General features: G+C 43.3%; 2 protein-coding genes across 6 annotated transcripts; one reads left to right on the plus strand and one right to left on the minus strand.

Annotated features, from left to right (window-relative positions):
- Nucleotides 1-12,161: 12,161 nt before the first annotated feature.
- LOC306775258 (semaphorin-3F-like) lies at nt 12,162-69,893 on the plus strand. Of its 5 annotated transcripts, none has more exons than XM_079265575.1 (19): nt 12,162-12,602; nt 14,594-14,768; nt 47,942-48,102; nt 48,412-48,474; nt 48,782-48,901; nt 50,211-50,294; nt 51,981-52,074; nt 54,644-54,763; nt 55,020-55,159; nt 56,303-56,417; nt 61,578-61,647; nt 61,791-61,935; nt 62,126-62,348; nt 63,308-63,396; nt 63,618-63,659; nt 64,454-64,611; nt 65,016-65,083; nt 65,375-65,508; nt 67,059-69,893. In XM_079265575.1, exons 2-19 carry the CDS (start codon nt 14,651-14,653, stop codon nt 67,527-67,529), a joined length of 2,415 nt encoding a protein of 804 aa, XP_079121701.1. In that variant the 5' UTR covers nt 12,162-12,602; nt 14,594-14,650; the 3' UTR covers nt 67,530-69,893. The 5 variants fall into 5 exon arrangements, with proteins under 5 accessions (XP_079121701.1, XP_079121700.1, XP_079121703.1 ...); XM_079265574.1 differs by having other exon boundaries at nt 64,454-64,610; nt 65,000-65,083; XM_079265577.1 differs by lacking the exon at nt 50,211-50,294.
- Nucleotides 69,894-77,395: 7,502 nt separating this feature from the next.
- On the minus strand, nt 77,396-84,245 carry LOC306775277 (caM kinase-like vesicle-associated protein; the record flags this gene model as incomplete). The annotated part of the gene is made up of 10 exons (XM_079265598.1): nt 84,148-84,245; nt 83,904-84,035; nt 82,208-82,282; nt 81,760-81,898; nt 80,457-80,577; nt 80,263-80,338; nt 79,947-80,083; nt 79,705-79,783; nt 77,918-78,005; nt 77,396-77,734 (listed from the first exon to the last, which is right to left on the minus strand). The coding sequence occupies exons 1-10, from the start codon at nt 84,240-84,242 to the stop codon at nt 77,396-77,398; spliced, it is 1,281 nt and encodes a 426-aa protein (XP_079121724.1). The 5' UTR covers nt 84,243-84,245.
- Nucleotides 84,246-142,617: the final 58,372 nt, after the last annotated feature.

Consider the following 142,617-nt stretch of genomic DNA (forward strand, 5'->3'; position numbering starts at 1 on the left):
TACACAGCCTTTCCCTGTGACGGGCACATTTCCCCGTCAATGGACCACCAGTGTCCTGCAGCTGCTTGTGATGTAAATACCCACAGCAGGAAAACCTTGGGGGGTGAGGTACAGGTAGTGATCAAATTAGTGTGTGTATGCATGTTTGTGTGTGTATGCAATGGGAGGGGGGGGGGGTCTGTGTGAGGTTGTGAGCATGTGCGTTTGCATGAATGTGCATTAGAAAGAGGAAGAAAGAAACAAAGAGGGAGAGAAAAAGTCGGGTCAAAGAGAGCAGAACTTCTGTCAAGTATTAGCTGTGTAAATCACATCAGGCCAGGTCAGAGGTCACTGAGCAGTATGCTCACTACAACCTCTGATGACATTTGGAAGTGCTTGTTTGCTCAGGCGGATAAATGATGGATGCGTTTGTTTCTGTAAACTGAGGGAAATTCTTTTTCTGTGAATGACAGGAGTAAATGGTTTTTTGTAACAGCATTCAGGTAAATAATTAGGGCATGTTTAATATAGTGGGGCGTTCAGTTCCATCAGCAAGTCGGGTTATAATTGACCAAATCTATAATCTGCTGCCAATATTTGAACTTCCGGTTGGATCCAAAACATTTATGGTGACATGATTTTAGCCATAGGATAATCTCAGTCTACAATTTAGGTTCTGACTTCTTCTGAAAACTTGTTTATTGTATATGTTTCCATATTGTTGATACATTCATGGTCACCAGATGATGAAATCAAATTTTTTCCTTCCTCCACCACAAGATAAACATTTTTGGTTTTGTGTGAAAAGTCTCGACACCAACTGTTTCGACGACAGTGAAAAATTTGGCAAAATGTAAAACATCATACACGCCTGTAAACTGTTGACGGGACACCTCGAACTGCAAACAAGGTCAATTATGACTCTTTCTATTGTGATGATTTTTTATTTTTATTTTGGAGCAGGAACTCACAGACGGAGCCGGCGGGAGAAACACTGCTGTGCATATTCAGTCGGCCGCGTTCTCCGGGAGTGAACCCAGCAGGTAGAAAATCAAAAAAGTCAACTTGCCTTTTTGTCCTTGTGCCGCTGGAGAATCTTGCAAGAAAACGCTCTAATATTCTACGATAAGTGATATAATTACGTATTATATATGATGTAAATGATCATGTTCATCTGATGAATGATCAAATGTGCATACCTCCCTTCTGTTCCTCCCACGTAATCAAATTTCCATAAATATATATATATATATTTATTTATTCTAAAAAGCCTAATGTCACTTCTGTTTTCACAGCTGCTATCGTGTCTGTAGACTCTTAGTTTTGTATTATGCATTCTTATTATAGTATTATTATAGATAATGCATTATTATACCTGGTTTATTGAAATATTTCCTCCTCTCAGATGTGAACTAGTATCAGTGTAACAAATACAAATTATAGTATTTTTATCCTGTTCTTTATTCGAAGATAAAACCAGCATGGTTGAATTTCACGATGCTAAATAACACACCAACAGTCACACACCGATACCAACCATGCAGTTCTTTCTCCAGCAGTAAGAAACAAAAGAAAAAACACAAAGTGGTGCGGTTTTATCAAAACATGTCCATCTCTTTTGTTGTGGGACATTGTGTTTAATCTCCTCGCCGTCTATCTCCCCGCTCTCATCGCTGACCTGTGTGTCACTATCCAGACCTCCATCAGAGAGGTGCTTGCTAATACTCGAGTGCGCTGCCGGGCTGCATGCTGGGATAGGGGGATCATCTGATCACCTGCTCCACGCTACATTCCCTCACTCTCTATCTGGAGAGCTGCGGGTTTTAGCTGCAGGTGGTGTTTTCCTCCCTCCGCTATATATTCCCTCATTACCTTTCCTCGCCTGCTAAGCAGGGACAGCCCTCCAATTACTCACCATTTGCATGCATCCCTGCAGGTATTTTCTCACGCGAAACCTTCTGATGCTATAAGGTAAGGAGTCCTTCTGTGGCGAGAGTTGTTACCTCAAAGCCCGGCAAAAGATCCTTTCATCCTTTCTTATTCGAGAGGGTAATAGCCTTTCTGCCCTGGGGGCAGTTGCTGACACGTTCCTGTCGTGGGTCATTTCCTACTTTAGTACTTCCAGTAAAGACAAGCCAGTGGTATTAACATTCATGCCAGATAGCAAACTATTATATTGGAGCAATAACAATGGCACTGTCCTCTATTCACATATCTCAAAGTGATGCTCTACATACTGCAGTCCAAACAGGGACGCATATTCTAAACTCCCACCCCAAGACATGTAAATAGTGCCCCCCCCCCCCGCCCCATTTAATGCCAACCATGGCCAACCTGCTTAGCCATTGGCTCCAGTCTGCTGCTGTGAGCTGCTCATCAATCATGCGACAACTTCAACGTTCTCTCTGCACAGCAGATTTGTTTTTTTTCCCCTTTTTTGTTTTCATTTTGATGAAGCAGCTATGAAGACTGGCTTGCCTGCCTGTCATCGATATCGCCTGCAGAGAGCAAACAGCCACAGATCCACCCTTGAAAATAAGTAGTGTTTTTGAGCGTGTTCCATCCGCGGCCTGTTTTAATGACCTGGCAGCAGTCCGACGGGGTGACATGCTCGCATTGTCCTCAAGCGCCCCTCACACTGTATCCCATAATTAGATATAAACTCCTGAGGCACAAATATGTTTTCCTTATGCAAAACCCAAAGAGGCCGCTTTGAAGTAAAGTATTTTCTAACTGTGGGTGAAAGAGTGTGTGTGAGTCACGCTAAAAGTCTTTTGTGCATCGGGCTAAAGTTTGATGCCAGCGAGCAGATCCGTGCTGGAAAACCCTCTTGAGGTGACACTGCCAATAGGTCGTATAAGGAGAGGACAAAGGGTTTCAGGGAAGGACAGAAATCCAGCCAAAGCCTAGAAACCAAAACAGTTTGCGGTTCAAAAGGTTCACGCAGAGTATACTGTTTGATGAAGTCTCCGAGCTCGTGTTTTTGAAAGAAGTGAAAGCCAGTGACTGACTGGGCTACTGACAGGGTTGCTGTAGTATTGCTGTATTGAAAACTATTAAAGGACATGACAGATGGCGTTTAGCAAAGGCCTTCACGTAACTTGCTCACATATCATCTTAGTAGAGGATGGTCCACTGTGACACTCAACGCTATCAATAATTAGAGTGGCATAAAACCGAATGACTGAGTCACCTGGAGCACTCGGTAAAACATCTGCTGCAGACGAGCAGATGACATCTGATCATGATGTCGTTTCCAGCTGTCTGCTGGGTCTGAACTAACCTTCAGTGACTATTTTTTTTTTACTGTCGTTTATGGAAAATAATAGAAATTAGGGAGAAAAAAAAATGAAAGTGGAACACATTTCCCAACTGTGGTGGTATCCATCCCTGCAGATGGTTTTCATTTGAACAGGTTTTGAGATTTATGTTGCCACACTGTTACAAAAGAAGTGTATCGAATTGTGTCTGTCGGGCAGACCTTGGAGAATAACGCTTCAAAAGATTCAACACCAGTTCTCATGAAAACGGCTCACATTGACACGTCAGGTCATGCAGTACTTGCGCGCACACACATGTTGGAATTGCATTCATTATTTATTTCACAATTACATAGCGTACACTGCTCATATTACTACACATACTACTACACCATATAATATATGCCTGATCTTTTCTTGGCACCTGTTGCTTTTTGTGTAGGAAGGATTATTGAGGACATCCTGGGGCACACGATGTTCAGCCCAGCAGCCACTCCCATGACATCATGCAATCCCAATGGGTTTAGTTCACACCCAAACACAATTCAGCATGAATGTATTAGAAAGGATTGATCGTGGATTGTAGTGATTTAAGGGTAAATCCAAACTCGAAACTGTTAAGAGTATGTGAATCGTTTAATAATGTTGACAGTGTTACTCAGTTCCCATAAGAAACAAATTCAATCCAGGCTTTGGCCTTTGGTGCAGCTGGCGCTGTGCAGTCTACAGAACGGAGAGCGGCCCAGACATGCAGGGCCCACAGCCCCTCCCGCGCTGTAGCAGACAACACAAGTTCCTCGCATCGAGAGTTTTTAACCGTACACTGTCACCAAGTCTCCCGTCACCCTCAGAACTCCCATGCAGGCAAGTATCTATGCTGTCTTGGGTAATGTGGAGTTCTTGTACTGGAGCTGAAGGACATCCAAGTGTAGAATCACCTTTCAAACAGTCAGAGATGGTTTCTCACATCATTTTGAGGGTGGATATAGAAATCCTTTCTGCCGCCAGTCTTTAATAAAGTCTTGCTGAGAGATTTATGGGTGATACTCTGGCTCCAGTATGCATGCTTTTGTTATTTCCTCAGGCTCACACCTACTGTATCTCAGTCACAGTAGCAGAGCAACGGAGAGATAACACGAGTCAGCATATACTTCATTTTGACAAAAGAGAGAATAATTGGTCTTAGGAAGCTGTGTCGTGTGAGCTTATCCTCTTAGTAAAAGGATGTAACTTTCCATCACTATTGGGTGGTGTGCATGCAAGTCACCCACTAATGTGTGGAAGGCACACCCTTGAATATTAGAGCAGTAACCATGGCACTGGTGTCCTGTTAGCTGGTAAAGAGGAAACAGGCCAACGTCAGCGGGGAAGGGGAAACAAGGAGGGTAGCGAAGCATCCTTCCTTTCTGCTTTCGCTGGCTGATATGATAATTACTTAACAAGACTTTCAATAACCTTCTGGAAGCGTACAATCCATTGGCTCCAACTGCTAATATCACTTTTATTATTACTCACATTACTGTTTCATACTACCGATACCATTAATGCACGTTATTGACCTGCTTCTTCACCAGAGTCTCCGTGCTTTCTCGCCTCACAGGTTCCTGTGTATCCGGGTTTACCTGGACCAGGTGTTGCCTCCTGTCGTGGTTGTGTCATACGTTGAATCAAGGGGTTCCAATCAAGTACATTTTATTATATTGCCGAAATTCTGGGGGGGGGACTTCATGGTGGAATAGGTGAGGGTGTGGGAGAGGAAGGGAGTATCCTGTCTCTGCAGAAACAATAGTTGTACGGGCCAGTATTGAGAGCCTGCAGGATTAGTTCCCATAGAAAGTTAAAGATAACCCTTCAGCTCAAGCAGTGGCAACTCCCAACACTTCAGCCAGGCTTTACATGGTTGGCATGGAAATAGAGACGCCGGAGACAAAAGTGGCACCATGTTTGTGGGATCATTCCACCGGTTTCACCGCTTCAATTCCTTTGAGAGGACGTCATCGGACGTATAGAGGAGCGCAACATTTTTCAATGTTATACTCTCCTTTAAAAAAAAACTATATGAATGATTTTTGGTGCAATTAATGTCAGGAGTTTACTGAACACTCAGTCACATCCAGGAGTGAAACTTTACCTCGAGTTATTTGTGGTGCACTCCTCGTAGAACTGGAATAAAAAAGAAAAACTCACTCAATCAGTGTTGAAATATTTGCAACATTCAAGTTCAGGTCTTCCTTCCTGTCAGACACTCTAATTGTCTGGTGCTTGAACATGAGATCCGCTCTCTGCTTTTGTTTCGATACTTGTACTTTGTTTGAACTCACCTGTCTCTGCTCATGATGTCTATGATCAAATCATGACAAGCACCAATGGTGCAACTGGCCAAGCAGGTTTGAACAGCGATCACAGTATTTAGCCCCAATGCAAACACGTCGGGAGCTCAGCCAGATTAGTTGGACTTGAATGTGGTTTTGCTTGATGGGGCCATGACCTCAGTGTCCTATCGAAAGGCAGGAAGTGAACGGGAGCCGAGAGGAAGTATTGCACTCTTACCAACTATAGGAGTCCCATGACATCCTCAGGAAACATCGGTGAAGCAGATCAGTGCCAAGTCAACAGCCCACTAGATAGCAAGCCAATGGGAGCGAGTGCCCAGATTGTTCTTCATTTCCCCTGGTCTCCACCTTCTCTGTGACGATGCATTCCCACTCCACTTCCTTTTTTTTTTTTTTTTTCAAACTCACTAGAAAGCCACTGTGATTCTCAACTTTTAGGCAGAGCACAGGGAAGTTTAGAGGAGAGTTTATGACATGGAATCACTGCTTTTTGGTGAGCTGTCAACCCGAAGAGGAGGCACATTACATGGGCTGCTGACAGAGGCAGAAAGACTGGTAGTAGTTATTAGTGTGGTGGTTGTGTAAAAGGGCTCCGGTACGTGTTTGACAGCTGTGGGAATAAAGTGGGTCATCTTGTGGTCAGCTTTTTAATGTGAACACAAGATGAGGGAGCACTTCATCTCAGAAACAATGGATAACTTGACCATGACTTGAATCTGACAATGAAACCACCTGAACTAGAAAATTACAGATGCACCTAAAAGGTACAAATATAACACACAAACATGACAAAACTATTTACTTCAACTATTCATTTATGTATGTTATCATTTATTTGTCATTATGTATTTACATCCGTGCATTTAATATGAAGGTTGGACCAGCAGTCAGTTATTTTAGCTTAGCATAAACCCTGAAAAGAGCTAGCCTAGCTGGGTCCAAAGGGAACAAAAACAGCCTACCAGCACCTCTATAGCCCCCTTACTCAACATTTTTATGTGGGTTATGTGTGGGACTATTTCTGGGATGGGAGCAGTTGCCAAGTGACCAGCAGAGACTCCAGGAAGTTAGTGCAAGGAATAGTCTGTGTAGCATCAGGCCATGCGCAGCAGCTAACCTGTGTGAGAGAATAGACCTCGTCAGAGCCCCTCCTATTTTTCTGTGTCTTGAATGGTGATATTGTCCTGGGATGGTAGCAGGACCTCCCAGAGAACTACTTTTACAGATTCTGATACATAATCATTGTACGTGTGAAAATGATTTCTCCTGCATGCGTATCTAAACACTTCAGTGGCTCCGTGATGTAATCCAGTTTTCACCTCTCCCAAGAGTCCCAGCAGCACAACATCAACTCTGTCCTAGTTCAGTACCCCCAGAAGGTTGGTGTGAAGAGGAAATATGACGCATACTAAGTATGAATCATACATGACCCACCTAGAGGACTTGGGTTTCTTTTTTTTAATAATCAGACCCAGTCCTCTGCTGAATGAAATCACCATTCAAACTCGGGTAGGTGGCTTATTTGTTCTAATTTTCCCACTCAACTTTACAGTGACGGCCAAGAAAAGACCCCAGACGGCCAGCCTCGGAGAACAGAGGCGTATTGAGAATCTCCAAGTGGGTCGGCCATTTCTCCGCGGGCCGATGTCTCGGTTCGTGATTTTATTCAATTACACGGTATTTACCTTTCACATAACGTCAACACTGATGTAGAGCAGCGGTGGGGCGAAATTGACTCACCTGTTCCCCAACACACACATTTTATTGTGTCCTATACACGCACACAATTTTAACGACACAGAAATACATATGCGCTCACACACACACACACGCACGCACACGCACGCACACTGTGGCATGAGTTTGTTTATCCAGCTCGGTCAAGACCAGCGTACGGACCTAGTCCCCTTCCCCATTTGATGTGTGAAAAGTGGAAGGAAATCAAAGCCATTTCCTTCATTCTGTGGTTGTGGTTCCCCGGGGTGGGAGGGGCCGCCAGACTGGCAGTAAAGTATCGCTGAGGCCGCAGAGTCTGGGAAGTGTATGGAGCACCATGTGGTGCCAAAAACAACAGAGGAAACTGTTGCTCAAATGCACCAACCGCAGGTAGAGGAGAAGGAAGGTGGTTCAAGCACCGAATTGTAATTTCGGCTCCAAGGAGTTGCATACTTTCACTAAGTGTGATCAGAGAGCCTGACAATCCCCCCCCCACCTTCCCTCCTCTCCTAATTTGTTCAATTGCCTGTTTAACTGAGTCACTAACTCGCTCACATTCAGTCACTCACCTCAGGTGATGAGAAAAGTTTCTTCTCTAAACACTCTTGAATTTGTTGAACACGTTTTACATTGTTGAGAGTTTCGCTGTGATATCTAGATGCGATGCTTTTCTTTTCTCATTTAAATGCTAATAACTTTGAGGACATCGTCACAGAAAGTGCTGGGAGGAAAGCTTTTCTGCTATCTGGTCGCAGCACAAGGTGAGCACCTGCCTGCTGAATTTGAGGTTTTAATAAGTCTTGTTGTTAGCGCAACAAGGCAGTCTTAGCTTTGTCGGAAGGCTTTGTGCACGTTTGTGCGTGAGAGAGAGTGTGTGGTAGCCGCAGACATAAGACTATAAAGAATCAGAATTAGGGTCAGATGCCTGGCAATGAGGTTCTCATAGCCAAAGTGAAAACAAAAGAGCACATTGTGATTTCAATTTGCTTATTTTGAAAGAGGGCAGAGGTCATTGCTACAAACTGCACCGCAGGTTGTGATCAGAAAAGCATTACTGAGTAAGCTAACGAAGCGAAATGTGTTTGCCCTCGACAAGTGTGGCTGGCTTTTGTAGGAAAACACACAAAATGAGGAGTAACTTTTCTTAAGATGTCATACGATCCATTGTATGAGGATACTTTGCTTGAGTTAGCAGTTAGCAAAATCTGTGTAGTGTGAACTCGGGATTACTCAAGTAGCCTAATGTACTTAAGTACAACGTTGAGGTACTTGTACCTGATTTGAAAACTTCCATTTTCTCCTCCTTCATAGGCTACTTCGGCTTCACAAAGAGAGAAATGTTGTACTTTTATCTGATGGCTGTAGTTACTTTGCTGATTCAGATTTTACTCCAAAAACATAAGCTATAAAAGGTTATAAAATGCGATGGCATCTGTATACTAAACTACCAAAAGTATAAAAATAAGTTGAAATAGGCTTACACTTGACCCACCTTGACTACATTAAAATGTTACCTGTTCATTAATGCAGGAATGATTATCAAAAAATATAATGCACTTCATTTAACATCGTCAGGGGGCATTTTTCTGCACGTCTAGTTGACGTTTTAGACCTTAAGTGCATTTTATCTGCTGATGCTTTAGTACCTACACTTAAGTACAGTTTTACATCATTGTATTGCTACTTTTACTGAAGTAAAGGAAGTAAATATTTCTTCCCCTGCTGTTTTTCTATTTCTAAGTGTGTTAAATGCAGGAGATGTGACGTGGAGGCTTAGGAATTCTTTGAAGGCATCTTTGGGTGAGTAACAAAAGCAAAGGAACAAGTAATGTAAATCATTTCTATAATTTTTCAATGAGTAATATGTAGTGAGTAACTAACTTCAAGATGTTTGCCCACTGGTTGTGACACATATTTCAGACAGAACTAAGAAGAATGAGTGTTGAAAAAAGAGCCACATCTCGTCACCGCATTTATCACCTCACCAGCCCAAGATAGAAGCTGAAACTTCGCACGCTTCAACACAATGCGGGAACGAGAAGCAGCCTCTGAGCAGCGTGCACCGGAGCGTCACATCTCTCCACACACATTGAAAGTGGGATTGCGATACGGATGATCTTTGGAAACCGTGTCAGAATCACAAATTCTGACACAACACCTGGCATCTGCTCATGCCCTGCAGGCAGAGCCCCACAGAAAGCACTGTTCACGTCTCAGCTGGAATGCTTCTGCAGAGCATTAAAACAACTTCATACACCACTTGGATAGATGTTGACGGCGGCTTGGAATCGTGCACTGGCAAGATCTTATCGCAAATATTACAGTTAAGGCCCAGGTCCTTCTGGGTAATGTAGACAACTCACCTTGGAGTCTTATCAAGCAGAAAATATTGACTATAGGGCTGACAGCTGGTTTTTTTCTCCTTTCATTAAACTGGACCGGATGAGTGGTGTGTAGCTTTGCAGAAGCTGATGGCCCCGCTTCTGGCTAAATTTGCCGTGTCCTTACTGAATAGATAACTTGTCCTGAAGAGGAAGAAGTCTACTTGGACACATCAAACTGATCCTTTTCTATTTGACCTCTGCCAAGTCCCTTTAAAAAAGAACCGTCATGCTGGACCACACTGCAGAGTGAAAGCCACGGTGCCGCCGTCGTGACTTCATGTGGAAGAAAAGTTGAGCAGGACAGTTTCTTTTGACCGCATTGAGTCAAACAACTCGCAGACTTTCTCTCCAACTCCCAGACGGGCTTCACGGTGAATCGAGCGCATGACAATTTAAAGCTCCAGATTGGATGAGGGGCGGATAATGCAGGTGGGAAAGGACTTTGAATGGAATATGATTAAAAATGGGAAAAATGTTTAATTTTCTCAATGAGCTTTAGAAAATGTTCACAGGTGGTAACTCGGCGGCTTTGAAGCGCCCAATCAGTGTTTGAATAGAGGGGCAAATTAAGCATTTTAATCGACTTTTTCCATGTACCATTAAAATGAATGACACTGCTCATCCTTTTTTTTCAAATCAATGGGTACATAACCAAGATAAGACTTTCAATTTCTGATAAGGTGGACCCAGCAATCATTACATTGTCTGTGCTCTAAGTGGCCGAGATGGACTCGGGAGGTGAAATATTCACTGGAGTTAAATGAATGTAATGCTGCAATACACTTGTTTAATGAAACTTTTAAAGTTATGTTGTCTTCTTTATTGTACACACTTTGGAAAGTATAACTCAGGTAGGTAAAAGTGAACGTGTGAAAAAAAGGGTTTATTTTAAAACCTCTCACTTGTTGATTGAGAGAAAAAGGACACATGCAGGCATCCCTTTAAGCCAAATCCTGCTGAACGTCTTCCCTCCACACCTCATGTGTGGGTGGCAGATGGTAGCTCGCTGGTTGTCACAGCGATGGAAAATGGAAATACAGGCGACTGATTCAAAGCAAGCAAACGCCCCCTTTGAATAACAGAACTATAGTACTATAGCAGCTGGAGAAGGGATTGGAGACCTGTCTATACATTCACACAGCAGCTGTTTTTTCTCTTACGACTTTGAATCCAATCAATATAATTATTAATATTAAATATAAAAACTATGCTTCTCTTCCTTTTTCCCGAAACAGTTTACGACTGGTGGTGTTATGCGATATATGGAGCTTCTCATTGATTCTGTAGCTGAACACCATTCAGCTCATTAAATCTGCTATAATCAACATGTTTTTGGATCACAATTGATCAAATGACAAAGTGTAATTTGAATGGGCTCGTGTTGACAAACCTCAGAGAATTATCCCCTCAGGTGTTTCAGCGTCTTTCAGCTCGGCCCAAAATGTCATCATTATCAGATTTAAAAAGGATCAGTGCCTGAAACCAGTCACACTTTCTTTTTTTTTCATTTGGGAAAGGGATTATGTAACGTCATCCTCATAATATTAGGTGAACCCAAACATCCCCACAAAGTGTTTCGGGTAACATCAGGGTCAGAAAGACTCTAAATCAATTTGTTGAGGCGTTTGCAACTTGTGTCCGTAGCCCAGAAATCTGGAAATGCAGGTTTGAATGTCATGTTGTAAAACTACTGCATCCGCTCAGTAAACCTCGTAAACAACCTGCATCTGATGATTGGCTTTAAAAATGTGCTCATATTGGTTACATGTGACAAACATTTTTTATTTGAATTACCACTGTATGTAATAATGTTTTGTCAATAATTCACACATCAGTTATAAGTCACGAATAAGCCGGCTGCCAGGTTGTGGAAATTTCCTTTAATCGGTTGGAGCATGATACTTATTTCAGAAAAAGGGCAGCAGGCTGCCATCAACTGAATACAGAATGATTAAAATGATTTATTAATTATCTATTACATTTATAACTGCAGGCTCTGTGGATCATGTGAGAAAAGATGACAAACATGGATCTGCATTATTATCCGCATTATTGCCAATTACCAATGTTTTTTTTCACAACTTGGCAACCTAAACATTTTCCTTGTTACTGCAACTAATATATAAAGATAATAAATTATTAACCATTAATTCTGATCCAATTATTAACACCTTATCAGCACATAAAGGTCGCCCTACTAGAAAGTGGTTCTACAATTTTGCAACTTTTTGCACGTTAATGTAACAATAAACATCATCTAGTGCACAGTAGAATGCGGATGGTCCATTCGTTCCCTCTCTGCCTCTCCCTCCTGTGACAGCACAACAGCGGTAGAACACGCCAGTAAATCACGTCTCCTCCCGGCTGGCTGATGGGCTGATGGGCGGCTCGGCTCGCGCTGCCCGCCCTGTGGGTGTGTTTAAGGCAAACGGGCCTCTGCATCCACCTGCTAGCGCCTCCTCACAGTCAGGAGCGCGCAACTTTCCAGAGGAGCACACGCTGCGTGCCTGGACCTCTCTACACCGCGGGGACTTTGTTTTCAACTGCTTTTATTTATTTATTTCCACCCCCCCCCCCCCACGAGATGTTGATTGTGCTCGTGTGACGACGATATCTCCTCGCCTCGCGGTCTCGCGCAAGATTGTACTCGAGAAGCATTTTCGCTGTCTTTTTTTCATTTTCTTTTTTGATTCTCTTATTTGTGCTCTGACAAACTCCGGGGCCACGCAGTGTGCACAGGTACAGCCCGCCCTCCTGAGCAGGGACTGTCCACCGGCAGCAGCAGCAGCAGCAGCAGCAGCACCGGGATTTTCTATTGTTATTATTGATTTCAACTTGGAGACGAAAGTGACCGATCTGTTGGAATTGGTTTTGTTCAATGACTTGCAAGGTTGGATCTGAAGTTGTATTCGGAAAGCTGTAACAACAAGGTAAGCCTGATTGTGCTGTTGCGTTTTGCGTATTATTTTCTATTTAGCCTGCTTTATTATTGATGCTTTAAAAAAAGCTTACCTGTCTGCAGCTGCACGCTTCTTTATTTGGTATTTCTTATTGTATTATTTGCAGCATGTTCCAACGACTGTTTTCGCCTTTAAACATTTAAACAGAAATGGCTAATCATAATTATAATTTATACCAGATCAAAGCCTTACATGCATCATTATTACTGTCTTTTCAGTTTACCGTGCGCTCTAATACCACACCAGACTGTTTACAGTTCTGTCGTCCATGTGTGGCCAAGGCTGGCAGTCTGTCACACACAGATTACAGTCTCTATCATACAGCAACATTGAACCTATTTCTCGCATTTTCTCTTCACTGCTGAAGAACAATGTGATGGGAATATATAAACACAGCTTGATGTTGTTTTCATTGTCTTTTTTTTCTGAATTCATTCTGGGGGAGGAGGTTTTCTAGTCCTTTTGTTGTGAAATATGATGAATGATCTGTTGGTATTTATTGTCCTCTGTATAAACCAGCAGGATTCAGGAGAGGGTTATGTTGCCACCCACCTGACTTGCGGTTATTAGCTTTTGCCTTTCACTAGAAGTTCAATAGTTGCTTTAGATTTGCCCAACATGTGACGGTTAATAACTTGAGAGCATCAGTGGAGGGTGGGAAATCTTGTGTAGGTATGAAGCAGTTTGGACAAGTGTGACGGATTTAAATGATTCTCCATAAACCGCCCTTTTTTTGCAAAATGTAATTTATTTTCACGACTCACAATTACTTGAGATATGTTTAAAGTGAGGGGACTCTGTGTCTCTCAGTCTCATCTGGGACATTTTGCGAGCAGTGCCAGTGTTTGATTTCATCTGCGTGTGTGAAGTACTTGGCCTCTGTCTCAGAATAAACAGCTGGATGGTTAACAAATTGTCAGTAAACAACTAGGTTTAAACAGCTGGGCTTCGCTCATAAATCCTCCTCAGCCGGCCGGTCTGAGGACCCTTTGGCTCTGCGGACGTCTCCGAAAAGGTGCGTTTGAGATGGAGACCCGTTTCTAAATGTCCAGTGTTTGTTGTCGAAACATGCGGAGAAGAACTTCGTGTCCAATCAGTGAGGTCAGGTTGCTGTTTGGGGAATAGAGTGTGGTATAAAAAAAAAACAGTTCAACATGCAGACAAGTGGCAACATGGTAGAGATGATTAAATGGACCAAGAGTGGATTTGATGGAGGATGGCCAAGGGCCAGAGGTGGCCTGTTAGACAAGTCTTTTCTGATGATTTGTGACAGATGTGTGGATCATTGTGGATCATTGTGGTTGCTCCCTGGTGTCTATCATTCATTAACTGGGGACTTCATTGATGACCACCGCTGCATTGTTTGGAAGACTTGTTAAACTGTTCCAGTGAGCGTTTCAGCCCGTCATCGTTTGTAAACCCCTTTTAGCAAGAAGTTAATATTTTATTTTAGATTGCACCAATCACAACTGTTTCTCTTTCTCTAGTAAGCATGAGGTCGTGGTCTACAACTCGCTGTTAGGTGAAGCTGTAATTACAGAGCAGCACACACACACACGTATGGTGTCATGACGTAGGAATGTGTTTTGGGTGCGTGGAGAGGAGCAGAAGAAGAAAGGCTTCTCTTACTAGAGTCAGCGTCTTTCCATCAGTTTGTCACACACACACTCCGAAAAAAACAACAAGCATAATTCTTCCCAAATGGAAGTGCGCACACATCTCTTAAAGCTTGGCCCGTCTCCATTAGTTTTGTTGTGAAGCTCCCAGAGATCTGGCTGTAATCCCCACACCTCAGCGCTGCATCGCCAAAACTCACAGGGATCATGGGGCCCCTGGGAGCCATTTATTTGACACGTCACATAAACGAATTAAAGACTTATTGTGGCAGATTGTTGTTTTTTTTGCAGCTTAAGGTTGAGAACGCATCTTCTCTTCTCACGTGTTTGTTTTTGTCCCTGCAGAGATTTAAAAAAGAAAACATAAAACGCTCTTGGTGTGCCGCTGGAGGTTGGTCGACCATGCAGCTGGACGGTCTGTGGACGCTCCACGCCCTCCTGGCACTGTCCGGCCTGGCTCTCGGGAACCCATTGAGCAATGACCCTTTGGCCGCACCCCGCGTCTTCATCTCCTTCAAAGGTAGGAACCTGAACCTCATCCTCCACTCTTTTATTCCCACCTGCCTCTCGTTGCTGGTGCTCCGACTCTTCTAATTCTGTGCCGGTTTTCTGAACTCTCCTGTGTGTTGGCTCATTGTGTGGCTGATGACTTGACAGTAAACGGAGCGGTTGTGGCTTTGGTAAATGCTGAGGTTTTTTTGCAAGAGGAGGAACTCGCAGCATCCCCAGACTCTCGCGTTACACCGTGCAGCAGACCCGCAAACAAATCATGCAATTCTTATTTGCTGCCCCTTCCTCAGACCTCCAGGCGTTGTAATAACCACCAGATGCTTTCCACTGGCTGATATTGTACAAACAATTAAAAAACACAAGCAGCGGCTGAGCAGATGCCCATATTGAAGATATCGTGCGCTTCTTGTTCGCACTCCACTTGAAACAATATACATGATTATTGTTTTTGTCGATCAAAAGCGGCGTCTTTATCTTCAATTATCTTTAGTGTGGAATCCCTAAATTGGAGCCGCAGAGGGAGACGGGAAAATAAAGAGCATGTAATAACTCTGTGGACCATTATGTGATTATTCCCCCTGGTGAAGGCAGACGTGAGCTTTAGTGGGTTGTGTTTGTGCGTTCCAATAGCCGCACAGATTGGGTGAGATGGGTTGCCGGGGTTCCAGGGGGTGGGGGGGGGGGGGGGGAGTGAGAGGAAGGTATTATCAAGAGCAAATTGCCAGGATCAGCCAAGCAGAACGACGTCCCCGAGGCCTGTCCTGCTCGGAGATCAAGCCTTTTGATTAGCAGCCAGAGAGAAGGCGAAGGCGGGCGGGCGAGCGAGCAGCAGCGCCCCTGTTTGCTTTGCTTTCCATTTCCCAGCGCTCCCTAGTGCAAGTTGACTTAATTAAGTGGACTGGCACAGTTCATTGTCCAATGCGTTTTCTTGCTTTAATCAAGTGGGATTTACCACATCAGTGAACGCACATCCAGAGCTCAGCAGTTTTTAGATTTTTTTTTTATTTTCCAAATATCGTTTTCGTCAGTCCTCTCTACACAAACGCTGTGTTGTGTTCAGAGAGCTGTGCGTTGTTTTTTTGCCGCTGTTCTTTGGCTGACAAGCAAAGTGGGGAAAAAAAGAGCTCGGCTCTCCTGCTTACCTGTGTGTGTGTGTGTGTGTGTGTGTTTGCCTCTCCAGTCAATATGAATTTCACAGTCTACTGCTGCTGCCTCTCTCAGAGGAATGCACCCCCCTTCTCCATTCAATATTATGACTCTCTCTCCCTTAATTGCTTTTTGAGAGGCCCATGTGGTCCTTACCTTGGCGAGCCGGCTGCACTTCCCCTGATGCACCATGATGTGTTAAGTTTTTGCTTGAGCTGTTTGGGATTGCAGATTGCCTCCGAGCAGCAACTTCAGCGGAACACAGTTGCGACGACGAGCGTGGACAGATAAATGCAGGTTTTTTTATAATGAGGAAAAGAATGCGTTAATTATCAGTCCCCTGTTTGTTATTATGGATCGTTATGGCAGTGAGTCATGCTGTGAAGAAAAAGTTCAATTGCAGCCGTAAAGCCGCGTGTTTCTCCCAGCGTCGGGCTCAACACATGCTCCAAACTGATTAACTCGGTAGCTGAGGAGCGAGGTTCAGGGCCATGACCTCCATCTGGGAGGCCCTCACTTCCCTATTAAAGCAGGTAGAGTAAATCATGGGACCTAATTGCTTTGCTTGGCTTCATGCGGCGTGCACAGCTTTTATGACGGGGAGAACACCACCTTTCTGTGGAATTGAGTCAAAGTATTCAAATGATATGAGGGGCAAATACCTGTACACATTTCAATAAGATTAGAGTTCGTAACGTCTGAGGGATAAACCGTGGAAGTAGACTTTGTTCAGGCTTATCATGTTTTCTAGTAAGCTGACTTTGCAAAAAAGAAAGAAGTCTGCCTCCGCTCCGACAGCAGACGCATGATATTGGTAATCAATGTCTCATCTGACATTGATTACCAATGTCAAATGAGAACTGAGTGGTTGATAGAATGAGGAGAGGGAGCAAAGCAAATCCGCCGTAGATAACGAGTTGATATTTTAAGGTTAGTTGAGACAAGACTGCTGTCGCCAGCAAACCCCCCCCCCAAGACAGGAGTCGTATCAAATGGTCGAGCTGGAACTGCTGGGAATCTGTGTCAACACACACCCAAAGTCCATCACAACTCTTTCTTCTTCTTGAATCTGTTGAATGTAGGGCTGCAACTAAATATTCATTTAAATATAGATTAATGTGCCAATGGCTAATTCTTTTCTTGAAAAGTCAGAAAATCGTGAAAGATGTCTGTTTAGAATGTCCCACAGATCAAGGCGATGTATTCAGACTGCTTCTTTTATTCAACCAACAGTTCAAAAAACTAACTTTAAAGCATTGTTTGGACGTTTTGCTTGATAAAATCCTAAAATGGTTATTCAACGGTCAAAATACTTTAACGTCTTTGACTCATGGATTAATGAACTAGTCGTTGCGGAGGCTTTTTTTTTGTTTTTAATAATTTCTGTAAGTTCTCTTGAGCCATTTAAGTGTTGACATAAGTGAGCTTGATTGTTCTTTGTGTACAGGAGGGAAGTTAAAGTAAAGCCGTTCAAACGCAGTGCCGCCAAACCAGCCCATGTTTCAAAGCTGTCCATCAGTGAAGTGAAATACAGAATTAACATGTGAAAGGGTTGTGTGAGAGCATCGTCTCTCCGTGAGACTCCTAAGTCATGCAAGTGCCTTTGTGGCGTAAATCCGTTAAGAGGTCGAGTGATTTATATGTGCAGGGTCGTTGTATTTTAGATTCCTGCTGTTGTGTCACACTGTGAGGTACAGTTTCTGAACGGACAAAACACCCTCGGGGGACGTTTTGCCACGCAGAGTTTCGCAAAGAGTGCAACGTTGCTGCTGTTGGCCCACATCCCCTCCTTGACATATTTGAGTTCATGCATTACGAAGATCCCAATCTAAATCCATGCTTATGGCTCTGCTATTTCAGGCGCCATACCACACATAAACCTCTGCCTCATCTGGGCTGCCACGACTTAATTCACTCACAAAAAAACATCATTTTACTACAGCTCATTCAAAATCGAATCAAGGCGCTGCCCAAGCTTCATATGCAATTGTTTACATGGAAGAGCCAACCTGCAACTGGAAGCCTCTGGTGACATGTTGGAGCTCTTTAAAGAGGGGCTTTTCTCAGCCTGCTCAGATAAACAGACAGCAGGTAAACATTGGTTCAGAATAAACAGAGGCACAGGGTCAAGAATCTCCACCACTGTAAATTTGAAAAGCCACGCAGGCGTAATCTACTGCTGAGGGCGGAGCCGTGTCTTTTGCCACGAAGGCCGTGTGAGGATTAACACACTGCCCCTTTCGCCTTTTACTCACTTGGTGTTCATGACATTTGAAACGGCTGCTTTGACAACTACAGCAAATGGAATTATGCTTCGTCAGTACAAAGGAAGACTCCTTTAAATGCCACAACATCATAAGGATTTACAGCTCGCTCGCTGCCCTCCTCCCCACTACGTACGAGGCCAAATCCACACGGACGACACCAGAGTGTGGCTCAACTTTGCCACAATAACATACGAGCTCACCGACCGCCGCCGGGGCAGGCGGCGGTGAAAGGAAGCATCTCTGGCCCATCATTATTCCAGATATTTCTCATCTGCACGCCCTCCCGTGGAGGGCTAACAGCAGTCTCCTATTTTTACTCCTCAGCAAAGTGTTTAGTCTATATCGGGTGGGTGCGGGTGGGCGTGTGCGTTTGTGTGAGTGGGTGGCAGCGTAGAGGGTCAGAGACTCTCCTTTGGGGTTAAATGCTTGGCATTCTGGTATGTGTTGGCCCTTGTTATGCAGTAGTTATGTAGTTATGTTATGTAGTTATTTTTTTATTTTAATGAGCAGGAATAACAACAGATGAGGATTCAATTTGAAAACTTGTGCTAAAAAGCAGCTTAAAAGTGAGGTAGTTGTTTTGATGAGTCAACAGTTTGCTGTCAGTTCATCTCTGGGCTTGCCCCATCACTGCCGCCCTGTCACTTATGCTAGTAAATGTTTAAGCCGTTATTGCTGCCGTTGATACAATGCACTCCAGTGGCCACTTTCTTCTGTGCGTTCCAGAGGTACACATTGGTGGTCAGAGGTCAGAGGTCTCTTACGCTGTTATCAGCGCTGACCTGATTGGCTATGACAGCTTGCATTTTCCCAGGTTGGAGTCGAGTGTTTACTCGATATTGACTGTGTGTCTGAGCAACTATAATGTGGTTATGAAGTTGAATGCAACGTGATCATCACAGATAACTTCCTGTTTAGCCGCCATCTAATTCGCAGGAGACCTCAAACATACTGGCACACCTTCGCCCTAACTTTAATATCGCAGCGTTGGTGAAACATTAGCAGAAGCCGCGAAACCACTGCCCCAGTAGCCTGGCACCGCCGCTGATGTTCGACTGTGATCTCTAATTACTGTTGGTGAGGTCTGAGTCCATATATCCCCGCGGCAGCAAAGTAATGACTGACAAAGCATTGAAAACCACTGTTACTTTGGCCTGGTCCCAGACCTCAGCTTCCCTCCACAGCAGCTGAGCCAGGTTATATTTCGTGTAAAACTCTCCTCTCCCTCAGCAGGGACACACAGCAGTCATTTGCAGCACCGTGGTTAACCATTGAACACAGTCGGCAGGGTGGTGACGGCGTGCACTCTGCTGTGATCCAGCTTTCAGGAGTGTCACTATATTAGTCGGCTCCGGTTGGCTCGAAGCCATCCGTAAATGTGTATAACATTTGAAATATGACAGTGACGCAAAACGGAGGCTGTGGTGTTAGGTCTAGTCTGAGTTCCAGGATCAGTGTTAATCCTTCAATGTAGTGCACGTGACTTAATTAAGAATTGTGATCCCTTCTACCTAACGTGTGCGTGTTTGTTTGTGTCTGGGAGAACCCAATAGCACCTCCCCAAACTATATGGAGAGGAATGTGTGGCACATTTAACTGTGGATCACTGTGGATCAATGTAATGTCCGAAATTTTGACATGCATTTATCTCTTTGACAAAGCTAGGTTCTGAACGCATAGCTGTATATCTCAAACTTTCAAGGTGCTCTTCATTGCATTTTAATCAAAATCATGCAACTGTTGTGCTAAAATGATATGTGATCGTTAACAGGGCCGCGGTCCTCGTCCAAACTCGGGGCATGGATGATTATCTAGTCAGAGGTAAAAGGTTAAATATCTACATTATTATTAAATGTCGATATGTCCAATGGTTTCAGGTTGACAGGTCAGGAATCAGGGATCGATTAGCTATCTGCCTGTGAGCCGCTTTTACATCAATGTCCCCTATTGGGCAGATGACTGATGAGACCATGATTGCATTTTATTTCCGGACCAATTGGTACATTGTTTCCATTTAGAATACAAAGAAGATGACAACTGGAGAGAAAAAAAGGCGACAGTGCACTTTGGTATTAAAGCACGGCACCACTGGAATTGAATAAACATCTCTATGTGGATGTTATTTCAATGTGAGCTTCATACAGTTCTGAAACAAACTCATTGCATTTATTGCTTTTAAAGAAACCTCCACTCTATGCTAGGCGGCATAGCAATTGATCCACATCAAAGTTTTGCGTTTCATTTGAACATGTTCTCAACGCAGCAATAATACAAAGTATTTGCATTTAAATGGGGCACAAATTCGTCTCCATAAAGCTTCGCAATTCACCCTACAGTGTCCTAATCTGTCATCCATGTCCATCGATATTATAGAAGGCAGTACTGCGCCTATTCTCACCCCTCTCTCCCTGTCAGGTGTATGTGTGGGACGGACGTGTGATATTCCTCAAAAAAGACGAGCCTGTTGGTACCTTTCAGCACATTGCCCCTGGATCCAGCAGTAATCTCGTGTCCGTTGCTGATGCTGCCAGCTTCCCTTCTGCAAAAGAAAGTCGCGGTCACAGTGTCATCTCATTGCTGTGTCCGCCAACCATCAGTGCTGTCTGCGCCTCCCACCCGGCGCTGATGGAATATCTGTTTTATTCTCTCCTTCCCATGGTTGTTAAACGCACACACACACAACCCTTTCTTTATGACGGGCGATGAATCGAGTCATTGTGCTCGAGTGTTATAGAATAGGGCCACATTGGCACCTCGCTCAACCTGATTCTCAGGCCATATGGTGGTGAGGTCGTAAAAAGTATCGCAGGCGGTTTGGGTGGTCCTAATGTTTGATTAAAAAAGGAAATAGTAGCACTGCTTGTGTCCTAATTCTCCAACATCCGGCCAATTGGTGCTGGATGTATTGTATGTGTTAGCAGGTAACAAGGCTCATATACACCTCCGGGGGATTATTGTGGGCAAAGGGAAACTGAAGGTGACAAAGTGCCGTCCAAATATAGCGACTCATCTTTGGATGCTCGGTTTCCTGCCGCGGTTCTGTTTGTCTTCCCTCTTCTGCTCATTTCTCTTCCCCGTGGCACGGGAACGGCAGTAAATGCATGGGGGCCCGGGTTGTTTGGGATTCCTTGCGTGGAAGGCCTGCTCTCTTTTAGCGTCTGCAGAAAGAGGGATATGTTGTGTTGAGAGCGGGGTGTTCCCCTCTTTGGTCAGGGTTTCACCTGTGGAACAGCCTCCTGCGTCGGGTTACGGGCTCTGTCAGTGTCTGGCCTCCGCGGTGAAACCAAGATCGTCTCTCGAAAAGACTGAGGACCCAGTGTTGTCTGTTCGTCTTGTCTTTCACAGGCATGTTGTTGCATCTGTTGCCCCCCCCCCCCCCCCCCCTTCACCGGACCGGAAAATACCAGCCAAATTGTCCAGATACCGTGAATCACTTTCTCCCCACCGATGCAACATCTCCAATGTGTGTTTTTATTTATTTCATTTTTTTTACCAGCTTTACATGAAATGGCCAAAGCTACAGAACAATTACAAGTAGAGCAGAGCTGACGCAATTATGTCCGTCTAGTATATCTTATAACATGTTGGAGCTGTAAAAGATTCCACATGGTCAAACCCAACGAAGACGACAGTACTTGGCTATTTTTGTGCTATGGTAGCTGGAGACCATGTCATGGGAGCCCTCTCACATGCGATTGAACTCAATGAATCTTTTCAGTGATGTGGAGAAGGCTGTCACTCGCCATCTTTTGTTATTAGACCACCCCTTTGTTCAGGAAACTGTTAACACGTAACGATGCAGCGTTCTCAGGCTCGACATATTGCTCAATCTGAGCCTGCGACTTGGTATCTAGCACACCTGCCACGCTTCAAGGTTGGTTTCTTTTTTCTAGGTGGCATAATTAAGACTTCCTGTGGGATTTGGTGCCTTTTCTCACCTGTGAAAACAGGGCATTAGTGGGGACTGGATAAACAGGTTGAGGACTCAGACTGGCTTTATCTCTGCAGTGCCGCTGGGCCTGAACACTGTATATTCTTAGCGCTAGTGTTTCCCTTGTGGCAGATTAAGGTGTCGGGTACAATAATGGTCCAGGTGGATTAAACACTTTTGTGGATCCAGCTCACACCTGCACCCAAGTTTCATAAAAGGTTTATGCTTTAGAATGTGATCGACTTCTTTGTCTTCTTGCAGGGGTGATTTGTGCCCCATTCTCCACCATTTAGCTACTCAAAGATAACTTGTATTGTCTTACATCAGAAAAGGAAATGCCTTTAATGCAATTTGGTGCATGAAAATGTGAATGGTATTCAAGTTTTAGTCATCTTCCTTCCGGGCTTCGGCAGTTCTCTTGCTGCCCCCCCGTCAAAGTACTCCCTACTGTACAACTCCTCCAGAACTGGTCAAACTGCCTTGTCTTTCACCTCTGCAAATTCTCCCAGTATCACCTCCCTCTACTGGCTTCACTGGCTCCACTGGCTGTTCGTAGCTTGCTCGTATCATATTCAAAGCCCAGAGCTGGCATACCAGTCTTTGAAAGGATATGCACTCTCGTACTTCTACTCAACACACCGCCCCCTCCCTGCTCCACATAAGGTACAAGAAGACGCCCGGTTCGCTCTTTGCTACGAAAAGCCAAGTCATCACTTGTTCACTCTCGTTCCTACCTTCCGGCTCCCAAATGGCTCTAGCGCTCTGATCTGAACATGCAGAGTCACTCCCTTTCAGCGGTTGTAGGTTCTCTGAATCACATCGACGGTTTTGCTCACATTAGTTGCTCTCGAAAGACATTCTTACTGTGTCCTTAGATCCGATTGTCATGTATCTCACTTTTTTCGTAAATTGACAATCTGTTGTCAAATTGCAATGTTGTATATAGGCAAGTTGGCCTTTAATGTATGTTCTTCCTAACTAATATAAGAGTGCAAGTGCTTAAAGTGCATCTCCATTCACGTGTGGATCCCTGAAGACGTTAAGTATATGGGGGCTTTTCAGAAAGGTCAAGTGGGGGGGCCACGAGTCTGACTGAAGAGGTCAAGGCCGCTGCCCTCCCCTCTGATCTACAACCTCAACATAATTTCTCACCCTCTGTCAGTGGGGATTGAGTTTCAGATGCGTCTCGCTGCGTCAAAGACTCTGGCCCTCTGATGTGACCTCTCTTCTTTGAGGGCTACAGTAAATACACCGTGACTGAGACGGTGCACTGTACCGTAACCTCAGAATTAGGTGGAAAATAAACTGCGTGTCATTGGCAGATCACACACAAATGAAAGGCATTGCATTTTGCAAGCACTGCTGAATGTTTGCTCTGCAGACATATTGCACATACGCATTCAGACTGTGCATTCACCCTGCAAAAACGTAGACGCAAGTTGTTTGTTTCCAGTTGCCAACATTTGAACATTTTCTTCACTTGAAAAAAATGTGTCCAATGGGGATGATTTAGTGTACAAAATGGTTCAGTGTAAATTCCATCCCATCAGAATTAGTTGGGCTAAAAAAGTAAGAAGCATGTGTTTGGATCAGTGTCACAAGATTTTAAGGCAACCAAAAAGTATTATAGTTAAAGTTAAAAAGTTATTTACAGTTGACTTGCACTAAATCTTTGTTTTATGAAAGAACTACTGACTACAGAAGTTAAGGTAACATTGTGTCGTGCCAATCGTTACACATTCAAGTCAAGTCAATTTTATTTATAGCCCAACATCACAAATCTTTACAGCGCACAGACACCCTCTGTCCTTTTTGAGCCTCGCTTTATATCACAAAAAAAACCTTAAAAGGTGCAGTCGCATGCAAAACTTATATCCCCCTCCCATTTACTTCTATTCTATGCGAGTGCAGGGGGCGAAAATAACATTTTGCTCTCTTTGGCGAAGCAAATTCGCATCTTTCCATTCAGAGTCGTGCAGAGATCAACTTTGGTGAACTTTCAGACAAATATCACCTCGGCAGGCGATGGTCACTCGCTCAGTATGGACAACTCTTTTGACAAAATGATACATATAATGCATGAATGATGGTGACAAGTGGATTTAGTGAGTATTGAAACAGATATGAATGAATGAATGTGTAAGAAGAGACGCCATGCGTGTTCTGCGTGTGTGATATGTCGGGTTAATCAGTAGGTAATCGGTGCAGTTTGCTGCATCGATGAGGGCTCAGGTTACATATCTGATTTAAAATCTAAAACAGAGACTGATCAGAGCCAGACCTGGTGTAGTTTGGCTTTATGTTACGAGTTCAGAAAACTTCAGAACCTCAGTAGTTTTCACCAATATGTACTCAATATCAAGCCATATGTTTTGTTAGAAAGTCAGAGGAGAAGTAGTTTCCTGTTTAAGTTTACAGGCTCCACTGACCATTGTTTCAGAGTTCACTGAAGCGTGATGAGAGTAAATTGCAGTCAGCATTTCACACAACCCTCCGATTCCAATCCTTTCAGCACATTTGTGCGGGGACAAATGTGTTCCCACCTCCTCATCTCGTCAGTGATGAGGTCATATACTATTCCACTTTTGTAAGGGGGGGGAGGGCACTCAGGCATGTCACAATGCATGCACTTTGATGCCTTTGTAGTGGCGTGGTTTTGAAATGCTGATTTGGAGATTTCCAAATCAGCTGCCTGTTGGTGGAGTAGGTGTTTATTGCAATGTGTGGGGATGGACTCTCATTTACATCCATTGAGGCCGGGCCAGGGCCAGCGGTGACCCCCCGACAGGCATTTTTTTGTCAGCGGCCCATCCTTTCAGGCCCCCTCCTGCGACGGCGACAGCGCCGCCTCTTGATTGGTGGAGTGGAAAAGAGGAACCCTGGCATGTAACTCTCCTTGTTGTTGTTGTTGTTTGGCGTCGCCCACACACTCTTCCCCCTGTGAAGGTCCTTTAGCCGCAGGGGTTTTTGTGTAGGTTTGCCTCTTATTCACAGAAGTTCATACGCATTCTGGGAGACCTGGGGGTGGGCGTCAAACTGGCATTAGGCCTTTTTTTGAGAATGAATGCGCCGGCCAGCGTCCCGCAGGCCTTTCTCTGTGCTGCCTATAGATTTCTCAGTCCAGGTCCAAGGAGCACCACTGTGGAGCTATAAAGGAAGGACAGAGGCCCAGAATGGAGGTGAAAAATGAGGTCCTCGTATTGGAGGGAAAATGAAAGTCAAGAAGAGAATGTTTACATCCTCCGCTCCAGCCCGGCATGCTGCCAAACCAGTAGTGGGCCATGTGTTGCAATGTGAAAGCACAAGGATTACGAGTATTAGGGGTACTGTTCGTGAAACAGTTTGGTAATGCCCAAATGTTGCTTACTTTGTTCAATGACTCACCCCCCCCCCACCGTCTTTGATTCTCCCTGCTTGTCTCAGCAAGGACGTACACGCTCTTGAGCTCCTCTCATTGTTTTGTAAATCTTCAGCTGAGATGAGTGCGCTAAGTCTGTGTTTGACTTATTAACTCAGTTGCTTGTTTTCCTGCTCAAGCCTTCAATGGCGGGGGGGTTAATGAATACTTTATTGCCACTTTACTGTGTGGATCTTAGTGGAGGTATTTAATTTCGTCCCCCGAGGATGTCCTGTGGCGTTTCCCAGAGTTTCGGAGCAGCCTACTTTGCATTTCCTTTCTCCGAGAAGACAAACGGGTCCGGAATCCAAGATGAACCGCTCTGACAGACGAAGGGTGAGACCGAGAAAAGGGGGACAGAGAGAGGAAGAGATGGAGGCTTGGATTTCACTCCTACGTCTTTCCCTCCAAGCTCTGAATACATCCAAAGTCTCTCTCATGGGCCGCAGTGTGGATCAGGTTCTACCTCCACTTGTCTACCACCTTCCCAGTTTTGACGTGCTTATGTTTTACCTTCCAGGGTGGAAATTGAAGACAGCTAGGGTGCTCGCTGAGGAACGGAGTTGCAGAAGGCGTAGAAGAAGTTTGTTTCCAGGGTAGAAAGTCCCGTCAGTAACTGTACACTGTTGGACGTGCCCATATTCTGTCACTTAGCTGGAGTTCAGCTCCACTGGTGTGTAATCAGGCTGCCATCCATCCATTTGTCACCGTTGCGATTGTCTTCCTGCCGCCTTTGCTGCAAGAACAAACTTCCCAACTCCACCTCAGGGAATGACTGATGTCATCAGCCACCTTTGCAGTGTTTCCCCTCATCTGCTCATAACTCTGTCAGACTGAGCTCAGTAATGCAACTCAACTGTGACGAGTGTTTGCTATTTTAAAGGCCCGTAATTAGGCCAGTTAACCTTTTTTCCGTCATAGTGAGCGACCAGAGAGGGGTTCAAGGGGGTCCCAGCGGCCACCTCTGTCGCGTGTTGGACCTCGTAGTGAGGGATGGCTTTTAAATGGAGGCCTCCCTCCTATAAAATAAAGGCCCGAGCTAGTGAAACCAACCCGAGGGAATATTTAAAAGACTGGCAAAAGAGCAGTAATGAATAAGCAGGTCTTCCTGTTGTCTTAAACATGGAAGCAGCATTGAGTAAAGGTGATTGATCGTAACTAATTAGCGGTGGAGAGATAAATGGTGGTTATAGGTGAGATGCGGCGCTTTTAATGACACGCTGTGGGGATGGAATGCACTGTGAAATTAACTCTTCAGTGACACCATTGGGGCCGCCAGCCCACGGTGAAGCTCAGTCATGCGTTTGCGTTTGCGGGTTAATCTCCAAGGCACCTTCGGACTCATCGGCTTCGCAGGAGCATGTGGAAATAAGTCAAGTGAATTTGAGCTGGTTTTGACGATTAGTTTCCGAAAGAAACTAGAAATAAGACTTCTGTTGGGCTTGCACCTGTTGGGTGCGCTTAGTTAAAAATTGGATACTTGTTGCGTGTGACAGTGAGAGATCCGGCTGTTTGCGGTCATCAGGAACAATGCTGCTGTGATGCAAGTTGTCCTCTCACGTGCCCTCTCACCAGCAAGACGTTTTGTTTCAAGGGGATGAACTCTGCATGAAAAAACAAAACTACCGTAACTTAGAAGTATATTTATGATGAGAATTTGCATGGTTGGAAGAAAAAACAGGAGCGTCTTCTTGATGGAGCAGCAGTACAAGAAAGCCCACTGAAATTAAACCAACACGGAAGCATACGCCATGTTCTTTTTTAAATGGTGTGCTGTTTGAGTTGTGTAATATCAGCTTGCTATTTTCACCCTGTCAAAACATGGCAGGAAGAAAATCCTCCCCCAAGATCCAAGTTGTGTCAAGTTCTAAAATAACTGGCAGACACCGGAATCGCTGATAGATGCAGCGATGAATCTTCTCACAGCTGGGGCTGTTCATCTCTCTTAGTTTAACACGTACCCCAGCTCTCTCTCTCTCTCTCTCTCTCTCTCTCTCTCTCTCTCTCTCTCTCTCTCTCTCTCTCTCTCTCTCTCTCTCTCTCTCTCTCTCTCTCTCTCTCTCTCTCTTAGCAACGTGCTTCCGCAGCTTGGCAATGTTTGTCTCTTGAGATGTGGAGAACGTTCACTTTCATGCGTTAACCAGAGGGGATGCTCTGAAAAGAGCTGTCATGACCCGGGACAATCATTGACGCACCTGATAGTTTACCTGTCAAAAAGTTTTGTCTCCTTTTTAATTCTCTTTAATTTGTTGAGATGAATGCTTTCATGTGATACCAAATGTGTGTTGATAAGCCTGTGGACATGATCATACTTTTGTCAGCGGTGGGTGTGTCTCACGTAAGATCATAAAATATGGCTCTCAAAGCAAAGCAATCCCATTTGATTAAATGCCATTCCCGCAGGAGATGAAAGATACGAGAGCTAAGTGTACCATAAGGTCTTTATTTTCTCTAATTTGGCACAGCATTGATTAAATCAGATGTTCGGATGAGCAGAAGAGATAAATGCTATGAAGGGAAGTGCTACTGTTAAATGCTCCATTTCAGAGGAACCTGAAGCCGCAGCCTCGGCGCAGACTTCATCCTTCACATGCTTGTTAGGAAATAAAAAGGCCTTGATGTTGATTGTGATGAATATCTGAAGAAACGTGTCCTTGCCGGCAATACATCATTGTTAACCTCACTGGGCTGTGGAGTGAGCCGATATTTACGACTTATCTCTCCTTTATGTCAGGAAAACTGTGGCTGTGAAAGCTCTGCATTATCATATGATGGAGAGTAAAGTGTGGTTTGTACAAACAGTGATAATATACTGCATGTCTTTTTTGGATCGTTTCAATATTGCATGTCTCACTACAAATTGCATGCACATTACTGCTGACAATTATCCAAATTATGGTGTGTTTTTTAGATTTCATCCACCGATGTCAGTGTGGGGCGAACATTAACTTGTTTTATGTCATGCAAGCTATGATTTTAGTCAAAATTATTACAATTTAATTGTTGATATAGTTGGGAGTTATGAATAAAGTCTGTGTTTGCATATATTTGGTCCAGAAGTTGGAGGTTTTATTCAGTATTGTCTTTGCTGTAATTGTTTAAGCAAGTACCCAGCTTGTTAGTTATATTTTCAAACAGAAATGAATGAAAACCTGCTTGGAAGTAAACAAAATCGAATAACCTGTAGTGTGTTTTGGTGATGAAAAAAAGATGCAACGGGCTAAAATAACCCAAAGCACCCTCCAATGGGGATGAACACCAATTAATCTCCCACTGTTCCCAGTGGTGATGTACTGTAGTTAATCACACGTTATTCCCAAATATTTTCTTTGCAGTGAACTCTCTCTGGCTGAGATACAAGCCATACATCTCTGACGAATAGTGGACATTCTCACTATAATCTTGCCCGGGGAAGCAGATTACTCTCTCCTCTGTTTTGACTTGTCTCGCTTAATTGCCGTGTCAATTAAAATGTGTTTTTTTCAGAGACATAATGTGGGCATGGCAGGGCCTGTGAGGATCTTGGGAGGCTCTGTCTTGTTCACAGCTGTGGCTGGCGTGCAGTGTTGATGCAGCCAAAGACGGGCTTCAGGTGCGTTTTCCTGTCCAAATGAGGTTAACATATCTTTCTCACATAGTGTAAACAGAGGGGCACCGTCATCATGATGTAAATGCAGAGTGAGATAACGCTCAGATGGAAGTGCTGTTGATTTAGGGAGTGTAGATCTACTGTCAAGAAAGATGGATGTTTTTTGGAAAATGTCCAAGATGGAGCAATTCTTTGCAAATTGATAATAAAATGAATGGATGAAGCCACTTACAGGCTTAAAGTTTGCAATTTAACTTTAAGCCTGCTTATTGAAAGTGATTTGAAAAATGATCATATGGTTTACTGTGCATCAATGGGGGCCAATGATAACATGCCATATTAACTGCTAACAAATTGGAGCAGAGTTTTGTTCTGTTTGGCAGAGCGTAACAAATCTATCAATGGTGCCTCGTGGGACAAGATGGACTCGAACCGTCTCATTCCAAATTGAGGGTTAATTGCTGCGGGGCCGCGGAACAGTGTGAGAACGAGGCAGTTCCCTCCATAGTGTTGGGTCTTTGGTACAAAAACAATGCCAAATTGGACCAGGGGCGTAAATTGGGGGGGGCCAATGGCCCTTCCCCACTTCCTTCCCCCTACTTCTGACGCCCTTGCTCGGACAACATTCATCTCCAAACTCTGCCTTCATGTTGATCGCAACTACAAACCTTTAAAATGTTGTGACTGCATCTTACATGTTTGCAACGCTATCACAGTCACATCTGTCAAAACGGCCTCTGCGGTAGTTCCTGCTAGTGTCTCCAGGACCACATTTTACCATGATGATAAGCACGAACATGCAGCTTCTAAAGTGGAGAATCTCAAGCTTCAGACAAAATTTCTACACAATCATAAATCGTTCCAAAGTAACCTACTGTTTTGTAGAAACTTGTCCAGCGTAGCATTGATGATAGGCTTTTAAGGGTTGAAGCCTTAAGCCTAAAGTTGGATTTAGATTGGTTTGTGAGGGGCTACGGCGCAGCTACGATCCACGTCTACCTGCGCCGTCTCCATAGAAAGGCCTACAGCTTCCTCAGAAATGTAACTACAAGTTGGGGGCTCCAACCTGAGTTGTAGACATAAAGTATTGATTAACTTCTTCTTTGCAGCAACACACATCTAGCAAAGCCATCTTCTCTGCACGCCTTCTGCGATAACCATTCTCGATCACAATTAATGAAACGGAGGAAAGAAGGAGGATCATTTTAATGCCACCTACCTTGGTGGATGACTTTCCAAAGGTATAAGATTCCACTAGCAGTTAAAACTGTTGTGCAGTGTTTTGACAACTGATAAACCTTCAAACTCCTGGCTGCATCACTCAGACAGAACTTCCTAGATCATATTTAATCTTCTCCATACCTGTAGCAACACGCCCCCACCAACACTTTTTTCTGTTTCTGTTTGTGTTTACACAATGCTATTTCTGGTCTGAACACCCACTAAGGTCTCAGCTCCAAAGAGGAGCCCTCAAGGTCCATCAAACTGGGATAAAGTGGAGATAACGGCAATTATCTCAGTTACACGTTTCTCTCGCTGAAAAAACTTTTGGGCCCAGGAGGCCTCCTCCCCACTGGTTTCTTGTCTTTACCATCTCGGAATTCACTCTGAACAAAAGCTGCATTTTAGCCACTTTGCAATCTATACTTCCGACCTCTCCCGTAACTCATTACCCGCTGCCAGAACTGCTCAAGAGGAGGGCTGCAGGGTCACAGAGTAGGATATCCTGCCTGTCAGTCAAATGTCAGGGCTGTCAGGTGTATGCCGCTGTTGCAGATTTAAACCCAAGTAGGGGAAAGACGGACTAGTCATTAAAATCAGAAAACGGCGCAGAGGCCGAGGTTTTGATTTTTGCCAAAAGCTCAGTATATTTCCACAGCTGTCAAACTGTCTTTATGTCTGCTGCCATGTGTGGATGTCACCTCAGGCACGACGGGTTTCCTCTGGGTTGATGAGGAAGAGGGATGAAGACGGGGGGGACAGAGGTGAGGAGTTGTGGGGGGAGACGTGCTTGGCTCATCTTTTCTAAAAGTGTTTTCTTTATGTAGACCCAGTGCCGACCCCGGGGCTTTTGGGATTCATATTGGGACCAGTGGATGGCTGCAAAGGAATTTGATCAAATTAAGAGTTTCTGCACACACACACAGGTTGTTTTTAAGGAAATGTATGCAGGGGCGACACCACTCTTCCTCCCACTCCAGTGACCCTGAAGGAATATAGAATTGAAAATGGGAGAATTAATTAAATGGACGGTGATTTGGGCGGCATTTATGGCTACTATACGAGGAACTTTCATCTTTTTTTGTTGATTTTGGCGGTCCCTGTGGACCAAAGCAGTAGTGTTTCTGAGCAACAGAGTCGCTTTAAGTTGGTTTGTACTCGCCGTAGTGACGTTGGCATGAGGTGAATGCGCCAGAAAATGATGTAACCACGACCAGCGCATCGTGAACAAAGCCTCCACAAGTTGTTGCGGCACTTGGTCATGCACGTCTTGCAGGTTTTCAGACATGACTGTCACAAATAGTTCACTGATTAAAGCACGATCAACACGTTGGAGAATTTTACAAAGGTCAACTCGGTTTTAAATGCTTTAGATACTGGAGGTCTTAGTGTATATTTTGCCAGCCAAATCAAATTGTTTACAGGATTTTCAACTTTGCTTTTTTTTATAATGCATTTAATACTTGACTCTTTTCTTTACAGGGCTTATGACGGCCATAAAGTAGTCTGTGAATGTAAGATATGGCTTTTCAGCGATTTCAAATTCCTCCTCGGCTTTGTGGCGGTTGGTTTGTGGCGCTTTGCCGGTTACACTAGTTCTCTTCTTGCTTCTTCACAAACCCTTTTGTTTGTACGCCCTTTGGTGTTTCAGAGAATAATGCAACGAACGGCGTCTTGAGCATGAATGCCTTTTTGCGTGCTCGTAGCTCGTGCGCCATCTGCGGGGGGCAGAGTATAAGCGAAGCTTGAAAAGTATAAACGAAACTTGTTGGCTCATAAGCAGTTAAAAGTTCCTCATAGTAACTTTAACAGGTTGAACGCACACCCATCATACAGCCTACTGTGTTCATAGTTACGGTTGTTCGTTACTTACTTTCAGACTGTAATCTTCGTAGCACTGACCAACAGTGAAAGTAGCCATGGTCATCAATTGTCGTACAGTGAACATTTAGACTTTTCATTTGCTCTTCTCCTCTTGTCTGCCCTCCCCTCCCACTTGCTGCATTCTGCTGTCATGCCAGCCTCAGAAGTTATAAATGACTTTGGATTTGTGAGCCTTTCATGGGTTTGTGTAAGGGAGTCCCTTTGTAGGCTTCAAATGTTTAGGGTCAAAGCAAGGCTATCATACACCCAGAAGAATTATGGACGTGTGAAGTGCGAGTTTGTTGTTGAAATGATAAAGGGAAGTCCCAGAGGGACGGTATATCATACCACTCCAAAAAACAACAGAAGGGCTGTCAGAGGGAGTGTGGAGCTGTCAAATAAGGAGGGCGAGTGTTCAGAAAGATACGTGAAGGTTTTTTTCCCCCACCTGGTTGTAGTGCAACACTACTGGGAAGCTGCAGCGCTGACCTCTAAGTGCACTCAGTCTCCCGGAGAGATGGCAGCCTGTGACAGACCATGATGCCGCTCCATTAGCTGAGATAAGGCAGGCAGGGATTGAGAAGCTCAGATCAATGAGTCATTATGGGGAGTGCAGAGCTCCGGCCGCGTACGCTGCCAGAGCGGGATGCTTACAGTCGTGGCTTAGCGGCAACGCGGCCCAGCAATCCCTCAGCCGCTTCCCACCATCCTGCGGCGAGGCCATCCTGGAAGAAAAACCCAGCAGGATTTTCTCCGGATTAACGGTTGATTCCATGTCAAATATCCTATCCATGAATGACGAGACGTGGGCATCAACCTTTTGACCTGACACATTTCAGATTGCCAGACCAGAGAGTTTTGGTTTGCTTTCATTTTGTCTTCCAAAGACGTTTGGCCAGCTATAGAAATATATATATATATATTTTTTTACAACCTGTCTGATTGTGTTTGTTGCCCGTTTTAGACTTATTTTTAGCAATGAATTGATCCAAAACTACAGAAATAATGATACACTCAATAGTTGTCGTAAATACATGATCCTATGATCTGTATACCGTTTCTTTATCCCTCTCTGGCACAATTTGTGGTAGTGACAAGCTTTTCATAGCAGGGAGGTCACTGTTGAACTCTTATAATGCCTCTCACAATGTGTTTAGTGTTCATAACGAATTTAGGATGCACTCTCAACAGCGACGTCACCAAGAGAGTGGACAATGGCCACTTGTTTGCGGTCATCATGGTTGGCCAACGCCATCCTTACACGCTGGTCTGTTGTGTCGACCCCTTAAAGATGCAGGAAACACTTTTAATACAGATTAAGTGTGTGTGTTTATTTTAGAAATACATGTGCCGGTGCAGTTTGATGGGATGTGGCACGGAGACCCCTCCCTTTCCCAACCCCCCTGCATAGGCTTCCCAGCTACAATCTTCCCTGGGGCTCAGCGCTCCCCTAATAGCCAGTCCTCTGTGTTACTCTCTCACTACATTGAGGCTGATATTGATCAAACTTGAAAGGGGAGCCCTTAAGTGAATGTGTAAAAAGTCCCGGTAATCAATGATTGACAGTTGGCATTTCGCTCATCAAGGTCACTTTGCCAATTTCAGCGCATAGAAGAGCTGCGAGGCAATCAAGTGACAAGGAGGGTTTGTTTTCTTCTTGGTTTCTCTTCAGATTTTGCGGTACCAGAGAGGGAGGTCGAACTGAGAGAACGACTTTCAATCTCTGTCGTACTAAAGCTCCAAGAAGAGCAGGACAGAGCACGGCTGAAAGGGGAAACGGGGAAGATCGATCTTTGTGCCACTGGCATATAGGAACCCGGGTAGACATAATGCTGTTTCAGTCCGCCATCACAGCTGGAGCCAATGGAACTAGGACACAGCCACAGTACTGTTTTTTGTGCATTTCCGAATGAGTAAATCACATCTTAGAGTGTGTTATTCTAAGCCATTCGATTCCTGCACTATATACGAGTTGAAAAGAAGACGTATAGCCCTGTAGTCGGAGCCCAGCCAAGACAACCTGTGGAGTGGCATTTCACCCCAAAAAGTTACTGTACAGCACCTGAACTCTCTAAATACATTTTGACAAGCACATTTCCTCTTGATGTGTTTCTATAAAAGCTAGTGACTAAATGAGGCCCTGCTGGGCCATCAGAGAAAAGTCAGACCCATCAGGTTCACCACTTACGAGCGCCTTATTTAAGATTACACGTCTGCATTGCTCCCGGTGCAGATAGGCAGCAGAGTTTTGTTCGCAAAGGTCCCACCTCTTCGGATTAATTCCGCTTGGCTGGGAATGTGAGAAAACAGGCGAAGCCTCTCCTTGATTTAGAAAACATATTGCCCAAGTTGGGAAAGAAATGAAGTGTTTATGGTGAGGTTTTAAAGAGGCCGTACTGAGGGGGGTTTGAAGGAAGAGAACGAGGATGCTTTGGCTGCGCGTCTCTTTTTCCTCTCCTTGGGCTGAGGTTTTGGTCAACATTGCCAAAGCAAACACCTCGGTGTTCCACCTCAGAGGAACCAATATGAACCTTTCACACACTTCTTGCTTTCCGCACCGTCCATCTGGATTTCCCTCATTTCGTTTTAGTTTGCTTGCTGGTTTTGCAATTGCAGAGGAACTGGACACTTTGAATTTGTATCGCTACAGCATTGTTGCATGTCATGATGACATTGTGTTTAAATTCCTCCAGCTGCCTCATGTCTAAACCAACAGGGTCACACTTGTTGTGTGCGAGATGCTTAACTTGTGTGTGTACGTGTGCATGCTATGCATATTATCTGTGTGTGTGTGTGTGAGAGACAGGGATGAGGTCCACACACACACATATCTCTCTCACCCACTCTGTCTGCCTCTCATTCCATCCATCTCCTGCAGTTATCGGGCTGATTGTATCACCCTGTTAGCTGCAGGGAGATTACCAGTGACAAACTGGGAAAGCTAAATCGGCTTGGTAAACTCGCTGAACCTGCAACCCCCCGATCCCACTATCTCTTAACACCACCTTACATGGGCATAGAGCCTGGTTGGCCAAAATAACAGTCTTTAAACAGATAACGCTCTGAGGAACTATCGATGTGAAGTTGGGATTTAAAATCAGACGTATGTAATGTACTCATACTCAAACTCATATCGTGCATATTGCTTGAATTAAATGAAATGGACTTTGGCGATAACAATTGCCATTTGGATCAAACTCCAAATGTTCCAAAACTCTGGATTATAGTTTTAATGTTCTTATTTTTTTACAAGCTTTAATAAAAAGAAACTACTAAAACGACCCAGAAACAACCAGTTGGTAAATTGGAAACAACCTCTCAGAGTAGATTGATTCCTCACGTCTTAAGGGAACCTATTATCTCGTTCTGCCTCCAAAAGAGGATAAGGTTGCAGAGCCTTAGAAGGCCCTTTAAAAACGGCCGCAGGTTTACCGGCAGCAGGCTTACAGCAGAGAGAGCGCGATGGAATCCTTGACTTTTGCTCTTCACTGTCTTTTGGTAACCTTTGGACGTGTCTCCTTTAGCGGCAACAGAACTGTGCTGGTTCAGAAGGGTTTAGCGAAGGATTATGTTTGAACAGAGCCAGTTCGAACGACGTGTCGGAAAACGACATGTGTTTATAGCTGTTCCAAACGGCCACACTGGCAGGAGCGAGTCTGTCCTGCTGTTGTGTTAGACAAGAAGACCATTTCTGGTTTCCCCTTGGCTGGCGGACCCAGCAAGGCAGCGGCAGCCGAAAACACAAAGCTGTTTATAGAAGGGCTAATCGCCTTAATTTCAGATGAGCGCCCTTTGACTAGAGAGAGTAATTGATGAGGCAAAATGCGATGACTCTGCTGACATACGCGTGGAAATATGGGATTTGTCTTCTAATCCCACTTCCTGTCCCCGAGGCCTGGGAATCAGGGGCGCATCGGAACTCGACTGATCGCCTGCCTCTGTTCAAAGAAGAGGGATGAACGAGAGGGATGCCCCATTAGCCTCCTGCTTCCGTCAACATCATCTGCCTCTTGTCAAGTATCACGATATGAGTGACGGTGACAAGGCCGTAGAATGATAGGCCGGAGAAACTTTCCATGGCATATAAAATGGTAAAGGCCTCCATGGCCCAAGACACACTCGTTGCTTTGCAGAAAATAGCATGCCAACATGTATTCCTGGTCACTGGGCTGGAGGAACAGGAAGATAAGCTCTGAGGTTGCACCACATGCATCTACTCTGGACTGAAGGAGCAGCGGGAGCCTGGTGGGAGGAAGAGACCTGGAGCAGAGCCACAATGGCTGCTGTCACAATCTGTTCTGCCTTCCTGTCATTATAAGGAAAGGGGGCTAGAACAACTGGCCTCCCACACTGTGACCCCACACAGCTCCAACAAATAAGGCTTTCATAGCCATAGGGCACGATAGTGGGCCACTGTTGTCACATACATTAGGTTGCTATATCCTGTGTCTGTTCAATTGTAAATCTCCCACTGGCCTGTCAGGATGCACCTGAGAGACACACAAATCTATTGTCGCATCGCGGCAGTTTTCTCACTGGTGGATTATAGCTGCCAAGAAAGCCTTTTCTTTAAATTCGCTGTTTTCAAGGACAATCTCTTGCTCCGTTGTTACAAATAAAACCTGATTTGGATGGAAACTACTTGGACTTTGGAGGATGCAGACATTCTTCACCAGAGCACAGCGTGGAAGACAGTCAACATGAAGTTAATGAGGAAAAAGAGAATTGAAAACCTCAGCTTGAAGTCAGCCTGTGGCTGCTTTAAAACAAATGCATTTTTGATGCCTTTTGATGCAATTTGTTATGTCTAGCAGTTGACATTAGCAGAAGATATTCTGTGTCAAACCAGAAATGTCAACATTTAATGATATGTATGAGTGTCATTCATGATGAAAAGTACATGTTTTTCCATGGAAACCCCTGAGCGGGCTCTTACAAAAGGAAGCTTGCTGAAATGTGACAACAGCTTTCGTAAGTTTGGATACAACTAAACTTAGAGACTGAATTTGTGTTATAAAGAGCTACGAGGCCGCAGATCAATCCTGTTTTAATGAACTACTGTCCTTAACTAATTGTTCAGTCTGTCTCCCTGATGTAGTCTAGTTCTTTGTTTGGTACAGCAAAGCAGGGTTTCAGTATTTGCTCCTTCTAACTTTCCCATAATGTGTAAGACTGCTCCATTTTCACTAGCCTTAACATTTTACAGAGAGAGGGAGACTGAGAGAGATCCATCTTCATTACAACCAGTCTGTTCTGGTCTTGTAGCTGACTGTTTCTCCCAGCTGACCACACGTCCTCTGGAAGCAGACAGCAGAACCAGAGTTGCTAGAGTGTGTCCCTGGCCCTGAGTTTGTCCGCTATGTGGGGATTATAGTCAGACAGTATGGTTGAGACATGCCAGGTAAAGATAAGGGAGGGTAAAGGTAACAGAGCTCTCAGTCGGGGCTTTATGTTTAGTCTTTGTGGCTGCTCCCCCAAAAGTTCTCCTGCTAATTCTGCAGCGCTGCTACGTTTGTTTCTCTGATGCGAACACTTCAGTGCATGCTTGCCTGCCGTGCCTCCTCTGGCTTCTGTACTAAATCAGCATTAAAATGGATTTAGCAGGCTAAACAAGGAGGTATGCGCATAGTGTAACTGTGGCTGGACAGATACCATATACCAGTGATTCATTGGGTCGCGGGTTGTAGTAACTCACATGTGGATCTCCACTGAGCTGGAACTCAGGGCTGGGAAGTGTTAGAGTGATGGCAGAGAGATTGAAACCCTGAGCCCAGTGAGTCATTCTCAACATGCTCTCTCTCTCTCTCTCTCTCCTTCTTTCTTTCTTTTACCCCTGTTGAACACAGGCTCTTTGCGATTCTGGACAAGCCATCCAGTAATGCCACTTTACCCCAGGCAATCCCTGTTTCCTGATTCCACGCAGGCTGTGGAGAGATAACCCTGACCCTGAGCTAATCCCAGATTAAACCAGAACATAAAGCATTGCCACTGCTGCCCAGCGGCCTCTGACCTCCTCGAGTCTCCTGGCCCGGGCTGCAGAAGCCCTGCTGACTAGCATTTGCAGAAAGCAGGTTTCAACCCAGCGCAGGTTTGGGGCGTTTGTATACCATTTGAAATATTCTAAAGAGCACAGATTGCTTTAGATGGACACAGTAACTTGTAGTCCCCTTTTGACTGAAAAATGCAATCGGTTCACAAAAACAGTCGGTACGAAGAAGTTGCAGAGGGATCGAAGGGATTGACATGTGGGATGGGAACGGGGCAAGATGTGTCACCGCTGAGCTGGAGACTGTTTTTATAAAAACACACGTCAGTTAAAACAGAGACATGTATTTCTCTCGCGGGAGGATCTCCTTCCCTACTAGTTCTACACATTTTACATCCTCCTCAGATGGATCTCCGCCTTCATACGTTTTTGCAAAGATTGAGGGAAAAAGGTGTTCGTTTGTTTGGAGAGGGGTCCGACGGGTTTTGGTCATAGATTCAGAATCTCCTCTTGTTCAACCAGTTCTGTGGCAGAGCACGTCTGTCTGCTGTTACAAGAGTTTACATGAAAGTGGAGACAAATGTGTACCTCCTCCCCACAAACCCACCCCCGCCCCCCTCAGCCTCTGCGCCTGTCCATCAGCGCTCGGGGCTTGGCAGGCAGAGGGAGAGGGGCTTAGGCGATGGGAGCCAGAGGCGATGTGATAAGGCCAGTTCTCCGCATGAGAGCTCATCAGAGCTGACAGTGAATACAAATTGGTGCCATTAGTGAGTGGGGTGGGGGTTGGACATAGGATGGGCGGGGCACTACAGTGGCTCCTAATTATAGAGTGGGTGAGTCCCCCAGGTCGGCAGGGGAGTGGCGGGGCGCAGTGGTAACGAGGTGGTGACAGTGGTGAGCAGTAAGATGTCACGTCCCACTGAGCATCATGCTGCAACTCGTGGATACAGCGAGGTCAGGAGGAGCGGTGGTTAATGATGTGTGATACGGCAGCGCTCTTAGTGCGTATCCGTTATCACGGATCACATTCAACATGTGTTGAGACAAAAGAGGGTCACACCTTTTCCCTAGCGAGGGCGCTCACAGCAACAGGATACAAACAACTTGCCACGAATAGCCATGTAGCTTCACTTCATTGCGGTTTAACAGCCGGTGGAGCCCAGCGGGGAGTCAAGTCCCCGACCATGTTTTACCACGATTCTGTTTTCGGGATTCATTTCATGCTGTCAAATTATGTGGGCTTTGAAAACCCTCTCCACCCCGACACCTGACTGACATGGGATTTCTGGCTGCGTCCACCAAAACGTTCCGAAACTAAAAACATTTGGTACGTACCAATGAGTACAGTTTTATGAAATGCTTACGATGAGGCTGGACAAAAGTCATATCCCGCCTTTGGAATAACTATTAACGCCTTTGCCTTCAGAAAAAGTCGGGTGACATGTCATTGTGCGTTTGCGTTGAGCACACCCCCACCTTAATAGTAGTAATTGCTAACCCGTTCTCATTCCCAACTCATCATTGGGTTTAGGCAACTAAACTACTTGGTTAGGTTCCGGATAAGATCATGGTTTGGGTTTAAATTACATAACTTCAGTAAATCAGGCAATTAAGAATGTTACGTAAAATTCCGTGTTTTTTTGACCCATCAATCCACTTGACACCCCGTTTTAGCGTGAACACGCCCCCTTCTGAAATCTCTCTGAACGCGTCTGAACCCTGATGCCCGCAAGGGTCTAGAAGACAGAATCAACACATTTTCTGTGTAAAAAGAAGAATAACACTTGATCAAAAAAACACCATGATTAATAAATTAACAATGAAAATACAATTTTACCTTTTTAACAAACAAAAAGTGGATTGAGTGTTAAATTACTCTTTAAACTGAGACTGATAATCCCGACTGGAATCGTAATGATGATTGCAGTTTTGCAATGACTTTGTTGAGTGTCGTGAGATACCATTCTGGTTGTCTTGTCTTTTTAATGTCAAGTTTGAAGTAAGATGACAGCGAGCAGAGGTGCTTGTGTTGACGCTTTGTATATATATGGGGCAGGTGTTTGTACAGGCAAGCTGTTATGTCTGTGGTTTTTCTCCGAACAGCAAGCTGCAGAGCCTGTCTCGCCACCAAGATGCACACACACACACACAGAGGATTCAGCGAAGCTTGACCACGTCACAAAACATTACCATTCCTTTGTGTTCCAGGCTCTCCGGCATTTACCAGTGGGTCAGATCATATCTCCGGATCCTGTTCCCTTGCATATCTGTTAGCTGCTGAGTGACGCGTCCTATCTGATGTGTCACACTGGCCGAGCCATCTGACCGCTTTTATTATCCCCCGTCCCACAGAGGGACTAAGCCGAGGCGAGCAGCTGCTGCGTTCACATGCTGTTATCGTTCCTTTTCATTTAGCGGCGCAGCTAACCTTATACCCACCCTCCAGTAATCACACAGGCATTCTTTAACGACCGTGTCACTTCTCTACTGGCTTTGAAGCGTGCAGCTTACACAAGCCCGAATAACTCATGTAAATGTTTGACACGAAGACAAGTCGCGTTGAAGAGGAGCTGTTGAAGGAGAGTGGAGGGGAGCCACTGTGGGCCCAGAGAGTCCCTGATTAGAAATGACTCTGCTAACAAGATGGCAGTGCAGGTGCCCGTTCAGAGGCCACACACTTGTTCGTATGCAGAAGAGGGCCATTTAATCTCCATCTCCATGTTCGTGAGCTCAGTGATTGCCCCTATATTAGGCACTTCCTTATCCTGCAGATACAGGAAATCACTCTGAGAAAGTTTTGCTAGATTAAGATAAGAGAGAGAACCACAGGGGCTCTCAGATACAAGTGTCTGGAAAGAAGCCAACTCCACTCTTCCTGTGTAAATTCAGTAAAAATCTCAGCAAACTCAACTCAAAGAGCTCATCTGAAAACACACTGTCACAGTTTGTGAAATGTACACAAAAAACAAAAAGATGCTTGTACTTCTTTTTGCTTTTTTACGGTTTTGTCATGACACTTTGTAAGAAAGTGCAAATTCATTTACACCCATCAGTAAAATATTACACAAAGTCAACAGTTAAACAGTTGCAACTTAAAGCTACGACGAGGAACTTTCATCTTGTGTTGATTTCGGCGGTCACTGTGGACAAAAGCTGTTTCTGACCACCAGAGTCCTTTTAGAAAACCTATCATTGTACTGCAGCAGAGTCTGACAGTTTTCCCCGTGCAATCCTGGTTCTGGTTCTGTACCACCTTTCCCTCCAGCGAGCCCAGCAACATGGCCTGGGCTCAAGCAGTGTGCGGTCGGTGACGCTCCGCTCCTGCCGCTGCTGCCGTGCACAGAGCTCACCTCCTCCTCCCGCAGGAGCTCTGACTGCAGGTCGAAGGCGGATCTGGGTCTGTCCATGTACGACATGAGGCTGCCTGACGCATGATTGCATATGGAATCGGACCCGGTGGCACAGATGACAATCTTCTCACCGATGGTCTCGTTTAGTTTACTTACGTAGGTCATGTAGAAGCATCGGTATTGAATTGAGACTGATTAATAAACAGTTAAAAGTTACTCATAGTAACTATTTAATTAGCCTTAACTAAGTAGTAATTTCCCCATCTTATTCAAATCAGACCAAAGCACCACTTACAGAATATTTTCCTACTCCGAACAATAGTCATGTTTGCAAGAGATGGATCGCTAGAAATCTACTACGAAGGCATCGTTACAGTTGGATGGAAACAGACTAACTCAATTCTCCCTCCGTCTGCGCTCAAGAGAACAAATGCACCTTTGTGCAGGTGCGTTGGCAGCAGACACTTCCTAAATATTTCACTAAGACTCGTACAAATGAATGAGGAAGCCTGAGCCTTCCAGAAGAAAAATGCTGACCGTGTCCAGCAAGACACAGTCACCTGTGTCATCTCAACTCATTACAGCTCCTTGTTAAAAGTGGACCCAACTGCCAGCTCGGCAACATTGCAATTTTTCAACGCGTCTTCTGTCGCGTAGCTCCATCATTGCTGTTGAAATGAAGCGTGCCTCCTGAAGGCTAATAAGACCGTCTTAAACTGGAGTTTTCCTCCTCTGCGTTGACGGCATTCAAAATATTTGGCCAGGATTCCTGACAAGTGCTGCCTTTGATGTGTGAGAGCACGCAGCCCCTCCCGCCCCCTCTTAAACACCCTAATTATCACTCCTGTCACTCCGGTGCCGTGCGTGTGAACGAACACACCTCTTTCTGACGGCTTGGAAACGGCCTCGGGATGCTGCTCAGGTAGTGCAGAGATGTTTGTGATGCGCCAGGGGCCAGCGGGGTATTTCTGTCGCTTTATTACACAACCACAGAGGACGGGAGTTCTTCAGTTTAACTTTGTTTGAGGAGAATGCATCATAGCTTATGTGTTCCAGCTTTAGTGCGTCACTGTGATCTTGCCTTGATCTTCGGACAGTAGGACACCCGGTGCAGCGGCTGCAGTTTTCTAATTATCAACCACGCGTTCCACCAGGGGAAAAAACACAGCCCCGTGAATTGTGCTTGTGATTGCTACACACGTCCCTCCATATTGCTCATCGCTCCCTTCCTGTTCAGTGTCAAAGCAACAGGCCGCAAACTTTTCATCTCTTTCCCATCAGCATCCCCCATCCTCTTCACCATCGGACGCTCTCGGTAGGCTTCAAGCTGCAACATGCTCTGCACTGTCATTGGCAGCGGCCTGCACTTTTAATTTACCCAATTTGAAAGCAGAGAAATATGCAGTGGGGTGGAACACCCATATCAGTGTCATGCAGCGACTGCGCTGCGCTGTCAAGTGCCAGGATGTGTATTCACTCCCTCTCTCTCTCTTTTCTATGTTTTTGTTTAAACACGCAGTCCGCAGTTTTTCCATGACCCAATCACTTGCACGATGCTTCTTGCGAACCTGCCAGGAAAGTTCCGAGTGGGGTGGGCTAAGTGATGTTAAGTCACACTGGATGCAGTAATCGTTCCTCAATGAGAGGAAGTTCTGATGTTGGCTGGATGCATTAACAGCTGAATATTACATATAAAATCCAGTCTCCCTTTCCCTTGTGTGACAGCGTGGTGGGAAATCATGTCTTATAAGACTGCATTCACCAGTTCTTCTCTTTATTTCTGGAGATGTGATCTTGAGAGTGCACCGTGTGCCAGGGAACGTTTCCTGTCCCAACGTATTTCCAAAGTAAACTCGGCCCGTTGGCTATTAATTTAAGATTGGAGAGATATGCTATAACATGCAGGCCTGCAGCCCCGGAGATCAGCGTCAGCAGCCAACTATTCTCACAGGAGGAGGAGGGCTGGCTCAGTCTGACAGTGAGGCATGCCTCTCCTCTGTGTTTCTATACCTCATTTAACCAGGCAAGCTGACACAAATACTCGTCTTATTTATAATGGTCTGAGGAAAGGGGCTGCGATGGGATGGCGGGACACGTCCAGTGCTTCCCAGCACAACCACTGTATTGTACTAGAAGCTGCTTGCTCAGCAGCTCCACTGCTTCAGCTCCAGGGTTCAGCAAGAGACACGCCTTCTTGCGCAAGACTGCCAGCATGCATCTCAGGACGACAGTGTTGCAATTAACCAAACCACAATTTACAGTGAATGAAGAACTCGGGCGCTCACCTCAAGCGGTTTTCAATCTCATGAAATAAGTCTAATGAATGCAATGAAAAATATATTGGCCAATAAATAAAATAAACCATCTGTGTACTTTTTGCTATTTTGCTCCTTGTTTTACTGTTGGCCCCGGCTTCAGTGCTGCTGGAAGGACTTCCCTGCTCAACAAATCGGTATTTTGTTTTTCATGCAAACACAATATTTCAGCGGTTGAGGTGGCGCAGGTAGTGATGGTGTGTGTGAGACGTTTTAGCCATGGTGTGTGTAAGGATACACTGTGTTTTAAAAGGTTTAAGTGCGTAGAGAGTCTTATGAGTATCCCCTGGAGACATCTGGGCGAAGGAAATGATTGGACAGGCTTATTACAGTCCTGCTACAGCCACAATACCAGACTGTATTGTTTCCTTTTTTTTATTCGAGCATTTGATGTATTGATTGCTGTCCGGATTTGACGAGAATTTCAACAAATATAACGACAAATGTTCTTGAAGAAGATTACCAAATCCAGCTCTAATGGCCAAAACTCAACAAGCATCACTTTAAAAAGGAAAAAAATTAAAATACTCAGGTAAAGTAACTCACAACAGTACTTTGCTGCGCTCAAGTACAGTACTTCAGTAAATGTGCTGAGTAACGCAAGAAGAGCTATGCGCCTGCCTAACCAGAAGCTTCGTCGTAGCGTCTCAATCTGCCTCTCACGACGTGCATCACCTGGAGCTCTGTAGCTCTTTACATCCGTTGGCTCAGATGTTGTTAAACTGACATGAAGCTGGAGTTTTTTTCAGGACTCATCTTACTCACCTCCCTGTTCTCAAACTCCAGCAAAACTCCAGCACCTTGAGATGCTGGGAGAGAGGAGAGGACTGTCTGTGTCCAGCAGACTGAGGAGAGCAGACCGGATCTGGAATGAGAGCTCTCTCCTGTGTAATTGCTTAACTTTTCAATGTACTACCACACATGCACTACTTGTGTACATGAAAGATTGAAAATGAGACAAAAAAACCCACTTTCGAATGCGACTGCATGGCGTACTGGCATAGAGAAGGAAGTGAATGAGTACAGGGAGAGATGTTGAGTGCTGGGATCAGGTTCCCTCACCGGCTTACTTTCACCTCTAATAGAGCCATTGCCATTCCACAGGGGGGGAAGCGGTGCGTTCCCGAAACAAAGCCCTCGCTGTGCGCGTACAGACCCCCCAGAGTGAACCCAAACCGTACACGCAGTAATGGGCTACTTTGAGAGTTGATCTGGCTCTAATAGACACACTTGCTCTCCAGCCTCTAAATCTCCAGGATAAGTCTGTGTGTACGGAAAATGCTGTCATGCCCTAATGTGGCTGACAAAGAGCACAGCAGCGCAGCCACTCTGAGCCTTTCCTGTTCAAAATTGTAATCGGCGACTGAGAGTGTGTAGTTGCGTGTCGCAGGGGGAAACAGTGGATTGAGAGCACAGGTCGAATGTATCTGTGACTGGTTGAGCAGATCAGGGATCTTACTTTACTTAAGCATTTGGTCATTTGAAAGCTAATTTGTTATTAATATAGCAAAAGTATGCCTCTGCTGCCTTCGGGGAATAACCACACACTCTAACGCAACCCTACAAATTCCTCTTTCTCTTTTTCAGTGTAGGCCCCCCTCAGCGTCCCTCTTGATCTGGCACGCAGCAGCACAGTCTCCCCCTGCATGTCTTTCCAAGCTGGTTGTGACCGGGTGTTTGCCTGGCACCAGCCTCAGTCCAGGGGCCTGCTGGTCTTGTTTTCACAGCCGGCCTGACCCCCAGGGCAGCGGAGCAGCCGAGCTCAGTCCGCTGCCATTATATGTCCTCTGTCAACATTTCATTGGAGCACAATGCCATGTGCCTCTGCCTGAGGCTAAGGTTGACTTTGGGCCTGAGCTCAGAAAGGCTGATAGAAAAGAGAATGATGTCTAATAGCTGAACTTCATTTTGTACCAGATCCCAGACTCCTTCCTTCTTTCATTCTTTATAATATGGTATGCTCTATGTTCTGCTTTAAACACAATTTGCATGGTTAATGGTTTATGGTGTGAAAGAAAACAGACCAACCAAATTATTTGGTAACAATTATGTTATGTTTCTGCTGATGCCGGATAACAATCGCCAAAACTGTCCAATCATGTATATACAGTATCGTCAACTGGTTACCTGTCAGTCTCCGTAACTTCATGTTGACTCTTCTCGGTTTGTTTTGTAAAAAGTCAACGTGAACAGGAACCGGACCAGAAAATGCGACATTGTGTTTTTTATTTCTTCCTTGATGAACCAAACTGCGTGTGTGAAAGCACCCTTACACTCACAGTGAGAGGTTGCAGCACTTTCATTTCTTCTGTTATCAGAAGGCTCAATGGCATTCGGGCTTCAGCCTGAGCTTCATATGTAAAACCTTGCAGCGTCACTCGGCTCTGACTCATTCTTTCACAACAACAGACTGAGGTTTTCTGCATGGTTCGATTTCTGCAATAAAACCTTCATCTAATAGGCATAGCTCTGCGTGATGGCGTCTACATTACAATTAGGTATGGAGGATAAGGTGTGAGGAAAGATATTTTTGCATTTGGACATGCTGTAGAGTACGCTCAGAACAGAATATGGGAGTTATTGCACGATTACGAGATTAGATGTTTTCTTTCTTAATGTGCGGCTCTCTATGCGGAGTGTTGTTGCACGGCACTGTTCACATTCTCTCGTCCGCTACTCTCTGACAACAAACACACACACGCACACTGAGGAGTTGCTGACAACCTGCTTCAGGAAGGGCTTCGACTGGCCCTCGGAATGTGCGTGTGCACAATGCAAAGTTATCCGGTGTGTTTCACTCTATCGGCACGCACACATAAACACTGCTAGCGTGTACGGGGACTCATCATTCAGCTTAAGTCTCCAACACAAATAACCACAGGGTCCGACCACATGTTGCATGGCCTCTGCCGTGGGCTCCGACAGCTGTCAGTCACCTGGCTGATCCGTAAACATTCCTCTGGTGGGCACAGTTATTCAATCAAACTGTACAAATATAGCAAATCTAACGCTATTAATCGTTGCTTATTGACATAACCCCGTGTTCAATTTAGATCTGGCAGGAAAGACCGGTAATATCGGATTCAGTAGGGAGTCTGTTTGAAAAGGTCTCGAGATTGGTGTTTATTTTAAGTCGCCATGGTGGACATGTTGATGGCCTTGCATGCCTCGGTGTCCAGACCTCTTCCGCAGCACCACCTGACAACCTCACAGGAATGTTTTTCAGCAAATTCATTCAACATACTGAACATGACTGCACATACAGAGCTCGCAAAATAAATGTGTGGTTATTCATCAACTGCCCGAAACATTTTCGAATCTTGAGATGATTCTTATTTTTTCTTGGGTATCGCTTTTTAGACATTGACTACATTTCACACGGCCTTCCTTTTCTTATACACCGGCACGCCTCTGTTCTGATATATCATTTGTAAATAGTGAAACAAAGCTAACGGTATTTGACAGTTTATCATCTGGTTTCCCTTCACCACATTTTTGGCTGCTAAATCAACAGGAAAGAACTCGGGTTAACCTCAACGTGTGGTTCCCTGTTCCAGCTCTCTGTGTTCTGTTGGTTGTAGAATGAAGCCAAACAGTAAAACGGGACTTTCCTGCTGTTTGAGTGAAACCTCTGTGTTTGTCCAACAATATGTGAGGGCCACCCTCCAATGCCTTTACCCTATAGATTGCGGAGGAGTGTGTGTTTGTCTACGGTGTGGCATGGGGCCTTTGCTGTCTTAGCAGTGGCCTCTCTGCCCTGTCTGTACGTAGTTGCTGAACCAAGGAGAGTATATCAAACAAACACTCTATAAGTCTACCGTGTCTGTCTTTTCTGACTTCCGACTGGTAGTAACAGAAAGCCATCGACGACTTCCTAGCTCCTCTGATCCACTCCGGCGGTATTAAGCCATCAACACAGTGTGACAGACACTCAGTAGCACTTGTCTCTAATGTGCGGTGTTAAGTTACAGCAGTGTTGGTGGAAAACCATCAGATGACTCCACGCCGGGTATGCAGGAGCGGCACGAGGAATGTGCCAGTTGTGCACGCATGTGTGTGGGAAAATGTGCATGTGCACCACAGCTGTCATTAATGGGTATATTTGTTTCTCGTCGCAGAGCTGAGATCCACCGGTACTGCTCACCACTTCGCCTACCTCCTCAACACGTCCGACTACCGGATCCTGCGTATGGACGAGGACCATGACCGTATGTACGTTGGCAGCAAGGACCACATCCTGTCCCTGGACCTCCATGACATCAACACGGAACCGCATATTGTAAGACTCTGGCTGTTACACTGCAATGAAACAAGCGCCTTTACCTCAGCGCCACAAGGGCAAAATGTTCTGATCTAGGGCCCCAGCAGCAGCCATGTTGGTGAGCTCACATCTAGTTTTCTTGGAGTACACCTTTTTTTCTGGTTTCGGGTCACTGTTATTGGGTTATGACAATCCCAAAAGGAATAATATTGGCCTGGGTGGATATCCCTTTTGCCGGTTTACCCTAAAAATCTCATAAGGGCCACTGATGTACTGTATATTCGGTTGGATTCTAACTGTAAAATGTCCTCTGTTCCCCCGTCGCAGATCCACTGGCCGGTGTCCGAACGAAGACGGATGGAGTGCCTTGTGAGTGGGAAGGACGCCAATGTAAGTACGCCTGTTGACAGAGCTCATACGCTCAGCAGGGTCGTTCAGCTCAGGTGATTTCCATCAACTTGATGGGCTAAAAAAAGAAAAGAAAGTATGTCGCCTTTTAAAAGCATAGCCTGAAAAGTATACAGCTCCCTTCATTGTTCACAGAGGAATCTGTAAAAACCAACCTGCGGGGTTCAAAATTGGCCCAGTAAAAGCCCTTCTGTCTCGCCAAGGAGACAGGAATTGATTGAATCTCATTGAGATTCTTTCATTGAGATGTTTATTGCAGGTTAATTGACTCTGGTCTTTGTGTCTCCAGGAGGAGTGTGCAAACTTTATCCGTCTGGTGGAGCCATGGAACCGGACTCAGCTGTACATCTGTGGGACAGGAGCCTACAATCCAGTCTGTACCTTTGTCAACCGCGGACGCAAACCTCAGGTTAGTATTAAAGACTTGAGTAATGTACAAGCCAAGAAGGTTATATCTCAGTACATCAACTCAGCAAACGTAAAAGAGCTTTCTCCATCTGCATCATGGATGGCATAACGTGGCCTATTTTCTTTTTTCCTCTTACCCAAGCTCCTGCTCTCCATCCACCTTACGCTAGGTTCCCTTTACGATGTTCCTCCGTCATTAAGCCTGCTTCAGGTACCATGTCTCCGCGTCTGGCAAAGCAGCCAGCACAGCTTCACCAGCGCACAGCTGTCATCCCCAGTGAGCTGTTAAAGCTGCTCTGTTTAGTCTCAGCCTTTTAATGGGACCTCTTGAATTTCCTAAACCAAGCCAGGCATCGCCACCTCGCGTTACTCCCCTTTAATGCCTCACTCTTCCTTTAAATATCACACTTGTTCCCTAATGATGACCAGGGGCGTTTTTAAAAGGGGGATAAATAAAAAGTAAATTTCCCATTGGACTCTCCCTCGAGATATACAGTACGGGGCAGAAAAGTTGCAACGGCAAGCGCGACTTTGCACGAGTCCCCTGTTGCATGCGGTTCCTTCATGACCCTTCACTAACGAAGGGCTTCCATCCATTCCCTCACCTATCCACCCACCCCTTCATGCATCCAGGCCACCCGCCAGCCTCTGCCATGTGAGACGTTGGGTAATTGGAAGTGGGAGCTCCCATTATGGGGTGCCAGTGGAATGTTCCAGTTCTAGGCCATTAATGAGAGGGCTGTTTCTTTCTCCGTCACATTGAACGGACAGGTCCGGCTCCCCCCCCCCCGTGACCACCTTTCCTCTGCTGGGCTGGGGAGTCGACCGTGATTGCAAAAACATAATAACGTATGCACACACAAATCCATGTTTTTGTCTTTTTTAGTTCCACATTCAGACAGATTGTTGTCATTTGATTTCCCCACTGCAGGGTGTATTGTTAAGTTCCCCAGTGCTTAAAGTAGGAGCCGTGTAGCTTTGGTAAACGGTCAAAGCCAAATGTTTAGCTTTGGCAGCAGCTTTGAGGGGAATGCATGTAGCATACTGTGAGAGCCCTTATTGACTCAACCGCAGGATAGGGCACCATCTGGTCAAATAAAGCTACACATGCTCCATGCACAATCTTGCACACACGCATCTATATGTTCCTCATGCACTTCCATACTATTATTTTCAGTAGTATTGGTTTGGGGAGTTTCCCACTCTGCCTTGAAGTCAGGAAGGATTCAAGAGGTACAAGTTGAGGTCGGGGAGGCCTGACCTCTTCAGTGGCGTAACATCCAGACTGTGCTACTGTCTCCTGTTTTTAGAAGTATCTGCAGATGGCCCAGGCCAGAGGAAGGGCTAGCCGCGCAGCTGAACCCAGCGCGGTGCACGACACACTTGGACTCAAGGTGCGATGTGGGCCCTGTCTGCACCGCAGCCCTGCACAATGCCTGGGCTCGTGGTCACCGGCAGCATGCTCCCTTCTCTTTGTGTCCGTGCACATTTTGTCACCGCCACCATCCTTAACTTGGCCACCAACTCGTTTATCTCCGTAACATTTGGCATGCATCTCTTCCAGTCCGTGCACAATCTTAAAGTCTTGTGTAATCTGGGATTGCATTTAATGTCATCTCATTTAGTTTCACCCATTCATTTTCTTTGTGTAATCGTCATCGTCTGATCACCCTTTTTTGTATCCGTCATTGTCCATTTGTGCTTTGCATTTGTGTTAAATGCCATATTTTGCATGAAAGCGGGGTTTTCAAGTTGTCTTTTGCTCGGCTCAAATTCAATTAAAAACGCTTTCACTGCTGTTCAATGCATGGCATATTCATTTTAATTCAGCATATATTTAGCATCGCCCACGAACAACAGATAAGCGAGTCATTCATCCCGCTTATCTGAGACAATGCAGGATGTCCCACCCATCAGCCTTCACCGCAGCGAGCCCTCCACCTCCTGTAGGAATGTGCTGCAGTCTCTCCCACAGAGGCGGCAGGACTAGTCAGCATCTGATTCGACCCACTCCCACAGCGGGCTTTGTTAGCCCAGAGCAAACACCAGCCATCTGTAGCCAACTAGGAAATAAAAGAGCCACATACTTGAACATTTATTTGCTGTTTGAGCTCTCCAAGCACTTTGAAACACAGAGAGGGTCTCTTGTAGGACATAAAGGTTTTAGGGGAAGTGTGGCAATTTAAAGAAATGTTTGAAAAGTTTTTTTTCCCCCGGTCAAATTTTATTTTAAAATATGTTGCACAACTTTTGTGAAGGGTCATATTTTACAGCAGGGTTGTAAAAACATGCTCAGGCCACAGATTCCCTCTGGTACACATAAATGTTTGTGACCTTTTTACACATCAACATCTGGCATCGCTGGGAGTGAACTGCCAGCACCTCCCTGCTTGCACGAGTGGTGATTTTAATCAAAGATGAGTCGGGAATTGCACAAGGCTGCGTGTATGATCCAATGAAGTGAGTTTGGCCCAGTGCCATGTTCGCTCCCCTGCTTTAGAGCTGATGGACAGTGACAGAGATGTCTCCATCTCTGTTAAACATGGGGGATTGGTCCGTGAGGCGTGGCCACGGGACATGTCATTGCATGCCACCGATTCATTCCCCCCCCCCCCCCCCCCGCTCTCATACGCAAATTCCTGCCAATCACGTCTCCAGTGCGTACAGGGATGCCACTAGCAGTGAGCATCAGTCATCCAGCCTCCATCCCAGGTTTGTTTTCTCTGTGCTGGATTACAGGTGTCAGCAGTAGGCCTGCACAGCCATAGGCGCCACGAAGCTGAGAGATATTTGGCATGCAGCTCGTTAGCTCGAGAGAAGCAGCCCACGACACATTGTTTTCTGCAGTAGAGTGGCGTAAAGATGGATTAGACATTCCTTGCTTTGCCCACCGCATGTATTTTTCTGTATGAACGCACGCTCATTATTCTAATACTTCATCTCCCATCAGGCCGTGTAGGTCCCACAGGACTCACAGAGGGAGCTCATTCGCTGCCTCATTTTCCCTGCACAAGGGAATCACAGTGACAAGATGAAGAGTGCTGAATTTATTGCTGTCTCCATATGATTTTTCCATTCAGGAAGAAATCTTTCATTTGGAGCCGGGCAAAGTGGAATCTGGGAAAGGAAAGTGCTCCTATGACCCGAATCTCAGCAGCGTGTCAGCTTTGATCAGTGAGTATCATCTGGGTTTGGTCACATGAGGGCACGGGTATAGAAAGGCCCAGCGGTCTTCATAGCAATGGCAGTGTCATCCCATATTGAGTGTGCATCTTTTAACTCCTGTTTCTTTATATGGCCTTCTCTCTGCTCACGATTCATATTTTTGCAGAAGATATTTATCGTCTGCTATTGAAGAAGTCAAGAAGTTCAGGCCGAGTGTCCTTTCCATTCTGTGCCTATTTCCCACAGTGAGCTGCTATGACGAATCAGCATTGTCATTATATCCTCAGGAATATTTTCTTGTTCGGGCAGCGATGGGCACATTAATATGTGCCTATTAGTGAATCCCTCACTGGGGAATTAGTGTCTTCCAATCAAAATACCCAGGACATGTTGGGAAAGCATTTCAATGCTTTCATCACCACTTGAAGAGTAAAATGATCTTTATTCCCACATGCATACAGTTTTCTTTCCCACAGAGCCTCAAGTACTTGCACATGTGGTAAACATGTGCTTACATAGTTTACCATTATATTTACAGATGGGTAACAAATGAAAGGGGAAAAAACGCATAAACGAATAATGAATGCAGACTCTTCCCCTGAGGGAACGAGGGGTATGAAAATAATGTGGAAAAAAACATTCAATGAGGAAATATTTTTTGGAAGAATGATGTTCATCCTTCCAGGTGGAGCATTGAAGCGGTTCTGGAGGCTCATAGTGGCCCTGCACCTTACAAAGACGCTCGTGTTAGTGTCATGATGTGGGTGTAATATTGGCGTAAAGTCACTGAACCAAAATATTGAAAATAAATATCATCTACTTTACTTCAGTGATCATTTCAAAGCATATTGTGTGTTGTAACGTTCACGAAGGCAATGTGCTCTGTCCCTTTACCCAAGGTCACTTATTCAGCTCCAGACCACACAGTTGCCACCAGTGAAAGGCGATCTCCTCTCTGTGGGGTGAGACAGCGGGTGTAAATCACTGGCGATGCTTTCCCACATTAGCGCCGTGCCAGCTGAACCAGTATGGAACCAGTACGGTCATCCAAGATGGATTCATCTCCCACCTCCACCAGTTAGCATCATACAAGGGCCACTGTAGTTAGTGCTGATAAGGATTAAGACCGCTGTGCCACAACAATAGATTCAGCATCGGCCACTGACTGCTCAGCTCTCCACCACATTCGACATCCCGTCATCCGCGGACCTTTTAACGATGCATCATCAATCTTCATATCGCGTTGATGAGGACCATGACATTGAATATAATGGTGGTAGGACAGTGGGTTTTTTGTTGTTGTTTTCTTCCGCTCTACCTCCTGCTGTCTGCTTACTCCATCTCTGAGGGCTCTGACAGTCACACCTGCTGTCCGGTGGGGCCCTTACAGCAGCTGGAGGACCAACACCTTACTTTCCTGTGGCTTAACAAGGCTGTTGTATACGTTTGTCAGCTTGCACACATGGATGTGCTCATATTTTATGTCTTTATGGAGTGCGTGCGAAGGCTGTTTCAGGAAGTTTGAGCACTGTTTTTGGTAACGCTTTATTTTTTTTTTTACGTGTGCCTTAAATTCTTGGTGTTTTCCGCGGAAGTATCGCGGAAAGAACAATAACATTTAGGAATGCAAGACAATAAATGTATTTAATTTCGCTTTTAAGAGAAGAACCAGCAAATGTTAGAGTGGTTTAGTAGTTGGGACGGGTTTACAAGTGGTTTACAATTAACAATTAATTGGATTGCTCAGTAGTTACCTGGCATTGTTTCCAAAGGCAAGGGGCAGAATTATTTTAAATGGCTCACAGATTTTGATTTCCATAAAAATATTATGAATGTGTGAATTATATACAAATAGTATGTTTAGGAGATATATATTAGGATATTCAGCATCGTATATCAGAGTTTAGAGTCGCGATAGCGGCTTTGTTCAAACCAAACTGGTTTATTCCTCATCCTCAAATGATCTTGTAAAAGTGAAGCACTGTTGCATTCGCTTACACGAGCTCGCTACAGATGATGATAGTTGTCATTTCAACTCACAAAACCCATGTTAGTTAGATTGAGAGAAGAAGCCTGAATTTATTGACCTCTGTGTGAAATCGAAGAGAAGATTCCAAAATGATCTCCGGTGGTTGTAGTAAATCTATCCCCGTTTTCATTGTAATGCATCATGTGCCGCCAGAATGTAAAGGCTGATAGAGTGTAAAGCCGGCATTGCACTAACTAAGTGTGGCAGGATTAGTGAATATTGAATCTTGGTCAATTGAACACTTCCATTTTTTCCTGTAATTAATATTAAATTACATTGTCCTTTCCAAAAGTCCTTCCTAACAAATTACAGTTGTATTATCAGTTCCTTTTTTCGGACATTTTTGGAAACTATTTTGAGGATTGACCTTTTGTGTCAGTATCATCCTTACCACTTTGTGTCTAAATGAAATGAATAAGTCGATGAAGAATACGAGTCCTGAGGTTCTACATGTACATTTTGAAATGAAAGCCTGTTGTTTTGTGCCAAGGGTGGTGCTCGAATGTCAGAGTCAAGGAATTTCACTCAACTGTTTTCTCTCTTTCTCAGATGGTGAGCTGTATGCTGGGGTCTATGTTGACTTTATGGGGACAGACTCTGCCATTTTCCGTACTTTGGGGACAAAGACTGCCATGCGAACAGATCAGTACAACTCCAGATGGTTAAACGGTAAATGTCCCATTTCGCCGATAAAAGATACTCAGGGCTTCCATCCAGCTTATGAAGCCTTCCTGCGTGATGTTTCAATATCCAAACATGGTTCCAAATGACCAGCTGAAATGAAAAGATTCTGGTGTTTGCATGTGTTTAGAATCCCTCACCAAGTTATAAACAGGAAACGCTGAGAGTTTATAAAGGATTCTGGCCAGATGTTTCCCCAAATTCATCCTCCGCCTGAACATCTCACCATCTCTTCTTCCCACAGACCCCACTTTCATTCACGTTCACCTCATCCCCGACAGCGCAGAGAGAAATGACGACAAGCTGTATTTCTTCTTCCGGGAGAAGTCCACTGTGATGGGCCACAGTCCCGTGACCCAGTCCCGTATAGGACGCATCTGCCTGGTGTGTACACAGTGAGCAGCGTGTTTGTTTTGGGGTGTAAACATAATGAAAAGAAAACCTGCAACAATATGAAAAACAGGCTGGAGGCTCCTGAGGCAAACTAGTGTTTGGCCAACGCTGACATGCTGGAATCCACATGTGTCTTTAACCTTCCTGTCTACAATGCATCCCTCTGTCTGGGAGGTTCCCCTCTGACCTCTGACCCCATGGTCTTCTGACCTCTTTTCCCTGGTAGTCCTAAAACACTTGAAGCTTTAAGTGTAAATGGTAGCAAATAACTCACTGCCTTTAAAATACTCTCTTTTAGAGTCCTCCTCAGTTAAACTAGACTTCCTCCACAGAAGCCTGTGCGCCCTACAAATACAAATCGAGCTGAGTTACAAAAAATAACAACAAATGTCTCCGGGAAGCTTGGGCATCGAATAGTGTTTATACCGTGTGAGTGTATGCATTCCCTCATGGATTTGCGTGCATATGTGAGCATTGCAGCGGGTGTATGAGCACGGTACAAGTGAGAAAATGTGGCGTACGTGTGTTCGTCGCCTCAGCTGGTCCACTGCTGTAATTATTTGAGGGGGTCAGGTGCTGACCCGGCACACAAACACTCATCCCCCTCTCAGTAGGCTCTGCTGGGGCCTCCAGTCAACCGGTCCTGTCATTCTTATTTCACCACACATCTGGATATCCTTACTGCCACTCACTGCACCCTGGACACCACCAGAAATGCACTCAGCCGTACACTGTAAATTACCCTGGAAGACATCTTAACTCCCAAAAATGGGAATTTTCAAAAGTGCATGAGGAATGTGAAACCAACATCCACCATTTAAAGTAAAATATTCAAATATACATGCATTACGGAGGAGGAATCCAAAGCACATACTGGTCTCAGCTCTTTCTTACTTGGATAGATTCTGGCCTCGCTCCACCACAGATGGAAGAGTCTGAATAGGAGGAGACGGTGTTTACCATCTCAGCACCCTTCCTCTTAGCTTCCCAGCTTTGCAAAACCGACATGTACAGTATAGTGTGTGTGGGTGGCTCCACCTGGGTTTGTTTTCAGTAGGAAGACAGAGGAGGATGTGAGTTTGAGTGAGTGATGGAGGAACTGTTCTGTGTCGCCCGCTGCCCTCTCAAATGCAGAATGATGATGGAGGCCACTGCTGCCTGGTCAACAAGTGGAGCACCTTCCTGAAGGCCAGGCTCATCTGCTCAGTGCCAGGAGCCGACGGCATGGAGACGCACTTCGATGAGCTCCGTGAGTAGAAAGGCCTTCACTCCTGCAAACTGAGACTGGGCTGTGGTTCCTTTTACCATTTTCAGTTGACGTGCTGATCTATAGATTACTTGGTGTAGGTTGGGGGGTGTTGTACAGACTTTGTTGTCAATCAAGCATGCTGTCAGCCAAGTGATGTCTTTTCCCTCTGTTCCACTGCTCCTTTGCCAGATTACATCCTACACATCTAGCCCTGCAGCTATTTATTGTTATTGTCGAATAATCTGCATATTATTTTCTCTATTGATTGAGCAATCATTTGGTCTGTAAAATGTGAAATTGCTTGCTTTATCTGACCAAAACACAAATATATATTTAAGAAGGTATTATAAATGTTATTTTTTGTTTTTTTATTAGTCAAGAACTTTTTTTGAGAGAAACTAAATCTCTTCTTTGTGCAGTTAATCATTTTGACAGTACGTATCGAATGGCAAAGACAAAAGACAAAAGTGACATGACTGGATTCATTTCAGACATATTCATTTTCAGGCTCCTGTCATGTATGATCACATCTGAAATATTAAGTAGAGAATACTCTACTGGAGGGTCTGTTTCTACTGCAGCCCTTGCCAAGAGTGTGCTTGTGCGCACACACACACACACGCACACGCAGCAGAGCTCAGTCCTTGGCCCATATGGCCAGCAGCCCACTCCCATCCCATGGCCCATACAGAGTACTGTAAATGAGAATGACACACATACTCCCACCACTGTCTTTTTCTTTCGAGATGTCTTAAACAAAAGTGTCTGTTTTTTGTGTGTGTGTAAAGGAGGGTGGCCTGGTGGCGGGCGGATCAGATCGCGTAGCAGGAATGTCTGTGAGTGTGAGACTACTACCAGGGGAAGCTCTTTCCCTTTCTGTCTCAGTGGTTTAAAATAGAGCCAAATAGTGATAGGGGACTGATGCGTGAGACAACTGTTGCTCTTGAACTAATCTCAAGAATGAAAAGTGCCATGCCGGTTGAATCTGATGATAGTTTTTTTTTGTCTCTTGATGTCTTGACACATTCCTTGCTTTTATCTCAAACTGCCTGCAGTTCTTAAAAGCATGGCTTTTGTTTTTTACTGGTGACATTTATTTCATCCTGCTTTGAACAAGTGACAAAGTGACAGGATTGACAACTTTTAATGTGTGCGGCCACTTTGGCTAAATGATGCGAGAATGGATCTGAGTGTTGAATGGGCTCACTTTGCCTTCACAAATGAGGGTTCTGTCTTTACTGGCCAGGTCAGTGTTGACATGGGCGTGCAGTGCAGAGTGGGTTTTGTGACAGAGTTGGAGAGGCGTCAGTGTTTGGCACTGTTGGGGATTTTGCGGGTACTGCTCGTATAAGGCTGTAACTGTGTACTAAGGCGGGCTGGTGACTGACCAAGGACAGGCCTGACAGGGGAGACATGCCCATAGAGAAGACAGCACATGGCAGTTTGCAGAGCAGCCATTCCTGCCAAGGACTCCCAGAGGGGACAGTCAATTGGAAATGATTGAGCTTCATGCTAATGGCTTCACATGTCTCGCTGGAGAGAGCTTGTGTGTACAGAGGATATTTTAGAATTCCTCAAGGTCCAATTGGTCTTTAACTATTGCGCATTGAATGCACATTGAATGCTGGTCATTGAAGGAATAGTTGGACAATTCTAGAAATTAGCTTTCTTGCTGAGAGTTAGACAAGAAGATTGCCACTACTGTAATGACTGCACATTCAATCTGGAGCTTCAGCCAGGAGACAGTTAGCGTAGCTTACCTTAGCTTAAAGACTGGAGATGGGGGAAACAGTTAGCTACAGCCCTGTAGATGCATTATACTGCACAGCCAGTTCAGAAAGATCAGTTGGCCATGCTCGCCGACCAAATCGATTCATAAACCTTCCCCCTTTCTTTATGAGTTTCATTCAAATGACTCTACAAGTCATTACTGAGAAGTGTGTTAAAATATCCAGACCAGCTGTATTCCTGGTGTTGAAGTCTTGTGCAGAAAGGCATTATGGTAAAGTACGCCTGAGACCTGGGGAGTTTCTACAGTTGGAATTCAGCACTTATTGGCTCTACCTGACATGTTGTACCTAAATGACCCACAGTGATTTAAAACACGTGTTAAAATTACTGTTTATTTTACTCAATAACATACAAGAATGAAAGCTGCTGCTTTTTGGATGTTAAACTGTTTAAAACAAGTCTATAATCGAGAGCGAGAGAAAAGCGGCAAATGCAGAAATAATGAAAGCGGAAAATAAAATCTCTTTTGAGGAAACGGGATGTATGGGGGCTGAGATTTTATTACCATTCAAACATGAAAAAAGGCTGTGGAATATGGAACCTTTTGTAGCTGTTATTAACACACGAGGTCCCCTGGAGCTAGTCATCACTGCCCTGTCAGGATAGCTTTTATTACAAATCACATAGCTCCTTTTTTCCATGTCTTCACAATGGCTTGATCTGTTTTCAGGGACTTTATACGGTCGATGATAGCTCTATCTTGGCCTCAGCGGTACCTTGTCTGCATATACGCACACTTACGTGTTCTTGCGTGCAAATCGCTAATTTCTGCAGAACAACAGCTGTATGTCATGACAAGGATCATCTGTTGTGTGACACCCATGGCAGCCCCGTCGTGCTGCTTCCAAGCTAACCCATGACCGTTCCACTGCTCCGGCTGTGGCAGCTGTGGAAGATGGCACGGTGGTGGTGTGTGTGTGTGTGTGTGTGTGTGTGCATGTGTGTGTGTGTGTTTGTGTGAATATGGGTGTGACTTTGGGGAATTTTGTAGGTGCTGAGAAATAAGCACAATGTGCCTGCTATCTCGGAGCTTTATCCTTTTCTCCTGGAATGAGCTCAAGGCTGTAGACAGTCCCCAGAGGAAAGGCTCGACTGAACAGACTCACTAATGTGGACGGGACCAGAACCCCACCAGTTCAGATTCAAAGACAATGCTCACCCCCTCCATGTATCATTCTCTCTGCATCGCAGCCTGACAGCTAATTTCTCATGCTGGTCTATATGGGACTGCGAGTGCATAACTCTGAATCGGTATACTCTTTTTTTTTCTTTTTTGCGTGGATCAGTTCTCCTTCTGTTTCCACACTTCACACGAGCTCTAACAGTCATATTTTTAGCTTGATCCCTCTGTCTCTCGCTTGTTGATTCTCTCACCAATCACGTCTTCACTTCGCTGTCATTTCCCTGCACAACTAGGTTGGGAGCACATTCTTCGTTTCTCGCCGAAGGGCCCTTGTCCTATTGTTGGCAGTGAACGTGCCTATTGGGACATGTATTTAGGTCAGGTACCGAATAGGAGAGAGACTTATCACCCATCACATGTTTCGCGCCTCTCCTTTGTTGCGATGGACCTTTCTTCAGTATTAACAAAAGGATCATCTAATTCAAGAAGTGTCCAATGTCAGAACGTTCGTGATTCAGAGACCTTCAAAATTGGCTTAGGAGCATCATGATGCAGCTGTCTTTTGGGAGAGAAGAGATATTCCCGTTCCGTCCAAGTGGAAGATATGAACTATGGACGCAGGAAGAGGAGAATCCCTGGACATCGTCTTTCAATTTTCTGTCTCCTCGGGAGCAGTCTCAGGTGGTTCAGCGAATCACGTTGTTCCCGTCTAGACAGAGAACCAGACGGTTCAGCGCTCTGCTGTTAAATAGCATTGCTCTGTGTTTGACACTTTGATTGGATTGCTTTGTTGAGGTGAGGTGATAACGCCTCTCAAGATTCTGTTGTGAGATGTGTCATCTTGCCAATGAAACCTTCATCTTACTAACTTTCCTGAGGCCATAGCTCGGTTTCCCGTTGCACCGAGTCGATTGCTGTGGTTTCACACCTACTGTTTCCGTCTTCAGAATATGAGAATGGCAGGAGGGCCGTCTGGATAGAAGGGACTCACGTTGTTTCCCCGCTTGTTGTTTCTATTAGACTGCAAGCTAAAGTTCCGAGTCATTTTTCCTCATTTAACGCTAGGAATGGCAATGTCAGACTTTGAGTTGGTCAATTGTTTTTTTATGAAATGTGTTGATACCTGAAATTTGTTACACACATCCTGCCCCCCCCCCCCTCAGGAGGAATTGTAAATATTATTTTAACTTTGGTTAAAAAAACTAGAACAAAAAGTCCCATGAGTTGGGGCTGTGATTAAACTGTTAACATGCTAACGCGCTAAATTAAGATGTTAACCATGGTAAACGCAATGCCTTCTACACAGCATATCATCATTGTACTTATGAGCGCGTCACGCTGACGTTAGCATTTAGCTCAAGTCCCAGTGAAACCGAAGTTCAAGCGCCTTTAGCTTCTACACTGATATTCCCAGTAAAACTAAATATTTAACGGGGTGTTCAGATACAAGAGAGGATTTAAATCAAAGACTTTGCATTTGATTGAACAGCTTAAAAGTGGGCGGGCTTAGAATATGACTCAGACGGAGCCACAGAGGCTCCACAGACACCACCCTCGTCACTAAATGTTGATCGGTCGTGATGTTATTGGTTGAAATTGGTTGGTACTAGTTCACCTTAGAATACATTATATTTTGGTTTACAAGAAGATGATTGGATGTTGATATAAAAGTATGAAGAAATTGACTTTCTTTGTAATTGTTACGCATATATTATTTCATAGGTGCACAATATGACCGCGGATTTGATCTATCTCTGGTTGTAAAGGGGTTTTTCTGCTTAATCTCGACTTTAAGTAAAGCTTAATTGAGCTGTAAGCATGCTTGCAGAATGTTAGTCTTGTTGTGAACTATTTTGGCTAAGCTGAAGGCATTTAGTCACCCATATTCACACAGATAAGCAACACAGAAATTCTCACATGAACCCCTGACCTTTACTCTTTCGACGCAATTCTGGATTCATGGGACTCCCACGGAAGCATAGAGACATAACAAAAGATTACACTTTGCTCATTCTCCAAATCTATAGGTGGGTTCCATGTGTTTTCAACAAAGATGAAGTTTCAGCTTCTTTTGTCGTTCATCACTCCTTCTGGGGTGTAACCTAAAGGTCTCTCTGGCTGAGGGAGGTTTGATTGACTGAAAGCTGTGTAAATATTAGTAAAGAAGAGTGCTTGTGCTGCGGAGCGTGATGTTTCCTTCACCCGGTCTGTTTGCACTGACATGATTTCTCTCTACTCTCTTACAGGAGATGTTTACATACAGCCAACACAGGACACTAAAAACCCTGTGATATACGGCGTCTTCTCTGTCTCTGGGTTAGTGTGCTAGAACGGATACTGTACATGAACAGCACCTGTAATAGGCTCTGTTTTAAGATTTTCCAAGTTGTTTTTTAATTTGTTTTATTTTGCAAGATATGTCTTCCTGACCGTTCTCTGCCCGTACTTTCGGTTCACAGCTCTGTCTTCAAAGGCTCAGCAGTTTGTGTCTACTCTATGGCTGACATCCGCATGGTCTTCAACGGACCCTTCGCCCACAAGGAGGGTCCCAATTACCAGTGGGTGGCCTACAGCGGGAAGATCCCCTACCCTCGACCCGGCACGGTGAGTTTCAAAATCACGCTCACCCCACACATTAATCCCACAGCAAGCTGGCACAACATCAGCTTTTCTCTGCCACAGACCTCACGTAGAAACCACCTGAACACGTTGCAGGCATCAGCATGACCAAATATGCTTTTTCTTATGTGATAATGTCAATTATTTTTCATGGGTGTGTCCGTTTCTCTTTCAGTGCCCGGGAGGTACGTTCACCCCCAACATGAAGTCCACTAAGGACTATCCAGATGAAGTGATTAACTTCATGAGGAATCACCCTGCCATGTACAACGCTGTGTACCCGGTGCACAAGCGCCCCCTGGTGGTTCGGACCAATGTGGACTATGAGTTCACCACCATCACTGTGGACCAAGTGGCAGCTGCAGACGGCAACTACGAAGTGCTCTTCTTAGGGACTGGTGAGTGGTTTGTAATAAAAGTGATTTTAAAAGAGCCAACAACAGCTTTGTTTGGGGTTTTTTTTTCACTTGAAGTCTGTCTGAACCCATTAAGCCATTGATCAGTGTCAGAAGGATGAATGACAGTGTCAGTGAGACGCTGAATAATGAAGACAAACCCCCCTCCATGAAAATCAATCCCATGTAAGTGGAGGGCTTGTCTCCCCTGCAATCATTTATCATTACAAGAAAAGCATTCTTCCCTTTTGTCCTCAAGTGGACATTTAACCAATCAAAGGGTTTGTACCTCACTCTCGTCACGTGAGGTAAACAACAGGAGATTTGTACCTGGAGGGCAGGGGTGGATCAGCAGTGGGAGGGAGAGAAAAGAAACAGGGGGTAAGAAGGACAGAAGTAGGGGTGGGGGAGTACAGTTAGGACATCCATCACCTTAATCTCGCTCACTGGTGTAAAAAAAGATGATCCATTTGTCTGTCTGCATGCCTTGAACCATTAATAAGGCCCCAGTGTTACAGGAGCAGCTGCTGTCAGAGGGCAGCCATTCAGTCCTGCACTGGGGCTCAATGCAGAAGTCATAATAAATCTCAGGTATCCCGCTCAGAGGAACGCCTAACTCTTTGCAGAAATCAAACATGCCAGGGAGGGGCCAGGGGATGTCTTATGGCATCCAGATGATTAGGTCATGGCAAGAGGGGAGCTGAGGATGACAGAAGGGGTTTGTCATGGTGGCGGCAGTGAGTGAGCAGTGAGCAGTGAGCGGCGGAACGGAGATTCACGGCATTGAGGAAAGGTTAAAGCAAAGAGAACCACGAAACCGAGGAGAAGAGTACAGTGCAGCCTGTTGAGAGGAGGATTAGCTGAGCTGAGAGAATAAAATGGAAATCCAAGGGGCTGTTGACAGGCGGAGGGGGTGTGAGGTTGCAGGTATGTCGCTGACGGGTGTGTCTTGTGGTCCACAGACAAGGGAACAGTACAGAAAGTCATCGTTCTGCCCAGAGATGACCTGCAGACTGAGGAGCTGGTCCTTGAGGAGGTAGAGGTTTTCAAGGTGAGCTTCTATTTACCTCGTTTCAATATTTCTATTTCTTCTTCTACGATACATTATCTGGCCTTCTTTACGCTCCCATCTTTGTTTTCAAACCCACACCTTCACCCTTTGTCATAAGTTCCTTGTCCTTTCTGATCATGTGTTTTTTTGCTTATTCCTCTGTACATACATATATCTAAGACAACACAATGTTCTCACAATGTATTCTTTTCTCTATCAAGGTCCCTACTCCAATTACAACGATGAAGATCTCCTCCAAAAGAGTAAGCAAGCATGTCTGTGCAACTGATTTTCTTCACCTTTGCTCACTTAAAGAGAAAAGAAAGCATCTTCCAAAGAAAGGTCAAAGCCCCATACTGTGTATGCAGCTGTGCTTCACGGTCGCTTCCCTTCACAATTCACAGTAAAGCTGTAAGTCTGAGGGACACAATGAAGAGAGACATATGGAAAAGACACTTTAGGTGCAATGTTCTGCACCAGTGTTCTGCCTGCCAGACAGATTCAATTATGATGACACCGTGATAGATCTGAACTCAGTATTCTCCCTGGTGATCCAGAGCCTGTTGTTTCAGCACAGTGCAGGATACGATTTTACACTTATTTCATGACATCCATCTGGGTTTATGAAAGTCTCTAAAGCCACGTAAAACTTTATTTTCAGGTTTCACAAATTCAGATTGCTCGTCTCTGGTATCCCAGATGCTCAGGTCTGAATCTCGTTTTAGTGTCTGAACCTGATTTCTTTGACTTGACTTATATTGTGAGAACCAAATTGAGATTCTTGAATTATAACAATTAATCGTAGTTTTTGAGGATTTAGTTTACCCTAAATACACATGTGTAGTGGAAATAGAGATTCTGAAATTGCACAACTTGAAACTGACTCTTGATAGTTTCAACAATGACTATTATTTACCTTTATTCGGCTCTGCTCCGAGCAGCTGTCCTAAAAAAAACAACCCAGGATGTTGTCTCTTCCCCCTTATTCTAATTCCATCATCAAAGCGTCCTCTATGTTGTGTATAACACGCTTGTCCATCCTCTTCTTTCTCAACAGCAACAGCTGTATGTGTCATCTGCGACAGGGCTGACCCAGTTGGCTCTTCACCGCTGTGATGTGTATGGCGAGGCCTGCGCTGACTGCTGTCTGGCCAGAGACCCTTACTGCGCCTGGGATGGCAAGTCCTGCTCCCGTTACTCCGCCTCGCAGAAGAGGTGAGCACCAGCAGCAGTGTCTGCATGAGCTACACTAACTTCCTAACTAACTGACTCAACTGGCTTGTTGAATGATGATCTGATGAGACTTGCCTGGATGGCTACTTGGCTGTTGTAATGGCAATGTAGTGTGTTTTAAATTGTACATTTATCACAGTCTTTGGGTAAAGTGTGGTTTATGCTCCACTAATAAATCATACACTTGTGGTATTTTAAGTGTAACCAGCAAATGATGTAAATTCACATGCTTGTAATAGCGTAATGGGTTGGTGGTTTGTGGTTAGACCCATTTAAATGGGATACGTTGATGCCTGTATGTATTGTTGAATGGCTTTGAATGGCTTGCGGTTGCTTTATGATGTTTTTTCTCTCCTTATTCGGCAACACTGGTCTGACCCCTTTAGACGTAGCCGGCGGCAGGACGTCAAGTACGGGAACCCCATCCGTCAATGCCGAGGCTTCAACTCTAACAGTAAGACGCCTGTTCTTCAACAGTTTTCTTCCCTTTGCTTCTATTTGTTTATTTAATGGCCTATCAAGGTTGAAAATAATGACACATTCTCTTACTGCTGCCCAGAAAAAGTTCAAGGTTTCCATTGTTATGGGCTGTAATGACCATATTCTGGCAGCTTTATGGTAATCTGTGACAGCCGTATTGCTAAAAGGACTTTGATTTGCCACAACTGAGGTTCTGGTTGTAAGGAGCTCATGGTAATGAGTGTTTTGGTTGCCATGGAAATCCACCTCTCTCTCTGCCCCGCAGCCAATAAGAACACTCTGGAGATGGTGCAGTACGGGGTGGAGGGGAGCAGTACCTTCCTGGAGTGTCAGGCCCGCTCTCCACACGCTCTCATCAAATGGCATCTGCAGAGAGACAACAGCGACCGCAGGAAAGAGGTGACACATTGTGTATTTCTCAAAAGCCTGATTGTGTTTGTGGGTACTTTACTCAAATGAATATTTATCCAATGCAAAGCAGAACATAAACTTCCCAAACTCTACCGAGCATTTCCACGGATGAACGTGAAAAATGTGTTTTCGGACATTTCCATGTCGGGTGGGGCCCAGTGTTTAATTTCAGTATTTAATTTCAGTTGAGATGACGAGATGGAGATTCAAATGCAGTTTGACACATTTGAAAAATGACCCCAGTGCAATTCTTTTCTGATACCCCGTTAACAAGATCAAGTGATTCAGTCTCTGATTGAATGATGCCTGATTTCACACACAGACCTCCGACTGTCCTCGGGCCCGAGGGAAGGACACATAAAGGGGAGCTGTGAAAAAAAGCCCTCTGCTGTGATATATGACCCTGAGGCACTAGTTAAAGTTGTATTGTGAAGCTATGTAGTGTTGCTGCTGCCTCTCTTTTATTGACTATTCTGTTGGATGGTCTCTATTCCCACAGGCAGAGCCGACTTCGCTGCTGCCTCGCACTTCTGATTCTGAGCTGGAAAGCTTGTCCTCATCAGTTCCCTTGCTGTGGATGCACAGATAGAGTTGATTTGATAGAGTGAATCCTAGAGTTACTGTTTGATCACATTTGAATTGATTGTTTTTTTTAAGGATATTAATCACCATACAGACCAAGACAGCAGTACGGATGTAAATAATGTCACACTAGTCAGAGTCCTAACTCAGTCTGATCATAAACGCACAGCTGTCAAGATCTCAGACATCTGACAATGTGTTTAGAAATCAGAGAAAAAGACGCGAAACTTCTGATCTTGATACAGGTTTCCGAAAATGTAGTCAAATCGACTTTGGGAGATGTAGATAGTTTTAAGTTAAATACTCAATCAGCCAGCTTCAATCACAAGAACTTTTTATCAGTTTTCAACTGATGTTGCGCAGCTATTATTTACATCTCGTGATCAATATTGAAGCCAGACAGCATGACAATAGATAAACTGAAGTTAGGGACAGTATCTTATTTTTGTCAATAGTTCTTTTTTTCTTTACCACCAGATACTTAAAATCAAATGATTTGCATGCACAGTCACCATTGGAAAAAAAAAATACCAGTAATGAGATGAGCTGTGGTTGACCAATGTTTTGTAGCATTCTCATTTTCTGGCATAGCTCCTCCCATTATACGCACAACCCCTTAAAGGCTCCTGCTCTATTGTCATTTTTATTTTCCAGCCAGATTGTTGCATAACTTTATATTAATTTAGGTGCATGGTTGGAATATTCTGCAATCAATTTTATTTTCTGTGTACAAAAAGTGCGTACATATATCCGTATTATTAGTAGAATAAACCATTCAACAAAGAAAATGAAACTATGTCGATGTTTCTGCTTTGGCCTCACCCACTTCCAGTATAAACCCATACAAATACAGATTAGTGTGTGACTTAAACAGATGCAGATAATAGCTTGGCATTATACATATGATGCACAGGATGTCACTTCACAGGTGTTTCATGAGCTGTTTTTCTCTGCAGATGCGTTCTGATGGTCGTATTTTGAAGACAGAGCAAGGTCTACTCCTGCGGTCTCTGCAGCCCTCTGACTCCGGCATGTACCAATGTACGGCCACGGAGAAGAACTTCAAACACACGCTGGTCAAGCTGCAGTTGGTGGTGCTGTCGAGCCGGGCCGTCAACAACGTGCTGGTGGAGGGCGGAGGAGGGCTGGTGCCGTCTTCTTTACACTCCAGCAGCACCCAGTGGACCCCCAGCGCGGGCCAGTACAAGGACCTGCTGACCATCCTGAGCCAGCCAGAGATGAGCCTGATCAATCAGTACTGCCAGGACTACTGGCAGTTCGGAGACCCGCTGCTGGGCGCCCTCAAGGCCAAAGACCTGAAGGAGCTCAAGGAGCAGAAGAAGCCCCGTAACCGCCGGCATCACGGGAAGGGGGAGGGGGAGGAGGAGGGGGAGGAGAAAGAGGAGCAGGAGGAGGCAGAGACATGAGGAGCCCAGCTTTGTGTCTGAAACACCCTCAACCACCTTCTCCACCCCCCCACCACCACCACCACCCTGTGAAAACTGGGAGAGACTCATTGAGAGTAGCAAACGTGAATAAAAAATCCACAAACCCCCAAAAAAGCAAACTGAGAAAAAAAAAAAGGCTTTCAAACACAAAACCCCACATACATCCTCTGAAACAGTAAGATATATGATACACAGTATTTATTGTAGGTTGTATATAGTATCATTCTGTGGATTTCTTTGTACTTATAGAAAAAACATGCTCTTTGTGTATAGGTACCTTTGGGGCAAACATTATTGTTATTGTTGATGTTGTTAATTTTATTGTTGCTGTTACTGTCATTACAGAACTCATCTGTCAGCATCATATGGCCTTGGCGACTGTTTGGAATGTGTTATCAGGCATGTAAGCTGTTCGGAGCGAGCTGTGAGGAGCTCTAACGGGGAAATGAGTTGTTGATAAGGGGTGATGGGATCTCTGCTGTTTCTTGCTTGCTTTGACTCGATGCCAAGGCTCTTTTATTTCTGGTCACGCCAGGAACGCCTGTGACGCAACGGCCACGTGCGGACAGAGACTTCATTTTGCAACGGGACCATCGACACATGGTCCCAGTTATTGTGGGGAAACAAGCCTCTCTCCATGGGAACCCAGATGTACAGATGAGTATTCAAATATTTCTACTGGTGTTTTTGGGCATTTTAACAGGAAACTGGTGCTTGCACCCATTCTATGTCCTTCCTCATTGGAGGATTGATTGTGAAATGATCCAGCATCTTTGCTGCTACTCAGCCCAGGTACAAATTTAGATTCTTGAAATATCAATTGTACTCTACTTTTATTAACCTGCAGCTTCTTCTGGCCACAAACTCAAGTTTAGTAAAGATACATAGTTGAAAGAAGCAAAGCATTCTTTAATCAAATCTATGAGTAAATATAGTAGTTTGGTTCTTTTTAAATGGAAACATCCTTTGAACTGAGATTGAGGTGCAATAAAGGGTCACGGTTTTGCACAAAGGGCATTATTCTTTTACTTTGACGGGACATTGGCTGGGGCCAAATGCAACAAGCACACTCGGGCAAGTTATAGTTGACTTCTGTAAAAAAGAAAAAAAAAAGAAAAAAAAAGATTAAAAGAACAAACGCATCCAATTGAAGATGAAAGAGATGCACGGATCAGACAGCAGTCGTTAGCTCCGAGCACTCGAGACATCTATTGTCCTTTCTTCCTTTTACATTCACATGTGGGAAAAAAAAAAGAATTGCCCGTATACACAACAGAGCATTGTAACAATGTTGTGACACTAACCAAAATATTGGGAAGCTGGCTTTCATTGTGTGCATGAACCTGTATTTGTACTGTAATTCTGATAAGATACTGTGTGGTCTTTTTCTTTCTGTCTTTCATCTCTCTGGGTGTACAGTATGGTCTCTGAGGGACATTCTCAGTACATGTAATGGGGGAAACAAGCATTACAAATATACCCCGTATAAAGCATGATGCATCTTTTCATTGACATTAATATCGATTTTAGATTTTGCGTATTAAGTGAACTTCTCTTGCGTAAGTGTTTGGATTTCACACAATGAGGTAAAGTCTCATTCAATGGTATATTAATTATGTAAACAAACGCAGTTTGAATTTGATGAAAGGGTTATTACAGGATGTGGGATGGTTCTATCGATCAGAATTGTTATGCTCTATTAAAAGCAGTACAGCATTTCTCCAGCAAGTGAAATTAATGCCATTTTGATTTATAAGAATATATGATGTGGAAAAAAACAAACATCTGGAACAAGGTGCAAATTCATTTTGATATAATTCTGATATTTCGAGGCTTTTAATACACTGTCTGGCTCGTATTCCGGCTGTTTTGAATGCCTCTGGGAAGATGCATCTATAATTCATACAGAGGTATCTCTATCTGCTCCTCAATTTGGGATGTCTGTCTGCATTCCCAGAATCAATCACAGTTCCTGGTTGTCTCCTCCAAATGAGACCAGGGGCTGTTGAACAGCAAAATAAAAAGAAAATGCAAAGAAAGGTTGTACAATTTGTTGGTATTTTTTGGTATTTGTTGGTGTTCTTTGTTTGTTTTTGTATTTTGGCATCATCAGACTTTATGGAAAAAAGAAAAAAACTAAATGCACAAAGGTGATGTTCTTGTAATGACTTGTGTAAATGACTCTCTCTTCCCTTTCCATTGTTGTTGCTGACTAATAAATTAAAGCTCTATATTTTATAAGAATGGAATGCTCCCCCCCCCCCCTTCATTGTGATTGGCTTGATACTGGATGTTTTCCATGTTCTGCCCAGAATCCCCTGGATCCTTGGAATAAAGTTGTACCTGTTAAAGAGATATGTATGCACATTTGTATAAAGTATCCACATTGCATTTTTATATTTGTAATGAAGCTATTAGAAAGCAAAACACTTCCCATGAAAGGACGCACGAGGAGCTGTGCTCTCTGTTTCTATCAGAGTGTCTTTACCTCGATGCCTAAGGGATCGATTATGCAAGTTCCTAATCCCCAATCAGTTAATATGTTCAGATGAAGCTTTATCAGTACTTAAAGGTTCATGAACTCAGATTCTAAGAGTTCAGCAGTGCTAGATAATCAGAATATATCTGTGGGAGATTGATCGGGCTGTAATTAAAGACTCGTTTCTCAACAAGTTGACCAGAGGCTGACATTCAGGCTTTGAAAAATCACTATAAACACCATTTTGCCTTTTCAACTCAACAGTGTTTCAGTATCAGTAACAAATTCCACTGACAAAACAGTTATTGTGTATCATGATGTACTCTGCCTTTCTTAGACATACTTGATTATATATTTTTCTGTCCTTAACAGACGAGAACTGAGTCACATTGTAGTTCATGGTCTGTTTTAATGGAGGACTTATTCACATGTCATATTAAGGAATGCACATGTGTAAATAATTTAATCTATTTTCCATACAGCTGCTTCAGTGCTGAACTAGAATTTGGACCCGGTCAAAGATCGGGAGCAAAGGTCAGGAGCCAATGTTTGTAGATGAACTGTTTGCCAGGTGAGTTAGTATAGTTACTATGACTTTTTTACAGCTTTTTAGAATAACATTTTTATTTTATGTTCATCTATTGACAAATATTTCATGAATCTCCTAATTTCTGACTATCGAGATCCTTTAGTTCATAGGTTCGCAACCTTTGGTGATTTAAGGACCCACTTCTGATTGTTAAATTTAATCAAATGAAACAGTTGAATGATAAGGAATGTGTGTTTGGAGTATGTGCAGGCACGTCTGGCTCCCAGCACCCAAAGGGAACAGCCTGTTGTAGGGTCAGATAGTGGGCTTGAGTTAAGCCCACTATGAGTTTCTGCACCTCATAAAAGCCTTGATGACCCCTCAACAGCCCAAGAGTGACTCACATTCTCCCACAACAAATCTAGGTCAAGAGCAAAGTAGACATGATTTAATATCGATGGGTAGAATGCAAAACAAGTTTGTGAACTTGTGTTTGCGTCTCTATTATGCCACAAAATGAATTTTAATGAAATTCAACCTAGCAAAGACAATGACACTGAATTGGTTGATACGGACCAATTTTCCGATTAATTAACAGGAAATTCTGATTACTTGCCACAACAAACTGGGATGTGAATGAGTAACAAGGAATACATGTTTAAAACATAATGAGCAAACCAGAAGAAGCAGTGATGCAAAACATGTTGCATTCTTCATTCTGCTTGAACAAAGTATGAATAAAAAATGATCAGAGTGCAGATAACATGTGTTCCTTGTTTGGATGTGTTCTTTGATTGTATTTGACTGCGACTTCACAAATACGTGCACTACATGGACAACATGCAGATCCTTGTTTTGGGGATCTGAATGTGCTGTTCATGTAATATGTGCGTCACAAAGGTTATCCCACAAAAAGAGATTTCATCTGCTCAATTTAGCCCGATGACGTATTGTACAAAGTGGAGATGAGAACCCGTCTGGAGTGTCCTTTTCACCCATAGCATGGGTTTGTTCCAGGACAAGGCAGAAAGAGGTCGGATGGTTTGGAAAACCATCACAGGGCATTCCAGGCTTCAGATGACATTTTTGGCTTTTGAGAACTCTGTTGTCCCCTTTTCCATTCCTTCCCATAGACGGAGCTCTGTTCCCTTCGCTTATCTGATTACCAAAGAGCAGCAGAGCAGACGAGGGGTATCAGGGTGGGACATATCTGCATCATCACCATGTCACTTCAAATCCAGCGACCTCCACCTCTGAATCAGAAACTGGCTGAAAACCAAAGAGGCTGATCCACATGTAGGACATTCCAAACGACCCACAACAAAGCGTGGCCCGACCGAATCTGATCAGACGTTTCTGTGCACCATTCTTCACAAACGCAACAGAGATGTGTGTCTGTGGAGCGTTATCTCCACAGTGGCACATCACATGACATCACATGAACACCATTCAATTGACTTTTTCAGATGTGGGATCCGGCTCTGTCTTATCGGTAGCTCAGAGGCAGTCGTGGCATTCTGTGGTTATCTGCTTCGCGTCTCTCTCAGAGTGCAGAGCTGTGGGAGACACTTACTGCATTGTTGGAGAAGAGAGACTCAGAAGTTGGACAGTGAGAGGCAGAGGGTTGGCATGCCATAAAAACTGGTTCACAGGCATCCTTCGGAAAACTTGACAACTGTTAAAATGCCAAAATCCACTGAAGGCATGATGAGCTGACATTCATTTAATGCCTCAACCTGGGATCCGTCACCAACAGGGTTACAGAGTTTAGCTCTTAAAGTGACTGGCTGCTCTATTTGATGCATCACTGCCGTTCTCATATTGTCAGACTCTCTCATCCAGGAACTATATACAGATGACATTCTGGGGAAAGTGATGAAAAACAGGGAAAAGAGGGAACAACACTGCTCTCTGTTGCCTCTGTGCAAGCACAACAGATCTGCTGACAGCTGCATTACACACTATCCACCAACAGATGGCAGAATGCAACAGTGTCCACTGTACTGTTCCTTTTACAAGAATAAACAGGTCCATACGTACATACATAATATTTATAGTGACTGATGAGATGAGTAATTAATTACATTAGCACTGATGCAACAATGTGTTAGTAGCATTTTGCTGTTGTAGCTGGTTGAGGTATTTTTAACCTTTTAACTAACTCTATATATAGTTCAGTAGTTTAATCCAGTGGTTCCCAACCTAAGGGTCGGGCCCCCTCCAAACGGTCATAAGATAAATTTGGGGGTCATGAGATGATTTTGGTCTCATAATAACAATTGTAATAATAGTTTTACCTCTTTTGGGGCTGGAACCAGTATATAAAAGAAACCATTTGATAACTTGAGAGGGGAAATGACTATGGTGGAACTGCTACCATCTGGCAGACATCTGAAACATGCCGTCACGAACCTTCTAAAACCTCATTGAGCCAATCTGTCTTATAATACAAAACTTGATGACAGTAGGTTGATTCTTTCCCCCTGCTGGACCTCAGTGGCATGCAGAAAGCTGAGACAGTAAAGCTGTTTACAGGGAGCTGTTGGGATTGATTGTTTTTGAATCTCTACATGCCAATGAGTCGATGCTACACACTGCACCCATTCATCATTATCATAACTCGTGGAATATTGTTGTCAGTTTGCATTTGATGCCTGATAGTTACCTAAGATGGAAACATCAATGGAAGTGTGAGGAAACACTTATTACAAGCAGCGCTGTGTTAAACCTAATGAGCTGTGTAGGTAGATTCATTCGTGCTTGCTGTTCCTCAAGCATTTCTGCATCGATTTCACAACATACCTTAATGTGCAGCTAATATATTCGCTGCTATTTATTTTTAGTTCATAAGTAAGTTTGTTTTTGTCGGGAGGATGTTATATTTTGGAAAATTCTCTTTCCCTTCCGGCACGGACACACTCCGATCAGTAGCCTTTCATCTCTAGATTGCTGGTTGAGAGAAACAGGAAACACTGACACTTCTCCCAGCCAACCATCCTTAATGAAGTCATCCAACAACACAGAGGCAGAGTTAGGATCCCCCTGAGCCCCGCTGAGTGCATGGATGGCTGCATATCTTTGTACAATGGGCATGAAAAAGAGAAAATCTCCCAAGAGGAAGCCCATTGAACCCCCCCCAGAAAGTGAGCTCTCTGCATAATTATTCCAACAACATGGAATTCAAGTGTCTTGGAAAGCATCACCAAACGGCACTGCAGGGACACGAGTTCACACCCCACCAGGATAGCTGCTAAGTTTGTGCTCATTGAGAGTGTGTAACACAGATGCTCTTCTCCGGGTTAGGGGGGGGGGGAGCAGAGTGCGATGACGCAGGCTGATTCCCACATTTTCTCGAAAAACAACCCTGCAGATCTAATAGAGCCTTCTTTCTTGAAAGACACAAAGCACCCTCCGTCCACTCGGAAGAGAAACGACGACTATTACTGACGAATCAACAGATGAGTTATAATTTTATTTTTTTTACCATCAAAGTCATCAACTCAGTCTAGGAGTACAGTACAGAGCTCACAAATGCAAGACAGGACCTACAGGTGACGACTGGTCCTGGCAAACTTCACATCTACAAATACACCTGTAAGTGCACGGCGAAAGGAACAGACATGGAATACTAAATACAGTGAGGGATGTAGTGGGCGGGGGGGGGGAAGCATTGCTTTAAACTGTGTAACAGTGTTCAAACTGTATTTATTTGCCATCTAAACAAAGAAAACGGACTACATGAAATAATCTATTCACATAGAAATCTCTGATATTCTTCAGTTTAAGCCTCTACTTAGAATCTAAATATATATATTAAAGAATGTAAGAAAGTATCTGAATGATTGGCCTGTCTACCAATCTACCCAAGCACGAATCAAAAGTAGATACATGTATGAATAAAAGAATCTGCGACGACAAAGTCAAAATTGATATTCTACGGATTATAAATGTGAACAGTTTTTTCCAAAGCCACTTTTGATCTAAAATGCACTTTTCATAGATATATTCACAGGTGTTCACAGTTGACAACAGATTGGGTGGAGTCAGATAAAGCGGCCGTGCACGAGCCGTGACATATTATACTTTGATTATGTCATCTAATAATCATATTGGCAATGGGGCTGCTGTCTTTATGTGACCACACCATGAAAACCCATGGTTCAGCGTGTGTTAGCACAGCAAATCCAACACATTCTCACTCCCAACTCATCAAATACCGACACTTGGTTATTGGCGCCCTATGAGCTTCAAACTATGACGCTCTAGGTTCCCCTCTAGCGCCAGTTTTGGACGTGGCGGGGACAGCGTGTCAGTTGTTGCTCCTGTACGTGCAGTGTCTTTTCAAAATAAACTTCCAACAAAGGTTGACTTAGTTTCTAGTTGTACTTGGTTATGTTTAGGCAACAAATGTACTTGGTTAGGCTTGGGAAAATGGGTTTGGGTTAAAATAAGTACATTTGTTGTCACTTATATCGGCCTACGTAGCTTTAGTTAAATATGTAAGTTACGTGACAAAACCAAGGTAAAATATGTCAACGTTAACGGGACACAAACGGTCTCCTGGGTGAAAAGTCTGTGTCTGTTGGACCCAACTGTCCACCCTGACCTTCTCCCTAATGAACTGTGTCCCTATTTGTACTGCGTCAAGTTGCTCTGACCGTCTTGATGCGGATGGGTTTACATTTACATTATCAGACCCCAAAGGGCACTGACCAGGCGTCGGTATTTGACGAGTTATGACACTTATCTGACAGCCACCATGTGTTAGTTTAAGGGACAGTTCATTCCAAAATCAAAAATACAGATTTTTCCTCTTACCTGTAGTGCTATTTAAACTGCTCACAACAAGGTCTGTCGATTATCTTGAGATTTCTGGAAAGAGACATTGCTGTTGAGCCACAATCCGAGTGCCATATAGCGCCATTATATGGAAGAGAAGGCAGACATCTCTACAGCTGATATCTCCAAAACTAGGCAACTCACACCAAAACAACAGGTTGATAAATAGCGCTACAAGTAAGAGGCAAAATATGTATTTTTGGTTTGGGGTGAACTGTCCCTTTTAAATGGCCCTGCTGGCTCAGACAGCTGGCAAGGACTACAGACTTCTACTTACAGGTACATGGACTTTATCGAAAGGACACCAGGAATCACAGTTTCTGCAGCCGTTCGAATATTGCTCAATTTCCTCAAGAGTGATTACAGAGAACTCCTTCTGTAGCTCATTATTAATGCTCGAGGGGACCAAAGCGTGACAAGAAAGGAAAGATTGTTATTACTGTTTATCAAGTATAAAGGAGAATATTCTATGGAATAAATACATGACTGAAAGAGTTGGAAGAACAACATCAACAAAAAGAAAGAAAAAAGAGATATGGCAATACAAATATAAATAAATAGTACGTTCGGAAATTTCAAACAAATGATTCATATATTTCTTTAAGTACAATACAGGTCAGCAAAGCTGAGTTGGTGAAGATGACCGTAGTCACCAAAAAGTCGAAATCGTGCGCGTCTTCCTTTGAAAGCCGCATGTGGTCAGTTAATGCACATTTTGATTTACAGTCACAACAAAATGATTAAGACATATGTGGCATTTTGAGTTAATATCCTAACACAACGGGCAATCAAACCAAAGCACATACAAGTAAACTGAGATCGAGCAAAATAATACACTTTCTTTGTGAAGACGTCATGAAGTTTCTAAAAAAGAAAAGCGACAAATTAATCTGAATGCATAGAGCTCATGTGTAATGAAGACTGTTTTTTTTCATATAACTTACATTGACAGCAGGGGTGCTCAATGAACAGTCGCTGGAGACAGCATAATGTACAGTGTGCTTTTGAAAAGAACATAAGCCTCGGCATGGCTTTGTGGCACGAGGCGAAGGTTCTGCGGCCTGCGACAAGACGGAGTTTGGCGGTCGCGCGTCTTTATCCACCAAGTGGTTGTAAATGTAAAATGAACAGCAAAAAGTGAGAATGCATGCTGTTTTGGCTACTTCTACAAAGGTCTCTATGTACAGGATCTTTACACTTACAGCTATAAGGTTCTTTCCTGAGCAGGAAGTTAGCAAAGGAACATAGTGTGTGTGTGTGTGTGTGTGTGTGTGTGTGTGTGTGTGTGTGTGTGTGTGTGTGTGTGTGTGTGTGTGTGTGTGTGCTTGTGTGTGAAGCTGCCTCGTTCAAAATACAGTACTGGGCATAATAGCTCCCAGTCACCAATCGCAGCATTGTTTAACGTACAATGACTGGTTGGTGCAGACAAGAACAATTAAGAAAGATAACAATATTGCCCCTGTGACAGGAATATGTGTTCTTCTCCATGTGTGAGGACCAGCACTTACTGAGTATCACTGTACAAGGTCAAAATTTCAGAAGCAATACTTTTCTACCGATTCAAAGAACAAATACTGTAATTGTAGGACTGGCAGAGGAAAGTTTCCCAAGTTGGCTCATTAAAAAGGAATCAAAGCCGTTTTCAGGACAATTATGTCCTCTTATGGAAACAATATTCTCTTATCGCTGAGAGAAGAATAAGAAAGAAGAATTTAGCTGTAAGCCACAGCTTGACAGCAAATGGACAGGATTTACATAATTTGACAAAAACACCGGAGGGTCAGTGAAAAAAGACATAATACGTGTAAAAAGAAAGCCAACGCAACGCAGCACTCGGGAAAGGTAGCACACAGCCTCCATGAGATGATACTAATGCTGCAAGTGAGAGAGAAGCAGAGTCAGTGTCACCATGCTAGCAGCTAATGTACAGTGTGCAGGAGTTGGCGGGGAGAGCCGAGGTCACAAGGGGAGGAGTTCGGGGGTGGGGGGGGGGGGGGTCTAACCCTGCTCGTCCCCGGCCTCAGTGGCTGCAGCCGAAGCCTCCCCATTGCAACGCGTCGTGGGCTCGGCCTCCTGCGGCGCCGGGCTCGGTTGCTGTGGCTCCACCGCGGCTCCAGCCTCTGGTGCCGGTTGGCTTATCTCCGCTCCAGCAGGGAGCTCTGTGACGGGAGCGGGCGCTCCCTCGGGCGTCGCGGCAGATGAAGGCGCAGAGGGGTCGGTGGCAGCCTGGGGAGCCGCTCCGTCTGCCGGGGCGCCGGCCGCATGGCCGGCTACCCTCGAGTCACTCTGCTCGGGTGCTCTCAGTCTCTTCATGATGGTGGTGACCCTCACAGCTTTCTGTGGGAGCAGGGACGACAAGCTGAACTCAAATGGGTGCTGTGATCTGAGAACATTGACTCTCAATGTTCTGAACTGTTGTACACCATACTGCACTACTGCACTTCCTTGTTCAAGGATCAAACAACCACTGTCGAACGTTGTGAAGAGGAGGTTCCTGGAAGAGAGGACAGAAGGGCTTACCTTCCATTTAGCTCTGGCGAAGTTCTTCTCTATTTGTGCGCACACATTTTCCTTGATGTTCTTATCCGAAGCTGCACCGCCAGAGATCCTGTCGTAGAAAATTGGCAAAACACAACTTCACAACAGAGCTTTATGCTTCCCCTATATTTGGATGCTTTGGGCTGCTGCTCACACTATTGCTCAATTTATTGTTCATTTTATGGACTGGCAAACGTATGCAGGACCTGTTGAGCCTTTAAGGATTATTTTGATTAGGTTTCAGCTCGAGCCTTTTTCTCAAGACAATCGCCTTATGGATGGAGGAAGGGCCTCTATCAGATATATCTAAGTGATCGAAGAAAATGATTGATAGATGCGTTCTTAACACAATACAATGAAATGTCTGCAAACAGGCGCAATTCAACAACCTCAAAATACATGCAAGACATAATGCACAATGAGGTGTCCCTACACAAGAAAGTGTTCTTCGCCAAATGAATGATTGTCTGTACTGAAATGCATTATTGTGGTGACACTAATGCCACTTGAAAACAGAACTATGTGAGGCTGTACTTAGGAGCTAAATGCAATCATCAGTCTGCTAACATGCTCCCTTAAAAGAATAACATTCTAATGTTTACCACTTATAATGCTTGCCATAAATCAGCCATACAGAGAATTGTCAGCTGGATCTTCATATTTCATCAGCTTTATGGAGCTTTATAGCCAGTTTCAGCAGTAGGCAGCTGTTTCCTGCCTGAAAGCTCTATAAACCAACTGTGCACTAAATGCCTAGCACCAAACAGCAGACGGACACAGCTAGCAACTAACTTGTGAACATGGCAGAGGATGTAGCAGCTAAAGAGCCAGATATGTCCCTCAGGCGTTGGTAGAGACCAAAAAAACAGATCCAAAAAGATTAAATATCAGAGTGAATATCAGACTAACATTTATCAGGTGGACAGAAACACGACTCCTAATGAATGATAATGTAGCTCCGTAACTACTAAATGTGTGAATTGGCAACAGTTTGCAAAAAAGTTCACCATATCAACTTCAGGTTGATATGCCAATGCTGCGTTCACAACTCACAGCTGCCCCCAAGTGGCCAAGGAAATCTGTTACTGCAGGTGTGTTGTTGCAAGTGCGTTAGCATAGTATTATTTGCTAATTAGCACTTAACAGAGAATGTCATGGGCATTTGAACATTTGGTCTCAAAGTAAGTATACAAGTATTGGACAAAGTGAAATGTTGACATGATGATGGCACTCGGTAAAAAGTCAAGGGATCATTTTTCTTGATCATTTCAGTTGTTCAAAATAACATAATGTCCGCACCAAATACAATGGCAATCCGTCCAATATTTGTCAAGACATTTGAAGAGTAATCAAAAAATGTCAACCTGCTGGTGGTACCAAAGTAAAAGTCATAGGATCCCTAAAGTCACTAGAATACATTGTCTGGGAACCATGAACCCTTCTGCCATATTTTGTGCCAATCCATCCAATATTTGTTTCAGAAATTCCAGGCATTTCCATCACGGGAGCCACACTGCTAATGAGGTAAGCAGCTTGTTGTTGAGTGAAGTATAAATGTTGATATGCTCTGGTAAGTTGCAGCCCAATAAATGCTGAACACTCACAGCGATTAGCCTTTTTTGTTCAAAGCCTTTTTCTTCTCAAAGTGATCTCAAGGGACAAACGAGAAAGAAATTCTGCTCTTTTGCAATCGCATCACACCAACACAATCTGATCACACCGCTCTGGATTAAATGGTCTGCACAATATATCAAAGCTCTGCCGCCTACCACTCGTGGTTGATCGCCTCCTGGGCTGTCAGTCTCAGGTCTTGATCCACCTCCATCAGACGAGTAACCAGACTCTTAGCTGTCAGAGAAACATCAAACAGAAGAAGCTCAACAAAAAAAAGGGTTTGTTCTCCTGATGGACATAAATATGAAATGTGTTGGGCCACTCTATGGTCAAGAAAGGAGGATTTGAAATGTTTACCCAGTGTTTCTTCACAGTGTTAACTTTATCCTAAAAGTACCTGAATCTGAGATTTCATCCCAGTACGGAGAGTCAAACTCATAATCGCCTGCCAGGATCTTTCGGAACAGGTTCTTGTCATGGTTTTCAAAATCATCGTCGTCAGTTTCGTCGTAGAAAGGAGGGTTGCCTGACAGCCTGAGGTGGCACAGAAAAAAGAGAATCAGGAGTTTAAAAACATCTATACCATATTTAAACAACCCATATTCTGTAATGTTTCATGATGTACAATCTTTATCAATATCAACCAAGTCTGAAGCCGCCCAGTGCCTTTAAATGAGGTGTAGAGCTTCTTGATGTTTTATGTCTCGACTTACAGTATGTACATGATGACACCTGTTGCCCAGCAGTCCACAGGCCGGCCATATCGCTGTCTGCCAACCACCTCTGGAGCTGCACGAGATGTAAAGGAACATCATCAAACGCTCTGTGAGTGTGAAAGCCACAGCAGGCCGCCACATCACATTCTCCACAATGTCTTATTTGCTACTTTGTAAATGTGTATCCTCACCCAGGTACTCTGGCGTCCCACAGGGGTCTTTGATGAGTCCGTTCTCCAGCTTGGCAAGGTGGAAGTCGCTGATGACTATTTTCGAGTGCTTCAGGCGATTGTAGTAAACCAAGTTCTCCAACTACAAAAAAAAAAAAAGAAGCATATTACAATGAAAACATTAAGATGTTATTATGATTAAGGTCTTTCATTTTCACGGTCACTCATCCAGTCAACGTTTAAGAGGTTGACTTTCATTGTTTTTTGACAGAACTATAATGAGAAGACTGAAAACATCTAAAAGTTGAATTATCCAGTGCAGATTAAAAGGAAGTTTCATTTTGTTTCATCATAACTGGACTAAATCTAAATGCCTCCACACAAGTTTGACGTATTTCCACATAAGAAATGCATTGATTTCCATTTGAGCTGACGGGGAGATTTGCGAGGAAGCGAGATGGAGAAGCTAATCCAGGTTTTGCAATGAATAGTAATCATATTGCAACCATCTTTTTCTCCATTACGCATTTATGGTCTTGAATCAAGCTCGCTTTTGGTATTTACGTGGCCAGGCTCGCCTGGTGCACCTGTGGCTAGATACAGGGGGTGGGATGAGAAAGAATATATAATCCGATATTAAAAGGGAAGGATGTTAGAGGTTGTGGCCAATCGCATCCACTTCTTTCATGCACGTTAAACACAGGGCTCTTCCCGTCATGATGCACTGACAAGTTTGGGAATCCTGTGGAGAGTTTTCATCAACGGAAACTATTGTCTGCTACGGGCAGAGTTTTGACTATCAGTACAGCAGCTGCCTGATGTCTTTTCTTTGTTTTATTATTCACTTTTTTGAACACATTTCAAATCATACGGATATCCTTTTTATGATTTTACAACCATCTGCGCTTAACTTCCACCGCAGGGCCATATGCTACAATGAAAGTCACATTTAAAACGTGGCCAGTCCTTTTATGTTGCATTTCTTTTATTCATGAAATTATTTTTCACTCAGTAACATTTCACTGTTTTACATGAATAAATAATTGCTGACGATGTGGGAACGTACTTGCCTCTCTAATCTTCATATTGCGACACAAACATGAGCCTAGACATGTAAATGTCTACAAGAACATGGCTAAGCTTCAATGAAAAGCTTTTCAGAATCTAATCTTCACTTCGATGACATTTTGATCTCTATATGTTCAGCACATAACTGATTCTGCAGGATCCCGAGGACATTTATTTTGTTCACAGTGAGCTGCCTCCACAGTGATGGCGCCTATGCTTCTGCCTTTCTGCCTACAAAGCCCTGCACCCCTGTTACCTTGAGGTTTCTGTGAACAATATGCAGGGAGTGGAGGTAGGCGACGGCCTCCAACACCTGGCGCACCACGTTGCTGGTGTCTCGCTCTGAGTAGTAGCCTTGGTCCAGGATCCAGTCAAATACCTCTCTGCCTGTTGCACTGTGGGAAAAGGAAGGCCCGCAATGCATTACATGTCTGTTGTTATAGTTATACATGTTACTTTCTCTCAGTACAGGAAGAATTACACCGTGTTAATTCCCCAAGAACACATGCTGATGAGAATGGAGCAGCGTGCAAGCAATCATATCTGAATACCAAATGAGTGGAGTTCAGAGCTGTTCTCATATATATAGGCCCTCAGGCTACAACAGCTCATTCCCAGCGTATGATCAGCGCATACAGTTCGGCAGGCCCCGGCTACCGCAAAGACAAGCGGAGACAACCAGCTCATCAGACATCTGAACTCACAGTTCAAGGAAGAGGAAGTACTCTTTTTTGGTCTCAAAGACGTCCACCAGTTGGAGAATATTGGGATGCTTCACCCTGAGGAGATGTGTCACGAAGCACAAGGCAGAAAGAGAGAAAACACAAAGACAGAGAGAGAGCGATGTCAGGAGTCACACAGGAGAGGACGCCTCCATCATTCATTCTGTTGGAGGAACAATGTAAAGACCTCCTTTAACGCTCGTGAATCACACGCAGCATGATCCGTTAACTTTACTTCACAGCACTGAGATCTGCGTGCTCAGCTGCCCATCCATAGACAACCAGATATATGTAATGTGATGCATTCATGTGGGCGTAAAGACAGCCACGCAGCAGCATGGTGCTGAGCAGCTGACTATGCCTTGGGCAACATAATAGTGAATTTGGCCCATAAAAGGGACAATATTTCAGGATAAAAGGTGCTGTTCCTGCACGTGAATCCCCCCGGAAGGCAAAATGCTCCCGTTGCCTTCAAGATTGTTCCTACTATTTTTTAAATTGCACTGAATGTGGAGGAGGCTCCAAAAAAAACACTTCCTCAAATAATGCAAAACTCAATAGTGAATACAAAATTGAGATGTGGGACATTTATGCATCATTATCATTGTGCGTCAGCAGTGACAGGTGCAGCGTTGCATATAATGTATGTGTGTCTCTTGCATCAGAAGCCAAGGGAAAGCATTGCATTATGGGACTTTTGGAAAAATGTAGTGCACGCCCTTTCAAACACTGAAATAAAATGTCAGAAAGTGCAGCAGGTAGCAAATGGAGAGAGATTTTAGACACACAGTAGCTGCATGTGGACAATAATACTGTGTTTCTCTACAACCACTCAGAGGTCATTCTCAGCAAGCACCTGTTTTCCTTACATGATTGGTCTGTGAATAAAGTGTTACCGATACAAAAAACGTGCACACTTTTAAAGACCCTTTACAGACATATTTCAAGACATAAAAAATCCTTTGCTTCGTAAAATAAAGTGTTTCATGTGTTTCTCATTCACCAAGTTCAATTCGCTCATTAATAATGGTTCAAATTACATTTAATTCTTCTCCCTCATCAAAAAAAACCTCCAGAATAAATGAATATTTATGAATTGAATATATTTAAATAGAGCTGAGAGAACAGTGACAGTGTTCAGGATTTATTTGGTTCATTCTAAGTAATAGTAATAAAAAGATATATGAAGATTAATACTTCAGTCAGCACCTCTTTTCTTTTCTAATGCCTATATTCAAGCATTACAAATTCAAATCCGCATTTGATGTTTTGCCAGCAATTATTCCCAGCCTTTGACAATGTCATCATATTCGATTATTCACTCAGAATAAGGTATTCATCTTGCTCCACTGCTTCACCTGCTGTCAGCGACAAATTGTTTCATGAAGGCCCAGGTTATGCTAATGTGGGATTTAACTGAAAGTTAGATTATTACAGAGAAGTTGAGACAAACAAGGTTCTTGCTTTATGTGATCACTCAGCAAAAGGAGATGCGCTTTACTTTTCTTATTAAAGCAAGCGCGACATTTGTTTTTTTCTTTTTGAAAATTGATGTCGTCTGTGAAATTAATATTGAAGAAGATGAAACAGGGGAAACAAAAAAGCAAAGACGGTCTTATCGCAAAACTCGTCATGCACTCGTGACTCCAGGGAACATGAACCACAATGAAGAACTTACATCTTTAAGATGACGATCTCATTTTTCGCAGCCTTGCGGACTTTCCTTCCATCCTTTTTCAGGAACTTTTTACATGTGTACATCTTCATAGTCGTTTTGTCCTTGGCCCTGAATATCTCACAGAACTCCTCCCTGAAAAGAAGCATTTTTTAAATGGTATTTCAGGTAAATTTGCAGGGATACAAACACGGATCATAATGGTTCCTCGATAAGAGATAATGCATAAAGTCGTTGAGATACTCACGATTTAACAATCTGACCCAGGTCATATTTATCCATAACATCCGAAGGATTGTTGTAATCCTTCTTTTCCCCGATCGTTAAACAGCCAAATGGCATGGCCGCTCCTGACCTGTGGTGAGAGAAACAGACAACGAGACAGTGGAGTGAGAGAATGAAATGAATAATTACACTTTCATCAATCTATCAGGGTTAAGTCCTGACGCCCCTCCGAGCTGATCATTTCTCTCCAACTTGGCCTCACACGGTGCCATAATATTACAGCGGACGATGACTTGGCAGAAGAAAAAAAATAAATACTCCACTAATGCTGAGAAAGCCTTTCAAAAGTGAGAGCTAAAGAGCCACCAGAGGCAGTGTCAATGCAGAGGATTGTTTCACTTACTGAGCCTTTCAGGATCCTGTATTAAGGGCAGAGCCGTAGAGGGATCTGCTGCACAGGCCGAGCTTTATTCCAATACCTAACTTATATAAATAATACAACAGCGAGGGGAATGTTTTTGTTGTTTTTTTGAAGCAGAAGTCTGGGCTGATGGTGCTTCTCTGTGGGGTGAACAGTTTGAAACCGTTGGACCCCGGGACTCCGAGGGGGTTGAAAGCACACTTGGAACACCTAATTGCGGCGCAGCCTCTCCTAAATAGCATGGAGTGGAATTTGAGACCAGCCTCGGGCAACTTAACTGCTGGCTTGTTTGTTTTTTACTGAGAATTAAAGGTTTTGTAGTCAGCATAGCTGTTATTTTCGTGTTTCAAGGGAGGATGGGTTCTTTTTTTGTATTCCTTTTTTTTGTTTCAAGGGAGGAGGATGGGTTCTTTTTTTGTATTCCTGTCCCAGCCCTGATGAGTTGGGAAGAGAGGTACCAAAACAAGTGTGCAATAAAACATTCATGGTCAAGACAGTCTGTGTGTGGGAATCTGGTCTATATGCTAGGGCTCAATGGACAAATCCACATAATCCATGTTTTTGTGGTGATGTTTCATCATAATCTCATAACAATATATCAGCCGATTTACTTAATATCGAATAAACATCCCTCCGTTATATTACCTTCAACAGCTTTGGCATTTCTGTACAGCAATGTATCAGTTGGGCTTTTTCTATATGATTTATGTTGATCCATTAAGAGATTTAATTAAGATCTCAAATACATGACTTTTACTGCAGAACTAAAAACACATGGTCATCATTAGGGATGGATGAAATCTCCTGTCATGGTATGTGTTATATCACAGTAACGATATACCGTATATCATTCATACAGTAAACTCTCATGAGAAATGAGAAACCTTTTATAGATAAACGGTGACAGTCTGTTTTTGGCTAATTCAGTGCCTAACAAAGGAAGGCACTGAATCACATTGATGCAAAAAATCCTGTAAAGCCAACAATGACATAAAACAGACGAGGGAACCAGCGCGTTGCTTTCTTCTGGGCTGGCCTACAACAATCTGTCTTGGCTGCACCAACCTGTAGCTGTAGCTTCATACATTGTTTTGAAAGGAAATAACTGAATAAGACAGAAAAGGGCTGGGATGGGATCAGTTACAACAAGCAAGTGTGAGACTTCTCTTGGTTCAAATCCCTAGCGGATTTGGGGAAATCTGGAGGGAAAGCAGTTTCCCTCCAGATTCCCTCCACCCGCAGCAAAATTTCTGCGGGTGAATAAAAAGGGTCAAATAAAATGTTTATTTCCTATCCTCACAACAGCCACAGTCAGGGTGATGGATGGTCCGCATGGAAATGAGAGCAGCCAGCATCAAACGTATAGCGTTATGTGTGAGAAGGGCAATCCGTTCACTGTAGCTCCACTAACAGGCTCCTAATCCAATCTCAATGAACGAGGCTCAGCGCGGCGACGTCTCTAATTACCAAGAGAAAGCTGTGCCCTCTGTGAACTTCCTTTTCTCATCCGAGTCTGTGTTGTGTAGTCCTTGTAAGCGGCTGGCCTTTTCCTGGCTGTCTATCTCTGTCTCTGACTCTCAATGTGTGTTACATGTCTCTCTGTGGTAAATGCTCTGGCTCAGCAAAGTTATAAAAGGAAAGTTCTGCAGGGCCAGTGGCTTAAATGGAAGTAATTCTTGGTAAGAAGCAAAAGAAAGAAAAAAAAAATCTGTATTACGCTGGAAATCATTTATATTCTGCAAGTGGCTGTAACAGTCCACAAGAGAGTCGTTGCATTGTGGAGAGGGAACGTAGACCGGAGAAAAAGAGATTGAAAGAGCCATTCTGATGATGATGAAATCTAATAAATCTAATGAAGCAATCCAGATGATAAAGTGCCTTTGTTGTTTTGGAAAAAAAGCTTATTTCACAGGTTCATCATGAACCTGTGAAAGGAAGAGCGGGCTCTGGAGACACGAACATTCACAGACATCCAAAGCCAGATGAGCTCACCAAAACTCCACAAAGTCTCTTTGTCAGCCGCTCCCCTTTAGAAAAATGAAAAGCGCGAGACTTTCTGTGATGGATGGAAAATTTGTGAAGCATGTCAAGTGGAAAGAGCAGGATGCCGGCAATATCATATAACGGAGGCAGCATCATGGGCCCATTTGGACTGACCACCATCAGCAGCATTGGAGCATCATCACTCCGTATTCTGACCGTTATCTGCCCTCGGAGAGAGCACCAATCGATGGCTGGCGATGCTTTACGGACCAGTGTGTGTGACAATGGGTCTGCCGGCCCGGGTCAGCTCGGGCCACCCAGCTATATCACCACTGACTTTCTGCAGAGGCAGTGAACATTTACTGGACGGAAGATGGATGGCGATAACGATCTCGGGCTTATTAGGCGAGCGCAGCGCCTCGTCCAGCCAGGCGAGCCAATGAGGTTTTCCTTGTGCCTGGTGAAATCGATGAGAAACTCTTGAGGATTCGGCTGAATGCGGCGCTCATGTGCACTCTGTCAAGGCGTTTTAACACAGCGGTAAAGGGGATTATTTCACCTGCTGCTATGGTACGGTACGCCTCGGGGGAAACGGTGTCTGTTTGGCATGGTAAGCCTTTGCGTACGAGAGCAGCCGTTGTGCGCTAATCCCACCAAGTGGCTCCCTGCTGTTGGAAATCTTTTGTTTACCGTTTAGTTTTCGACTCGGCCCCCCCCTCTCCCTTCCCCCAAGCTCCCCTTCTGGCTCAGCAGCCACTAAATGAGGATGCACAATAAAGATCAAACCCCCCATGCATCACACTTGTGCTGACTGCAGGCCACTACAGATTTACTGACGTGAGCCTCAGCAGTGCTGAGCCTCAACAGTTATGCACAAACTATAGACAACATTGACCGGCATGAGATGAAATATGCAATCAAATAAAAACATGCCGTATCAACTGTACATCATTTTTGATGGATGCTCAGCTTTCACTGCATGTTCCTGAACCCAAAAGTACCATTAACTGGAAACAGACAGACATACTACTAAATTGCTTTGCCAAATATGTTTTGGAGGAAACATATAAATCCAGAAAGTGTGACATCTTTCACTGCAACAAAGTTTAATCAAAGACATCAGGGTTGATTAAGGTGTTAACGTTTCCTCATTATGTTTAAACAGAACATGATCTGAGCTGCATTACGTTTCCAGCCAAACATTCTCGATATGAAATTAGCTGTGTATGAATGGCATTTATAAGTGACTGTTGTTTGCAGACTTGCTAGCGTGAAAGCACTTTTATTAGTCTGGTGTAACTACAAAACTCAGAGCATTCAATTTAAAGCTGCACTAATCCATATTTTTATGTGAACAACGGATCAAATTACAATGTGCGAAATGTTTCGCTTGTAGTGAGAAAAGGATCATTAAACTCTGGAGTTTTCCCTTTAGCTCTATGGAGGGTGTTTGCATCTTTCAGCTCAGTCTTTTGCTTTTACGGATCCTAACTGTTTTGGTTCAGGGAGCTGTTTTCAGGGAGAAAATAAATCTCAATTTTAAATTTCGAAGCACTTTCCCCAAGCGCTGTGTTGATCCACTCTTGAGCCTTTTCAGCAAACAAGTGATTTTGTTTTGAAGATGCTCAGCTCAACTATCTAAAGTACCATCACTCTCCCTCTCAGGCGTTCCCTCTGTTCCTAAAGGATTTGGTTGGAGCCTCAGACCCACAAGGACAGACTCTCCAGCTATTAGGAAATAAACATCGTTGACATTCTGTTTCGTTCATCCCTGCTGATCTCCCGGGATTGTCCGAGACACTGTGATAGCACTCTGCCTTCAAGTGAAAGGAGGAGATAACTAAGGTCAACACAGATGGGCACAGCGACAATCCTGCAACATCAGTGTGAGAAAGACGCCCAAATAGTTGCCTCCCCGCCATGTCTTCCTGTGAAAAAAGTTCCAGGGAAACAGTTAACGGAAACTCTGCTTATTAAAGTGGAAGCAAATATAAGGACTGGAGGATAATAGAAAGCAAGAAAGTTCAAGTTTTAGAGTTTTTAACAACAGTAAGTTTTAGCCAGGCTTCAATCGCACCAAGACGTTTAAAGTCTCTGCCATATTTTATTTTTTTCGATGTCAAATACATGTCATGCTCGGAGTGAGAGGTGAACAACACCTCGGCCCGATCTGAGAGGTCAGACTGAGCTGCAATGTCAGAGGTGCGATGTTAATAGCAATTGAGCCGCTAATGTGTATGTGGATGGTGTAAAATCTCCTCTGACGTGACATTATCTACAGGTATGAACGTGGCCTTTTGAAGGTGGGGTTTTTAAAGACACCATAATTGTTGAACAGATCATTTTCACGTCAAGTGTTGGCGCATAACACATCAAATAGGTGAAGGATGTGCAAGTGAAGGGCAGCCACAGCCCGGAGACATATTAAATAACACGGAGGCAGCCCAGCAGTACAACTAGAACACAACCATCTAATTCATATTTATGTGTAAAATGAATAATAAATTTGCACTTGTTAATGCTCCGAGGGTACAACAGTCAAACGTGAACGTGCTAATGATTGTTAACGTGAACGTGCTAATGATTCAGTGTGGCTTTGTGGCACAAGGCAGTAAAACTGCCTGTGCCAAAGCACACTGTATATTATCCACCAGGCTTAATAATAATAATCAGGTTTATCCAAACGTTTGGCGCGCCTCTCCTCACACAGCGTTGCCAACAGCGGTGTGAAAAATACATCAAAACGTGCGGCCTGATCGGGAAAAGTTACTTTTCTAGTTACTCTAAAAAGTTACTTTTTTAGTTACTCTGTAAATAAAGTTACTTTTCTAGTTACCCTGTAAAAAAAGTTACTTTTTTAGTTACTTTGTAAAAAAAGTTACTTTTTTAGTTACTTTGTAAAAAAAGTTACTTTTTTAGTTACTTTGTAATAAAAGTTACTTTTTTAGTTACTTTGTAATAAAAGTTACTTTTTTAGTTACTTTGTAATAAAAGTTACTTTTTCAGTTACTTTATAATAAAAGTTACTTTTTTAGTTACTCTGTAAAAAAAGTTACTTTTTTAGTTACTCTGTAAAAAAAGTTACTTTTTAAGTTACTTTGTAAAAAAAGTTACTTTTTTAGTTACTTTGTAAAAAAAGTTACTTTTCTAGTTACTCTGTAAAAAAAGTTACTTTTTGAGTTACTTTGTAAAAAAAGTTACTTTTTGAGTTACTTTGTAAAAAAAGTTACTTTTTGAGTTACTCTGTAAAAAAAGTTACTTTTCTAGTTACCTAGTTGTAAAAAAAGTTACTTTTTTAGTTACTTTGTAAAAAAAGTTACTTTTTTAGTTACTTTGTAAAAAAAGTTACTTTTCTAGTTACTCTAAAAAGTTACTTTTTTAGTTACTCTGTAAAAAAAGTTACTTTTTTAGTTACCCTGTAAAAAAAGTTACTTTTTTAGTTACTTTGTAAAAAAAGTTACTTTTTTAGTTACTCTGTAAAACAGTTACTTTTTTAGTTACTCTGTAAAAAAAGTTACTTTTTTAGTTACTCTGTAAAACAAAGTTACTTTTTTAGTTACTTTGTAAAAAAGTTACTTTTAAGTTACTATATTCTAAAAATTACTTTATTTACTTTTTATTTTTTTTAAAGTTACTTTTTCAGTTACTTTATTTTTTATTTAAACAAGTCATAGTACAGCATGTCTAAAAACAGCATGTTTTTTTAGTTACTTCATTTTTAAAGTTACTTTTTAGTTACTTCATTTTTAAAGTTACTTTTTAGTTACTTCATTTTTAAAGTTACTTTTTAGTTACTTTGTAAAGTTACTTTTTTAGTTACTTTGTAAACAAAGTTACTTTTAAGTCACTATATTCTAAAAGTTACTTTTTTAGTTACTTTATTTTTGAAGATAATCAACTTAATTTAAACAAGTCATAGTACAGCATGTCGAAAAACAGCATGTTTTTTTAGTTACTTTATTTTTAAAGTTACTTTTTAGTCACTTTATTTTTAAAGTTACTTTTAGTTACATTGTAAAAAAAGTTACTTTTTTAGTTACTTTGTAAAAAAAAGTTATTTTTAGTTACTTTGTAAAAAAAAAGTTACTTTTTTAGTTACTTTGTAAAAAAAAGATACTTTTAAGTTACTATATTCTAAAAGTTACATTTTATTTACTTTTAATTTTTTTTTAAGTTACTTTATTTTTGAAGATACTCAACTTAATTTAAACAAGTCACAGTACAGCATGTCGAAAAACATATTTTTTAGCAAATAAAATGCATCTAAAATGCAGAAAAGAGAGTAGCGCTATCTCAATTGAACCTGAATGGCAATACCGGCAACATTGGTTGTTATTGCTTTCCATACAGTAAAAGTAAAATCCCATTAGGGACAAAACTGTACGACTCCGGGTGAACTTTTATGGATGAACTGCGGGCCAACACAATCCATTAGCGCGGACTGAGGTTTACTCTATGAATGGTACACTCAAGGTGCAATATTGATGTTATGCAATAAATCCAAATCTGTCATCACATGACCCTGGCAGGGCCTACGACAACGCTGCACTGTTCGCCAGATATTTTCTATAAATTCAGAAGAAATGGGCACCGAAGAACACCAAATCAAAGCACTGCATATGCTTTCACAGTATACGGTATATACTGAATTCATTCATTGACGATTCAATGTATTCATGGAAGCAGTTCTAAGAAGGTCACTGGGGAAGAAAGAAAAAAGCACATTCTGCAGCATCACTACACCGCATTACTGCAACTTACAAGAATTGTGTCTTTTTATATTTGACTTTAAGGGGAAATGGCTCCTTGGAAATGTTGACATAAAAGTTCGCATGCACGCTAATTAAAGTTGCATTGCAGCGTGTAAGGCTCTTCCGTTTCAACCTTTTGCAGGTCCGGCGGAGGGGCTGAGAGGTCTGCGACGACGGGAGACGAGCGAAAAGGGATGGAAAGTTGCATCAATCAGCAGCGTGCGGAACGCTGGCGCATACACAATTGAATGAATTATACATGGCCATCAGTCTTCTTTTCCACAGCGTGTCTCACTGGGTCTGCGGTTCGTGCCTTTCTTGTGTCGAGGAATCGCTGTGTCCCGCGGCTCTCGCTTAACAGTGCGCGGGGAGCAAAAGCACGCAAGCGCCGCCGGCAGTGCTGTCATAAAAACCAGCCTTCTCTCCTCAGCCCTCCTCTAATCACAGTTAAGTGCGCTGAACTGCTTGTCGGCGCACACGGCGAAAAATCTCTCAACAATCCATTACGTTTCTAATTTGTTTGCCAAACCTCACATTTGAGGATTGGAGGCCAACTTATATTTATTTTATGTTTTTTTTAAGGGCGTTATCAAAGCCAGGGGCCGTAATCACTCAGTCGCCTTTTGAAAACGACCACTACATGCGCTTTCGCTCATTAAAAAACTATCCCACTCATATTGCTGCCGTCTTTACTGAGAGAGGAAATCTCTCTCTCTCACACACACACACACACACACACACACACACACACACACACACACACACACACACACACACACACACACACACACACACACACACACACACACACACACACACAGTGCGGTTCGCTGTAGTTGATATGTCGCCCGCCGTCGCAGCACCAGGCAGGTTGGCCTCTCTTTTCACCTGCTGCCATTATCTTAAAAAAAGCACGGCCTTAATGAGGCAGGGCAACACACGGGGATGTTTGTTATCAACTACGCTCATGTGATTACAACACCAGATGCTCAGAGCCTGATTGCATTACAACCTTCTCAGTGCAGTGGCTGCTCTTTGTGTCTTTTGGCCACTTAAAAAGTGAATTCAAAGCGTGTGCACTCTGTAACCCACGGCTGTGCCTGTATGTGGTGTCTTCTTTAATCCTGTCAGCACCGACATTCATCTTAACCCACTTTGTTCCAAAGCACTTATAACCAAAAAGCTACAGAGCAGCGGTTATGCAAGCACAACTCCATTTTCTGAATTTAACCTGCAAGTCATGAAGACATCGTGAATATGAGATGCTGTGGTTTTGTCACATTAATTATTAAAGTGGTTCACGCTTGTGGATAAGCTGACGCTGCTACTAGTGCTGGAATGGTAATTGTGGGCTTGGCTTGCCAGTGGGGAGAGGCTTCCTTTTTTCCGCATTCAAAATTTTGCTGTATAGAGATTTTATGATATATGACTTAAATCATTTTGGTCATGACTTGTGCTCATTAATAAATGTTTCACGTTAGTACGCCATACATCAATTGATAAATGAATGAACAAAGCAGGAATAAATGCCCATTTGCCTGTGTTATTACCAGCGTTGGACAAGTTACTGTCATCGATTATTAATTGTGCTGTGTCATCATTACTTTACTTTTGTCGCTCTGCCCAGCTTCATCAAAGGTTCCTTTACACAACTCCAAATCATCAACCTCTCTCCTTTTGTATTTAACATGTAGGAACACACAATGGTAAGCAGGCTAATTCAACAATGCAGCTAATGGCAGCAATCATACGGTAATTGCCGCTACAATCTGCTGCAAGTAATTATGTTGACAACAAGACAGTGACACGTTGATGGTAACAGTTCCAGTAAATTGAGCAAATAGGTAACAAGCAATGAAATGAATTAAATACTTAAGTATTCAGTTGCTCAGCAGAAGAAAGAAAATCACTGTGACAGCTGAATCCCGCGGTGGCGCCACATTGTATGCAATCCACCCACGACTGCATGGCCACTGTTGACCTCCAATATGGCTGCCTGAGGGTGCTTCAGAGTGACATGGACAGCCTGTATATATATATATATATATATATATATATATATATATATATATATATATATATATATATATATATGCACAGTTTTGCATCGTTTTAGAGTGCCTTTGATTACAGATACAGCTCGACGAACGGATGGTGAAGAGTCCAACCAACTGGAGGCACCGTATCTCGGCTGAGAAGCCCGGTGAACAGTAAAGGTGCATTTGAGATGTTGTCATGTTTTAAAAACATTAAGGTTAAAAGCTATATTCTATCTTATGACACACAACCATAATGTAAAGACAGCACAATGTCCTCTTGACTTAAAAATGTAAAGAAAAAAAAAGACAGGTCTGTTGTGTACATGAGGATACCCAGTGGCTCAGCGTCTCCTTTACCACACCGAAGCCGACGTCGCTGCCAGTCTTATTAGCTCTCAGTTGCTCCGTCCTGCTTCAGTGGACAGAAACTTTAATTGCAGCGCATTAAAATCGGCATTACATGAAATATTATCGTTGAACGGCGGGGATAAATAAAGCGGCCTCGGTTTGAATGTCGAGCTCGCGCTAATTGAATGTCCCCTCAGAGTGCTGACTGTGAAATTGATAGCGCAAAAAGCATCACAAGTTATGAGTAAATTCAAGAAAGCCCATTCATGAAACTGACAGGAGGAGACTGTAAATGAATAACATTTGAAAGCAAACAATCGTACACCACGCCGGCTGTCTCCCCATCGTGGGATGAGCTACTTCTCTGTGGTGAAATTGCGTTGCACTGTAGCCGAACCGCTGCAGAAGTCAATCTTAGCCAACGCCGTATCATCCAACAGGCACGAAGCAGCTCATTTTCTGTACCACATCTGGTATTACTTAATTGTCTTGTTCGACATAGGATGAGACTCACTGTTCAATAAAGCGTCCTACATTTGGCTGACCCTGAGTCCTATAGCTTAATTGTGTGTGTATGGGGGGGTAGTTCAGATACATCCTGTAGGTTATTAAGCCAGCTAGATTTCCAGATGATGGTCACATTACTGTGTCCCCGCTGCCCGCATTCACGCAAGAGAACAAGCACATGTACCAATATTTCATTGGATAAGAGGAAAAAAAGATTAAGAGGAAAAGACAGGAAATCACCCGAGTCATTAAAACTCATCCCCTGGGCAGCATGAATGTCTTCATGAATTTTATGACAACCCATCCGACGGTTGATGAGACATCTCACTACAATACAAAAAGATCAACCGAATGGTGACACTAAAGCAACAGTCGGGGGATCACCAGAGTCAGTCGGATTCATCCTCTGGGGACATTGAATGTTTGTACAGAATTAGGCGCGAATTCATGAGGTAGATGTTGAGACGTTTCAGTGGACACAAATGAAAAGTCAGCTCCCCAAAGTCAATCGCATAGCTGTGATGTGTTTCAGTTTGAACTAAAGTGGTACACACATACATACAATATTCCTGTATGTATTTCTGGCAAAGAGATTTAAGGATTTTTCTGGAGGCACAAACATACACCACAATTTTTCTTAAGTCTTATATGACAACAAATCCTTCCCAGCACCCTCCTCCCTGTGTTGTATTGTCTCCCCCCTGTGTAAAGTAAATAGATTGTGTCTAATGCTCTCATTAGCTTCCGGCGTATCTCGGCGTATCATTGCGTGCTGGCTCCATCTTTTGTTCTCTCTTCTCATTCAGTTTGAACAGCTCCATTCCCCACCGGGGAGAGGAGGCTTCTTATATCATCGTTTCACTGAACTGAAAATAGGAAGCGGAGAGCATGAAAATGCCTTTCACAAAGGGGGGTGCTGAGGCTGCAAGCGGCTGCATCCCGGAGCCTGATGTTTAACACAAGGCCGATCTGAAGGGGGTTTTTTTTGTCTGAAACCGAATGCGCTGCTCAAAGGCAACGCATGTGTGATGAAGATGTGGGATGTCTGCATGGTTTAGATTCATTCTATGTGATGTCTTTTCGCTAATGAAATAGCCTCAATCTACAGGGAGTCGGGGGCAGCGCAAAGGCTGCACTTTTTAGCAAAATACTTCAAAACTTGCTTCGTAAAAAGATCAAATGATGAAAACTTCCTGTTTTGGATTTCCTTAGCTCCACGTCCAAGTCCAATTGTGAATGCCATCCGCGTGTTCATTTAAATTCTCTTTTATTCTGAGAGAGCAACAGCACGGAGAGCTTCACGGTCAGGGCACCATGCCGCTGCTTGTTGGAAGTGTGTTATGAGGTTCTCAGCTGTGGAGCTGTTGTTGTCGAAGGGCTTGGTGTGAAATCAAAGAGAAGATTTCTCTCTTAACGCTTGCTGCTTTGGAGAGAAGCCTAGAAAATGGGACAAAATTCAGCAAAAATAACTTTAAAATAGAGATGGCCAAAGGTCTGAAAACTAAAGTAAAAAGAAGAAGTTTATAATAATAATAACCCTGACCCCTCTAAACCTTGACGTGTGTTGGAAGAAATAAAATCATGTTTCCAAGAAAATTCAAAAATAAAGCATTGCTCATTCGTGTAGTTTATCAACTAAATTCATAAGGCGTAACTAGTATGGCCGCCTCACGGTTGTATTCCTCCGCCAACCAGTGATGTTTGCGGTTTGCATCCATGTCTGTCCAAAATGTCTTCACGTCATCATTTGATTTGTGTGAAACGGTCATAAATAGCCGATGAATTCTTCAGTTATGGCCCCAAACGTGATTTGTGAGGTCATAGTCAAGTTTAACCATCGAAATCAAATCTGTTTATTCTCGAGTCCAAGTGGACGTTTGCGCCGAATTTGAAGAAATTCCCTCCGGCTGTTCCTAATTTTTCAAACTGTATAAATTTATTTTATGTCCCTTTGTTTGAGGATCTCTACCAAAGTAGTTGGCACTGTTTAAAGGAAGCACTGTGCATCCTGGAGACTGATCCGACAGCGTGCGTTGCCTGTTTGTAATAACCAACACAAGTACAGTGCAGTGAGAGCAGGTTAATTCACTGATCGTGTCACACGCGAGAATAATAACCCCCCCCTTCATGTTTGTGATTTATAAAGCTTTGGCTGCAGACGGACAGCTACTGTAGGATTAATAAAGACCGGTATTATAATGATTTTTGTCAGGAAAAGACAGAGGTTACCGCGCTCTAGTTTCCACCGACAGAAGCTCTGTAAAATTCTCCACAGCCTCTTCGTATTTACAAGCCATTCTCTCTGGGGGAGGAAACCCCAGCAGGATGAGGGATGCGTAATCTCTTCTGACAGAATGTTCGTGGCAATTAGGTTTGTGTCACTGCTGTGTGCTTTTGGATACTTAGCAAGAGAAGCCAGCTCGCACTGAATATCTAGCTGTTTCCCTGATTTACAGTAGAGTGGAGCAAGTGTAGTTCTCGCTCTGTGCAGGTAAAATAGATGTTGGAGCCACTGCAGAGTAGCTTGTAGAATTCAATTCAATTCAAATTCAACGAGGTCCAGATCGAGAGAACTTCCACAAGCAAAGGTCCGGAACATCACAGTAATGTCCAACTCGCGCTATGATTTAGACCCATATATATTGAAGTAGCCTAACAGTTGTATTAACGTCTGTATGTAGTCATCAACTGACTGTCTTTTCAAACATAGAAAGTTCAATTGAATAATTTCTCGCAACACTCGAGTCGAGGGCGACGCTTATCGGAATACACATATTTGATTGGCCGAGTAGCATCAGGTGAGATGGTTTACAACGCGTGTAACTGGTCAGTGTGAAAAGCTGCGCGGGTTAAAATAGAGGCGCTCCGGCAAAATGTAATAATTCTCAATTATCTACAGTTTTTTTGGTCCAGGGTCCGGATACAACGGAGTCTGGGTCTGGGCTGGGGGCCGCCTAGTGATCCCTGTTGTAGAATATCCAAGCAGAACTGAATAACACTGCAGTGGCTTAACACGTTCCAAATGGGTGTAAATGCAAGACAACAGCCCAGTCTCCATGGATATGCAGTGGTCACGCGGGTGAAACGGCACACTATCTGTAAGAGGCGACAGATTCTTGTTGGTGTGGAGAGAACTTGGCCTGCTGGGAGGACGCGTTCTCGCTCTTCAGATCCGGGGTGAGCGCACATGTTGCGGCCCCGCTGTAAGCACAGACCCAGTGAGGGGCGGTGAGCTGTCCTGCATATGGGCTCGATGATGGTCCCGGTGGAATCACAGCACCGCCTGCCCACCAGTCAGGCCCACCTGCTCCTCAGCGGGGCCAACCGAACCCCATCCCCATGCTGGCTGCACTTCCTGTTGTACACGCACGCAAAAAACACACCAGGCTGCGCGAAAAATGAAAAAAACAAACGTCATTCGCATTTCAGCCGATGGTTAAATTGTTCGAGGCGTTCATGCATGTTTCACACCCTCAGTGTGATCACATTTGTCCTCCTCACAGGGAAGCAGAGCCCGGTCCAAACCTTTGCTGCACTCCAACTCTGCTCCACTTACTGTACTGTATGTAGCCCAGCGTTATGTAATGAATCCATGCAGTACGTTTCTTCTTTCATTTTTTTTACTTTCAGTTGAAGCGTCATCAAGTTAGAGCCGAAATAACTTGCTCTCAGAACTTATGATTTGAGGGGGAAACCATGCTTAAAAACCAGGAAAGTAGAAGAGAGAGGAAAAAGAGCTGATGCCTGCCTCCCAACTATTTTATATCCACTCAGCAAAAAGCTCAGGCGGGACGTGTAAATCATGCACGCTCCTTCACCAGATTATCATATGATGCCAAAACACAACAGCGATGTTCAACTCATCAAACACAGCTGTCACCTCCTTGGTTTCGTCCCTTATTTATTCAGTCTCTTGCCTCCAAATAGAAGGAAAGTCTGTTGTTCAAAATGGCTCAACATGTAAAACTACAGTATATGCTATGCGTGTTTGTTTTGCCTCTCATGATCAAAGCCATTTTCATACAGATTTCCTACCAACACATCATGTATGTACCCATGTTTTGTATATTTTGATATTTGACGGGATGAGAATAGATATCGTCTTCGTAATATGGCATAAGTGTTGTGTTTTCCTGGTTTCCTGTCCATCAAATGTTTTGTCATATGTGACATGTGTGGCTGTTCTCGTTTTATCTTCATGACGACAATGTTCCTGGCAGAAACACCGTGCAACTGTGCAGGCACAATAAAGCCAGTCTGAACTGACTGACTCATTTAAATCCAATGCCTGCAGCACAAATGCGCACTGGGACAATCGGAGTCGTAACACCGGATGAGCACGGGGGGGTTGGTCCTCTGGTGCATGCTCGGCCTTGCTCGCACAAGTTAATATGGCAGGAAGACCAGCCTCACCGCTCTACAAAAAAAACGTACTAACCACCACAAAGCTGCACTCGTGCACTTCTTTTCATCCCACGTGAATGGGAAAAAAAGCCCGTCTCTGAGGCCTTTTCTACAGTCAATAGTAGCAGTCTGTGCCTAAATATACTTTCCTCCGTTTCCTTGCTTTGTCTAGGCAGCGATACAGTTAATCTGCTCTTGGTGTGCTTCATGAGGGGAGAGCAAGAGAGAGAGAGAGACTCACACACAACCACGCTGAGAGAGTGAGCAGGGAGGAGTGGCGAGGAGCCAGGTGACTCAGAACATGTGACGGGGGGGGGGTCAGTGTGGTGGGAGGTGGTGAGATGAATGACTGAGGTGTGAATCCTTGTCAGTGTGGTGGGAGGTGGTGAGATGAATGACTGAGGTGTGAATCCTTGTCGCTAATGGAAGCAGCCACCGCCACCAAGCTCATTTCCTGCGGAGCATGTGATGAGCTCATCTCCAGCCCCTTCGGCCTTTTGAGCCCCGTGTTTCAAACGGTCCTCTGGGGATTTCTACTCGGCATATACAATCACAACACAAGCACCAGAGAGGCCGCTACCAGTGTAATAACCAGTACTTTTCAGCTTTTAATGCGCCGCCTGGATGTAAGGCAGCTCGGGCTCTTTTTCCCTTCATGTAAAAATGTTAACCGCTTCCTCTGCACACTTCACCGGATAATCGGACCATTCTCTGCGCCTGTTGTTAGTTGCCTTGGTTACAAAGTCCTTCAGTGTGGCATCATAGTACAGTACCGTCTGTGCTCAACGCAGAGAGAAGCATCATTTGCTTTGAGAGGAGGGTTTATGTTGTAAGCTGCGTATTGCTAAATTTAGAAGGCGTTTTTCTTTTTGGTCCAAGAGGTTTGTTTATGTCTTTAAAGAGCCAGTGGAGATACAACATTCATGTGCATTACTGTAGGGGATCAGTGTTACTATTATGTCTTTCACGCGAGAGGAGTACTGAACGGTTGTTTTGAATGATTTTTATTGGATGAGCTCATTAAAGTCTGCCACCTGTTCCCTCAGCCCAGTTTCCCTCCTCCTTGCGTGTTGACGAAGATTTCGCAAAACGGATCTCATTCAATGTGAAATTGCTGCATCTCATTAAAGCTAAATGTTCAGTCTAATTAATGAATCACCTTCAGGGGAGAAACGCAAACTGTTTTATGGTTCTTGTAAACAATATCTTCCCTCAGACACACACACACACACACACACACACAGAGACATAGTGAGAACGTGCCCTGGGCTTTAGCAGTAGTAGTCTGCTGTACTACTGTACACTGTTCATCTGGACATCTTTACAGGCTACCAGAGGACTTGAGTTGTGACAGACTACTATAAAGCTTTTTGTCACAAGGTTGAGACCTTTCGTAGACAATGTTTTGGTTCACTCTTACTGCTGTAACAGCAGCAGGCAGCTTCTTTCTTTTTTTCCACAGAAGAAGCTCTACAACTACTGTACATTACCTGCTCAGCACCAAACAGAAGGCGGACCCTGTTAAGAGACTAGCTGGTGAACATAGCGGAGCTTTTCCCAGCCAGAGAAATGGATATTTTCCTCAGGAGTTGGTAGAAACAAAAGACAGAGCTGAAGAAAACAGAGAATATTAGCCCACTAACATTCAGCAGGGGGACTGAAACACAACTCCAAATGAATGATGTTGCTCCGTATCTGCTGGATGAGCTAACAAGTCCTAACTGTACGACCACTCCAGCACCGACATTAAAGGCGATGACATGTCAATGTTCACAACTCGTTTCCGCTTCCTCCAAGAGGCCAAAGAAAATAAATTACTGTTGTTTTAATGCCCATTTATACTGAGGCAATGAAGATCCTGCCAGATGCCCATAAATATTCTTCGTTGTGCACAAAATGAAACAGTTAAATCATTTGGTTTTATTTGCAAATAACAATCACATAACGTACAGTGAGCGATCAAGCCTGCTGAGCACATGGGATTCATTGGTGTTCTTTATAAGAAAGAAAAAAAGGACTCCACTTTGCTCCCTCTGTCGAGGCAGACCATAAAGATTTTGGATTTAATCGTATACTGTCTGTACAGAAGTTACCTGCTCTATTAGCGAGCCCTTCTCCCCGTCCTCCTCCTGTATTGCCAGAGGCCAAACCTGCACTGTTGTACCTTTTAAAATTGCAAGCGAACAAAGCTGAGCTTGTCATCCTGCTTAAAGTCCAGATCAAAACCAGAAGAAAAAAAAAAACACGTATTCCAACGTGCTTCCCCGTCAAGATGTTCAAAAACAGTGGAGCGAGCCATAACTGCACGTCGATGCCGGAGCATGAAACTCATGTTTCAAGGGTCAACTCAAAGCACACCTGCGTGTCTCCACGGTGACAAACTACCGAAAGCATGAGGGGAGCAGCATCGATGGTCTTCAAGGTCTGTCATGCAACTTTAATGAAAATAGATTTCCCCTGTCCTTCCCCTGCGCAGCATGAAGGCCAGTACAACATGTAGAGGAGATATTAAACAAGACCGAGAAGTCAAGAACAGGACTGACACATGAAACATGACGAACAGAACCTGGAAGCTCTCATTCATACCCCCCCCCCCCCCAACATCAGAAAATAATAACATTTTCTACATTACATCTACAGTAGCTTGCGTGTGTTTCGCACTGAAATTTTCAATTTCATCAGTTTCTTGTTGCACAGAGCGGAACCACGCCGCAGAGTCGATGCATAAAATGTCACCTGAGAAATGACCTCGCACACTCAAATGCCATCTTATTTCTTTCAGGACGCAGTCAGCAAACAGCACATACCAATAATGGTACCTTCCGACAATCGACTAGCCGTTATCGTGTCAACCCCCTGTTACCTATACCGCGGCTGTGAAGGAGAAAGTGACAAAGTTAGTCGTGCAACGCTCCACACAGGAGGCCCATCGCTTTTAATGCACAGTGGAAAGGCGAAGGATGTGCCGGATGAAGACCGCGGTAACGTCACTGCATGCCTTTGTGTCAGCAACTGGCTCACAAGATGAAAATGTCTACAGTGGCAGCATGAATCAATGTTGAGGTGAAATATTAATCCACTTCCATTTAAAATTCCCCTTCAAACGTTGTATTTGTGGATGCTAGGCAGGGTGGCTCTTTGAAGCTGCGTGGCGCCGACTAAAGATGAGGTTTGAGGCCAGAAAACACTCCTGTTTGATTGTTTTATTTTCCACTCTCTTAATCATGATTGATGACTTTGACTTGATTTCTTTTTTTAATTGACACTAATTGTTGCCTTCCCTTAAACAGTACAGGCAGCGCCACGTGTCATTAAAGCATAACTCGTGTTGTACAACCCTGGCTGATGACAGAGTCAGAGTCAGCGACAAGAAGCAACGAGCCAGAACAGAGACTGATTCAACCGCTGGCCCTCCGGTAGAGGATGTTCACGAACACAATTTGTTTGTTTATTTCCCATATTTTTATATTTTATTGTAAATTTTAATATGTTTCTATTTTAAAATCATGTCTTGTATTTTGCATTGTGTTGATTGCTTAATATTATGCACCATCCACCGAGTCAAATTCCTTGTTTGTGCAACATACTTTGGCAATTAACATGATACTGCATTTGCATAATGCCATTTGAATGCAACGTCGTCCCGTATTCCCGGAAACGATAGAAAATGTCCCTGCTTGTGCTACATTGTGAGCAAAAAGATCCGTGTAGAATTTGGTAGGCGGACAGCTAATAACGTTAGCTGTTAGCAGCAGACCAGTTATTCTCTGCTGTATAACGGGGCTAACTGTATGTGTCGTGTTTACTTTTAATGCATCCATCATCTCACGAATGGGAGCCTCGTCTCTTTCATGTTGAGATTAGCACGACTGCTACAGGTATCACTGCAGGATTTATTCACTGTACTATTCCTCTCATTTCACCCTCACTCGGCACAATATTGATCCACTGACTGTAAGAGCACACACACACACACACAGCTATGAATGTGTTGCTGCAGTTAGTCTCGGACTTTGTGCCATCACTTATTTCTGCTTGGTGGCTTCAGTCACGTGAGGCATGGGTTGGATGGACGGACAGCAGCGTCGGTAAAACTGGAGAAGCGTCAAATGGAGCCCATCAACCAAAAACATCCAGCACTGAATCAGAGGTAATGGTGGTAGCCGTAAACACATGCAGTACTGAATGTCGACGTGATCGATTTTGTTGGTTTACAGGTTGCGTTTGCTCCGCTAGAACCGATATTCAAGGCATCATATTCCTATTTGCTTGACATCACAATTATGAGGCAGAATACACCTGCAGGCTGTTTGGAAAGGAGAAAGCGTCTATCGTGTTATTTCATTTCATGTTTGGCTGTTGAGTGTAGAAAAGACATACAAAAAAATATATAATTTATATATAAATATATATGGCAAAAAGGGTTAAGTTAAGTCAATACAACATTCAGCCTCTGCAGTGGCTGAGTTTCCACACGCTTTTGATTCCCCTCTTCAAAGCGAGAGACTACACCCACAGTCCACACACTACAGGTCTCATGAAAGGAGACAGTCCTATCTTGTTACTTTAGATCTAACTCTTCCACACTCGAGGGATGTTGTCTCTGACTTAAGTCATTAAACTCCCCCCCCCCCCCCCTCCTGTAGAATCCAGGTCCCTCACTCATACTCAAAGGCCCTCTACTCTTATTTTCACTAACTCTGGCAACAATATAATGAAACACCACATCTCTGCCGCATCTCTGGCACTCCAATAATGTCAGCAGCGGTGCCTCCACTCAGTGACAATTCTTATGCTTCTGTGTCAAAATGTTGCTCTCCAGGAAAAATGACCTCTCAGGCTGACACGTTAAAGTTAGCCACACAAATGGCATCGCTGCATCCACAGTCTCAGCTTGTTATATATATATATATATGAAAAGTATCTCAGGTATTGGATAATCTCTCTGGCTCTCCACATGATATCTGCGCTGCAGTATTTGCCAATTTATGCCTCAACATTGCTGCTCAGTGTGTGGTTTTCATCTCGTGCGTGTACTCAGCATAGCATACTTATGGCGATGTGTAGGAGCACGCGTTAAGTTTGCCGTGTGGCTCTTGCACAGCAGCATTAGTGTCTGAGGACTCTCAAAGCACCCATAACATTTTTCACGAGCACAAAGGAAGCCAAATGCAAGAAAGAGGAAAACGTGTAATATCTTAAAGACAAAGAATACTTGCGCAGTGCAATGTGCATTGCATACAGAGAACCACAGGACTAGTGAAGGCAGAAAGTAAAAAACAACATTGATTGGTGCAGTATAGGAAGCATGGAATTATCAGACTTTTCAGAAATTGATGCCACGGCTATTTTATACAGGAGCTCCTTGTTTCCATTAATTTGCAACGTCACTGTTACCCCTATTATTTCACCAGTATTAGCACATTTGTTCGTCTGCAGTCACCTTTTTTAAAGCAACCTCGAGGCTTCTCTGTCATGCCAGCGGCTCACACAGACAGCAGATGCAACACAGAGTTCGAGTGACTCTCCCCGGGGATCTAAAATGTGTGCAAATTGCGAGGCTATGTGGCAGTCTTATGCACTTTTCCTGTAGCTGCTGCAGGCCACGGGGACACTTGGGGTCCACCGCAGGTCTGGACCTCTTCTGGGACGGAACAAATCATTACTGTACATACAGCTCAGTGGTTACCCTGAGTGCACCCCTCATCTTAAAGGGCCTTAAAGACGTGACATATGGATGACTGGCATCAACCTATAAGGTATGAATGCTCCCCTAGTGGGGCTTTTCCCACCCCTGGGTGAATCTGAGTTTGTGGCTCAGCTGGCTTGCTGTTACATAAGGTACATACCTGAATTTCAATCTCAATGGTGGATTAATAATAATGAATGTCAAGAGGCCGATTGAGACTCGATTAGGCCAGTCTAAGTCTTATTAGATCCTAGAACTAAATGTCAGAGTGCCGGTGCTCTAATGTTCTTCTGAGGCAGGCAGCATGCAGGAGTTCAGAGAGATTAGTGTCAGTGTCTCGCAGGCTGTTACAGTGAAAGCCTTATCTAGTCACTGCATGCTGGTGGTAGCAGGAGTTCTTCCTTATGAACTGGAACCGTTGCAGAATGCAAAACACTGATTATGGCACGTTTCCAAATGGGTAATTCATTTGAACGTGTAAAAAGGTCATCAGCGCGTGTGTTTTCTTTCACAAAAAGAATTAACCTCAGAAATTGTCAATAGAAAGGACACATTATAAGTGGGGTGAGAAGGGTATTGAATTCCCATTAAGGTCACAATTAGATGTCCTGCATTTATATTTAAAAGTCTTGTATGGTCAGCCGCTGTTGAGCAGTGAGGTTGCCCTGTTTTAAAGCCTGCTTTCTAATCCCAGACACTTCTGAGGAGAAAAGGGAAAAAAAACACAATGTCAGAGAACATTACCGGCCTTTGACATGATGGTGCCTGGATGGGTTTTCGCATTAAAAGTTTTCCCCGTGGGAGGCTCAACATAAGTCACTGAAGATGATCGTTGTGCGTTTGAATGTCGCTCAAGTGTTTGTGGCATCAGCATCCCCACAGAGTTGCAGCATCAGCACTTACACAGATGCGTGCCTGTGGAGCCGGTGAAGACTTAAGCCGTCGGCTATAAACTCCTGGGATATAAGAAATAAAAGAGTCTTATTGCTGCAGGAATTCAGGATGCTGAGGCGCTACGATGTTTCTATTCATTCTTGCATTCATGCTGCAAATATAAAGTTTGCCAAGTACCAATAAGAAAAACAAAGAAAACTCACTGGTGTCAATTTGTCTCAATTACAAGAAATGCTTTTGGGGATGTCTCTAGAGGAAACATTTTGTTGGAATGAAGTGTGAAAATAATGCATCTATATCTAAAAACAGATTTGTCTTCATCCTAATGGTGTAAATATGTTTTAGGCATTAGATCTAATGGGGGGTTGATTGACTCCAGGCATTGATCCATTTGATCTTCATTCGGCACAATATTATGTAACAAACTTAAATGGTTAGTTTTATAGATAGTCTTAGATACATCGATAACGTGGGGGGGGGGGGGGGGGGGGGGGGGGAAGCATTTGAAGTCATCGTGATTAATGGGTTTTTTTAATCAGCATTCTGTTGCTGAGTTGATTCCGAAATCTGATCGAAAAAGAAAAAAACACCCCAACTTACCTTGACAGCAAATTCCGCCTCTAAACGTAGGATCCAGTGACTGTCAAAGTCGAGTTTGTCCTCGGAGAACCCCCCTTACTCCTATTGTACTAAACGACCCTGTGAAGTTGAGAGGAATGAAAGTACTTCTTCGTCAAATTCTTGCGCTCCTGCAGCCTGTAGTAGTACTGTACCATCTGTTGTGCCTGCGCGCGTCGAGCTCTGCGCGGTGAGGAGGAGAGGCGAGGGGGGGTCCAGTGTCCAGAGCGCACAGCGGATAGGACAGGACAGCAGGAGAAGGGTCAGAGACAATCTGAGCGCGTTCAAATCCTAGCCCACTGTGTGTTATCCTCCGCAGAATCAGCGCGCGACGTGCAGCCCCTCGGGCTCTCGCTGATGGTGAAGGATGCACCTGTACGCTCGCGCTCACTTTCCCCACCATTTTAACCTGTGCGGTAAAACGAGGATTCAATTTCCATTCACACTACGCAGTGCCTATTTGCATCCGGCCAAGTTGGATGTGCAACTTAATTTCGCAATAGTTAGCTCGTCGAAAGGCTTTCTTGATAGTAATAGGAGACTTTAAATAGCGACAAAGTGCATGCAGGGAGGAGGTTGTGGTGGAGAAATGGATCAAATCAAACTTAGAACTTCCAGCCAGGAGATGGGGAGAAGCCTATTTTCTCAAATGACTTGTAATTTAAATTAATTTAGTTTGATAATAATCATACATTCTATTTGTATAGCGCTTTCAAATGTACTCAAGGGATCTTTACATGGTAAAAAATAGAAACAATGAAAGCAAAAACAACATAAACAAGGCAGAGAGATGACATTACAACAGTAATAAACAAATCAAAAACGAACATAACCAGCATCATGGTTTAAAGCAGATTCAAGATGTTTAGTTTTCAGTTTGGTTTAGAAAAAAGTACACAATGGTACACGCATACTGTGTGCAAATAGTATAGTTGGCTATTTTAACGTGAACGTTTGCACAAACTGGACATTATAGTTTGCTTGATTTCCCTTTTACCCGTACTCCACCGTAGCCTGTGTTCGGTGATGGACTAGGATATGAATGCAGCCCTGGAGAGCAGCTCAACACGGGGCTGGCCGAGTGGTTAAAGTGCCCGAGTTGTTTCTCTCACTATGTGCAGTAACAGTTACACTTAATCATATCAACAATGAAGGGAGTACAACAGGAGGTATATAAAAGGCATACAAGTCTGCAAAATGGAGAGATGCAGGGAAGGGCAGGGGAATAAGTTTACATCTGTTGCCAAAAAGCAGCTGGCCAATCAGAGGCTGCTGCTCGGTAGGCTGGACTTGAATAATTCATTTATCTGATTGGCAAATTGAATAATGAGTTTGCAGAACTGTTTATGGTAAGATTGTTGTGCCAGATCACTCTGACTTGCTTTGATGGTTGGTTCATTCAAAACTACAGAAAGAGAAAAAATGTGGGAAAGGAAAACGGTTTTCTTATTCAACCCTACACGTGCAGATAGATGCATGGCCAGATATCTGTAGGATGATATACCAGGTGGTGCATGAAGAAACTTTTCTTCAAAGCAACGGAAACATCTCTTCCCAGAAAAGGTGCCTGAATGTACCCTGGATATACAAGTTGCAAACCTTTTTATCGGTACTATTTTCATGGAGGAAGTACATCAACTAGAGCCAGTGCTGGTGTGGCGGAATAAATCTCAGTGATGGATATCTCTAAACTTGGGCAAATAAAACCCATTCAGCATGGCTCAAGCCCAAGCTGTACGTGAGAATATATGTTTTTTTCTGTAATTCGGGGGAATCATCCCTTTAAACTGTCATTTCAAGCATCTGCAGCCCGCCTCTGATTGTCCTTGGAGATGAAATGATGCCCTAACATTCTGCGATTTATCGAAACCCCTCAAGGGTCCACATCTACACACATCGTAAATTAAGCATAAAGCGAACCATATAGACGACAGGGAGAGAAAACATTGGATGCTCATTGATTGAGACACTCAGAGAGCAGATGTTTTTTTCCTCAATGTGACAGATACTGTACAATGCCCCACATATGTTCGGAGGGATGAAATCAAAGATGATATGTAGAAACACACTAAGGTTTTCCAATGACAGATCTGAAAGCATTATACATTTTCAAATTGTGTCCCTAACAGCTTAGATTAGCTCAAAAGAAAAAAAGTCTCTGTTCCAGAGAGAAGTGCATCCCTCCTCCAAACACTGCTGCCTCCTCACCCACATGTGCTGAAATCTGCTGAGGCAGGTGGAGATGGAGCCTCCCACCCGGGACAGAGCGTTGACCCCCGATGTCGCTGGGTGCCATCTGCAACCACAAAGAGAACCCAAGCTGCCATACTGGCCATTTATGGCACACTCCAACTGGGATCGTGCTCGTTCAGCTGCTCACGATGCGCTCGCCATGGGCTTGGTCACCCTTGAGGGGGAGAAGAGCAGCGTAGCGTATCCAACTCATCCTTTTCAAAGGGGACCAAGCTGGAAGGAGTTGTTAAACTTCGGCTTTCTTGCTTTAAGTATAGAAAAGAAGATCAACACACATTTTTTAGGTCGTTATCTCTCGTATTACGTGCATGTCACCTGAGCGTTTTCTTTTTTTACTTTACGAAACATAAGAATTGAACGAGTTCATTTTTTGGGACTGTGAACTTTCAAGTGAACGAGTTGATTTGAATCCATGTGCACCTTAACTTTGAGCTGTAGCTTTTGTGATGTGTGAACTTCACCAATACTGATGGTGTCAATCATTTCATCGAACTTTAAACAAGAAACCAAACAGCTTTTGTTGAACAATTTCTTAAAATACTAACAATTGAATCTTAATCAGTCTCTGTCAAAAGTTGATACTAAGGTCACCTGTTTCAACGGATCTTAATGTGACTTTAAGTTGCCTACTGACTCTCGTCAACCTTCGGTTTGGTTGCACAAATCAGAACAGTCTACACTCATTCGGGAAGCAAAGGGAGTAAACCTGTGATGGGACAATGGCATTGATATGGGGTTTATGATAATGCACTGTAATTTAAGCAGTAAATGCACCTCTCAATGCTCTCTTCCCACAAGACGAGCTTGAATGTACAGCGGACTGGCAGAATTGTAACAAGCGTGAAACAAGGCAAGATTAGCAACGCCCAAGTGCTCGGGAACAGTTGAAAAGTGCTCACGGAGCGACGTCTGATGTGTTCAGCGCTTGCAGTCAGTCACTTTGTCTCCTGTCACGACTATATCAGTGATGTAATGAAGCAAGCGGTAGTTACTGCACAACGGCGGCTCAGCTGCCATCCCTCAATGCTGGGACAGCAGAGACAGCTGGGGATCTGTCACTGGGATAACGCGCGCAGGGCTTACCGACAGTTCCTCGTCGTGTCTCGCAGGACAACCTGCGATGCCTGTGGATGGAGCGCTCTCTGTGGCCGCATGGTCCGAGGCTGTGATGTGTGTGGTTCGTCTCCTGTCCATCCTCAGAGTATATGCACATAGCTCTTTGTGTTTCCTCACCGGAGATTCTGCTCTGTTTACATTCTGCAGTCCAGCACATTATACGTGTTGTTAATTTTTACCTGAAAATGGTGTTTCTTTTTCTTTTTCTGTTCCCACCAACCATCTTCCCAATGCTTCTTTTGTTCGTGTTTTATTTGAAAGCGTGCCCGGCGCTTTTGGTCACAGACAGACTGTGTTGTTTCACTGCAAGCGCCTGATATCACAACGACATCCATGGCCTTGTAGCATCACAGCGCGCGAGCTGGAGTTGCTATAGCAACCGGTGATGAGAGGGGTTATTTTTTCTGTGTTTCTGAACATATTGAGGAGGTGATGGGGAAAAGATGATTTTATAATCAGTCGCCAGCTGGATAGCATTTGGTACTCACCAACAGTGCTGGAAGTTTTACTGAGTACATTTACACAAGAACTGTACAGTGTTGTACTTGGGTATTTCCAGTTTATTCTATACTTAAAGAAGTATATCACGACTGGAAATATGTTCTTTTCATAATACCAGGCATATGCAGTAGAAAGGCACACACATATAAATTGGTGCTTCATGACCAGAGAAGCTGACTTTATTTTTATTTTTTTGCACGAAGGTAGTGCGGCCGCTTCCTCGTCCAAACGCCGCAAGTCCCTCCGCACTCTATTCTGGCTCATATGTCTGATTAGAACATGACACAATGACCCTCTCTTTGTGGAAGCAGGCATGCAAAAGTACAATCTCGAACAACAGCCCAGAAATGCCAACTTTTGTTGGCAAATGAGCAGGGAGCTCATTGTAACGATACAAAGCTGGGCTGAAAACTGGAAATCTTCCGTTTAACTTTAGTTCGAGACAATTAAGTTAAACATCTGACTTCTTCTTCCAACCAATAAATGTAGGTGTGTGAATGTGTGTCTTAGAGACGTCATCACGGTCTTTCAGCTTTGACATGTTTTGAGGCTTCATTCTCACCAAATAGCTGTATCGTCTTTCTTTCCCCTTTTTTCTCTCTCTCTCTGTGTCAGCATACAGAAGCTTGTATCATTATGGGAGAAAAGGCCGTATGAAGAGTTTATATGATGGCATGACACGGACGTTGTTGTTGCGAGTCACATCTATCCAGAGGAAGGGTGAATGTTTCCCCATTACAGCCCATCACAGCACTCAGAGGCCTCTTTAAAGCCTGCAGATTCATCCACTTCCCCCTTGGCGTGACTTTTTTAGCATCCAGTATCACAGCCAGCGGTGAAATTGAAATTAAAATTAGAACAACAGAGAGGCTGCAGATAGTATGATCTGTTTTATATATAAAATACATCAGAAGAGAGTGCTCTTGAACTGAAATAACCCCGAACATTTTCAGTAAAGGATCAACATACGAGAGTGGTGAGTGTAGGTAGAACTGGCTGAGCTCATGACGTATATTGTTTTCCCTGTTATGAAGTTGCAGTGAATACAATCGCAAAGACTTTAGTTTGACTGCGTTTCAACTGGTGTTAAAATGTAAAATAGAGATGTATGGCGTTTCTTTTATATCTTTTTAGTCCTTTAAAGAATTAGACTTGCCAACTCTTCAATGTTTCTGAACGCTGAACAAACCCCAGATGTGTTTGTATTGAACTTAAGTGCTGGAGCTCAGTGTTTTTTTCGTTGCGGGAATTCGGGCAAGTGGAAGAGCTGTTGAAATGTCTTCATGTCTGTTTATTTATAGCAGGTACTGTATATTAGTACTTGCCAAGATTCCCTGTGCTATTTCTGGCTCTCCTGAAATAACACTGTGAGCTCATTTCTGTCTGTTTGGACATAGTTTAGATTATATGAATGAATACCCGCGGTCACTGTGGTGATAAAACTCCACAGATTTACTTCTGCACTATCTGTAACAGAGAGAAAGACTGTAAGTGAATATGATTAATCGACGCTAATAACATCTAAAATGATTCGTTTTATTGCAGAGAAGATTTGAAGGACGAGAAGATTGACACCACCCTTACGCTTGTACGTTTAACGTGAAGCTACAGATTAGCTTAGCTTAGCATAAAGACTGGAAACAGAGGGAAACAGCCTTTTCTCTGTCCAAAAGGCAACAAAAACTACCTACCAGCACATCTAAAGCTCACAAATTAACGCGGTCTTGTCGTCTTGTGAGTCATCACTGTGAAGTTAATGGCCGAGACATATTGCCGCACATGACCCCTCGTAAAATATGTTGTACTTTGTAGTTCTTGTACAGACTGAACAAACTATGCATTAAAGTTGTCAGTGCTCTGCTCACCTGACAGCTCTGCTGACACTTGCCTCAACTGGCATTGTTCATGTAGTATAAGCCCAACCTTCACCGAAGCATCGAACTGTGAGTCTAGGGAGGTCTTCATCGTCACTCCCTTTGCTGAGCTTGATGCTCCCTTGGGGGAGTGACAGCCGACACACCTGAGGCCATGTTTGAATTTAAAGGTAGGTGATCCGAGTTGCCCTACTGTGAACTACTTTTGAATCACAGCCGCATCGCCAACAGAGGTGGTTCACAGATGGATGGTTTCCATGACAACGTTATTTGATAAGCCCTCTCGAAGCGATCAAAAGCGAGGAATAAAAAGCCACCTACTCAATAAGTCATGGACCAGTGAGAGCAACTCTATCACTGCTTTGTGCAATTTGGACGTCAGTTTTTTGCCGAATGACGGAGGCTTCTTCAGGTGGCGGGCAATTGTGTCTTTGTGAATCAAAGTCCAATTGCGTGCGGTGTGCACAGCGTTCATATCAAGGTGCTGCGACTAATGCGCCGTCGAAACAGATACTAGAATCAGTGAATAACACCAATGTGTGATGAACGATAGTCCGCTCTGCAGAATATGTGATGATGAATGGGTGGGTTAAGCTCTTAAGATGGAAAAGTAATTCCAAAAAGCACATTATTTTGAAACTTCTTATCTTTTATTTATTTATTACAGTAAATGCAATGATCACAGATTGGATGACACAACTTTACTGATGCAACCATGGCAACCTGGAGAGTAGGACCCAGCATCTTGATAGGCTGTCGCCACAGCCTGGTTGCATAATGCTCTCAACCTTGCTTTGATGTGTTCCTCTTGATATCTTTGTACCTACCTCGTAGAGGAATTAGTCTGCGTATAAAATTGGCCTTCCCTTGGTTTGTCAATCATGTTATCCATCCATTGTACACAGACCACAGCAAGATAACAGTGAAAACAATTAGCCCGCAAATTAACAGACGGTTTTCAATCTGCATGTGTGTGTGTGTGTGTGTGTTCAAGGTGGATTAGCCCCAAAACTTTGCAAACTACTTCCAGCAGACTTGAGCAGCAGAGCGAGTTTAGCTTCTGTCAAAGCCATCTGGTGCCCCTTTAATAAAATGTTTGAACGGAGTCAACTTTTTGTTTTCTTCCAACTGCTCTCTCCGTTTGCGCAATGCCGTGCGGCACATAGCGGCATGAGGAGAAGTAGTGTGTGTGTGTGTGTGTGTGTGTGTGTGTGTGTGTGTGTGTGTGTGTGTGTGTGTGTGTGTGTGTGTGTGTGAGAGAGAGAGCTGGTGGCAGTGGGTGTTGTGGGATGGGGGATGGGGGTGCAGAGAATTAGAGTATAAATGTCATTTTAAAATGCATCGCCAATTCCCTCGAACACATGACCGTCACTTCACCCATTTGAAATCCGATTTACATTTCGGTCCCGGTTAGAGACACTGCATGGATTTCATAATAAAAATTATTGTGAAAATTTATATATTTAAATTTATATTTAAATTATTATAAATTATTTCACGATAAAAGAGCCACATTTACATGCTTTCAAGGAGTTAAAAAGTTGGAGACCAATGGTGACAAATTGCACTTTTTCTGCGATTCAAAGGTTTTACCGTGATGATTACTTCTGTTTTCCAGCAACGTAGGCAGATTATTCTTCCTTGGATTTATTGAGTCAATATACACAGCAAGCTATGGGAGATGCAGTTATTAAGAGGCGAGCCTCACTGTGTGTGTGTGTGTGTGTGTGTATGTGTGTGTGTGTGTGTGTGTGTGTGTGTGTGTGTGTGTGTGTGTGTGTGTGTGTGTGTGTGTGTGTTGTGTGTGGGAGCAGAGACAAGGGGTGAGAGGGAAACAGCAGAGGAGCTGACCTAAGAGGAGGACACTTTCTCTGCTCTTAATTACCAGCAATTCCGGCGAGAGAAGAGATCAGTCGGTTCATCTGCGCCGCGAGCACTGTGGCGTCTTCTCTTGCTCCACAGACCCGCCTTCTCCCACTCAGCACCACGGAAACAAACGCACCCTCAGCCCTTTGCGACGTCCACATTTAATGATGCTCCTAGGATTCTTCACCAACTTCCAGGATTATATTCATGAATATCTCAGTGGCGTGCGAGGTACGTGCCATGGCCTTGAATCAGGGAAGGCAAACTGGATCAGCACTTTATCCCCATCACCTACCAATGGAGAACCGATCCGACTGGTTCGCAGCTGTCATCCGTCTCAGTCATGGGGGAATATTGGACGGATGTCACGGAGAGTGATTGGCGATTTTATTCACAGTGATTAGGGGGTCGAAAATGATTCCTTCTTGTGGAGTTGGATTGTCAACACTTGCTGCACCACTACTTCTTATCTTTAGCATCCCACGGTGCCTAATGACTCTCATTAGAAAGCAGTTAACAGTAAAACACGTGAATATGTGTGCGCAGATTGTTGCAGGATGCATTTCAGCTTACTCCGGATGCTCCAATACGTGTCGCGCGACAAGGTCAGCGCGACACGTATTTCACACTTAAACAAATTCAATATGGCCCTAAGTGGAATCAGTGTGTGGACAAATTGCACTGACGATAATGTATCGAATAAAAGGCTAAATCCAATTTCACAAACACATCCCCTTGAGGTACGATTCAGATAGCTTGACTACTGATCCTGACTGGATTGTGCACACACACACACACACACACACACACACACACAGGAAAAGAAGAAAGAGGCAGCAATCCCTTATTGTATTCCTACAGATATCAGGGAAATTGAATTTTTAAGAAAGCAAGCATCTTTCATTGTACCACAACCCGTCTAACAATGCTTGCTCACAATGGGACTTTTTATCGACAAATGCACATCGTCCGATAGCAGCCAGGCATGCTGAGGCCGGTATTCCATCTGTAAACTTTTATTGGCTTGTTAATCCCAATCACATTGAGCTTGGAGCAGGAAGAAAGGAGATTACATCCCACGGGTCTCCGAGGTCACACACTTAACTATGCAATGTATATCTATGCATTTCTTAATATAGAAACTTCCAGTCTCACCGAAAGCCGTCTCTGTAAATGACAGCGAATATAAACTGGATGTTTTTGCCAAATTGATATTGATTGAGATACCGGATAAAGGAAATATCCGTACCCACAGGGCAGATGTATAGCCTTCCTATAGCAAGTCTGGTGCATACATTCTTGTCAATTAAAGCCCATTCTCATCACACATCTCCCAGTAATCCACATGAGTCAGAGGAAACCTGTCTTAACCACTTTGCATTCTCAGCGATTGTTCCGTCCAGCAGAAGTCCAAGATGTTTACCTTATGTCAGCAGACTCTACAGTAAAACTCCCTCCGGCCAAATGTCTCAGTGAGATAGTGCAGCGCTCCAAAATACAGAAGGCCTTTAGTGCAGGACTTGGCAGCGGGCGAGAACATGGAGAGTTAAAAACTGTCAACCCCGCCGAGAAAGACGGATAAAGTGTTCAGAAACGGTGAAAAACCTACGGATTATGTTTGTGTTCTGCAAAATGTTTTATTGCCGATAGTTTTCAGATGTTCGTCCTGCATGTGTATGTTTCCTAAAGGTTAGGAAAAGACATCATGGGAAAAAGAAGTAAAAAGTGAGTAAAAGCCCAATAACGAACGATTGGAGAGATCACGACATGAACGTTATAGCTCCAGGAAATGTAGAGAAGGCCAGGTAAACACCATTTACCAACCTTTTCAATTGTCATGAAACTTCAATTTTTCACTTAATTTGCAGTTGGCCGAGCTCTCAGGGCCACCCGTTGTAATGTCCCCTTAAGTGAATGAAGCACAGAGTCAGTGACTACGAATCTTTGACCTGAACAAAACGTAACGACCAAGCAAAGTGACTCGGGATTAACTCCTCCAACGCTGACTTTCTCAGCTACCATTAATGTTGGATCATAGTGGGTCGTATTGCTGGTCGGTCACACACATTGCAATCCTTCACATAGAATTGCTTTTTTGATGGTTGTGTATAAAAAAGCTTTGTCGGCTATGGTATTTCCATTTGTCACCGGAGAGTACAATCATAAGGTCATCGCGTTTCCTGCCTTTCATGCTGAACATAATTGATGTCTTGAGCCTGGCGGCTTGCGCACTGTTCCTTCATGTGCTAAGTGACGCTTGTGGCATCACATCTCCGCTCAGTAGGAAGATGAATCACTGAGGAGCAGAGACTGCAGCCCCAGGGGGCGGAGAGCACAATGCGCTCGGTTAGCAAAAGGCCCAGGGTGAGCAGTGTCAATCACCACCTCCCCACAGAGAGCCACTACCTCAGAACGCTGCCCACTGGGAACATTAGAGGAACAGGCCTCGTGGCTACACACTCCCTCGCACCTTTACCCGTGGAGGAGGGAGAGTGATTATTGTCAAGGTTTCGCAAAAATGGTTTTGGTTCATTTGTTACTATACATTCATGCTGTAAATTATTTTTTTAAAAGGCTCCAAATCATCACTTTCTTTTTTTTTAAGAAATCAAACGCTGCCTCTCTATGTTCTCTCGACCTTCTGAGATTGCCTCAGGATCTTCTAATGAACAGTTACACTGAACAATGATGCAGGTTGTGCAACAGCAATGTTATTACACATTCTTCAGGGAAACGTCGTCCATTATCCAGCATCTCTTTCTATTGCTCTGCTCTTTTCCTCGTCTATTGCTGCCACGAGCCAACGCCAACATCACCTCGCTTGTCTTTCTGACCCCTTGCAGTATCTATATTGAGCCTCACAACAAATACAGATTCACTACTGTTCTGCTGATAATGTGACCCAGTTGACTTGTGTTTTGCTTTTGTTTTTCGTCCTCTGGACACGAATGCTGTTTATCCCTTCAGGCTGCAGCTGCTCAATGGCTGGTGTTGGTGGTGGAGGGGGAAAGAAAACTACGCAGCTCCCTTCAAACATATTTTTGCGCACAGCACCAGTCACATGATTTGTTCTGTTGAATCACCATTCGTCTTGCATTGCTCAACATTGGGCAGAGGCAGTCCTTGACTTACCTTTGCCCGGCAGCTGGATTCTCGCAATGTTGAGAGATCGTACGAGAATCACTGGATCACTTGTCCCAGGAAAGTCTGTCTGGTCAAGAGATACGTTTGTGTCCTGCAAGCCAGAGCACTTTTCCAAACTGCTTCCACTGATGGCTTCTCAGATGGTTCTGTGTAACAAACCATCTGGCAGGTCAGGTTAGATCATGGCAGCACACTGAACATATTGGTGTAAACATTAAGCAACAAGTGAACACAAACATTGCCAATGTCGCAACGTTTCGACCATCAGGAATGCAAGAAAGCCAACAAATACCACGCCGCCCAGAGATGCTGACCGTGGGATTTTAATGCCTGCGCTCACGTGGAGTGTTATCGTTTTACCACGGAGGCAAAAAAAAGGGAAGAGCTGATGAAAAAGATTAAGGTCATGGTGTGGGATGTTGTGTTTGTGTAATCATCACATTTTGATACGTGTTAATGGAATATTATTCAACCTTCTCTTCAAAGCACGTTGCACTAGTGCATAAACATAATCAAGTGCGCTGGAGACGTACAGTGCAGACACACCAAACCATAAAGGAGCATCTTAACTCCTTCATCCAACTCTGTGAAATAATAAGCTTCAAGCTGTTAACATGTAAACTGCAAGGATTTATAATGGAGGTAAACACAAGACGCTCCAGATCTGAGGTAGAAAAAAACGCATCCTGCCTTGTTAATGCCTACGACTAATGGCTGATTGTTTATGAGACAGTGCCAGACTCGTGGGCAGGAGATAAGGATTTGAGCATTTGTTGCGCTGTTGCAGCAAACAATTCCAGCTTAAAAAACAGATCTGTTGGAAAAGAGACAGTCAAATATTTAACATAAAATGAATATTAATGATGCAGGTGGAGGAATGATTATATCTGAGTCATACAGCATCGCACTAACCTGCATCACTGCGTATATGCCACCCACTCTGCTGTGACCTTTGAGTGTAATGTATCATTTCAGTACAGGCCACTCTTTGTGTTGCAAGTAAATTACCTATACATTGAATCTGTAAAATATCGTTGACTTCCGCGCTGTCACTTTCAACCCTGCAGGTAAAAGGCCAGCGACCTATCAAGGCAAGGCAAGTTTATTTGTACAGCACATTTCAACAACAAGGTAATTCAAAGTGCTTCACATAAAACCATTAAAAGCATCAAAACATAAGGCAAAAGAAAAGGAGATTTAAAAACAATTAAGAACATTCATTAAAATATTAAAAAACAGTGTAAGAAATAAAATGCAGTAGTAAAATGCAGAATGCAGAAATGCAGAATTAAGACAAACAAACACACAAATGGCATCCACAGGCGGTGCTGTCTTCAGGTATGAATTTAGATCCTATGGCTAATAATTCATTAGTATGCAGTTCATAATAACAGTTATAAATGCTTTATTGTTGATTAATAAGCCTGTCTATTATGTGCTTCATTATTGTGTTTTCATACTTTATAAATGAAGTATTATATATTTTACAAACCAATTATGAAGGAGTTGTAAATGATTAATAAGAATCATTTATAAAGTGTTAGTAAATGATTAATAACTTATTTAGATGTACATTATTCATGCATTTATATATATAAGGGTTAGGGACTATGTTAATATATGCTTTATAAACGAACAAACAACAAAGACATTCTCCTTCAGGAGAACATGGATACAAAACATTCACATCCACTTTGAAGTCATTTTGTTCCTTTGTGGTTGTTTTGCGTCTCTTTGTAGTTACTTTGCATCTTATTAAAGTAATTTTGAGTCTGTTCGTGGTAATATTACTTCTCTTGGTGGGTGTTTTGTGTCTCTTTACAGTTGCTTTGCTCCTCTTGGAAGTTATCTTGTGCCTCTCTGGTTGTTTTAGTCCTCTTGGTGGTTGCTTTGCATCCCTTGCAGTTGTTTTGCGTCGCTTTGTGATCGTCGTACATCTATTTGTGGTTGTTGTACATATCTTTTTGGCGGTTTTGCATGTCTTTGAAGTCTCATGCCCTAGGGTTTGGGGGCATATACCTGGTAAGCCTGTTACATATCTATGTACTGTGAGTGTTCAGCATATCCACTACCACGGAGAAAAAAACCCCCATTGAAGTCCTGCAACAACTCAGTGGGTGATGTGGGATGCTGACATGAAATGAGAGGCTAGAAAAATCGACATTGTGGGGAGATGAGATATTTTGTAATGATGAGTGGAAACCGAGCTGAGATGTGAATTAAGCCTCCCAAGCTAGAGCCTGCTGCTCGCCGCACCCCACACAGTGTCTGCATTACAAGCAGCTGGTAGGTGGTGAGATGTGGTTGACGTCCGCTCGTGGGAAGATTGTCTGTATGTTGTTTTTTTTCAAGGAGATGAGAGGCTCTCCATTGACTGGGAAGATGTCCTGCCTTCATACAGCCAAAAGTCACAAGTGAACATCTGCTGTGAGAGAATAGTAGAAAACGTTTTTTTTTTTCCTTCTTCCTTCCTCACAACAGACTCTCCTCAAGACATTGCGGCTGGTTGCCATAGTTATGGGAGGCAGTGGAAAAACACAGCTGAATGATGAAATTATTAATAAATGAACAAAACAAGCCTCCTGCGTTGAGCTCGCCAGCGTGCATGCACGGCAGAGTATGCTAATAACATCCTGCCTAAAAAAAGACAATTGACGGTGGATGCAAAAATGACATGGCTGCATGAATACATCAGTTGAGTCGTAGTTTTGGAAGCTGCCCACTTATTATTTCATTAATAGATTTGCTGTATTTTTGGCTACATGGAGAGTACACAGAGAGTGCATTTGCTGAAAACAAGAACGCTGAATGCCCTGCTTCCACTCAAATACTTTTGCAACATTTTTAACTGTGTCCTTAATCCAAGATTCAAATGACATGATTCATCAAACATTGCCCACTGCCTCTTTTATTATTTCAGACTTATGTTTAAAACTGATAGCCATGCCTATTTGAGAACAAATTGTTCTGTGTGTGAAATTAAATAATAGAGTAATCTGCAACCCAATCCTCTTGACAGATACAACATTGTTCGATAAGGCAGATCTACAAAGCTGGAGGTGGTCAACATGAATACACTTGTTCTCATTTTTTCTCTGTATGGATGATGCGTTTAGTAAATTACCGTTCTATGCCATTGCTTTAAATTTATCAGAAAATCTGGGATGATTTTTGCATTTTTGGCAAATGATGAACAAAAAAAACGTTTTCCACATTTCAGGAAAAGAGTGCAGTCGCTGTCTTCTGACTGTTGATGAGAAGATCAATACCACTCTTATGTCTGTGCATGATGTATAGAACTGGAGCCAAGAGACACTTTTAACTTGGGATAAAACAAAACAGCGAGCCTGGCTCACTCCAAAGTTCGAAAATATGCCTACAGACATCTAATGTATTCACATTATAGCAGAAAAGCAATGCTCTTGTGGTTCATGTTCTGTGTTGATGGAAGTGGGGCACTCTGTATAAGTAAAGAGCAATTTGTAAATACTTAACTTTAGTTTCTAACTATTTGCTGATCTCACTGTTGGCACAAACAGGCAAATTGAATGCAAGACCTGCAGGCCTCAACGCAAACGTCAACAGGAGTTTGATTCATTTTATTTGATTTAACCTTTACTTATGCATGGTACGTAGTTCCATTGAGATTTAAAATCTCAGGGAGTCGTGGCCAAGACGGCAGCGTAAATGTTTCAAACATAAAATCACACACTTAAAAACAAAACAGCAAGTTGAAAACATAAAAGTTTCACTTAAAAGAGATTAAACTGATTAAATGAATTAGCAGTACTGCTCAGTAACAGGACAAGCACCGGTTACATTCAGTGCTCAAATAGTCCTCGATCCTGCTTTTTAAAATCTTTCAAGTTCATAAAATAATCTAGTTTAAAGTGTCTCTGTAGCTCACGTCAAGATGTGAGTGCAAAAACTGCAACAAAAAAAACCATTGTGCATTTGTTGTCGCAACTACCAACAAACATCTTTATATGCAGCAGCTAGAAACCTCATTGACGATCGTGGTGTGTTTTGTGCATTGGTGGCCATCTCATTCTGGAATGGTCATTTATTTTGGACGACTCTTCCGGCTCCTCTAACACACACTACACCAACCGGGGACTTCACGACCCTACTCGATGACCTCTGCTGTACCATTGGAGAGGCATCCGTAATCAAGGGCCCTAAAGCTTCTCCCGAGCATCAATTTTCAGTGATCATTTTCTCAGTTCACAAGAGGCTCTCAGATCAGCCCATACAATGAAGTGACCTCTCAAAATCGACAGCAGATGAGTGTCATCTTAAGCCCACGAGAGGAGGAGGAGGACGACGACGACGACGACGACGACGAGAATGAAGGTGATCAATAGATTCCACAACAATGGATTCGGTTTGCGTGTAATTTACTGCACGCTGCCATGGCAACAGCTAACGTCAGCGGGGGTCAAAAATGCAACAAGGTGCGGGGCGGGTGGGCAGTGGATCCGACGGTAGGCAGACCTGCGGAGCGGAGGTGGTGATTGTGGCGCTAATGGTTGTTCGGGAGGGGGAAGGGTTGGTGTGAGGGCCCTTCATTGCACTTCTGTCTGTTTAATGACTCCACAGCATGATTACTCAGGTTAGTCCACACAGTTACATAAACCGCCACTCAGGCTTGAATGCTAAATGTGGTGGTGCTGTTGCTGTGAAGTCCAGATGGTGACACGACTTTGATAACAATATAGTTGGGTAATATTATAGCAATTCTGTGAATAGGTGTGTTGTCGGTTACTTGAAATGATCTTATCTTGAGGATATCATCAAAAGCAAACTCAGTTTGTTGGGGAAAATATTTTTTTACGACCAGTGCTTATTGTCTGAAATCGAGATAGGGCTTGATTTAAATAAATTGAAATGTGATTTACGAAAACCCCATAAAACATATATCTTATTTTAAAATATTCTCGATAAAATCTATCTGGACCTAGGACCAGTATGATTGAACAGGGAGCTACATGATCCCTTCACGTCCCAATAATTATTTCCTGCTATCACAGTCCTATATCATCCTTTTATATTGTATTCAGCGCCTCCAACACAGCTTTCACCAATTAGCAAAGCAGCACATTCTTGTGATGCGGTGTTGCAGCAATCAGGTTTGACAAATGCCTGCCCCTGCAACTCGTACCCCTCTTTACTTATATCCTGCAACCACTGCTACCCTTCCAGCTAGGTGCAGTGATGATGGTTGGTGTATTGATTTGCCATTACCAGATGGGATTCTTTTCACAGCAAAAAAACAGAAAAATGCCATTTGATTTTTCTCGCTTCGAATGCGGTCTAATTTATGAGCTGTGGTTTGTGCTGTTAATGGCGTTTTAAAAGATGTAACCTGGTTGAGCCATGAGATATTCACTGAATGATGCTTCGGCCTGTCAATCACTTTACTGAGACACCGAGTTGTCTTCTTTTCAAGCTTTGTTTTTTGGCTCCCACACTCATTTCTCAATACATTTCTAGGAGTTTAGAGACGCATGATTTCAAGTTACGCCTGCTTGTATCATTGGACACTTTCTCAAAAAAATCATTGCTAGTGCCTCCGTGGGTGCATTGTAGAGTCAATCCAAATCCAATATCGACATATGAAGATAGGTCAATATCACCCTACTAAAGCAAGCCTTGGAAAGACAGACTGACATTAAATGCATCACGGGAGGCAAAGATGATGTTTCGCGACCTATGGATTTGCCTTTCACCAGCGGTATAGGCACATGTCACATAATGATCCTGATGGTAGTGGATTCAAGGACAAGGAAGCTCCAGCACTCTCCTCTCACTTTAGTTAAAGACCTCTACTGGACGAAAGTTAGCAATTTGTGTCTGCTCAACTACTGTATGTCACCAGGGAGGTGCCGAGAGGAACTCCCACTCACCCATTAATGTTTAAACTGGCCTGATTGAGCTGAATTATTCAGTGAATCACTCGTCCTCTGTGGGTAAGTACCTCCTTGTTGGTTTGGTCCTCAGGCCTGAGTCTATGTGATTACATGGGCAGCTGCAGTAGCTGTGGGTTATTCAATGCTTGGTGAAAAGTAGATGGATGCTGTGAATTGGGAAACTGTTGAAGCATAAAATGTGAAGGCAAGGGTCAAAAGTACTGGAATCATAACATTTTCATAAGCATGTTGTCCTAACTGTATAATGACCTGCAAATAAGTGTTTCCATTACCTTGGAATGAGCAATTTATATCTACATACAGAGCGGGTCGTCTTCACAGAGCCGGCCCCCATGTTTCTACAGTAGCCCGGAATGGACAAACCAAACACGAGCTCTAATTAGGGCCATTCACGTTTTCACATCGGCCACTGTACTTCTCCTTCACGGTATAGGCACACGTGAGACAATTCAGTTGGTTTGCAATATGCAATCTCACCGCTTACATGTTAGTTAGTGCGCTTCTGAGTAACTGGATGGCGTATGTGTTGGAGCTCTGGAGAGAGCCAGGCTGTTTCCCCTGCATGCCAGTCTACATGATAAGCTGCTGGCTGTAGCTCTGTATTTCAGGGGCAACCTTGAGAGTGGTATTGATCTTCTCATCTAACTTTCGGGAAGGTGAATAAGCGTATTTCCCAAAATGTCAAACTGACATTAAGCCAAAACTATTGACTTGTAGCTGCTGCGGAAATAATGAGCACACTTTTATATGTGATTTTATTTTTAGCAGGAAGCCTGTGAAATGAAAAGCGATTGAAATCTGCACCACAGTACGGCTTTTGGGCTGTAAATGAATACAGCCAGTTCCTTCAGTCCAGAATCCAATTGTTGTTTTCCTCAGTCCTCATAATTTATGACCACTTACAGACTAACAGTACCACATAGACGTTGTCACATGTCAACTTCTTGACTGCTGTGTTTGCGATGTCATATTCCAATTCATTCCACATTTGTTGGGGGGGGGGGGGGGATACATTTCATGACCCAATGGAGCTTATGTAACATCAGCATTTCAGAAGAGGTATTATTCTGCCTGGGGTTCAGATTGTCCAAGCACACACAATATACAGTCTCATACTCCTCCCAATTAATTATTCACAACATTTCTCCCTCACGGAAGCAGTCAGAACAGGCTTTTTTAAATTCTTCTTTTATCCGCTTTTAGAAGAATATCCTTCGCAAGTCAACTGACTTGGCTGCATGTCCTTACTATAACTGGAGCTTTTTACAAATCTGTTGCAATGTGCAAGTGCAGCCTGCACGGGTTATCTATACTGAACCAAATCCTGGCATTGCTTCTGGCATCCGACACATTCCCATTGTGAAAACAGCAGTTACCCTGGTAACAAGCACACCACAATAAGGGCATTTTAGGAGACAAACATATTGTGCTGTGCTGTGGAGGCTGGGGCCGTGTGATAGATTTACATAACCAAGGACATTTACTGTACAGCCACTCTTGCATGGCACATCTTGAACATCTCCACAGCAACAACCATGGAGGTTGTTCTGTTGCATGGACACCTCTCCGTCTCTTCTAACACCAGCTCACAGAGATGTAATTCCCACCAACCAAGGCAGCTTTAATTCACCGGAGCTTTTCCACAGTTTAAAGAATAAAATAATTAGTGAATAGCATCGACTATAAACACATGCAGTGAAAGATTTCCTCGAACAATGTGACTGCTCATCAGTGTTTCCCCCTCTACATATAAGGCTGGAGCAATGTTTACATGGGTAATTGGATGAGTTTGTTCTCTTGAGCCAACAGATGTTCCTGTGCAGTCCCAGCTGTTAGCTTTATTTAGTAACGGAAAACTTTAGAGGAGATCTCAAAGCTGTTATCCCAACAGAAAAAAAAAATCCGAAATTTAAACTTGCACTGTTTCAATGGGTAGCGAAGAAAAAAGGAACTGTGTTTGCGGTTTGTATTTGTCAAAGGCTGCAGTGCTATGCTTTTTGTTTTTTGGTGACATACAAAGGTGGAATTGTCTTCCTGGATCTGTCAGCAGTATCAGGCCAGGAAGCTGTTCTACTCAGACCGTCAAACTCCAGCTAAGGACGATTGGAGCATGTGCTGTGTGCTGGGATTCATTAGAGGCCCATCACATGCTGTGGGCCATGTGTGGACCATGTGTGTAAATGTGCGGCAGTAACAAGGGAGCCGTGACAGCGGCCTCACGACGCAGAAACAGCCTCGGACAAATGTTGACGACCTACATTCTGTATGCCGGAAGGAACAGAACCCTTCCAAAATCTGATTACCACCAGCCTTGTTCCTCTATGCAGCAAACTGAATTTGGTCTGTGGACACTCCATCACTGAGAAAGTACATATTGGGCCTAATATAATCTTCCTGTCACAAGGATTGTTTTGTCTTTTCTTTCCAAGTTTGCGGCATTTTTTTAAATAAGCTTCTTTATCATTTTCATGTTGCCATCTTATCTTTCCCAGGCGGGATAAACAAGCGCGTTATAGTGTCAATACATGCTTTTGCTTGCAATACAAATATTGAGTCGAAAAAGTCGATCTTTGTTTCTTTTCATGTTCACATCAAATGACTCCATTTTAAAAGGGGCCACTGATGCACCGCTTTTTACACATCAAGATCAGTTTACTCTTCACAGGGAGTACTACTCAGCCTGTGAAAACAGTCGTTTAATGTCTTCTGTAGCTCTGGAGTGAGCTTGAAAAAATAACCCTGAAGATGTCGTCAGGGTTACTTTTACATTGTATTGGGCTTTAAGAGGACACTTGTGTTACAAGGCAGGAGTAAGACGAAGGCATGGAGAATCTAACAAATTACGCTCTTGAGCAGCATTGTGGGAATTGTAGTTTCCAGTTTAGTGATCTCGACCCATGCTAGGGACTATATTATGTGGCACAGATTTTCACCATTCTGTTTGTACGTAATAAAACTCTTGTGAGTCCCCCGACTTTAAAGAAGTGCAGTTATGTATCCATTAACAGTGGTTTTTGGTGATTTTACTGTACATGTCGGGTTAAACACACCTTTTGCTTTACACTCAGAATACTTGTCAAATCAAGAACTAAACTTTTTACATAAATATGTATTAGTTGTTCACCCAGTGGGAACTATTTGCCAGACATTACAGTTGAATCTCTGTTCTACGTTATCGTGCAGTCAATATATTGTCAATGTGTGGTTTTAAATGTGTCCATTAAAGGCCACCATATGATTTGTCAGGCACCTGCTAATGTTCTTGTCCCTGAAACGCACCAATAGAAGTTCATTCAGTAAGTTGAGAAATGATAGAATCAAATACATAACTAGGGAACTGATATACCTACAAATTGTGGTTTTCAATTGGTGCCGGTTTGTTTTTCTGAAACAGTCTGTCACACTTGGATGCGTCTCCCAATCCCAAGCTGTATCTCAGTAATCGGAGGCTTTCAGTCTGAGGAAGTAAAATGTTTTACGGTCTAAGCCTTAGCCCCTGACGCCATGACTAAATTGGTTTTATGACAGTGACAACATGTAGAATTACTCTGTGCTAAAGCTGTCATCTAATACAATCATGTTGTGACGCTGCATACAGTGAATGTGACCATACCAAGATGCATAGTATACGAAAAGTTTCCGCCTTGTTTGGACGTAATTTGACTTGATCCAGCTGGAAGCACACTGGAAGCACGCTGGTATGGACAGCCAAGCATGTTTAGAACAGTTATTTAGAGAGAGAGACACACATTGGAACCATTCTTCAAACAAAAAAAAGGTGAATATACATATAATGCAACCAAAATATGCAGCATGTTTGTGTGATGGAAGCACAACATTAGTGAACTTTATCTGAAAGCAGAATATAACAGAGATTAAAAGGTCAATGTTTGACGATAAACGTTGAGAGAAAATCCCTCTGTTTTGCCGCTGAGTCTATAAGAACACAAAGCTGCATTGTATTTCCTTTTTTTATTATTCTGTCATCTTGCTCTTTCCACTGTGTGTCCTGGTGAATCTAACTCAACATCTTTAAAGTGACTTTTGACTTTGGAATACATAGGAATATGAGAGAATGTATCTACTAAAAACTGCAAATGTAATATGGAGTTTGCTGTGTGAGTAAACACAGCAGCTGGTGAAAAGGGTTGAGTTTACTGGCCGGGAGAAAGGAAGAGTTTTAATTGGCTCATGAGGAGGACAACAACGCCTTGTGGAAGCACGGGGAGCAGGTTGAGTTGCAATATACAAATGAGACAGAGCAGTTTGTTCTCTTCCTCCGTTTTGTTCATCACGTACAGTCGCGAGATGTGGAGCTGTCCGTGGTGCTGAAAATGAAAAACCAGTACGCTGGTCACATTTTGGCATTTCCTGTGGATGTAAAAGAAAAATCATCACTAGGGAAAAAGGGTTCACTGGACAAACAGCATTCATGAATGTTAATTTGATTAGTTGTTTCAGTGAGAAATGTATTTTCTATTTAATATTGTGCCAGCTGCTCATCGTGGGTTTGTCTGTAATTCGTTCATTAGTCTCACTACAAGCTGGTTGTGTGGGCTCTGTTCGTGCAGAAGGCGATGCAAAGGCACAACACCGAGTGTGTAAGCAGATGAAATGATCACATCGGCAGCTAAAAGTTACAGTAAAAGGGACATTTGCACAATGTGAAGGGTTGTTTTCGTCACATATGGCTGACCTAAGAGACCTGTGAGGGGTTTATTAAGAACATATTTATAACAATCAATTTGGCTGGATATGAAAAACACAAACAGATGTCGAAATGCACTGAATGTAACAGATGGGTTCTAGAATTTTACTGAAAGCCTTGGCCAGCATGTCTTTCATATTATTAACTATGATTGACATATATATGATAACAGTTGAATTAGAACAAAAGAAAAAAATTCTCTCATCACCATCTTCTGGGGCCCAAAACAAGATTAATTAATTTTATACAAAACTTGTGAATTTTCCATAAGCGTTATTTAAAAAAATACAAAGAGACCAATGAAATACCATGAAATTGTTTCATAAAGTACAATTAATATCAGCAGTCTCCTTCTCAATAGGCAGAAGATGATCAATGATAAGGAACGACAGATAGATAGAAACCAATAAAGTCAGGAATCAATGAACAGGTTATAAAGAATATTTTGAGAAGACATTTCACATTTGCAGACAGTTTCCAGGAAGCAAAGCCCTCTGGGAACTGAGACGCCCAAATGTCCAAAGCTATTCAGGAGATGTCTTCCACGGATCCGTCCTGTGGCGACAGGGGACAAGCGGCGCATCGCCCCCCAGGATCTCATCTGCCAGTCCTTCCTGCAGTATTGCAACACCAAAGCCAGGGACTGATTGTCATGGGTTTTCTGCACGGAGCCTTTTGATTGGATTTATCAGCTTCTCATAGAAATGTAATTTCACGGTGCAACCAATTTGCTTTTTGTCTGTCAGCGTCACGAAATAGAGTTTCATTTTCACTTGTGGTTAATGAACCAGATTTTCTTAGTCTGCACTAAGCATCCACATTTACAGTAATCATTACTGAATATATATAGGGCACACACTTCAGTATTGTGCAATGGCATGCTAGACGAGCTGTAACCACATGCTGTTATACTGAGCAAAAAAAGTTTTTTCAGACCGACACATCAGCGCCAGATTGGCACTGAATATATTAAGGTTTTAGTTAATTCCTATAGAAAGTTCTTTATGTTTCCACGCCTCATTATATTAAATATTTTAACATGCATAATGCACCACTTATAGTCTCCAAACACAAAAAAAACTTTTTGGGATAATTTACAATAATAGTCTGCAAATAATGAAGTTCAGCTTTCTCCAGTTTAGCGCTTGAATTATTACTGAAAGACTCATTATGCTAATAAGACTCATTTTTTCAGTTAGAATATTTTAGAGATAAGTAGTCTATCTTCAAAATTAAACATGCATGACATGAGTTATAATAACAACTGAGAGATTGCTTTCTTTCCGTCCGTCATAACTGTTTGTGTTTTGCACTTAATATTGGCTTTTGGTTGAGGAACTCGACAGGCTCTTTAGCTGCTAAATGCGCCACTGTGTTTACTAGCTAGTTGCTAACTCTGCCAGGTGGTGTTGATCAAACGGGTCCCTGCTTCCGTTGAATGACGGCGGTGAGACTGATGAAAAACAGTTGTGGGCCGTAAAAAACAAAAGAACCTGTTGAGAGGTGCTAAAATGCTTAGCAGGGCTGACAGGGACTGCAAGGACAGGTGACTCATTGTGACAGTAAACATTTTGACCGGCGTAATTTCAACACCCACCTAATCATCAATAAAGAAAGCCCATTGTTGGAAAGATGCAGAGAGAAACACAGTGAATAACGAGCCACTGCTCATATTCAACATCTACAGTGCGATACCTTTTGAAGGCAAACCCTCTCAGAACAGATTTTCCTGCCCTGAAAAATGTATGTTTCCCATCTCTTTGATTTCCAGCTCGTGGGAGCTTGAATCCAGAGACCCCAGTGAAACTGAATTTGTCCGCTCGGAAAGAAGAACCAGCCGTGGACTTCTGCAGCACAATGACAAATCCGTATCGTTTGAAATGGTCAGATTAACTTGCGTCTAGCAGACCTCATCTTCTGACACAAGGACAATGCCAAACTTTAGGACTCCAAAAAAAAAAGCTCTATGACATTCCTCGCCAAGCTATTTTTTGAAGTGTAGTGAGACACTTCTGCTAGGCTGTTACAAGCTGGAGGTAGAGAACGGTATTGCATTATTGTTACACTTTTTGTTTTCCTTCTCGAAATGTTTTTTTGTTGGCTTATGTAAAAGAGAAGCAGGCAGGCAGATGAACACAAACTCCCTCTGCTCTCCAAGTAACTTATCAGCAGCCAGATTCACATATCGCTCGAGGCATCTTTGAATTAACAAGAGGAACTGGCTGGACTGCCAAGTGTGGATGCCTGTTGCTTTGTCTAGACTCAGTAAAATCATTCTTCACTGTCTCACACCTCAGTCTAAGACAGAGTTGTGAACATCAGCGGTGGAAGTGGCAGAGAAAGTGGCAGGACAGTTTTCAAACAGTTGAGTAAAGTCGGCAAGTGCACAGTTGGAAACCCAAATGATGACTGAGAAGGTAGACTCAACATTATAACCTCCAGGATTTATTGCAGGGCTTTTTGTTTTTAGCAAGGTGTGCCTAATAAACTAGCAACTGAATGTTCATCTCTCCATTATTCGTTTCTTTGTGATATCAGCGCTGGTTGGTGAGTAGGAAACAGTAATGTGTAGTTAATGAAAAAGTAGCTGCTGCAGCTGGGAGTATTACCGGGCTATTTCATCATTTTTACATACTGTAGCTATTCAGAAAAGCAAGACCTGCTGCGTTGAACTCTGTTGATATTGTTAAAGCCTTTGTGTCAGAGTCTCATTTTATAGTTCAAACTGTAGTGTTTTCAACTTGAGTCTCGAAGAATTCTTTTGTGAAACTAAAGCTAATCTGTAAAGAGTTTGGGCCAGAGGTGCAGGCAACATGCATTGTATGTAGCTTTAAAAGCAAATAGACACACATCATCGTTGGTTAAAGCAACGTTACAACTTTTTAGTGTTGTATTTGTTTATTTATTGATTGGCACTTGGGGGCATGGGGACAAGCATTAGCATGAGCATCCGTGTATGCTAAAAATTGCTGTAACAGCTGATTGCTGCTGGAAATGAGGTTGACGAGAGCGGCGAGACTGAACCCAAACATTAAAGTTGTGTGCACCAAAACGACGAGCTAAAACAGGCTAAAATGCTCCTTAGAGCTCAGTAAGAGTAAGCTCATAGTGACTCTTTGGATTATTAATAATAATAATAGATAATAAAATGATTAGTGCAGCTTTAAATCATGTTTACAGTACACATATCCTGCAGTGCTGCAGACTAACTGTGACTCCCCTGTCACTTTTAAATGCACTGCTTATTGTAGTAAAATAAAACTGATGCCAGGAAGGAAATTTGCTTGTCCATTCACGACAAGATTAAATCTTCACATCCTCAAAATATGTTGTGGTCTGTAAAAATGTTAGGAATTGGGACTTTTTTGAAAGCCAGAGCTATGTATACACGTTCCTCTCAATAACACCAGATGAGTCATGGATCAAACACAAGCATTTAGACAAATCCCACTGAACTAACAAACAACTGTTGTTTTCTTTGCTTAAATCTGGTACAACAGAGACAGCGTCTGAAACCTAGAACCTAGATTTTTGTATGGGCTGCGGCTGCTGAGCGCCCAGCTGCTCATCCTTTTGTGATGATTGACGGGAGGGTTTTCAGTGGGAGATAAGAGGTGAGACTGTGTGAAGCAAGGTGTCAGTGGAGCTGGAACATTAAGTCCAACTGCCAACGCAGCACCCACAGGAAAATGCAGCTAGACTGTCTGTCTGTCCTGCTGTGCAGTTAAATAGGTGGCGATCATCACGAATTAATGTCAAACCCATCTGGTGGCATCTAAGTTAATGCCAGTTGACTGTAAGAAAGGTTTGTTTCATGTAGTCAGTGAAAGATTTTCACTTCATTTTGTTTATAGATCTGTATGTGACACAGGACATGTTTCATATTCGTATGCTGACCCTTCTTTTGATAGTGTGATTTTTTTTTACCCAGAATGCCTTTTAGCAACCACCAGAAAGCAGACATGAGCTTGTGGTATTGTATTTGTTCGATTATATTGGAAGGTAGAAAGACCGTATGGTGACAGTGAATTGAGCTTTTCTGGTTGTTACAGATAAAGTTCTGGTCCTGAGTCTCTGATGGGTCAATTGCTCCATCTGTCTCTGAAACAATACATTTTTCGTACTGGCAATGGTGAGCTTGGAAAGAAGCCATCACTCGCTGTGATTCGCTAATAAGCCCCTCCTGGGCCGATGACCCATTGTTCTAGTCTTAACACCTCACCCAGCTACTTTCGCCCAACCCCCGCTCCAGCACATTCCTCAAACGCCTCTCTTACAGACACTCAAACACACCTCTTGGTCTAAACTTCCTTCAGTAAATACATTGTATCGCTTTATATCCATAATTAGGAGCTTCAAAACTTAAATTCCTCACAATAGATGCCTGAAATAAGGTCTGTCGTTAACACAAGTGTAAGAGATTTTAACGTTTTGTTCTGTGACATGAAGTATGTCATCGAAAGGAGGTCGCTAACAAGTGGCAAAATGAGAAAAACGTCATAATGTTGACTGGCTTGGCTTCACAGCCTCGTTCTGTAAACTCACGTTCTTTTATAGCCTTACCTAACATTAGCTGTCCTTGCACCTGTAAGTGCAACACTAAATCTCTGAAGTAAACTATAGTGACATGAACATCCCTTCAGACACTCATGGATGGCTGCAGTAACAATGAGATAAAATACGGAGGCCTGACTCTATCAGGAAGAAGACACAGCTATTTTTACTGTACGCTGAATTATACTTCTTTAGACGGCAGGAGGTTTGTTGTGCTGTCCTCCCCCACTGTCTTTGCCATGTTGTAATTATTATGCAAATTGCCATTGCAGGGATTGAGGAGCTTCAGGTTTTCATTAGTTTTGGAGAGGAGTGCTAATTCTTAAGGGGTGGAAGCCTCGTATGTCTAATCTCGTGTATCGATGAATCACAAATGTTTTTTTTAACACAGACGTGGGCAAGCACTATTGCTTCCAAGGAGCAGAAAGAGCATCTACAATATGTACGCGGTCCTTTGTCGAAGCTGTGATGATGCAGCTGACTGTTGTTATGAGGTCAAATGTCAAAGCAGCTTCAATGTAAAAGAACATAAGGAATTTGTGAAAGAAAAAAGATGATTTTTGGCCGTTGGTTACACATAACTGCTGCGGTTGTCTAGGTTGACATCACTATGTAGCCAGAGAGGAAACAAACCCTTTGACAGGTCATTGTCTTTATCTTCCCGTTCATGCTGTCTCCATCTATCAGCTGTTTCCATGACTCCCGCTGCTGTCTGTCTCTTGCTTCAGCTGCATTGGCTGATGGCACCTATAATGCTTGACAGACAGTCTTTTAATTGCACTCCACGTTTTGTGACAATCTTCTCTCCCGGTCGACTCGTTGGTAAACTGTCAGTCTGAAACAGCTCCGGGCAAAATAATTCATAACAAGCAGGGATGTGAGCACTTTTTAACTTCCTTAGCTTTGTTTTTAGCTCCCTATAGTCCTTAATGTTTGAATGAGCAATACGTTTTAAATGTTAATCAATAAACACTGTGGTGGTCCAGCTAGACGTTAATATACTGTTCAAATGCAGGATGCAGGATGTATTAACATTTTAAAAATAAGAAAATAAGAAATTAGCAGTTGGGAATTGGATAGAATTTTCCTTCAGAAATGCTTTCGTCTGCCTTGTGCAGCTGTCATACAAGATCCTGCACTCTGTGTAGTGAATACCGAACCTTTTCATCAAGAAGAAAACCCTCCAGAGCCATTACTGTGGCGTTCCCGGAAACCACTTTTGCCGTTTGTATGGGAGCATTATCCTCTGAAAGATGGGACCATCACGAGGGAAGTGTTTGCACCCTACGTTGCTGCTGGGATGTGTAAAATGGCCTCATATTCCTCGGCTGATATACAAGTAAGCAGCGTAATTATGATGTAAAAATGACTCACTAGATGGCTCCCCGTATCATTACAGATCCACCGCCATGTTTAACAGTTGGCAACAGACATTGTGGGTTGGAGAGATCACTCCAACTGTAAACCTTTATGGTTGTGGGACCACTCACAAACAAACATAAGTAATTGACTCAACTTAATGACCGCCCTGCAATGACTCACTTCATTCTACTATACCAAAATAATTTGGGCTCGCCTCAGTGATAGCTGATGACGAACATATGGGACTCATGTTACGACTTGTGCTGAATTTTTTACAGAATTTCCTTTAAAGTGTATCACATCCAAAAATCTGCTTTTTTTGCTGTCTGAGTTACATGACAATACCAACATCAGTTCCATGTGTTTAGCCGCTAGCTTAGCCGACAGAGGGAAACAGCTTTCCTCTATCAAAAGTGAAGACGAAATATGACAGTAAATACTTAAAAGCAGATAATTACAACACAACGCTGTAGCTCCCCTCAGCTCAAATGAGCTTAACAGACAAAATTGCATTGGCTTGGGTCCATGTTTACTTCCTGTCAGCTGATGTCATTCCCCACACTGCAACAATAATGTAAACATACCTATATTATATGAAGTAAAAACTTGACCCGTAAATATGCAAAGTCTGCCACAGTCAAGACATCAACCAAAAAGGAGAACAGTTTGAGCTCGACGCTGAATAACAAAACGCATTTACAGTCATTTCGAGACTCGTTAGCATAACGTGGGAAAGAAAGGGCCTGTTGTGAATGCCTTATGTAACAGTCGCATAGCACTGCCACTCCACAGATGGTCCAGGAGAGGTAGGCAGTTGTTCCAGCACATCTATTTCCACAGAGCAGCCGGTAAGAGCTCTCAACCCTCTCTGCAAGCCCAAACTCTGACAGGAGGCTGATGCACTTAACGAGCAGCAGAGAGGCCAGATACCATGATTAAAAATGGATGCTGATGCGAGAGAGAATGTCAGCATGATGCTACCATACAACACTCATGTAAAAAAAGATTTCTCTCACAGGATGTGGCACTCATTGGTGGGTTATTGATTATGAGGAGTGAGCAGAGTGTGCTAAAAGACAGGCTGGTCCCCAGAGAGGATTTGCATGATTGATGCTTTCTTTACGAGGTTCGTATCCTATGCTTGTCTGCTCAGCGAAAAAAAAAGAAACACATTGTGTACCTGATGATGAATGGGAACTTGTTCAGATGCGATCTCTAAAATATTGAATACTGGTGGACTTACATGAAGTATATGACAGCATGAATAGGAAATAGTGCCTCATTATCAAATTTTTCCATGTGTGAGATTTGAGGAGCGGACAGCTTCCATGCATGAGAAATACAGCAGTTTCTTTATGCAGATCTCACACTCTCACACAGACTCTTTCTGATTAGAGGGGGAACATCACAAAATGTGGTGCAATGCTGACTCAGACAGACATAATACGCATTTTTAGAGATATTTCATACTTGCAGTACTGGCCTCAAACACACAAAAAGGACAAGAGTGTGGCACAAACAAAAACATGCACACATCCAGTGGTGAGGAATTAAATGGTAATCGGAGGGTATCGAACACAAAATACGTTCAAGTTTGTCATTAAGCAATGCTAAAATTGAGTAAAAATATTGTTATAACTCAAAGCATCTCCCTGCAGCTCTAATGAGATTCTTACAATTGTTTAACTTGTTTTGGTTTTAAGGCCCGTGGGAACATTTATCAGCTTTTATTGTCGTTTATTGCACTTATTCAAACTACTTGTCATATGTTTCTGTTATCGCATGTTTTCAAAGCTCACAAAAGGCAGAATAAAACCCAAATGCATGACTCAGCAGGCAAAGGTAGAAGTGCAAGAGTATTTACTGACAAAAATAAAAGGACACAAAATCCAGACAGGCAACAAAGTTATTAAAATGGGCCGGACAGAGGCTGAACCTACATAACCAGGCTTGGTCACTACAGGATCAGGATAAAATAAACTAACAGTCTCTCAGAACACTGGAGAACTATGGCACCCGGCTCAAAGACAATCTGGCAGAGAACAAAGGAAGCGAACCGGTATATATGCACGAGGGAGCTGATGAGGGAACGACAACCAGGCGAGTGGAGCAGAGCAGGTGAGGTGATGATATTGGCAGAAGGCTGGCTGGGAGTGGCTGGGTCTGAAACGACAGCAGAGTTAGAACAATGACAAACAAATGACAAGACAGAATGAATAAACACCCAAATCATCACATGACTAAAGTAACTAGTATGGCAAGCAAATGAATGCACTGGAGAGAGTTGATGAACAGACCTATGCAAGAAAGTTTAGAGCATTTTCATATCTTGTCTGATAGGAAAATACTCTAAACGTTGTACTTAAACCTAAGTTAGTTCTCTGCAGGTTCATCACTAAGAGCAACTTTCGCATCATACCATATATAAAAAATATAATCATTCATTATTACAGCCACTTTAAGTAGAGTATTTAAATTAATATACTGAGTTACTTTTCACTGCCAAAGAAATCCACCAAAATCCATGCAATCCATTCCACTGGCAACACTTTGATTTACTGTGCCGGACAATTTTATTCAGTGTATGTCGATGTGCATATTTGATCAGCATATAACCATATCCAGATTTCTGAGCCCCATCACCCCAGTTTACACCAAGCCCTTTCCAGGAGGCTAAAATCCCATCCAATCAACCCAAACCAGCCGCTTCACACATGCACCCTGCTGCCACTGATTAATGCGCTATGATAATGTGATTAGTGGGAGAAATTGGGCTCTCTATCACACCATCAGTTCCCTGTATAAGATAAAGGGCGTAGAGTGAAAATAAAATCCCATCAAAGTCAGCAAAGAGGCACAATAGCTGAGAACTTCCATTACCAAGTGTGACAATTATACGGATGGGCCAAATATGTGCTCTCTCGCCTCCCATTGTGTTCCAGTGTTATCACCCTGGGCACCCCTAGGCACAAATTAGTGACACGGGTGTCCAAAAAGATGGATTTATCATCTTCATTTTGCTGTGTACGGAGAAGAAATACAATAGACTCAAGGAAGAGGACTCACACAAAGACCGCCATAATTGAGCTCTGCCTTCGGCTGCTGGTACCAGACTATTGTCCCACTGGATGCTATTCTCTGTGACTCACTCCTATATTGATGGTCAAACAAAGCACATCGTAGACGTTTAGGTTCGCAAAAATAACTGGTGGGACAGGGAATGGCTAAATGTTTAACGCAGTGGATATTTCTGGATGCTGTTTGGCTTGATACTCAACTCTCATACATAGCTGCTACCAGCTGTGTTTGTGAAGAGGAGGAATATTGATGGCAGTTTATTTTGAAGAACACTATATGTGCTGCTGGAGCCAACGATTTAACTGCATTACTACTAATGTAAATAATTAGCGTTAGCATTAGGGGAAAGGTTGAAATTTCCTTGACCCCGAAGATGGATGTAATGAGTTAAATCTACATTCTCTTTAAGTTGACCTATTCATTATCCTGTTGCCTTGTTTTTACTGCGCTCTCCATTGATAACTAGAACTTTATCTGACATTCTGTTTCATAACAATGATAATAAGCAGGATCTTCTTTTTTTTCTGCCTCCAGGATAAGACAACCAAATGAGATGAAAAGATGAGCGAGACTTCAGCCGAAGTCGAGGTGGTCCAAGAACAGAACTCTGTGAACAGCCTCTGCTTTAAGCGAGGTATCATTAATTCAATATGTTGTGAACGCTGTGATGTATTATGCGAGCACTTTTCCTCAATATTTATTTGCTGAGGAAAGATTTTCCGTCGATGTTGTTTTAAATTCTGCATCCCCTTACGTTCCACTCCTTCAGCCTCCACATATACACAGGCCGGCGCTGCTCAGGTCAGCCTTGGTCTGGTAGCATTACATATTGAACGCCTGCACTACAACGACCTTGGTCGAGGACATGTGCTTTTATTCATACTTTGACATTAGCTCAGGGTGGTGACACTGCAGTGAACTCCACTTCATTCGGTTCATCTTGATCGTACTAAGTCGAAGCTCCTTTTGCCTTCTGAATGATTCAAAGCCTGGACTCAAGGAGGTCATAGAAACCTGCCACAGGGATTTCCAGTCCGTTTCAAAGTGATGCTCCAAAGAAATTGCACATGCTCCAAACTACTGGGTCCATACAATCTATTACAGTCAACAAACCCCCGGCGCTGGGGTTTGTGCTGGCTGATAGTGAGTTGCTACAACCGCTCACTGCAGGTCTATCTTCCGGAGCCACCGCCCACCCTCCTATCGGTGAAGTATTTTCCATTCTGCGGGAAGGCAATCTTCTGGTCTGAAAAGAGGGATGTGGTAAGGCCTTAAATTGCATTTTTACTGATAGCGAGTAGGGGGCGACTCCTCTAGCTGTGAAAAGATGTGTGGTTGTATGAAAAAATGACCCTACTTCTCATTTGCTGTGTTACCTCATGGCATTGCAAACATGTTTTTATGGTCTCCGTTGCTAGTTTACAGTCTTCCTCAATACAGCATGATGTTCATTTCTAAAAGTATGGTCCCATTTAGAGTAAAATAGGCAATAAAGCAGGTTTTGGTTTAGGGCGTGGCTACCTTGATTGACAGGTCGCTACCACCGGGTTGCACACTCTGGGTTTTATCAGTGTTTTTGCCTTACATCTTGAACCCTTTCACATCGTGTTTTCAGCTCATGAAAGTTAATTGTCGTTCGGTTGATATTAGCTCCACTCTGTCGTGTCACTTCTGGTTGAGAAAAGCTTAAAACTTAAGGCTTAAGGCTTCAAAACAGCAGTTCACAAACTAATTGGTGATGTCACAGGGACTATGTCCACTTCCAATTTATACAGTCTATGATCTTGAGTATGCATTTATCAGTCATTTCTGTTTTCCAGGAACCCCAAGACCACTCTAATGAACAGTTCCCACTTCAGTGATTTAATACACTCTGCACCACAGCATAGAGGTGTGAATGGACGTGAAGGACTCTCTTCTCTGCTGTCCTGTTGACAATTTACTACTACAGAGGGACAACTGAGAAGCCTGCCACAGCTTGATAGAGATTAATGGAGGCAGGAAATCATTAATCCCCTCCTTCCATTTTCGATCAGTGCATAGCTGAAAGTCCCACACCAAGTGTTAAGAAGTTAGGGGGCAATCCAATCATATTTTCAATTATTTTGATTTGCAATGAAAAAGAATAGATGAGTTGAAAACTGCTGAAGGAGCCCGGCACATTTTTCCCAAAGTATGATGTATACTCACAGGCGCTTGTAAAATAAATTAATGACCACAAGGAAGATATAATTTACTCGAACTTTGGAACGGACTGAATTTGCTTGAGTTTACATTTCCTCCCTTTTTTTTTCCAGTGGTGGACAAAGTTTGTTTGGAATTTTTTGAGATAGAAACTCCTTTCACACTAGTTTTTCCCTTCATGTTCTTCAAATCTATGCAAAGTCCCCCCAGATAAAAACCATCAGTAGTATGTCTTCACCTCACACTCTACCTCCTGGGCAAAATTAGTCAGGCATGATGCTGTGAAATTAATAGCTTTTAACATCACTATATTTCAAGCTCAGGTACTGGACCAATATCAGCTTGACGGAGCGTCCTTTTTGCTGACAACATAGGCTGGGGAGAAAAAAGTTAGATTTTTCTACTCCCTGTAAAAAAGAGAGAAAAGAAGATGGGTAAATTATTAATGGCTTGTATTACAGATACAGGGCAGAACTCTCAAGGGAGTGAAGTTCTTCTTCCCGATACAGAACTGACATCGGCCTTACAACAGTTTGCATTCTTCTCATCTGCTGCAGCTTCAGCAGAGTTAGACATGACTGCTCAGAGGCCAAGGCTGCTGATGGACGGCTCAACTCCACACTGGCAGGTTATAGGCGGCATAACTGCAACTCACTTGCATAGTGCTGTTGTTGCACAGATTCATAACAAACGGGTCAACACTAAAGGTCAAGAGGCGTTTTAGGAACAGTCAAAAGAGTATAATGTTGTACTTACCGATTACAATCAGGTCAACACTTGCATGCAAATCCTGACTTCTCTTAAACAACTTCTGTTCTTTCAAACCATGTGTTATGTTAATGAACAGCTATTTAACAGGGCAACAGTTCTTTGCAAATCCTGGTGAGCATGTTTTCAAATACCCATTTCATAGCGTGTTCCACAGGGTTACTTACTTGGTCCGCTGCTTTTTATTTATTAAATGCTTCCGCTTGACAATGCGATGTATATTTTCCCAGCTATGCAGACGACACTCAACTGTACATATTGCTTGTGCCTGATGAGACCAACAGTTTAAATTGTTTAAATTGTAGAATGTAGAATGTTGCCAAATGGCCGACAGCGTTACACTCCGCTAGCACCTGCCCGATCAGTACTTTGCGTGTGTAACTCTCAACAGGGATGAGAAAGACGAGCTGTGGCTCACTCCTTAGCTACTTCCATCATTTGGATGGGCTTGACCAATGGCTGGGAGGCGGAGTTAAAGGAAATGTGAGGGCCCTTTGCCATACGGGCCACTGGATGTGGAAGATTGACGAAAGACCTGAGTGATTTGAATGTTATACTCGTAAGTCAAACTTTTTTATCTTCATGTGCCACTGAGCAACTTTCAAAGGAATGAACGAGGCCCCACATCCAACGTTGTATCCAGTTCTCTTTATACATCCACAGTATGGATAGGGTATCAAGTGAAAATGTGTTGTGTTCCTGTGTAGCGTGTATGAGCTGATAAATCATACGATAACGTGATATCGGATTGGTGCATAAACTCGCTTGATCCAGCATTTTAGGCGTTTCTGGTACTGGTATTGGAAGAACTCTAGTCGTTGCTGCTGAATGAATGAGACAAAATTCTAAGAAGTCTTAAAACTCTGACGGAGCCAAGCCAACTGTCTCTCCCTTTATACTCAAAGCCCCTGTTTGTTTATTATATCTTTATATCATTTGATGTGAAGCACTTTTAGCCGCATTATGAGAGGGGCTTTGAAATTAAAATCTATGCAAAGTGCAACAATTAAATGTGAAAATTGTTCTTGAAACTGTAAATATGCTGCTACTGAAAGGAACAGCCGTGACCACTATACTTAGACATACGTTAACCTTGTTAAGTGTAATTTATGGTGTGTAGTCATGGTCTCAGGAAAACCTCTCAGCACACAGGAAGTAATGCATTGAAATATAGCAGGACATGCTGAGAGCAGGGAGAGCTGAATGCAACCAATTGTGGTTGAACATTGAACAAAAACTATTTCCCTCTTCATTTCTACCTCGAACAGCCACTACAAAAAAAAAACGAAGGCCCAAATGCTGTGCAGTTTAATTATGTTGAATGATTTCTGTGACTCTCTCGTAAATTCGGTCAGTTGTTTGAGGCCGAAAGTGCAACGTTGCAAAATTTAACAGTAATGTAACCATGGCACTTTGCTGCACGGGATGTATGGATTCAGTATGAATTGTAAAAGAAAAGAGACTCTGACAGTATTCAGGCTGGGTTTCTACATGAGGTTCATACCACAAGGGCAAAACAAACAGAATGTGTAAAAAAGAAATATGTGATAAGAGTCTTATTTCACTGGTTTCCACATAGGGTTTATTTTATGCCAGATCCTACACTGGAACAGAATCCAAGAGCTCCTAGTTTGGCCCCAGTACTTATTTGTGAGGGTCTGCCATCATCACTTAGCAATGGAAATAATTAGCCTATCGCTTTCAAAAAAAGACTTGTTCAGATGGCCAATCTCACAGATTGCTTTCCCTCTTTCCAAACTTGACACAGCACTCGAGCACTGGTTATTCATGTTCCCTCTAATGAGGCTGCCATATAAAGCGTGCAGTATACAGACATAAACCACGCACCAAGATGAACCAGCATCAACTGTCTCATCTCTGTATTGGTTTGAAGTCCACACAAACAACCGCAATGGAAGATGGGAAGGGGAAAAAGAATGTTAACGTGTATGAGACACATTACAAACGTCCTATGGTGTGGGACCAGACGGTGAACCCAGCACAGGAGAAAAGCTGTAAAGCTTGAGGTGGTCACACAGCTGACAGCAGCACTCTTCACAGGTTCAGCACTTTTTATAGCCCGGATAATACAACAGGGAACAAGAGAAAGGGGGGGGGGGGGGGGGGGGGAACATGGCTGCCTTGATTCTGTGGATCCTGTGGGCTCTGCTCTGCAAAATGTGGCCCACACGCAAATACACTCACACACACATTTTGACAACGTAAGCTGGGCTCACGCTCTCTCTATCAAAGGCCCCACCATGCAGGGATTAACTTTTGTTCTTGGCTGCATGAAAAAAGAGAAAACTTCATGATGTTTATTTCCCTCTGGTTATATTTGACTCCGGTTTTGTTTGTGGGGGAAGTGTGGTCGCTGTGTGTGACGTCTGTTTCGAGCACCGGGAGTTGCTTCTGTATGTTGGTGAGACGTTTGTTTGACTGACATACTGTTTGTTTGTCTACGCTGGCTGTTTCTTCAACTTATTTCACTGAAAATGCAGTCATTTGCTCCTTTGCCAAACGGCTGAAGTCAGAATATATGAAAGAGGGCAATAAAAGAGGCAAACAGGCCTGCTTTGTCTGCTGTGCTGTTCTTGCCTGCTTTTAATATCTTATGTGGCATCCAGAGGGCTTATTGGTTGGTTCTCAGGGATGGGGGGGGGACCTGGGTCATTCATGTTGCTGTGCTACGGCAAAAATGATGCACACATAAAGAATGCTGCATCCATGTTGCTGGGACCATCTTCAGGAGCTGATCAGAGGCAACGTAGAGGACTTCTAACAGAATGCTGACCTCTAGTGGAGAATGCAACAAAAGCCGTAGCAGCTCTACGGCAAAATATTCATGTGTAACAATCAACCGCAAATGGCAGGGTTTGCATGAATTCTCATATTTACTTGGAGTCCACAGCATGAGAACAAATCTATAAACAAATAAATATTTTAATTTATAACACTATCTCAAAGACATTGTGTCAGAACTGCAAGCAACGGTCAGATTGCCTTCGGGACATCGCGGTCGTCATTGTGCCTGACAGAAGTGTGATCCAAAATATACAGAACAATCACTGCATCACTGCAAAAAGATTAAAAGCAAATGTGGGCATGTCATGTCACCTAAACGTATAAACACATGGGCTCTGCTGCTGTAACAGTACTCTATGTTGTAGGTAGTAAAAGAAAACTAATGTGCCAATGAATTACATGAATGTGACACCTTTCCTCAGCACCCGTAGCCAACACTGTAAGACTTGGGCATGGAAGAATTGAATTTATAAGGTCTACATAAATACCAGCTCAGCAAACAAACAAAAAACTCCTGTTGTGTCAGAACAGTTCGGTTTAGCGCGACTAAGATTTGGTTATCTATTCAGCCCTAGCTTGTGCCTTTAGTTGCACAATACTTTGCTGTTTGAAAACCTTAACTTCAGTTAATGTGAACAAACTCTTAAAGCAGATTTAACAATCCAGCATAATGCCTGTTAGCTTCTAATGGACGT

This window comes from Melanostigma gelatinosum, assembly GCF_949748355.1.
Source record: "Melanostigma gelatinosum genome assembly, chromosome: 3".
NCBI lineage: Eukaryota > Metazoa > Chordata > Actinopteri > Perciformes > Zoarcidae > Melanostigma > Melanostigma gelatinosum.

What these genes read in the sequence shown, in the direction of transcription:
- LOC306775258 (XM_079265574.1), top strand. Translation starts at nt 14,651, where the DNA reads ATGCAGCTGGACGGTCTGTGGACGCTCCACGCCCTCCTGGCACTGTCC. An exon ending in CAGCGTGTCAGCTTTGATCA is followed by an intron (nt 52,075 to 54,643) that starts GTGAGTATCATC and finishes TCTCTTTCTCAG; the next exon opens with ATGGTGAGCTGTATGCTGGG. An exon ending in GTATAGGACGCATCTGCCTG is followed by an intron (nt 55,160 to 56,302) that starts GTGTGTACACAG and finishes TCTCAAATGCAG; the next exon opens with AATGATGATGGAGGCCACTG.